At 38.4% G+C, this 144,179-nt stretch overlaps 1 protein-coding gene and 1 pseudogene across 1 annotated transcript; both read left to right on the forward strand.

Moving 5' to 3' along the window:
* Window positions 1–9,602: 9,602 nt before the first annotated feature.
* On the forward strand, window positions 9,603–12,603 carry LOC122041005. Its single transcript, XM_042600524.1, has 7 exons — window positions 9,603–9,913; window positions 10,834–11,045; window positions 11,427–11,577; window positions 11,706–11,836; window positions 12,010–12,072; window positions 12,156–12,224; window positions 12,326–12,603. The coding sequence occupies exons 2-7, from the start codon at window positions 10,857–10,859 to the stop codon at window positions 12,395–12,397; spliced, it is 675 nt and encodes a 224-aa protein (XP_042456458.1). The 5' UTR covers window positions 9,603–9,913; window positions 10,834–10,856; the 3' UTR covers window positions 12,398–12,603.
* Window positions 12,604–35,700: 23,097 nt separating this feature from the next.
* On the forward strand, window positions 35,701–92,085 carry LOC122043618 (annotated as a pseudogene).
* Window positions 92,086–144,179: the final 52,094 nt, after the last annotated feature.

The raw sequence follows: 144,179 nt of genomic DNA on the forward strand, positions 1-144,179 counted from the left end.
CAAACTAAAATTAATTCTAATTAATTTAAATCTGTTTCAAACTAAAATTATTAAAAATTATTTTAAACTTATTAAAAATTATTTTAAAATTATTAAAAATTATTTTAAAAATTATTAAAAATTATTTTAAAATTATTAAAAATTATTTTAAACTTATTAAAAATTATTTTAAAATTATTAAAAATTATTTTAAAATTATTAAAAATTATTTTAAACTTATTATTTTAAACTTATTAAAAATTATTTTAAAATTATTAAAAATTATTTTAAAATTATTAAAAATTATTTTAAACTTATTATTTTAAAATTATTAAAAATTATTTTAAACTTATTAAAAATTATTTTAAAATTATTAAAAATTATTTTAAACTTATTAAAAATTATTTTAAACTTATTAAAAAATATTTTAAAATTATTAAAAAATATTTTAAAATTATTAAAAATTATTTTAAAATTATTAAAAATTATTTTAAACTTATTAAAAATTATTTTAAACTTATTAAAAATTATTTTAAAATTATTAAAAAATATTTTAAAATTATTAAAAATTATTTTAAAATTTTAAAAATTATTTTAAACTTGTTAAAATTATTTTAAAATTATTAAAAATTATTTTAAACTTATTAAAAATTATTTTAAACTTAATCAAAATTAAAACTTTTAAAATTACTTTATATTTAAAACTTAATCAATTTACTTGATTCAAACAATAAATAATACATATTAAATTCATGTAAATCAATTAAAGTTCAAAACTACTTATTTAATCCTTTAACCACACTTTCGTCTCATCCTACATTTTGTAGGATTCTAAAGCTCTGGATAAATGGATTTTGGATAGCGAGTGTTCCAGACACATGACTGGGGATCAGCACAAATTTACCAACATTGAATTCAAAAATTTAGGGTCCGTTGCCTTTGGAAACAATGGCAAGTTAAAGGTAATCGGTACAAGTGAAATTCAATTACAGTCAAACATTTCAATTAAAAAAGTTTTACTTGTTGAACATTTTAATTATAATTTACTTAGTATAAGTCAACTTTGTGATTCAGGTTTTAAGGTTCAATTTTTGTCTTCTAAATGCTTAATAAGTTACAATGACTCAACTAATGTTTTACTGAAAGGTTTTAGAGACAAAAATATATACTCCATTCATCTACCTAAAACAATATCTAAATGTCTTCTAGCAAATAATGATGAAACTTGGTTATGGCATAGGAGATTAGCTCATACTCACCTTAAAAATTTATTAAAATTAAGCAAAAATGGTTTAGTTAAAGGTTTGCCAAAATTTGGAAATCCTTTAAATAAATTTTGTAATTCCTGTCAACAAGGTAAACAAATTAAATCAACTCATAAACTTACAAATCAAAATAGAACAAATAAAATACTTGAACTAATACATTTGGATTTATTTGATTCTCATGGAATAAAATCTTTTAATGGAAATCTATATTGTTTAGTAATCATTGATGACTACTTTAGATATACTTGGGTAAAATTTTTATCTAATAAAAATGAAACCTTTGAAACATTCAAGCATTTTTGTAAACAAGTAGAAAATGATAGAGATATTAAAATAAAAAGGATAAGAAGTGATAATGGAGGAGAATTCAGAAATCATAATTGTAATAATTTTTGTCTAGAAAATGGTTATCACCATGAGTTTTCATGCCCTAAAACACCACAACAAAATGGCTTAGTAGAACGTAAGAATAGAACCTTACAAGAAGCTGCCCGAACCATGTTAAATGAATACAATACACCAAAATACTTTTGGGCTGAAGCTGTTAACACAACTTGTTATGTTCAAAATCGAATCATAATTAATAAAGATCAAAATAAAACATCCTATGAAATTTATTTCAACAAAATTCCTAATATAAAATATTTTAAAGTTTTTTGTTGTAATGTACATATTTTAAATCTTAAAGATCACTTAGGCAAATTCACTTAAAAAACTAACCTAGGAATTTTTCTAGGGTATTCATCTACAAGTAGGGCCTATAGAGTTTATAATAAATCTACTTTGAAAATTGAGGAAACGACAAATGTAACATTTAATAAAATTGATAACGTTTCTACTACTCAAACTCCTTCAAATGGTAATCAAGAAGACGATGAAGAATTAACCAACCTTAAAGAATCTGAAAATTCAAAATTATTAAAATCTAACCCTCACCATCCAGTTAATCAAATAATAGGAAATCCTGAATTGAGGGTTCAAACAAGATGTGCTTTTAGAAATCTAAGTCAAATAGCATTAATATCTAAAATTGAACCTAAAAATATAAATGATGCATTAATAGAACTTGACTGGGTAATTGCAATGCAAAAAGAGTTAAACCAATTTGAACGAAATCAGGTTTGGGACTTAGTACCTCCACCGATAAATAAAACGATCATTGATACTAAATGGGTGTTTAGAAACAAATTAGATGATCAAGGTAATATTTTAAGAAATAAAGCTAGTTTAGTAGCGAAAGAGTTTAGTCAAGTCGAAGGACTAGATTACGATGAGACTTATGCCCCGGTAGCTAGACTTGAATCAATTAGAATGTTGCTAGCCTATGCTGCATTTAAAAGGTTCAAGTTGTACCAAATGGATGTTAAATCCGCTTTTCTAAATGGCGTTATTAAGGAGGAAGTCTACGTTAGTCAACCACCCGATTTTGAAGATCTAGAAAATCCAACCTATATTTTTAAACTTAAAAAAGCTTTATATGGATTAAAACAAGCACCTAGGGCTTGGTATGAACGTCTATCTAGTTTTCTAAAATCCAAGGGTTTTAAAGAAGGTCAAATTGATCCTACACTTTTTATTAAAACCTTTAACTCAGACATTTTTATAGCCCAGGTTTATGTAGATGATATTGTATTTGGTTCAACCAATTCAAAATTTTTAAAAGAATTTGTAACCTTAATGGAAAATGAATTTGAAATTAGTTTAGTTGGTGAATTAAATTAATTTTTAGGTCTTTAAATTAAACAAACTAAAGATGGTAATTATGTACATCAAACTAAGTATACAAAAGAACTTCTTAAAAAATTTGGTATGGAAAATTGTAAAGGGCTTAAAACACCAATGGCAAGTAACCTAACCATTGATAATGATGAAAATGGTATACCTGTTGACTTAAAGTATTACCGAAGTATGATAGGGAGTTTACTTTATCTAACTGCAAGCCGACCTGATATTTTATTTGCAGTTAGTATGTGTGCCCGATATCAAACTTGTGCAAAAGAAACTCATCTTTCACTGGTTAAAAGAATTATCAAATATTTAAAAGGCACTATTAATGTAGGAATTTGGTACACAAGAACCTCACATTTTGACTTAGTCGGATACTCGGATTCGGATTATGCTGGGTGTAAGTTAGATAGGAAGAGTACAAGTGGAGGTTGTCAATTGTTAGGATCATCTTTAGTTAGTTGGTTTAGCCGTAAGCAACAATGTGTTGCCTTATCTACCACTGAGGCTGAATACATAGCAATAGGTGAGTGCGTAGCCCAACTACTTTGGATGTCTCATACATTAAAGGACTTTAATCTAGAATACAAAAATATAAAAACTTACATTGATAATATTAGTTCAATAAATCTAACTAAAAATCCAGTTCATTACTCTAGAACCAAACATATAGAAGTAAAACATCATTTTATTAGAGATCACGTTTCAAAAGGAGATATTGAACTTAAATATATTGAATCTAAATCTAACTTAGCAGATATTTTCACTAAACCATTACCTGAAGCTGAATTTAGTACCTTAAGATGACAATTAGGGATGTGTTTAATAGAATAGTTTGTTTTCTTTTCTTTTTGAAAATTACTACTATATAATTTTTCAAAATCTATTTACAAAAAATTCCCTTTCAAATTTTTGTTTTTCAAAACTCTTTTAAAATATGTTCTGGAATAGCCTAGGATCTACCGTAGAACTGCATGATCCTATAGTTCTAGGAGCCAGCATCTCACAAGCACAGTAGGATCCCTTGTTTGAAAACTTAGAATTAGTGAGATGCTTAGGACTTAGCCCTAGATTTCAGATGCTTATGTCAGTGCATCGCTATAAATCTGGGCTTTAAATAACAGACATTGATCAATTTGAGTTGACTAGTAGGTAAAAACCTTGCTAGTTATAAATGCTCAAATTGACCAACCTGAGTCAACTTGCTACTATCTTGTGATAGTTAGTCTTGGACAAAGGTTGGACATTTCATCATAAGGACCTTTTTCCTTAGTTTACCAAACCATGCTTGGACTTTTAGGATAAATATAAATTTTAGGGGGAGTTATCTTCAAAATAGTTTTATAAACTTTATTAGTGTTTCAAATTGTTTTCTTTAAACACGTTTTCAAAATTTTTCACTTAGTCTATTTATTTTCAAAATTGTTTTCTTTAACATCTTTTTCAAAATAAAAAAAAAATAATTTCAAGATTGATTTTTTAGTAATTTAATTTTAAAAGTGTTTTCTTAAACTCTTTTCAAATTATAAATCATTTTATATCTTTAAACTCTTTTTCAAAATTTTGATCACTTAGTAAAAATATGGTTTTGAAACTTAGAAAAATTTGATATCATTTCAAAAATTAGTATATTTTTGAATAGTTAGTTTTCCTTTACTAAAAGTTTAACTTCTCTTTACTTGTTTAATCTTTCCTCATTTTCAAAATGTTAGACTTTCTTATGTTCTATGTTTAGTTTTGACTTCCCCTAATTTTGATGTGTGTGAAAGGGGGAGAGATAGTGAATTCAGGGGGAGATGATTATTTCAGGGGGAGAAATAAGAATTGAAATTGCTTGTTTATTTACTAGTTGCATATGTTTAACTTAACTTTGAACCTTGGTTGCCAAACATCAAAAAGGGGGAGATTGTTGGTGCAAGTTGTATCAGAATCAAACCTGAGTTTTGATGTTGTCAAAGGTTCCAAGTTAAGTCTTGTTGTGATCTAACAAGTTGATTGAGTGTGCAGGATGTCTACTCAACTGGAAAAGTCCTAGCTGGAGGCTAGGCAGAAAAGTCTTAGTAGATCGTGGAACCCAAGTGCAAGTCCAAGCAGGTCAAGGGGACCCAATGCTTAGCGGTGTGATCGAGAAGTCTGGAGGACTGAAGATCAAAAGAAAAGTCCTGGGGAGCCGATCAAGGCTGAGTGAAAAGTCCAAACTGGATCTGGAGGATCAAAGTTTGGTAGGTAGGTTGAGGTAAGCAAACTGGAGGAGCGACAATGAGGTCGGGTTCCCAGAGGGAACAACCTTAGGTCGCTGATCCAACTGAAGAAATTGGGAAGGTTTCAAAGTTGAGATCAAGACAGTTCTACTGTCTTTTATATTACTCATGCATTATAATATTATTGTGCTAACCTTTATGTTGCAGGATGTTTTTGTTCTAACACTGTTTTGCAGGTCAGGCTTGATTGGTTGACCGAACCAGAGGATCGGTCGACTGAAACAGAAGTTATCAAAGCAGTGTTTCAGATCAGACCAAAACAGACTGAGGCCGATCAAAACTTGATCGGTCGACTGAACAATAAGATCGGTCGACCAAACCTTGGTGACTCAGCACAGCCAGTGCATCAGACACGATCAGCAAGCAAAGGAAAGAAGGGTTGATCGGTCGACCGAACAAGAGGATCGGTCGACCGATCCAATCAACATTAAATGCGCATTAATTCAAGATTCTGGCAGACTTCGACGAACAAGGTAAAAGCTTGTTCGGTCGACCGATAAAAGGGTTCAGTCGATCGAACCATTGAAGGCCAGTTAATGCAGAATTTACGAGCCAACGTCAGACTCCAGCTGTGGGTGATCGGAGTTGGTTCGGTCGACATAACAGAGGGATTGGTCGACCGAACCTCAGTGCACCTATAAATTAAGGCTCGAGGTCAGAGGCCAAAAACAACTTTACTGATCAAAAAATTACTGTTCTACAAGCTGCTCGAAGCAACAAGTCTCCATCAATCTCTGCATTCACGCCGACCACAAGCTTCGACTTTCAAATTCATTTGTCGGTAAATTTATTATTATTGCACTTAAATTATATAAGATAGTAGAGCTGTTACTATCTTATATCTCTTGTACTTGTACGATCTGCTTCTCTCCGAGGAGTTCGGAGAGAAGAGTTTTAGTGCTTTGCCCATCGGTGCGGTCAAGAACTACGGGCCTTCGAGTAGGAGTCGAGCTAGGCTCCGAACGAAGTAAAATACCTTGTCTCTCTTTATTTTCCGTTGCACGACTTCTGTTTCAAAAGAAAAGAATAGTTTTAAAGCGTGCGATATTCACCCCCCTCTATCGCTTCAAACGATCCATCAATGAGTACTAATCAAGTTCTATGAATCATAACTATTTTCAGAGTTATCTACCATCAAAATTAGGCAAAGTGAAAAGAGGTCCTAAAACTAAGTCATCACTCAAAATTTTAATAAAAATACTACTCACTTCATGCTACTAAAGATAGAGAAAAGTATATCATCAAATATACTAGCACTATGAATCACAACAACACAAGTCCAGAATAAGCATGCTAGAATTTTTGCTATCAGAATAAGTAAGTAGTAAAGTGATGACAGATGTACTACACATGCCATCTACACAAACTAAAAACAAACTAAAATAAATGCAACTAAACTGAAATGAAAAACAAGCAACAAATATGTACAACTCTTCTCCAAACTTGGACTTTTCATTGTCTTAATAAAATCAATATGGCAATGGAGGGGTGATGCATGAGAGGGTGAAATGGTGGAGGGAGATATGGTAGAGGAGGGCAACCCTTAGGTGGTGGAGAGTGTGCCCTAGAAGGGAATCTAGGTAGTCATGGTAAGTTGCCAAGGTTCTCATGATACTGAAAAAAAGTGTAGCAATCATTGTCTAATCAAGTGCATGAAGTGCCTAAAATCCTCCATTCCCCCCTGCTCAATGTAATAATCGTTTAAAAATTCTAAGACTTACACTTGAAAATTCCTTTCATCCTAAAATAGTCTCGTATTTCTTGGAACTGTTCTTGAGTCAATGCAAACTATCCCTCCAACATGTGTTGGTTAGAACTATGCTCTTCACGAAGAATGTCCGAAAAAGTATGAAAATATGAAAATCAAATCGAGAGGGACCCGTATTGCCATATGTAAATAAATATCTAATCGACTTAGAATATCTAGCTGACTCAGGGTATCTACAGGAGGAGGGCTTAGGATGCTCCTCATGTTGGAACCGAATTTGAAATTCAGATATCATGTTTCTACACTCCTATGTATATTGATTGTATATCCACGGTGCAATGGATTGTATATTGATTCGATAACCATATATATATCTTGTAGTGATATCACATGTGTAATTAAGAAACTCCTTCCTAAATTATATCTTAAAGTTCTGATCAGACACTTCCTATATAAAATAATATATTACATATGATATCCACACTCGTAGGTGTCCGGTGAATCCCCAACTACAATACACTGACTCCTAAATATTTTGTTACTACATCCAATCTTACCACCCGATGCCCCTAATAAAGTTGGTAAATGAGTCAAAGTGCAGCCCTAGCATATAGAGTCTTAGTGTTATCTTGGGTCATAAGGACTATTAGTATACAATCATAATCAAAGACTTAGCCATTGGATAAATGATAATCACTTGAAAAGTCAGTGTGAGAGATGTTCGATGAACTCATTGTATGATTATCCATTTGTATGTTTGAACATTTCCACGTCCTTACCAATGAAACATGATACACTACATCACAAATGATAATCTCTAGATCGAACGGTTTTTTATCCTTATTTATTAGACGACTTAATTAACTACGAACGAATTTAGAATATATAGTGAATATTGATGTATTTCATGATGACTATCATATGTACCACCATATCTCACTATAGTATATTTAAGGACTTTATTTATGCATCTAGCATGTGTATAAAGATAAAGTAAATACCAAACTGAATTGAATTATATTAAAATAAAGGTTGCTTATTTACAAGAATCAATACAATCTTAGCCAATAGTTGGCTTTGCAGGGCACCTACTCTAACACCTCAGGGATCGGGGGAATACTCGGGTGCTAAATCTTTAATAACCAAATTGGTAGGGCAACAAATTATGATGTGGTCGAGGTTAGGTTGGAGAAGTGAAAATCTATCTCTCCTAATGAAACCAAATCCATTTTTTTCCCAACAAATCATTTTCATGGCTAATAAGTATCAATATCCACTTTAGAGTTGCCATGAATAATATCTAAACCAAATAGTTCCCACTCTAAGTGTTTAGATAATCTAAATCCTAAATCTTAAATTTTAAACCCTAAACTCTAAAAATAATAAAGACAAAAATATACTTGGTGCTCACGATGTGAGCATCATAAGGTAAATAGGGTAATATTCTTATATATATACACACACTAATATTACCTACGCAATGTGTCATACGCGACTGTATGGTGTGTTGGTGTGTAGGTTTTTTTTTTTTAACTTGCTGTTATGAGATTTAAGATTTTATCTTTAGGATGTAAGAGTTAAGTTATAATATTAAGTTTAAAATATTAAAAATTTAAAAAATATTTTAATTGCTCATGGAATGTATAATATAAGATGAACTATATATATCAAAACTCTCTTTGTATTTGAAGTTTTACCCTACTTATCTTATATTACTTACCTTATACATTCTGTATATAATTTATTTTATTTTAAAATTTTAAATTTTAATATCATAATCTAAACCCAAAATTCTAACAATTAAATTTTAAATTTTAAATAAAATAAATATATATTAGACGGTGTATCCAAAGACATTTTAATTTCCAAATATTTGAAACGACATTTCTTAAACTAAATATTTATTTGGTCACGTAAAGATTTATGCTACTGTTCCTACCAGTTTCCTACCATCACATTATTAAATGCGGGTTGTACGGATCATTGAGGGGAAATAAAATAAAATAAAATCGCAGTAAATGCGACGCATGTGCTACATTTCCTCCCCGTCGTCCCTTATTTATTTATTTTTTTTTAAAATCCAAAGTCCGGAAACCGGCGAGATAAAGGGAAAAACAAAAGGATGGCCCCGGTTTAACTTAATGGCGGCCAGCTGCCATCCGGACTCCAAATTCTCCCCAAATCCGGACTCGTGGTCGTCCCTATAAACCCTCCACCTGCGTCTTCCGAGATTGAACACTCAAACACTGGTACCCATCTGGAAACCACCGTGGGCCCCGCTGCCTTACTATTCCTGGCTGGGAGTGGTTCCATCTGCGGGTATTAATTTCGCGGGTTGCTCTTAGCCTCTACTGGCTGGATTAGATCACGACAGCTGGATTGGGACACGTGTCGTTTTCACTGTCCCGTCCTCGGGCTTCGTTCGACTCGGCGCCCGTTTCGGGGTCGGCAGTACGCTCTCGCCCGTTGAGAAAAACTAGCCGGTGCGCGGAGGACCCGTTTTGTCGAATGTAACGGTCTTTTTCAGTGACAGATGCGTGGGTTACCCTTGGTAACACGCACGTATCGGTTCGATATATCGTTTATTTGGCGGTATCACGAGCCGAGCCGTAGCCGCAACATCAGCGTCGGACCCGAAGTTCCTTATAAGCCCGGTTGAAACGTTTCCCCTGCTTCTTAATCTGCAGTTGTGAAGCATTTACTGTGCTTTCTCCTCTACCTTTCTCGCCTCTTTTTTGGTTTTTTTCTTTCTCTCACTTCTTCCCCCCCTACTTTTTTCTTTATCCTCCGTCTTCTCCCTCGCTGAGGAGATCGCCGGAATCTCTTCTGTGAGCATCAATTTGATAAGATCCACCAAATTGGAAGCCTTGGCGTGCTACTTGGTCGCCCTATTCTTGGTATTTTGCTGGGACGGGTCGCATTACAGTTGGCTCGCGTTTGATTTCTTTGCTTCTCTGGATCGCAGCATTACGGTATGACGTCTCGAATCTGGAGCTTTCTGTTCGAACTCATTGTTTGAATTGTTGGTGCTTCTTTCTCGTTCATTGTTCCATCTTTAGCCGATTTTAAAAATTGCTAATTTTGGTTACTTAACTGAGTTAGATCTGCGTTTTGGGATCTAAGTTTTCTTCTTTTCCACGTCGTGATCGTTTGTTTTGTATAAAGATTGCTTGAGTGGCATAACTGAATTAAATACACTTTTTGATTTTGCGTATTTTGCAGAAGGGCCAGAGTCAAAAGCAGTCCATTCGCGTGCGATCAATTTTACTTTTGCAGTTCTTTTTCCGACTTTTAATCTTTTGGAGTTAACGACATTGTGATGCGATATATTCCCGAATGAAGTGCTATTTGATGCTAAGATGCGATGTCTTGGTGATTGTGTACTTCATTTTTTTTATTATGATGGATTTTTGTTTGCTACTTATTTCGCAGATTAATCATTGAGCATGAGCTTATGCTTCTTTCGTCTCTAATTATGTGGCAGGATAAGCAATCCTGCAACGTATTTGTCATAGAATCATGTGTACTAGTGTCCAATTTTAATAAGTTCTGCCTTCCCACTGTTTTTATTATTGTTGCCCGACAACCGGCTTGACATTGTTCTTCAAGTTCCATATTTATTTGTTGGATTATGTTTTAGACATGTGTCCAGTGACAAGCAGTCTGATGTTTATTTATTCTTGGTTGAACATTTTTGTGTTCTTGCAAAAATGAATTTTCATATCCCTTGTGCCAATTTTACTCGGTATTCCAATTTTCAGAAATGAATTTTGCTAACTTTCATTTGGAGGATGGTGTGTTCATAATCAGTACTTTGTGGAGTTTTTATGAATTTTGGGTCCTCATTTCTTCCAAAGAAATTTCAGTTTTTTGAAAACTGTTTGGGATTCAGGTTATTGAATTTTATGCTAATCAATGGAGGCGGAGTTGTGTTCTGCCCGCATCCTATCGCCATCTCGGGAAGAAAGCGGCGATGAAGAGCTCTCAGTGCTTCCCAGGCACACTAAAGTCATTGTAACTGGTAACAACAGAACAAAATCTGTCCTTGTTGGTCTTCAAGGTGTTGTGAAGAAGGCAGTTGGTCTTGGGGGATGGCATTGGCTGGTAAATAATTGCTTCTCGTGCCTTTCAACATCATTGGTAGCTCTAATTGTCGTATTTCTTTTTCACTGGAAATTGAGATTAATAAGGATTAGTCATCCATAGTTAAATTCACAGAAAGACCGCAAAAACTAAAGAGTTTTATCGGTAGGCAAATATTTTCCAGTCAACTTATGATGCATGGTTTAGTATCACACTATTTTTTTGACTTCATTTGCATTGGGCATAGATTCCACGGTTTCCAAAGTGTAAATTTACATAATAGATAAACAACTCTTGTCATTATTGTTTGAGAATTATTAACACTAGGCTGTTCGTTTCTGACTATGCTTATTTGCAGCAAGGAAATGAGTCTTTTTAACCTGTACTTCTCCTCGTGATCAGGTCCTAAAGAATGGTGTTGAGGTGAAGTTGCAAAGAAATGCATTGAGCGTCCTAGAAGCTCCCACAGGGAATGAAGATGACAACGAAGAGATTGACTGTGACAACTCATTCTGCAGTAGTTCTGATGTGGGGGACAAAGATATTGATTACTGTAAGTTTTTTTTTTCTCTTTACCAATATACAAATACCGGTCGTCTATTAATTTCAACTAAATAGGCCAGATCGAGGGGAAGCGTGCATCACATTTATGCCTTCTTTTAATTAATCTTGTTTTACCAGCTAGCTTAGAGTTCCACAAGTCAACAAAGCCAAGGGTTAGGCATACAAGGCCATGGACGTCCTCTGCAAAATCAAATAACGGCCGTAGCAACTACCGAGATGCTCATTCAAATTCTCACAAGCGTCATACGGTACGAGAATAATTCATTTTTTTTTTCGCTTTTTTTTGCATCCATAATCCTCTTATTATTCTTGATAAGAAAAAGTATTCATTGTACTGTACCTTTATGCCGATGGTCTTAGTCGTATAGAATTGGTTATCTCGGTTGAGTTTTTGTGCTTACACTGTGTAGACTATGAACAGAGAGTGAATTTGGCTAAGCTTGGGACAGCCACCTTGTGGAGATATTGGCGGCACTTCAATCTCGTACGTTTCCAGATCAATTCTAAAAGAATTTTTACTATGCTTGCAAAAGGATAGCTTCAAAAATCTATCACCGTGTCAAATAGGTTAACATTAATCCCAATCCTACAAAGGAACAACTGATACATGCTGTGCAGAATCATTTTCTCTCACAGGTAATTTCATTTTTTTAGTTAATACATTGGTAAGTGTGGATGATCAATTGCAGCTAGTTTTTTTAATTATGTTGTCGGAAATTCCGGTTGTCCCCCAAAAGCAACTGGATGAGATGCAGGTCATTGTAGGATTCATCCACACTGCCAAGAGGTTGAAAAAGCTTTACTCCTAGATCGATGCGTGACATAAGCTATATTCCGTGAGGTTGAAGCCTTGAACTAAGTGGAAGGACGAATCGATTATCGACGGTTCTACTAATTGTAGTGTAATGTTACTAACCATCTTTCCAATCAGTTTGTAGTTGTGCACTGTATGTATATCAGCCTTTCTGATGTGTGTTTCTATTCGAAAGGGATTATGGAGTATCCTGATCCGGTATGTTCATGGCTTTTGAATATGTTGTGGGGTTAGAGAATGCAATTGCGTGGGAACAGGGTCAGTGAACATAGCATTGTGCATTTTATTGGACGGCGGGCTTGCCAGGCTGCATGGACGACTCGTTGGTGCACACTTTCCTGAAGTTCGCGCCGGCGGTAGGTTTGGATCGATTCACTTCTGGACATTTGTATGTCCGGCCGAGCACTTTTTGAGTCGGGGTGTTTTGACAGGTATTGGGTGTGTATTTGGACAGTTATGGTATAAAACAAAAAATAAAAAAAAAAAATCGACAGAAGTGATGGCCGATGGGGAACGGTGGCCTTGAACTAGTTGCATGTGTCTGATCGCAACATTCGGAGCCCACCGTAGTGGGGTCCGTGTTAATCAGGTCATCATCCATTAGATTCCTGTATGCAATGCACTGTCTGTCGATGTTGGATTCTCAAAGATTACGATGCCGCCGCTCCACAAGTTTCACAGCATCAAATTAAACTAAGCTCTAGCTCACGAGAAGGGGGATAAATAGGAAAGTGAAAGCGACGACAGGCCAACACGCCGGTTATTGAGGCAGAAATCTCTACTTTAGCAAAAAAACAAAATATCATACGCGACTCAGGCTGTTACTGCTGGTCTCAAGGAATATCTTTATTTGTACTTGTTGACATAGACCATGCCACGGTAATTTTCAACTTTTTATTTTTATTTTTTAATAATTTAGATATTTAATGCGTTTTATAGTCCTTTGATGTTCCTTGTAAATCTACCTGAACAGTAATTGTCCGTGGTTTATTTCATCTGTGTTGATCCTGAGACAAATTGACAGGAGTGCTGGGACGAACATATTCACTTTTGTCATAATTATAAATCTACCTGAGCGAGTTCAAAAGTGCACATGGATTTCATAGGGTGGTGGATTGAGAATAATTCGTCCAGGTACATGACAGAAAAACTAAATTCTCATGGACTCTCAAAGATGATGAATTTGTAACATTTTCTTTGGATATATTCCCAAAAAAGCTAAAGGCTCGTGGACTCGAAAATATATGGACTCATAAATACATGGACTTAGATATACTAATCTCAATTATCTACTACTAAGGGCTCTTATATAACTAGTGCAAAGTTTTAGCACTATACAGACGTGCAAAGTTATCTACATCCTAGAAAAGCTAAGGGCTCCTATGTAACTAATGTAAACTTTTGGCACTACATAGGTATACTAATCTCAATTATCAATCTAACCTAAGTAGGGTTTATCATGCTTATTATGTGACGATAAATTAAGATTAATCTATTAAACTCTATGATAATCTAGAGCTCCTCGCGACATACTAATCTAATTTCATAGATGACTCTTTGCATCTCAAATTTCTACGGGTCGGAGGATCAGATTTTATTTTTGGTTCATCTCTGAATCCTTCATGAGATATGAATCTCTTGTTTTTGACATCGAGATAATGCTAACATAGTAGATCCAGACCACAAATCACATATCATAGAATAAGAATAGTCAAACATGCTTAAATAAAAAGATATAGGGTTTACATCGCATGAAACTATGCCCTACTCCTAGAATCCAGAGTTTATCCCATAAGTGTGGGATTACAATCCCAAATCATGACCACAATTCAGAAATTTGATTATAAATTTAGAGAAATGAGAAAAGAGACTTAGGCTTTGATCGAAGAATCCTCTTTCTAGATGCTCTTGGTCTTCCTCCTTCGCCCAGATGGGACGGATGCTCCTTGGATCTCCTCCTCAAACCTCCTTGGAACCCTCAGATGGTCCCTAGGTCGGTTCCCCAATCCAAATGGAGGGATTTCCTTAAATAGTGGTTGGAGTAGAAGCTCAACATGGGTCGTGCCATTGGGTATGAGCATTTGTGTCAGGTACTGTTGCTTCAGAACGTGACCGACCACAGGCTATACCATTGGGTATGGGCGCCCATGCTTGTTGCTGGTTGTTGAGCACAACCCATGTTGTTGGGCACGAGTACTCTGAATTAGATGTTGAACCAAGCATGGGCTGTGCCACTAGACACTAGTGCCTATGTTCTATGTTAGAAGCTGAGCACGGGGCGTGTCGCTTGGCATGAGCTCCCGTGCTCAATGCTAGAAACTCCAAACTTGGTCTTCAATCTTTATTTTTCACTCCATTCTGTGCCCAAGAGCATTATCACAACATAGAAATGTATTAACATGAAGCATAAATAAATGAAATCATAAAATATTTACACGCAAAAGGGGTCAAAAGACGTATCGAAACATATCAAAATATCTATATAAATAGACGCATCACCAGGCCGTGAGAATATCCCCATAGGAATATCTTCCATGGGCTCTTTCCCCTTCGATTACTTTACTTTATCATTTTTATTAATATCTCTCTAACTAGTAGTCCAACAAGAGATGCCCTCAATTGTTAGAGTGTATACTAAAAGCCTAGTTTTTGCAAACATTTATTTTGAAATAAAGAATCACATTGGTCAAAAATGTCTACATTTATATGCTAAGTGTAGTTGGTCAATTAATTTATATTGTAAATAACATGGTGTGTGGTGTCATACACAGAAGATCATGTTATCGATTCTTTATAAATTATAAATAGTAGCTCACGACTAAGATGGATAGGAACAAACCATTAGAATAGTCATAGTATAATTAGGTATTAATTTATCTTGACTGATAAATTACACTAGTTTACTCTGAGTGTATTGAGTAGGACCATTTAAGGTAAGTTCTTTTTATACTGACTTAATAAAAGAACAAGACCTTAGTTATTATGGAAGTTTGTACTCTTAATCTTAATATAATAACAAACACATATATTTAGTATTTATTTCTTTGACTTATCAAAGGGTGAGATTTAGCTCGATAAATCAATATGCCCGATAAGTTAGGAAATGATATTACTTATAGCGTGTGTTGTTGATTATAGAAGGAAACTGTGTCCTAGTAATCTAGGTTGATAATGTCCCCAAGAGGAGCTCATAAAGATTGTTATGTTAAACCCTGCAGGTGGACTTAGTCCGACATGACAATAAGGTTGAGTGGTACTAGATATTAATTAAGTGAGTTGTCAGTAACTCATTTAATTAGTGGACATTCGATATCTTAAACACAGGGAGACTAACACAGTCATGATAAGAAGGATCCCATATAGTAATATGGGATTAGTGCGGTAGTTCAATAATAACTCTTTAGTGGTATGAGTTATTATTGATGAACTCGAGTTGGGTGTTCGGGGCGAACATGGGAAGCTCAAGTTCATCGGGAGACCAAAACCAATTCCTTCTCTCGTTCCCTGTCGTAGCCTCTTATTTATAAAGTCTTATACCTACCCATACCCACCTTCTTACCCATCTTTAGGTGGCTGGCCAAGCCAAGCTTGGAGCCCAAGTAAGGGCCGACCACATCAAGGCTTGGATGGATCAAGTGGTGGCCGACCCTAGCTTGGAGCCCAAGCTTAGGTGGCCGGCCACAATAAAATTAAAAGGGATTTTAATTTTAAAATCTTTCCTTATGTGGAAGCCATGATTTAAATGAGAGTTTTAAAATTAAATCTTTTCTTTTATAGTTTCTACAAAGGATTAAGAGAAAGGATTGATATCTTTCCTTATTTGTAGTTAAAAGGAAGATTTTAATTTTGAAGAAAACTTTCTTTTTTGTAATCATCCACATGTTTTAATAGAGAGATTTTAATTTATAAAATTTTCCTTTTATAACCAACCATGAAGGAAATTTTTAAAAGAGAAATTTTTATTTTAAAAATTTTCGGAAACAAATTAGGAAGTTTTAATTTTGTGTTTAAAACTTTTCTTATTTGGAGGAGATGGTGGTGGCTGGCTATTAAAGGATTAAAAGGAAATTTTTAATTAAAATTTTCTTCTTAAACATTGGCAAGGAATATAAGGAAGTTTTAATTATAAAACTTACCTTATTTGCCAAGACCAAGGAATATAAAAGAGAGGGTAGAGGTGTAAGATATGCGAATTTATTTTAGGGCTATCATAGAATATCCTTGCAAAAGTTTTCGGAAATTATAGGAATTTTTCTGGATTTTTCTAGAGGTCGTATGGCTAATTTCACGGGGATAGGAGTGGGGGCCTGGTTGTAAATACGCGAGTGAGAGTCTAATTAAGGAGGAGTACTTAGGGTTTAATTCCCTTAACCCTAAGTTACTATTAATAGCCTCATTTCCTCACCCGAGCCCTCAAACCCACCCGATCCTTTTCTTCCTCTTTCTCTCTCGCGTGAGCTTCCCGACGCCTACCTCAGCGATCGCCGGTTCCCCCCTTTCCTCTCTCGGTGTCGCCGGCGAGGAGCAAAGCTTGGAGCGTGGGAGGAAAAGGTTAGCTATATCCCAACCCTTCTTCTTTCCGACCTTTCCCCTTCTCTGATCTCGGCGAACAGCAGGTTTGGACCCCCGAATCCGTTGTTTTCGCTGCGGTTGGGAGAGAATCGGGCGTGTCGGTGTTGGATCAGGCCAGCATCGCTTGTGTGGAGGAAGTAACAACCATTGTCCCTTCCCGATCTCTTCTTTGTTCGTCGGCAAGCACAGATCGAGCCCTAGCTGTGATTCCTGGAGGTAGGCAGTTGGTTTGGGTCTTGAAATCGATTCTCTGATCTTCTTTCTGATGTGATTTGGGTAGGTTTTAGTTGTGCATTAGGGTTTCCGATCTCTTCTCTGTTCGTTAGCAAGAACAAGACCGAGCCCTAATCGGGGTATTGGAGGTAAGGGTTGGTTTCTATCCTGAATTTGGGTTCTGATCCTCCTTCTGGTATTGATTCGAATGGTTTTGATTCTGAAAACAAAGGTGCTGTGGTGATTCCGGCCACCACAGATTGGTTGGATTAGTTCTTCCACCGGAGTTGTGATCATCTCCGACGATAGAAGAAGCAGAGGTAAGGACATCAGCTTGTTGTTGTTGTTAACAGATCGTTTGATGATTTCTGGCTGCTCTTCCTTCTTGTTCTGGTTGGTGGAGATATAATAGGTAGTCCTCTGTGTAGGGGGTTGATGCATTGTTTAAATCATATTTTCTTGACCAATCCGTGTATCCAATAGATTGTTAACACTGAATCCTTATAGTCCATGATCTAGATCACTAGCAGAAGTAACCGGATTTGGTGTGTTTAGGGTTAGAAGCTCCTTTTATGTGCTGTCTCAGTGGAACTAACTACTGTGGATTGTGTGGAGCAATATTGGTTAACAGTGGTAAGTGTGATTATGTTGGATAATTAAAGGTTATACATGTAGATTAACCTAAATCTGAAGTCAAGTCCATGATGTTTAGGTTTACTTTGGGTTAGGTGATAATGGAAGATTGGAATTATTTAAGGATCGAATATGAATTTAGTTTTTGGATGGGTTCGGCTAGGTTAAAAGTTTAATCTAGTTTTATTAATGGAAAAAGGGTAGTAATCACAGCTAGCTATTACTTCTTAGTTGGCTATTTATTTGTAGGTAATTCACCTACTTGTAGTGTACACATATTTAGTTACATATTACATGGATTGTATGTGTGACACAAGACCTTGATCTATACGAGCAGCGTGACGTGGGGTGGTTCTGTTGATTGCGGGATATATCGAGGCGGGTATTTCTTCCTTAATTTCTATTTAGTTCTTTGAACTTTAAAGCATGGTTATATTTGGATAATTAGGTTGCATTCCTTAAATCTGATTATTTGTTGCTTTCCTGCTTGTCACTTTTGCTTGATCTTTGATATGATCTGGTTTGATTCGTTACAGTCTCTATTCTTGTTATCTGTGACTCTATTGTATATACACATGTAGAGTGTTGTAGGGATGACTGTATTGGATATTTGTAGTCTATACCTGTCTAGGTTGTGATTGGTACGTGTTATGTATTTTACATGACTAACATTCCATTTGCATAGTGGTATGTGTAGTTACATTTGTTGTGGTTATTGGAGGTGTTTATGAGGTGTGAGGTTGTTGCATGGATGATGATTATATATATATATATCATGTTCATCATTCATTGCATCTGATGACCGTTGTCTCCCTTGTGGTTGAGAGAGTCATCAGTTGGTTTGGTTTAGCGCGCACACTCGGCCACTCATGGGTAGTGGTAGCTGGAGCAGATGCCGCTCGTCCTGTCGTGCCACCCGGTCACTAGGTTTTGTGAGATCCGGCGTTGTGAGCAGTCAGGGACCCTGATGCTATGTAGTTAGATAGCTACTAGCGGACTGTCCGCCTCGACCACTCTATTGTGAGCTGGAGGGTAGTACAGTCGTTACAGACCCAAGCCTCTCGGCCATACAGGGGTCGTGGTGTCTAGAGAGGTGGCGGGGGTGACCATGGAGCATGCATGCACTTTTGCATATGATGCACGGTGCATCTGTGGGGATATTTTTGCATACATGCTTACTAGATATTAGTCGTATGTGATTGTGTATTGTTGCATTTGATTGAGCTATGTATGCTGCATATGGATGCCATATCGCATACATGTCATTTACTTTACATATATTTGCAGTCGTATATGTATTGCACAGGTGTCGGGAGTATGTTGTTGACTCGGTGGGTTTACGGATCATGGTATCAGGGTATTGGTTTTGTTCGGGTATGTACATTTATGTTATGTGCATTTATTATGTCAGGTATGTTCATGCACAGTTATTTTATCAGATATGGATAGATGAGTTATGTTATGATAGCATATTCTTATTCTTTACTTATGGAGACTGTATTCTTTGATTCCTATCTCATTATGTAGACCATGCTTTATCCAGTCTGTACCCGCTGAGTTCCCTGTACTCACCACCCCGTCTATATTATGTTGGTTTCAGGCAGTAGGTAGATGATATGGAGATGCTTGGAGTATGCTGCTGGCCGGCCCCCTTTCCCACGTCATATCCGAGGACCTTTATCGGTTTTGTTTTTCTTTTCCTACACTTCGTATTTGTTGGATTTAGAGTTGTGAGAACGAATTATGTTTTTGATACATGTATTGCGGACTTGTATCTGTGATGTGTTTCGTGGACTTTTGTATTTGTGGGTTTCCTCTTCGCCTTTCCGTTGTGTTTTGATATGGCCGTGTGGGCTACATATTAGTCGTATGATTGTTTTCATTTCTTTTATCCAGCCGTGTAGGCTGTGGATTTTAACTGCGTGGTTGTGTTTCTTTTGTGCACATATATTCCAGCCGCTTGTGGCTGATGTATTTTGCTTGTATGTGAGGTTCAGATTGTCACCGATACAGGGGAGATGCTGCCGAAATTTTTCGGTAGAGACTCACCCGGGGCGTGACAAGAGGTGCCTCACCTCATAACATATGATCTATTATTCCTCTCTTCCTTGGTGGTTGCCGTCTTCATCTTTTCTCCTTCTCCTATTCTTCTTCCTTGGTGGTCGACAACATCTTCATCTCAAGGAGCTTGGTTGGTGGCCGGATCTTGTTAAAGGAAGATGGAGAGATAGGCGACATTGTTTTTTAACATCCCTTGGAGCTTGGTTGGTGGCCGAAGTTCTTCAACTCAAGGAGCTTGTTGTTGGCCGAAACTTGCTTGGAGAAGAAGGAGGCTTGGGTGGATTCTTGTCTTGGTAGATTGTCGCCCACACGACGTCCAAGATAAGAAGAGGAATACGACAGAAGATCTTGAGGTCTATAAGCTACAAAAGGTATAACTAGTTATTAGTTTCCGCATCATAACTAGTTCATCCTTTTGTTTAGATCTTGAAATACCAAACACAAGAGGCTAATGAATCTAGGCTATTGAATTAATGTTTTTGATTTTGTGTTTCTTTTATTTTTTGAACTTGTGATTCGATTGTTCTTTTTGGTTAAACCTAGAGTTACTATAAGGAGATTAAATATTGAATTTCGTTGAAAGGCTTTGTCTAGCAAGTAGTGGATGATCCCATACCCAAGAAGGCCTAGTGCCTCGCCATGTTTAACCTGTAAGTCAATCTCTTAAATAAATATTTAATCAAATTTGTAACATGGGTGGATTTGGATCAATAATGTTAAGTATCGTTTGCGATTCAAGTCTAAACCTCTAAGAACAGATAAGTTGAATTTGGAATCAATAATGTTAAGTTCTGTTTGCAATTTCAAATTTAATTTCTAAAGAACACAATAGGTTGTTAGGAATGGTTCAGGACTTGTACAAAATTTTTATACAGGGGAACCGATATGATATTCCCAGTAGCAACCAATAGTCTAGTCCACCAAGGGGGGCCATCAGCCAGGCCACAGGAGTAGTCCTCTATAGACTCTCTCCACTACATTCCAGTCCCTCTAGCCCCTCTATCAATTCTTTAGCAGGGATTATCTAATTAGAGTTTAATCTGTTTTCTTCAATTTAATATTAAGAAGTAACTTGTGTAATCTAGACTATATGATTGGGGGCCCTCATGTGATAGGGGGTATTCCTTTAACCTAACTTTTTTATGTTACCTCTATAAGTACCCTGGGATAGTTTTGATATGATCAATTGAGTTAAGTTAGGTCATGTAGATTTGATGCCTTTTATTTAAGTGTACAGGGACTTAAGAACACAAGAAGTAGAGCGGAAGATACAGTGAGCAAGAAGGATGATATATGAAGGGAATCGATGAACTTGGTGCATTCGAGAGATGAGGAGCTGTGGAAGAGTATACCAGTGGAGGAGAAGGATGTGCATGATGCATCTGAGGGACAAGAAGCTAGGGAGGAAGTTTGCTCGAGGAGAAGGTTGGAGTTGGGTTAGGTGAGCTCAAACTTGGATGATCGAAGTATCACCCAAGCGACATGAATGAAGAATGGTCAACTTCTGAGTTGACAATTCCAGGCGCTTGGATTCATTCCAGGTGTCTAGATCTAATCCAAGCGCTCGGAAAGGCCAGCCACATTAGTGAGCCGTTGTTGAAGTGGATTAGCATGGTGGCCACATCAGTAAAATACAGGTGCATGGATCACCTCCAGGTGCCCAAAATGCCTAGAATCGTTGAGAAGACCATTGTCAAATGGATTGTCTCGACTAAAGTCTAGGCGCCAGGAAAGTGTCATGTCAGCAAACGACTATCTCGACTAGAGAGCTTTAAATAAAGGCCTTGTTCTTTAAGTTTAATACAACAAACTTTGTATTCTTTCTAGTTTTTGTTTTAAGCTTCTGTACTCTCAACTTAGTAAGGAACTTCTCCATCTCTGACAATTGCCGAAGAAGGAGCTTTGATAGTATACCTTTTCACAACCTTGGATTAACAACCATCTAGGTTGTAACCAAGTAATTTCTCCAGTCCCTACTTTCTTTTGTGTTTATTTTAATTAATTAATATATGTGTCCTTGCTAAGAAAGTAGTAAGAGAAGATTCTAATTTGATTTGTAGCCTATTTACCCCCTCTAGCCGACCCACCTAATCCAACAAGTCGCATTAGAGGCCAACCGCCTTAGAAGGACTAGCCCCTGACTAAAGCAACAAGAAGATAGCTGGATTTAGCATTCATCCACCAAAGTTTAAGGGGAAGTTTGCACTTTTGAAATGTTAGATGAAAGTATTCTTTAAAATTGACTTTGAAATTCTTATAATGATTAAATATGGTTTTCTAGCACCCAAAGATCAGAAAAGAGGAGAAAAAAAGAGAACCTTTGGAACAAGAAGGAGCAAGTCAACTTCGTGGTCAACAGTAAAGTAGAATTCTATCTGCTAACCATATTACTACGTCAAGAAGTTAACCGGATCGATGCCTATAACTTCACCAAAGATCTTTAGGAGAAATTTCTAGAATTACAGAAGGCACCTCTGAAGTAAAATTTGCCAAGAGAGATCTTTTCAGAAACTGACTTAGCAACCTCCGACTTGAAAATATAGAAATAGTTACTCAACTACACACCAAACTCAAGGATTTGGCCACCAGGCTCACCAACCTCAGAGAAATGGTAAGTAATTGAGACTTATTAAGATATGCACTTAATGCCTTAGGACCCCAGACTGAACATTGATAGTAGACTCTTACTATATATCTAAGGATCTAGAGGTAAGTACCTTAGAAAATTTATTTTTTACCTTAGAATTATATGAAACTTGATGTGCAGGACTAAGAAAGGAAAATGAGCTGAACTAGAACCTAGCACTACAAACTAAGAAGTACAAACAAGATTCAGAATCTTCCCTCGATAAAGATGAAAAATTCTACATGGTAAGGAAGTTTAATAAAATTTTTAAATCTAACAAATTTAATGAGATATAGGCCAAGAAGCTTCTACGAGATAAAAGGAAAGTGAGGTGATACAACTCCCAAGAAGAAGGGCATATCAGGGACAACTACTCGAAACTAAAAAGCAAAGAAAAGAAAGAATGATCAAGAAGGTCAAAATAAAAGAATCTACAAGCGATGTGGAGCGAGTCATCATCATCCGAGTCCAAGATGGAATAATACATTGGACAAACACTAATGACTAGAAATTATAGTCTTATCTTTTAGTCTTATTTTCTCTTATTTTTTATGTGATCAAAGGCGGAGAAATTATGGGGGTTAAGTTTAGGGGGAGATTGCATTGTTTGTATTTAATTACAATATTTGATATTGTTTTTTAGTTGCAAAATTATTATTTTTAATTACATTAAATTAATTACAATTATTTATTCTAGCATTAACTCAGGATGATACACATCAAAAAAGAAAAGATTGTAAGTACCCTAGGATAGTTTTGATGTAATCAACTGAGTTAAGTTAGGTCATGCAGATTTGATGCAGTGTATCTAAGTGTGCAGGGGCTTAGTGTTGGGTTTTTCGGGCCGCAAAAATCATTTTTTGCGTTGCGGAAACCCCGAAATTCCCATGCCACGGATCCGTGCTGTAACGACTACCCTTCTTACTACTACTACTACTCTTTAGAGGTGGACGCTACTTAACTACTGACTCTACTTAACTGGTATGATCGAAACCATGAGGAGTCCTTACCGAAAAAATTTCGGCAGAGTCTCCCCTGTATTGGTGACCATAAACTTAGATACAAACATAATATACATCAGCCACAGATGGCTGGAACATATAACAAACTCTCACGCAGTTAAATAAGTATCAAACACTACACACATAAAAAATAACCCAAAAGTACATACATACTAAACTAAGTACATCTTAGCATGCAACCTAGAACAACAATAATCCCAAATAACATGAATCTTAAAGTACAACTTCAAATGTATCTTAATCACTAAAATGCGGAAAACTCAATAACATCCCAAGTCTCTCCCATAGTCCTAGCATCACACACCATCTGCGCCACCTTGTCGCCTTCCTTTGCTAAATCTTTTCCTTTCCTGTATCTGTAGTAAGAGGATATGCAATCTATAAGCAAAATGCTTAGTAAGCGCTATCTAACTCACAAAAACTCAAATATGCATGTAAACATACTGAAATCCAAAAACTGAAAACTCTAAGAAAACTAAAACTTGCTGAATTCTAAACACTTCCTGAAACTTATTTCGTTTGCTTAAAAACTTTTTCTTTTATTTCACTTGTTTAAAACTTATACTTTAATACTTTTATACTTATGTAACAACCCAGCCCTCTTGGCCCATTTGGCGACCCTCGGGTCGTCGACCGTCGGCCCTTATGTCGTCAGCCCATTTGGCGACCTCTCATGTCGTCGACCGATGACCCTTGGCCGTGCCGTTACTCACTAGGACTTTCCACCCCTGGCCAGTGGATTTTTGCCTCCCCCAGGATTCGAACTCTAAACCTCCAGGCTTAAGTATTAGAGTTTATGAATCCTGGTAACAAAGTGAGATGATCTCACTTGGTTACCAGGATTCATAAACTCTAATACTTAAGCCTGGAGGTTTAGAGTTCGAATCCTGGGGGAGGCAAAAATCCCCTGGCCAGGGGTGGAAAGTCCTAGTGAGTAACGACACGGCTAAGGGTCGTCGGTCGACGATATTAGAGGTCGCCAAATGGGCCGACGACATAAGGGCCGACGATCGACGACCCGTGGGTCGGCAAATGGGCCGCCAAATGGGCCAAGAGGGTCGGGTCGTTACAATTGGAGTAGAGCACTCACTAGGACTTTCCACCCCTGGTCAGTAGATTTTTGCCTCCCCCAGGATTCGAACTCTAAACCTCCAGGCTTAAATATTAGAGTTTATGAATCCTGGTAACCAAGTGAGATCATCTCACTTGGTTACCAGGATTCATAAACTCTAATACTTAAGCCTGGAGGTTTAGAGTTCGAATCCTGGGGGAGGCAAAAATCCACTGCCAGGGGTGGAAAGTCCTAGAGAGTAACGACACGGCCGACGGTCGACGACCCGAGGGTCGCCAAATGGGCCGCCAAATGGGTCGGGTCGTTACAACTTATGTGAAACTTATTTTACATGTTCAAAAGCTTATACTTATAATACTTTAAAATAGTAATCAAATTCTCTTGGGCCCAGGCATAGTACCATCTTATGCGCGTTCCCTAATAGGTTGGGGTAGCGAGCCACCAATCCTAAAAGAGCAGACCTCGGTCTAACAGGGCCAAAACTTCGGAATTGGACACTTGGATTTGTTTAACGACAACCTCGGAAGTCAGGTACTAGCCTCTTCAAAGTAAAATATCTTAGTTACTTCTTCTTTAAATGTCTTGACATTTTAAAAAGCACCTTGTGTGCCAAAATCCCTAAAGTCTTGACTTTGGGATCTACTTAAGGCCTTGACATTTTTCTTTCTTTTCTTTATCTTTCTTATACTTTTCTTAAACTCAAAATACTGTTAGGGTATTTTTCCATATGCATCTATAAGTGAAATCAACGAGGTAACACACAATCATGCATATTTAAGGGAAATCTAAAGCCTTGTTCTACAATGCTATCCATAAACTATCTATTAGCAAATCTGCACTGCTAAAGAAACTAAATACTTAAAGCAAATCTACACTACAATGCTTAACAAAATTCTGTACTACAATGCTTAACAGAAATCTGCATTGCAATGTTAAATAAAAATCTGCACACTAATACTTAATAAAAATCTGCACTACAAGCTTAATCAAATATGCACTTGAAACTCTAAAGGGAATTGCTCGTAACCCTTTCATAATACCAACCGAAACTGCACAGCAGCTCTAAACCAAATCAAACTTCACAGGATTGAATTAATCATGCTCATAAGTCCTAAAAGAAGTGGTCTAATAAGCACAAAACAAATCTGTACAGCAGACTCTGATACAATTTAAACTTCACAGAAATCTCCAAAGCAACTAAACTGTACAACAAACTCTAATACAATTTAGACTTCACAAAATTCTTCCAAGGCAACTGAACATACAGTAAACTCTAATACAATTTAGACTTCACAGAATTCTTCCAAGGCAACTAATCTGTACAATAAACTCTAATACAATTTAGACTTCACAGAATTCTTCCAAGGCAACTAATCTGTACAAAAGAAAGTAATCAAAATCCAAAACCGACACTTAGAACCAGAACCACTTTGAATTCATGTTATAACCTTTTAGATCTGGCCACAAGATCACAACTAAATTAAAACCAAGAAAAGCAAAATCTGACTTCCTCAAAATTGTACCCATCTCTTTATAGCAGGTACATTAAATCTACTAGGCACCAAATTAAATGTACCCTGCTACTATAGATGTCATATCTTCTAAAATCTATACAATTTTGGATTTAGAAACTCCATCTCCATGAAGTATGAATCTAAACAAGTAGTAAGGTAACTAAATCTGCTCAAACCCGAATGCATTTATACTAGCATAAACATGCACGAAAACTAAATACTTAAAGCAAATCTGATGGAAATTGCTACTGTAAACCCAAAACCATAATTGTTCTTCACACTATGTACACTAGTTCAAAGCTTATACCTTTATAAAGCATCAGAAATCCTTAAACATGCTATATCAGAACTCTACACTAATTCCTTATGGAAACATGCACTGTTCGGAAATCCAAATGAATTCACAAGAAATCTTTCTTCAATCCATAAACCTACATCACAAGAACATATAAGTAAAAATACTGGAAAACAAAGATACTAAAAAAACCAATGAAACATTTTCTTCCAAGCTTCGTATGCACCATCAAGAATAAACACAACCTGAAAACGGATCCAAAACTCTGTTTACTAAATACCAACCAAACGACATACGACACATCCTCAAAGGGAAGCCAAATCTGTCCCAAACTATAAGCTATCTGGGAAACAAACAACACAACATAGAAATTAGTACTCAACTTATCCAATTCTAACAAAAAATCTATAAACTTGCTTCAGCAGAATTGCAAGGAAGAAAAACCAGAAGCTTGGATCTATTCTAACAATCCTTAACCATCACAATTCTTTACAACAGAATCCGAAACCAAAAGCAACTCTATCCCTAGCAACCACACTTCTTAACAACATGTTTTAAAAGCCAAAAAGGAAACCTAAATCCTTAGCCAATTCAAGAATCCCTCACGGCAGCAACTTAAGAAAAACAAACCTCCTTAATAACATGCTTTGAAAACAAGAAGAGAAACAAAGAATAAACCTCGGAGCTATCCTACTGTAGGTGAGTAGCAACTTACCTTGCGTTCTTGAACTCACAGCCGAACAAGAAGCTTCTAGGGTTTCGGGTGAGCTCCAAAACTCAGCGACTTCTTTGTGTTTCCGAGCTCCCCTCGTCGAGATGGTCACGCACGGGTGAAGGCCAACCAGAAGAAGCCTTTCGCTGGCGCCGGAGACCAAACCCTAACGCGGCTGCGATTTTTACCCGAGAGAAAATGCCGACGTTGTCGCGAGAGAAGAGGAGAGGAGAAAAGATTTCGGGAGCAAGGAATAACCTAATCCCACTTAAACCTAGGTTATATTTCTGTTCTCTACTATAACTTAAATATATTTCGCTTCCCTTCTTATTAATAACATCCGCGTGAACACTTGGTTGACTGCGCCTTGCTTAAGGCTTGGATCTGGTTAGGGTTGCGGGTTCGAGTCTCGGCTGCATCCCTTCTTATTCCAATTTATTTCCTATTTATCAACTACTGCTTAAATAGATTTTGCTCCATATTCATTCACAAAATGCTTGCATAACAGTTGGTTAGCTGCATTTTGACCAAGGTTTAGTTTGGTCCGAGGTTGCTGGTTCGAACCTCGGCTTGGACATTTTTTTGTCGAAACTTCTTTCGTTTAGTAAAAATACCAAACGACCTCCAAAAATTACATAAAAATACTCTAAAAACTTCTAAAAATCTCTAAAATTTTTCTATAGCATTTTAAATATTTTTGAATTATTTTTGGGACTCAAAATGAGAAAATTTGGGTTGTTACAATTCCCCCATACCTTATAAAAAGTTCGTCCTCAAAGTTAGAATAATTCCAAATATTTCTGTCTCATACTATCCTCACGCTCCTATGTAACTTCTGTTGGTGCAACCTTAGGTCAAGGTTGACCTGGTTGACCAGACTCGAGTTGACTTGACTCGAGTTGTGTTTTGATGTTTGACGAGTTATGTTTGACAATGTTTGACGTGAACAGAAAAGTTGTATCTTGATGTTTTACAAGGATACAAGCTTGGGAGATTGTGGGTGCAACCCGTGGTTAAGGTTGACCTGGTTGACCCGAGGTGAGATGACCTGACTCAGAAAAGTCCAAGCAGGGAGCTTGGCATGGGAAAAGTCCAAGAAGGGAGTTTGGCATGGTGAAAAGTCCAAGCAGGGAGTTTGGCATGGTGAAAAGTCCTAGCAGGGAGCTTGGCATGGGAAAAATCCAAGTATGGAGACTTGGCACGGAGAAGTCCAAGTATGGAAACTTGGCACATGGGAAGTCGGAGAGGGCTCGGTAGCTCGTTCTCCGGACTGTGGTCAGAGAGGGCTCGGGAGCTCGTTCTCTGGACCGGATGGAAGTCAGAGAGGGCTCGGTAGCTCGTTCCCCGAGCTGTGGTCAGAGAGGGCTCGGTATCTCGTTCTCTGGACCGGATGTGGAAAGTCCTGGTGAGTGAAGCCAGGCAGTGGGAAAGTCCTGGTGAGTGAAGCCAGGCAGTTGTGAAAACCCTAGTGAGTGAAGCAAGGTGAAAGTCCTGGTGAGTGAAGCCAGGCAGTGGGAAAGTCTTGGTGAGTGAAGCCAGACAGTTGGAAAGTCCTGGTGAGTGAAGCCGGGCAGATTGGAAATCTTGGTGAGTGAAGCCAGGTGAAAATCCTAGTGAGTGAAGCTAGGTGAAAGTCCTGGTGAGTGAAGCCGGGCAAGGGAAAATCCAGATGGATCAAGGGTGATCGGACATCTGGTGTTGAGAAGGTCAAGTAGGTCAAGGGAGTGACCGGATACTTGACACGAAGAGAAAAGTCCAAGTGGGTCAAAGGGATTGACCGGACACTTGGTGGGGAGTCTTAGCAGGTCAAGGGAGTGACCAGATGCTAAGCATGATGTACCAAGAGGTCAAGGTTGACCGGATATTGGTTTGGACTTGGTTTGGGCAAAAACCAAGACCTGGATCGGTTTGGTGACCGATCCACTGATACTGTGGTTTCCTGATCGGTCTGGAGACCGATCAGAAAGCGATCAGTGTGCCTCTGTGAGCTTACTGATCGGTCTGGGGACCGATCAGCAGGAAGTCTGATCGGTCCCCGGGACCGATCAGCAGGAAGCCTGATCGGTCCCCGGGACTGATCAGGGTACGCACAGAGAGTTGGGCAACTCTCTGTGAAAGCATTCTGATCGGTCTGGGGACCGATCAGCATAGAGCCTGATCGGTCTCCATGACCGATCAGAAGAACCCTGGACCGATCAGGGTGGAGCCTGATCGGTCCAGGACTAGCCGTTGTGACTCAATGGCTAGGTTATTTCGGGCTTCTGTGTTCTGGCCTTTTTGCTTGCAGGTTCGCAGGTTGGCTCAGGATATCAGAGGTTATAAAAGGAGATCGAGGGCTGCTACAGTTATCTTCTTCTTCTTCTCCGAAGCTTTTGCTTCTTCTTGATCTTCTTTTTGCTTCTGCAAGTTATTGCTTCTGCTGTTCTTGAGCTTTATTCTGAAGCTTTTTGTGAGCTTCCACTCGGCTGGGACCAACTGATCAGTTGCTGTTGCTGTTGTGGTTGGACCCGAGAAGCTGCTGCTTCATCCAGTCGAAGAGAAGGCAAGTAAGCGAAGGTGTTTCATACATTTGTATTGTATTTTGCTTCTTGCTGCTTTCTACTCCTGTATTGCTTTTGCAAAACATTGTGGCGATGTTTCTCGACCCAGAAGGAGTGATTATTAGCCGGGTTTCCGGGGTCTCATCCACCGACGGATTGATAGGCTTCGTCCACCTTACGGACACGCCGAGGAGTAGGAGTATATCTCCGAACCTCGTTATATCGACGCGTGTTGAGGAAGAAACGAGCAATTTGGGGTCGGCTATTCACACCCCCTCTCTAGCCGAGTACGACGATCCTATCAAGTGGTATTAGAGCGAGGTCGCTCTTCGTTGGATCAACACCCGGGGGAGCACGAGCTAGAGAATGGAGTTATTTGGAGAAGACGTCACAATTCCACCTTTCTACGATCGCGACGACTTCGCATTTTGGAAGGTAAGAATGAAGTACTTTCTTATGACTAACCTTGAAAATTGGAGTTGTGTTTAATTAGGTTTCAAGCCTCCGATGGACAAGAAAGGAGAAACCCTAGAGAAGAAGGAGTGGACCAAGGAACAAGTCCACCAATCCCTAGTCAACGATGAGGTATTGAAAATTTTTGAATTTTCTTTACCTAATGATGTTTTGTGTAGGATAGGTGGATATAACGATGCCAAGGAGTTGTGGAACAACTTGGCAAAGTTCCATGAGGAGAACTCCACTTCAAGTCATGAAGAGGAGTCAAGTGAGCCAAGTAGCTCACTTCATGGAGGAATGGATTTAGAAGTTGAGGGCCACTCAACATCTAAAGAAGAAGAGGAGGAGAGTTCTTCTTCAAGTTCGGAGCAAGAAGAAGAAGCTTCTACCTCCGGAAGGGATGAAGGAGAGAGCGTTCATCCATCCTCAACTCTAGGTAACTCAAGCCATTTAGTTTCTAGCAAATTACACATAATGTGCTTTGAGTGTAGGGAATTTGGACATTACAAGAGTAAATGTCCAAAGAGGGTTAGAAAGACTCCACCGGCGCCAAAGGTCAAGGAAGCCGGAGTCCCAACACGCAAGGGCAAGGAGCACGTGGTGTGCTTCCAATGCAAGCGAAGGGGACACTATAGGAGTCAATGTCCGAGGGGGAGGCAACCTCACAAGGACAAAAGACCGAGCACGTCAATAGGGGGAGCGAAGGCAAACCCTAAGGTAACATTTAAGTCTCACTCTTGCAATAAGACACATGCTAGTAGTTTTGTTGCAATTGTTAATAATGATAAGCATGTTAACTTTAGGAACCAATATATGTGCTTAGGTGCTAAACATGTTAGCCTAGGTAAGGACAACACTAGAAATGCCAATCCTAGGATTAACTCATCTAAGGTTAGGGAGAACCTAGGTAGAAATCCCAAATCAACTAGACACATGCCTAGGAATACCTCAAAGAAAAAGGATAAATTAAAGCTTGAGGTATTAGAGAAAGAAAATCTAGTCTTGAGGTCAAGACTTGACTCTCTAGAAAAGGCTCTTAAGGATTTGACTCTAGGGTCTAGGGGTCAAAAACCCAAGTCCAAGGACAAGAAAGGTTTGGGTCATAAACCTAAGTCCCAAGTGGTCAAGCCCACTTATCACAATGTTCCATTAGATTATGGAACAAAATCTAGGGCAAGGAAGACCATCACCAAGGTCACAAGGGGAGTCACCCCTAGAGTTGATCTTGATGAGTCCCAAATGACCAAGGCTTCAAAGCCTAGGAGGGTCATTAGAAGGGTTGCTAGGGAAGTCATCCCTAGTGAATACTTAGTGAACCCAATGAGCTCCAATAGGTATTGGGTTCCTAGGAGCGTGATTTCATCACGCTAGATGAGTTAGGGTGTGCTAACCTCACTTGAATAGGTAGTTAACCTAATCATGGCAAAAGGTGGCACTTTAGGAATTTTCAAGGTGTAATCAAGCCTTGAAAATGAAATGGAAAATTATTTCTAAGGTGTTTAGGATGTGCCAATCACAATTGAAGAGTTTTCTAGGGTCAATCTAATTGGCACATAGTGATCTAAAAATCCTTAGTATATGATTTTAGGTCTAATACACTTAGGAATATGGATTTTATGGCAAAATAATCAAAAATGGCAACTAAGGCTAGAGTTAGGTATTTTCTATACCTTTACATGTTATTTGCCATATATTGTTTGCCATATGCCATGTCATGACATCATACTTAATTTACTATCATTTGAAATGTCATGATGATGCTTAGGTTAGTTAAAGGTCATGCCTTATTTAAGTTTCATACTTTATGACATGACATCATGACATTGGCACATGTTTTTTACTTATGATATCATTATATGCCATGTCATCATCTTTTGCATTTAAAATCAATTAATTTGATTTAAGGACAAAAACACAATTTGATATGGAGATCAAATTGTTGTTTAGAAAATGCATGAGAACTTAGCCTAAGATGACCTAAACCCATATCTCACATCAAAATTGACTTGGATGTGTTTGATACACCTTAGATGTGTGTGAGATATTAGGATCATGAGTTAGGATCAAGGTGCATAGTTCTTGTACCTAGATGAGCCTAATTCAAAATGGGGGATCATAGGGAAAACTTGTGTACAAGTCATGTACATATAGTTCTGAGATTATGATCCTAAATTAAAGGGTTTAAAATCATTTTAAAATTGATTTGAAAAACCTTGATGAAGCTTTTCTAGTGATAGCATTCATCATTGAGCAAGTTGATACAAAGTTTTGAAACTTTGAGCTATTTCAAAACTTTTCGAACTTTGTATCAAGATTTGAAAATGGAAGTTATTTTCATAGAAAACTATTTTTTCTTGATAGTATATGTTATGAGGAATGTATCCTCAAAGTTTTACAATTTTTATAATTTTCTGAAATTTTCTAGGAGTTTCTGAATTTCGGGAGGAAAATCAGAAATTCTGATATCAGACTTGTGGACCGATCAGAGAGGATTCTGATCGGTCCAGGAAAGTGTGGATCGGTCACTAGGACCGATCCAGGAGAGTGTGGATCGGTCTGGTGACCGATCCAGGAGAGTGTGGATCGGTCTGGTGACCGATCCAGTGAAGGCTGATCGGTCTGGTGACCGATCAGAGTGTGCCAAATGCTGATTATTCGACTGTTGACTGAAATTTCAGCTATGGAAGTTGTTGGTTTAGATTTCTAAAGGTTTGAAACTCTCCAAGACATTGTTGGTGCAATGGTCAAGGGGGAGTTGACCTTTAGGGGGAGTTTTACTACTGGTCAAGGGGGAGTTGACCTTTAGGGGGAGTTTTTACTCGCCAAAGTTTGAGTGATGTGAGATTATCACTAAGTTAATTGTTGACCTTAGTATCAAGGGGGAAATTAAGGGTTTCAATGAAAGGTATGAGACCTTCATTAGAAAGAAACTCTTGACCTTGATTCACTCTTTTTGATGTGTGTCAAAAAGGGGGAGAGCGTAGGTTTGGGGAGAATGTTCAAGGAAGAACATTAGAAAACCTAAGTTTGATTATGAGTTTTGTCAAACATCAAAAAGGGGGAGATTGTTGGTGCAACCTTAGGTCAAGGTTGACCTGGTTGACCAGACTCGAGTTGACTTGACTCGAGTTGTGTTTTGATGTTTGACGAGTTATGTTTGACAATGTTTGACGTGAACAGAAAAGTTGTATCTTGATGTTTTACAAGGATACAAGCTTGGGAGATTGTGGGTGCAACCCGTGGTCAAGGTTGACCTGGTTAACCCGAGGTGAGTTGACCTGACTCGGAAAAGTCCAAGCAGGGAGCTTGGCATGGGAAAAGTCCAAGCAGGGAGTTTGGCATGGTGAAAAGTCCAAGCAGGGAGTTTGGCATGGGAAAAATCCAAGTATGGAGACTTGGCACGGAGAAGTCCAAGTATGGAAGCTTGGCACATGGGAAGTCGGAGAGGGCTCGGTAGCTCGTTCTCCGGACTGTGGTCAGAGAGGGCTCGGGAGCTCGTTCTCTGGACCGGATGGAAGTCGGAGAGGGCTCGGTAGCTCGTTCCCCGAACTGTGGTCAGAGAGGGCTCGGTAGCTCGTTCTCTGGACCGGATGTGGAAAGTCCTGGTGAGTGAAGCCAGGCAGTGGGAAAGTCCTGGTGAGTGAAGCCAGGCAGTGGGAAAGTCCTGGTGAGTGAAGCAAGGTGAAAGTCCTAGTGAGTGAAGCCAGGCAGTGGGAAAGTCCTGGTGAGTGAAGCCAGGCAGTTGGAAAGTCCTGGTGAGTGAAGCCGAGCAGATTGGAAATCCTGGTGAGTGAAGCCAGGTGAAAATCCTAATGAGTGAAGCTAGGTGAAAGTCCTGGTGAGTGAAGCCGGGCAAGGGAAAATCCAGATGGATCAAGGGTGATAGGACATTTAGTGTTGAGAAGGTCAAGTAGGTCAAGGGAGTGACCGGATACTTGACACGAAGAGAAAAGTCCAAGTGGGTCAAAGGGATTGACCGAACACTTGGTGGGGAGTCTTAGCAGGTCAAGGGAGTGACCGAATGCTAAGCATGATGTACCAAGAGGTCAAGGTTGACCGGATATTGGTTTGGACTTGGTTTGGGCAAAAACCAAGACCTGGATCGGTTTGGTGACCGATCCACTGATACTGTGGTTTCCTGATCGGTCTGGAGACCGATCAGAAAGCGATCAGTGTGCCTCTGTGAGCTTACTGATCGGTCTGGGGACCGATCAGGGGTCTGGGGACCGATCAGCAGGAAGCCTGATCGGTCCCCGGGACCGATCAGGGTACGCACTGAGAGTTGGGCAACTCTCTGTGAAAGCATTCTGATCGATCTGGGGACCGATCAGCATAGAGCCTGATCGGTCTCCATGAGTGTCGTGCTACGGGAGCTTATCAAATTACAATTAAAGTTACCGAACCCCTCTACACTAAAGTAGTATAGAGATGACTCGGGTCGTCTCCCCAAAGAATGTAGCGATAAATGATAAAATTAGGATCAATTATTGCTTTGAATTTTAACGTGAAAATGGAGGGGTTGGGTTTGAATTTTAAACTACGATATGAAATAACAAACAAGTATGAAATTAAACCTAGGAACAAAAGAGCAATGCAAGTATAAAACCTAATCCTAATTAATGAAAGACATCCTATCTATCCATTAATAGTGATCTCATAGTGTATTGTCACTCTACGCTACAATTTCACCATTAACAGAACTAAACTAAGGAATGAAAGAGCGAAACATTAAATGATCCTAACCTAGTAAATGAAAGACGATACAAATAAGAAAACCTAGTCTAACTTAAACTATGATTGCTAGGAAATTAAAAAAAAATAACATAAAGTAAGCATCGAATGAAATCTAGAGCATTAAAGAAATTTAATCTAACCTAACCTAATTGCATGAAAATGAAGCACAAACATCATGAAAATATAAATCACTAAACTAACAAACATTGCATGGAATTACACTACAGAAATAGCATCAATTAGAATAGCACAATTGGTTGAGGCATTTCACCGAACATGTTGTGTGCGAAAATCAAACTAGCCAAAGTGTATGCAATCTAAGCATAGGGAGTTCTAATCAATACAAGCATTTCACATTCAACAATAACAATCCACAGAAATAAACCAATGCATAACCAAATCAACACAAACAACACATGAAGATCAAATTAATGTTGAAAGGAAGCTGCTACTGTCAAGATCTGATGAAGAAAACGTGTTGCTCTGAATTGAAGTCTGCTGTGGAAAAGGTATTTCTGTTGGATGAAGGAGATAAGTGCTGCTCGGACTGGAAACTCGCCTGCCCTCACTTCCTCCTCTAACTCTCCCGTCTCAGCTCCTCTGCCTCTTCCGCCCGAACCCCAGTAGGAAGAAGAAAGGAAAACGCCGAGAGGTAAAGGATCTTGCTAGAGAACCCCTCCGACAAGGTAGATTTGGTCGGAACTCGCTGTAGAAGTTTGCTGCCTAGAATTGCTTGTCGTCGTCGTCGCCTGCCCTAGCCCGCACGCCGCTGAGGATTGGTCGCGAACAGATAAAGAGTGGTGGATAGGAGATGACCACGGAAGGTGAGGGAAGTCCGGCCGGCGGCAATGGATTTGCAGAGATGGCCGTCGGCCGTCGGTGAAGGAGAAGAAGTGGAGCGAGGTGTTGGCGTCGGCGCGTATGAGAAGTCGCGAGCAGATGGTGTCGGGAAGGAAGAGGAGAAAAATGTGCTTTGTGGATATATTTACCCAAATCTGATCCAACGGTCCTGATCAACCCAAATCTGATGGAGTGACTGAGATCAAATCTGAGTAAATGGTCGAGATCAACTAGAACCCATTGAATGGTCAGGATGGCTAGATCAAGATGAGCGGCTCAGATCATTCCAGATCTACACAGATTGGCCAGAATCAACCAGATCTTGATGAACGGCTAGAATTAATCAAATCTGAATTTTTGCTTCGGATTTGATCCAATGGCTCAGATTTCTTCAGATTGGACTTCTCATTATCTCAAGCCTTTATGTTCAATTTGGTTCAACTTGAGCTCAATCCCTAGAAAATAAAAGTGCACAATTATTAGTAGAAATCCATAAAAATAGGAAGAATTATAACAAAACTCATAATGTGAATCTAACTCAATAAACATGATAAAAATCAACGATTAATCATATGAAAGGATTATAACATGAGAATTAAGGACAGAAATAATGCATCAAAATACTAATTATCAACTTCCCCACACTTATTCTTGCACGTCTCGAGCAAGTAAAATAAAACTAGGAAGCAACCAAAAACTCATCTCCCTATCAATTCCCTAACAACACTCTAAAAATAGTAAAAGAAAGTTACTTAGGATAATCAAGTTTTAAGAATCAAGGTATTCATGGTTCCAATTCTCACAAAAGTCAACAAGCATGGTAATTTCAATCAACTTGAATAGATTAAGCATGATAAAACCTCACAAGATGGGTATATACACTAATGCTCACATAAATAATAGACATGAAAGTGGAGCTCTCTCTAAAGCAACTCATGACATTGCACTACCATATGCTTGCTTATTTTCTACTTCTCCACTATTGTAAACATAAGTACACATAAATCAAGAGGACTTATCATGAATAATAATGAAACCACACATGTAAACAATAGAACAAGAAGGATAGACAACAAAGGAATCCAAAGAGAATATGAGAGCATTGGGGTAATCAACATGAAGAATACATTCAAATACTATACTCAAAAACTCACTCAAACATCCAACACTCAACTCTCTTTACACATTCTCATGTGATATACATCAACCACTATAACATCTCCAAAATGTATGTATGTATTAACAACTAACTCATGAGAATCTCTCAATAACAATGTAAAATGGATATATATCAATCTTTCCATTGAGATGTTTCTTCTTGTTCATCACTAACAAAATAACAAATGCTTGAGAAATTTTTTTTCCTCTCTTTTTATTTTTATTTTTTTGATTTTTTTTCTTTGTTTTTTTTTCTTTCTTTTTCTTTTTCTTTTTCCTTTTTTTTTTCAACAAGAATAGAGAGAATTTTTTTTTTTCAACAAGCATTCGTCCATACATATTTGCCTTCCCCACACTTAAACTTGTCCGTCTCGGACAATATAACAAATCATGATATTACTTAAAACTCACAACAATAGGGGGCTTAAAAAAAATAATAATAAAGATATGCCAAAGAAAATATAACTCTTCATGCAATCACCCAATGCTCTCATCAAATGACTAGGGATAAAGATATGATAGTGAAAATATAACGACAATGAAAAGATGTGACAAGGGAAGTACAATGATAATGATAATGAAAATAAAATGTAATGGCAATGAGAAGATATGACAAGGAAAGTACAATGAAACATGAAAGCAATAGGTGAAATGTTTACGGGTAAGAACAACAAAGTATAGGAACAACTAAGAGATGAATAAGAAAATTTGCCTCTATCATATTCATGCAAGCTTATGTTACCATGATTTCAAAAAGAATCAAAGCAAGTTCTAGAGTGTCAAGTATCACAAGTGCTATCACACACAAGAGGATTAAGGATAAGCGTGAAAAAAACCTCACTAGGTGAATAATCAAATATCATGCATAATCTAACAAGATAGAGTCCATCACCATAACAAATGACTAATGCAATTAATGTACCCAACAATACCAAGGAAACCAAAACTTAATAGTCAAACTTAACTATCTTTTACAATTCTCAAAGCATTATAAAGGGACATCCAGAGAGATATGACTCAAAATTAAGCAAGTTATAAAAAAAATCAAACAAAATGCAAAACAAGAAAACAAAGTATGAAAGCAAAGTATGGAAGCAAACAAACATGCTAATATAAAGATAAAGGAAAGCAAGAAAAAAGAAAGGAAAAGAACGAACTCCCCTTTATTCCTGGCGGTTGGAGACGGTTCAGAAGTAGAATCCACGCCGGTAGTGGAATGATCTTTCCCGGTGGTTGCAAACGATTAAGGTGCAAAATCCAAGTTGGTACATTTCAGTATCGACGCGTGTTGAGGAAGAAACGAGTAATTTGGGGTCGGCTATTCACACCCCCCCTCTCTAGCCGAGTACGACGATCCTATCAACTTCCTCGTGCTTCTGGTTCTAAATGACCTTCACTAATGGTACTCTTTGTTCCTTAGTCTCTCAACTTCTCGGTCCTCTATCATTCATATCGCATCGTACCTATTCGTGGTCCTTGGAAGGCCTGTTATAAAGTCTTTGGAGATCATAGGTGCATTAGTCACATCAAATGACATGACTACAAATTCGTAGTGTCCATATCTAGTCCTGGAAACTGTTCTGGGTGTATCACTTCCTTTCACTTCCAACTGATGGTACCCAAAACGTAGGTCAGTTTTAGAAAACACTATTGCCCTCTTTGCTTGATCAAATAGATCATCTATTCTAGAAAGAGGGTACTTGTCCTTAACTGTTACTTTGCTCAACGCTCTAAAATCTATGCACATCCACATAGACCGTCTTTCTTTTTAACGAACAACGCTGGAGCTCCCCGGGGTGAATGACTAGGGTGGATGAAACCCTTGTCAAGTAGCTCCTGAAATTGTTCTTGTAACTCTTTTAGCTCTGCTAGAGAAATTCGGTAAAGAGCTTTTGAAATTGGGCTGGTGTCAGGAACCAATTCAATTTCAAACTCCACTTCTTTGTTGGGAGGTAGTCCAAGTAGCTCTTTTGGGGAATACCTCCGGATACTCGCAGACTATCCCAACTTCCTCCTGCTTGGGTCTTTCTTGTTCTTCTATACTCACAATGAATGCAAGAAAATCAGCACACCCTTTAGCTAACATCTGGTGAGCTGTGAGGGAGGAGAGGAATCTCTGGGTTTTCTTCTTTGGTACTCTCGTGAACTCAAAGGTTGGTTCACCCTCTGGACTAAAGATCACTTTCCTTCTGCGGCAGTCCACTGAAGCATTGTACTTGCTGAGGAAATTCATACCCAAAATGATATTGAAATCCTGCATGGCGAGGACTACTAGATTAACATATAGCTCTCGGTCTGCAATTCTGACTGGTACAGACCGAAGCCACTGGTTGGATTCCATAACCTCCCCAGAAGGTAGGGTTGTCAGGAACTTGGAGTTCATACTTTCTGTAGGTACCTGTAATTCTTTGGCGAAGGGTACTGATACAAAAGAATGGGTCACCCCAGTATCAAATAGTGCAGTAGCCGAATGTTGAAAAATAACTACTTGACCTGTTACGATCGTGGAGGCACTAGCTGCTTCCTCTTTAGTGAGGGAGAATACTCTGGCACTGGCTGGATCTGGTGGGGCTTCCAACCTTCCTTGACAGAGCTGAGGTCCTTCTAGAGCTACAGGCATATAATGTAACTGAGATTTGCCTCCATATTGTATTGGTTGTGGCTGAGGTGCTTTGAGCTTGTTAGGGCATTCTTTAACCATGTGTCCTTCCTGCCCACATGAATAACATCCCGTCTTACCCAAAAGACAAGCTCCTTGATGTGTTCTCCTACATTTAGGACAGAGAGGGAACTTGGTCTGCTTATTTGCTGGTCCTTCCTTCTGGTTACCTCCTGAGTTCCGTTGTTTTTCTCTTATGACCCTTGCCCTTTTGGTTCTGATTACTTGACTGGGGTTTCTGGCTCCCCACTGTCTTGTCTTCAATCTTGACTGGCTTCAACTTCAACCACTGTATCAGATATGCTTCTTGTCTTCTAGGTGCTGTGGGGACTTCCAGGGCGGCTAGTGGAACCTCAGTCACCACTGGAGTCTCCACATTGATAGTTGGAGGAGTGGGAGGGACTGACTGCTGATTCGCCATCAGATTGACGATCACTTGTTGCTGCTTCGCCACTTGTCTCTGGAGTTGAGCAATAACTTCAAAGAGATTTGGTTTAGCTGTTCTGGGCTCTTCGTTCTCCTGAGCTCGGTCCTCAGTACAAGTGGTACGGGGACATCCTCTTCTTGACATCTAGTTATACCGAGAAAAACAAAACTAAAATCGTCTCTATTCTTACTAATCATATGGCATATGTATCAAAAATAAAACAAGAATTTTCTTCTTACTTAAGTGCATATAAGCAGATACTCTATACTGCAAATAATAAGGGAAAGCATAAAAGAAAACTTAAATACTTTCTTACTTGAAGACGGCAAAGATGGTGCTGATGTGTGATGCTGGAGAATGGGAACTGCTCTGATACCAACTGTAACGACCACCCTTCTTACTACTACTACTACTCTCTAGAGGTGGACGCTACTTAACTACTGACTCTACTTAACTGGTATGATCGAAACCACGAGGAGTCCTTATCGAAAAAATTTCAACAGAGTCTCCCCTGTATCGGTGACCATAAACTTAGATACAAACATAATATACATCAGCCACAGGTGGCTGAAACATATAACAAACTCTCACGCAATTAAATAAGTATCAAACACTACACACATAAAAAATAACCCAAAAGTACATACATACTAAACTAAGTGTTAGGATCTTTCGTACGGCTAGAGAGGGGGGTGTGAATAGCCGCCCCAAATCGCTCTCGTTTCTTCCTACAATTAGGTTAGTCGCAGCGGAAAATACAAAGAAACGAAAGAGAAGAAAACCAAACCTTAACACGAGGATGTAACGAGGTTCGGAGATTAGGGCTCCTACTCCTCGGCGTGTCCGTAAGGTGGACGAGTCCGGTCAATCCGTCGGTGGATGAGTCCCCGGAGAACCGGCTAATACAATATACTCCTTGTGGGTGGAGAAACCTCGCCACAAACGTTTGCAACAGCAAACAAAGAGTACAAGAGCAGTAAGAAAAGCAATACAATATGAACACAATCGCACTCTACCAATTGCTTGCTTTCTTGTCGACTGGAGGTGAAGCAGCAACTTCACGCGACGCCTACAACAGTAGGAACCCAGCCGGAAGCTCACGCGAAGCTTTGGAGAGCTCAACAAAGCTCACTAAGACTTAAGCGAGCATGCAAATATTTGATGTGACAGGCAAGAAGATTCTAAAATATGATTTGTAGGCTGGACATGCTTTGTTGTCAGTGACATAAACTTTCAAAAGAGTACAAAAAGACATGTATGGGTCTCGCTATAGTTCGATCGGTCGTGGACCGATCGGGAGGATGCCTGATCGGTCTCATGGGGTCCAACACCTAATTCGGTGCTCACTCGACACATTCCTAGAACAGAGTGGAGGAAAATTGAGCTCGATTGACCTTGAGGTCCGAACGATCTGACCGCGGATCAGGGAATTGTTATTGACCGATCGAAAAGAGCTTGTCGGGATCGGTTCGGTGACCGATCCAGAGCTTGGGTTTGGCCCAAACCAAGTCCCAAGACTTCAAACCAATATCCGGTCAACCTTGACCTATTGGTACTTCATCCTAGCATCCGTCACTCCCTTGACTGCTAGAACTCCGCCAAGTGTCCGGTCAACCTTGACCTACTTGGACTTTCCTCAACACCGATGTCCGATCATCCCCGATCCATCTGGATTTTCCCTTGCACGGCTTCACTTACAGGACTTTCACCGGCTTCACTCACCGTGATTTCCACACCGCCTAACATCCCAGTTAGGACTTCCACTCACTTTCCACTCACCGGCTTCACTCACGGGACTTTCCCTTTCACCTAGCTTCACTCACTAGGATTTTCACCGCTTCACTCACCGTCACACCGCCTAGCTTCACTCACTAGGTCTTTCCCGTCACTCACCAGGACTTTCTCCAACCGCCTGGCTTCACTCACGGGACTTTCCACCGCTGGCTTCACTCACTGGGACTTTCTCCTGCCAAACTCCCTGGACTTTCCCGTGCCAAGTCTCCATACTTGGACTTTCCGCTAAGCTACCCGCTTGGACTTTTCCCGTGCCAAGTCTCCGTACTTGGACTTTTCCAGCCAAGTCTCCATACTTGGACTTTTCGCCAAGCTCCCTGCTTGGACTTTTCCGTTGCCAAGTCTCCATACTTGGACTTTTCAGTCAACCAGGTCAACCTTGACCTAGGGTTGCACCAATAATCTCCCAACCATCTATTCTTGTCTCACATCAAGAATACAACTCTTCCACGAGTGTCAAACATCAACATGCAACTCAACTAGGTCAATCTTGACCTAAGGTTGCATCAACAATCTTCCCAAGTCAAACATCAAAATACAACTCGAGTCAAGTCAACTCGAGTCGGGTCAACCAGGTCAACCTTGACCTAAGGTTGCACCAACAATCTCCCCCTTTTTGATGTTTGACAAAACTATAATCAAGTTAGGTTAACCCGATAACCTAACTTAGGTTTTCCAACCATCTTCCAATGTCCAATGTTCTTTCCTTGAACATTCTCCGGACATTCTCCCCTTAGGTTAACCCGATAACCTAACTTGGGTTCTCCAATAGTTCTCCCCCTTTTTGACACACATCAAAAAGAATTCCAATGTTCTTCCTTGAACATTCCTTGACATTCTTCCCCTAGCTTAGGTTAACCCGATAACCTAACTTGGGTTCTCCAATAAACACTCTCCCCTTTTTGACACACATCAAAAAGTAAAAGGAGGATATCAAGGTCAAAAGTTTCTTCCTAATGAAAGTCCCATACCTTTCATTGAAACTCTTAATTTCCCCTTGATACTAAACTCAACAATCAACTTAGTGATAATCTCATATCACTAATCCTCAAAAGTTTTAAGGAGTAAAAACTCCCCCTAAAAGTCAACTCCCCCTTGACAATTAGGTAAAAACTCCCCCTTAAAGGTCAACTCCCCCTTGACCATTGCACCAACAATGTCTTTGAGAGTTCCAAACCTTTAGAAATCCAAAATCACAACTTCCATAACTGAAATTTCAGACAACAGCTGAAATTCAGCAGGTTGGCACGCCCTGATCGGTCCCCGGACCGATCAGAACCCCTCTGGATCGGTCCCCAGACCGATCCAGCCTTTCACCAGATCGCAGTGCTACTGGAACTCACTGGATCGGTCTGCAGACCGATCCACAATACTCTGGATCGGTCCGCAGACCGATCAGAGCTTCCCTGGATCGGTCCCCGGACCGATCCAGCCACTGAAATCGAATTTCGATTTCCCCTTCCGGAAATTCAGAAACTCCTAGAAAATTCCAGAAAATTCAAAAATTACGAAACTTTGAGGATACATTCCTCATATCATACACTATCATGGAAAAATAATTTTCTATGAAAATAGTTTCCATTTTCAAATCTTGATACAAAATTCGAAAACTTTGAAATAGTTCAAAGTTAAGTCAGTTTTGTATCACAATGTTCAATGATGAGTGCTATCACTAGGAAAGCTTCATCAAGGTTTTTCAAATCAATTTCAAAATGATTTTAAACCTTTTAATTTGGGACCACAATCTTAGGGCTATATGCACATGACTTGTACACAAGCTTTCCCTATGATCCCCCATTTCTTGAATTAGGCTCATCTAGGTACAAGAACTATGTACCTTGATCCTAACTCATGATCCTAATATCTCACACACATCTAAGGTGTATCAAATCACATTCAAGTCAATTTGATGTGAGATATGGGTTTAGGTATCTTAGACTAAGGTCTTATGCATTTTCTAAACACAAATTTGATCTTAATATCAAAATGTGTTTTTCATCCTTAAATCAATTTCATTGATTATTAATGCAAGAGATGATGACATGGCATAAATTAATAACATAAATGAAAACATGTGCCAATGTCATGATGTCATGGCATAAAGTTTGAAACTAAACTAACACATGACATATAGATAACCTAAGCATTATCATGACATTTCAAATGATAATAAAATAAATATGATGTCATGGCATGGCATATGGCAACCAATCATGGCAAGTTAGCACAAATAAAATACCTAAATTCCCTATCTAAGTATCCTTAATCACTTAGCTAACTTAAGTCCTAATCCTAGATTGCCCAAAGTGCTCCAAGAAAATGTCAAAACCCAAATTGGCATTTCTTGATCTCTTGTTTGATTTATACCATTTAAAATTCTACAAGAGTAGCACTTCTAATTTAAGGCCCGGATTGCCTTGATTACCTAAGAGAATATCAAAATCCCAATTTGATATTTCTCTAGGTTTTTCAAAATTGTGTCAACTTAAAGTGAGATTAATATATTCTCACTTTGGCACACTTTACTCTTCCAAGGAGTGAATGATAAAGATTATTCCATTTCATTTTCAAAGGTTCCCAAAAACCTTGAAAATGCTCCTTGAGTGTCAATTTCCTTGGGTTAACTACCCTTCTTATTGGAGTTGACACTCTCTAACCCATCTATGGGGTAGAGAAAATGCTCCTAGGAACCCAATACCTACTTGAGCTCATTGGGTTCACTAAAAATTCACTAGGGATGACTTCCTAGCAACCCTCCTAATGACCCTCTTAGGCTTTAAAGCCTTGGTCATTTGGGTCTCATCAAGGTCAACTATAGGGTGACTCCTTGTGACCTTGGTAATGGTCTTCCTAGCCCTAGGTCTTGTTCCATAATCAAATGGAACATTATGATATGTGGGCTTGACCATTTGGGGCTTAGGTTTGTGACTCAAACCTTTCTTGTCCTTGGACTTGGGTTTTTGACTCTTAAACCCTAGAGATGACTTCTCCATGTTTTTAAGAGCCTTTTCTAAATTATCAAGTCTTGACCTCAAGACTTGATTTTCCCTCTCTAATACCTCAAGTTTTAATTTGTCATTTTCTCTTGAGATATTCCTAGGCATGTGTCTAGTCTTCTTGGGATTTCTACCTAGGTTTTCCTTAACTTTAGAAGCGTTAATCCTAGGGTTGGTATTTCTAGTGTTATCCTTACATAGGCTAACATGTTTTGCTCCTAAGCACATGTATTGGTTCCTAAAGTTAACATGCTTATCATTATTAACAATTGCAACAAAACTACTAGCATGAGTTTTATTAGAATTGCAATAATGAACCTTAGAGATTACCTTAGGGTTTGCCTTAGCTCCCCCTATCGATGTGCCCGGTCTCTTGCCCTTGTGAGGTTGCCTCCCCCTCGGACAATGGCTCCTATAGTGTCCCCTTTGCTTGCATTGGAAGCACACGATGTGCTCCTTGCCTTTGCGTGTTGGGACTCCGGCTTCCTTGACCTTTGGTGCCGGTGGAGTCTTTCTTACCCTCTTTGGACACTTACTCTTGTAATGCCCATGTTCCCTACACTCAAAGCACACAATGTGTAATTTAATTGAACTTAAATTGCTTGAGTTACCTAGGGTTGAGGGTGGAGATGAGCTTTCTTCTTCAACCCTTCCGGAGGTGGAAACTTCTTCTTCTTGCTCCGAACTTGAACAAGAGGAACTCTCCTCCTCTTTTTCCTTGGATGTTGAGTAGCCCTCAACTCCCAATTCGCTCCCTCCATGATGTGAGCTACTTGGCTCACTAGGCTCCTCTTCATGGCTTGAGGTGGAGCTCTCCTCATGGTACTTGGCCAAGTTATCCCACAACTCCTTGGCATTGTTGTATTTACCTATCTTACACAAAATATTAGTAGGTAATGAAAATTCAATTGTTTTAGTTACCTCATTGTTGATCTCGGATTTGTGAAGTTGTTCTCTTGTCCACTCCTTCTTCTCAAGTGGCTCTCCTTCTTTATCCATTGGAGGAGAAAACCCTTCTTGTACACAAAACCAGTTCAACATATTAGTCCTAAGAAAATACATCATCCTTACCTTCCAATATGTGAAGTTGTCGTTGTAGAAGGGTGGAATCGTGATGTCTTCTCCGAATTGATCCATCTCTAGCTTTGCTCCCACGGATGTTGATCCGACGAAGAGCGTCCTCGCTCTGATACCACTTGTTAGGATCTTTCGTACGGCTAGAGAGGGGGGTGTGAATAGCCGCCCCAAATCGCTCTCGTTTCTTCCTACAATTAGGTTAGTCGCAGCGGAAAATACAAAGAAACGAAAGAGAAGAAAACCAAACCTTAACACGAGGATGTAACGAGGTTCGGAGATTAGGGCTCCTACTCCTCGGCGTGTCCGTAAGGTGGACGAGTCCGGTCAATCCGTCGGTGGATGAGTCCCCGGAGAACCGGCTAATACAATATACTCCTTGTGGGTGGAGAAACCTCGCCACAAACGTTTGCAACAGCAAACAAAGAGTACAAGAGCAGTAAGAAAAGCAATACAATATGAACACAATCGCACTCTACCAATTGCTTGCTTTCTTGTCGACTGGAGGTGAAGCAGCAACTTCACGCGACGCCTACAACAGCAGGAACCCAGCCGGAAGCTCACGCGAAGCTTTGGAGGAGCTCAACAAAGCTCAAGCACAGCAGCACTTAGAACAGCAAGAAGGAAGAAGAGTCATCGCGCAGCAGCAGCCTTCGACCCCTTTATACCTGCGAAGAAACTACAGAAGAAATCTAGCCGTTGCGACGCAACGGCTAGTGCCTGGATCGGTCAGGGGACCGATCAGGACCTATTCTGATCGGTCCCGATCGATCGCTTCTTCACGTAAAGCTGCCCACCTTCATGCGGGTTCGACGGCGGACCGATCACCGATCGGTCCACGCACCGATCCCAACCCTTGCTTTCTCAGCGACATCGTCTCTGATCGGTCCCCGCACCGATCAGCTTCCCTGATCGGTCATGGACCGATCACCGCCTCTTTGCCTCTGTTGCGGCGATCGGTCACCGATCGACAAGAATCAACAGAGCTTGTTTGGTATCGATCGGTCACGGACCGATCGAGCAACAGACACCGGATCGGTCCGGTGACCGATCCAGCTTGGGTTTGGCCCAAACCAAGTCCCAAGACTTCAAACCAATATCCGGTCAACCTTGACCTATTGGTACTTCATCCCTAGCATCCGGTCACTCCCTTGACTGCTAGAACTCCCCGCCAAGTGTCCGGTCAATCCTTTGACCTACTTGGACTTTCTCAACACCAGATGTCCGATCATCCCCGATCCATCTGGATTTTCCTGCCTCGGCTTCACTTACTGTGACTTTCACCGCTTCACTCACCAGATTTCCACACCGCCTAACATCCCGCTAGGACTTTCCCATCGCCTCGCTTCACTCACGGGACTTTCACTTCACTCAGGACCATTCCTTTCACCTAGCTTCACTCACTAGGATTTTCACCGGCTTCACTCACCGTGATTTCACACCGCCTAGCTTCACTCACTAGGTCTTTCCCTGGCTTCACTCACCGGACTTTCTCCAACCGCCTGGCTTCACTCACCAGACTTTCTGGCTTCACTCACTGTGACTTTCTCGTGCCAAACTCCCTGCTTGGACTTTCCCGTGCCAAGTCTCCATACTTGGACTTTCCGCGTACCACTGCTTGGACTTTTCCCCTGCCAAGTCTCCGTACTTGGACTCTTGCCAAGTCTCCATACTTGGACTTTTCGCGTGCCAAGCTCCTTGCTTGGACTTTTCCGTTTGCCAAGTCTCCATACTTGGACTTTTCAGGTCAACCAGGTCAACCTTGACCTAGGGTTGCACCAATAATCTCCCAACCATCTATTCTTGTCTCACATCAAGAATACAACTCTTCCACGAGTGTCAAACATCAACATGCAACTCAACTAGGTCAATCTTGACCTAAGGTTGCATCAACAATCTTCCCAAGTCAAACATCAAAATACAACTCGAGTCAAGTCAACTCGAGTCGGGTCAACCAGGTCAACCTTGACCTAAGGTTGCACCAACACTAAGTACATCTTAGAATGCAACCTAGAACAACAATAATCCCAAATAACATGAATCTTAAAGTACAACTTCAAATGTATCTTAATCACTAAAATACGAAAAACTCAATAACATCCCAAGTCTCTCCCATAGTCCTGGCATCACACACCATCCGCGCCACCTTGTCGCCTTCCTTTGCTAAATCTTTTCCTTTCCTGTATCTGCAGTAAGAGGATATGCAATCTATAAGCAAAATGCTTAGTAAGCGCTATCTAACTCACAAAAACTCGAATATGCATGTAAACATACTGAAATCCAAAAACTGAAAACTCTAAGAAAACTAAAACTTGCTGAATTCTAAACACTTCCTGAAACTTATTTCGTTTGCTTAAAAACTTATTCTTTTATTTCACTTGTTTAAAACTTATACTTTAATACTTTTATACTTATGTGAAACTTATTTTACATGTTCAAAAGCTTATACTTATAATACTTCAAAATAGTAATCAACTTCTCTTGGGCCCAGGCATAGTACCATCTTATGCGCGTTCCCTAATAGGTTGGGGTAGCGAGCCACCAATCCTAAAAGAGCAGACCTCGGTCTAACAGGGCCAAAACTTCGGAATTGGACACCTGGATTTGTTTAACGACAACTGTAACGACCCGCCTTCTACTACTAGGCTGTAAGGTCGAATCGCTACAGTTATGCTGTGCTATACTGTGCGGAAAGCTGATCTAATTTAATTTTTTTTCTAAACTATTAACTTCGGATCGATCCACAGATCGATCTACTGATACTGGTACGGTAGGAAACTCCAGATCGTTCAACCGACCGATCCATAACTAGGCTGTAATTCTGTACGCTGCTGGATCGGTCTGCCATCCGATCCAGCTGGTCCCTGATCGATCCACGGATCGATCAGGGAACGAACAGAAAGTTTCTGTTGCAGAAACCAGATCGCTGATCGGTCTACCGACCGATCAGAGGCTTCCCAGCTCCTGTTCGATCCACAGATCGATCAGAATACGAACAGAAAGTTGCTGTTCGCAGAAATCAGGTCCCTGATCGGTCTACCGATCGATCAGAGACTCCCTGATCGGTCTACCGATCGATCAGAGACTCCCTGATCGGTCTACTGACCGATCAGGGGTTTCTGATTTCCGGCTAAAACTCTGATTTCAGCAGATTTCGTGCCAAATCAGTGAAACACTCTACAAATGCTAATAACTATTCTATCATACATTAGGTAACATTCAAGACATAATATTAAGCATGTTCACTAGTTCATACCATTAACCATACCAGGATGCGAAGCATAAGGGAAAAGAGACAAGACTTTAATAACTATACTTGCTACAAGTTCTAATGCGTAGTAAAATAAAACTAGATCCCTAGGATCTTCATTCCAGTTCCTGCCACACACACCATCCTTTGCATTGTCCTCCAGCCTCCACTGCTAGTCCATCTTTCCTTTACCTTTATCTGCAGTATAAGGAAAAGTAGAATCTGTAAGCTTAAAGCTTAGTAAGAAACCATCTACCTCACTAAATCATGCACACGATGCAGATATGATTTTAAATCATGCTGTTTGAAAAAAAACATACTGAATATGCAAGCATGGCATGGCATAGTATCATACAAAGCATGGCATAACATAAGCTGATCATAAGCTATCATAAGGTATAAACAAGGAAGAGCTAAACTGAAGCTAAACTGATACTGAAATCAACCTCAACTAATATAACTAATTTTGAGTTTTGAAAACTATTTCATAATAAGTGAAAATACATAATCATGCTGTTTGGGCCCGGCAACTGTACTTGCTGTGCGCGCATCCCTAACTAGACCCGGGTTTGCAAGTCCCGAATTTAGTAGGGTTAACTAGGTTATCTAAACCTAGGGACGACTGTGGGAGTCCAACCCAATGGATACAGTGCCACTGAAAATAAAATACTGAATATAGCTAACTATTCTAACTTGCTGTTTCTAGGTTATCTGAACCTAGAGCTAGGTTGTCTGAACCTAGAGGCGACTATGGGAGCCCACCCATTGGACCGTAATCCCATATAAGCTAAAATACACTAATTTACTGTTTTAAACGCTTCTAATGCATTTAACTGAGCTATTAAACATAATTGAGGTGGTATTTAGCTACACTAACATTTTACCGAACACTTGGTGTGCTCCAACTCTCTCCTCTAATAGGGAGGTCACCTCTAGGCACCCGACAACGTCTAGAATCTCCAACTAAAGGAGAACAACGTGTCCGACCCATCTAGAGGTGCTCAACTAGATCCCTAATCCTCGAGGAGGGTTTAAACACACCCTAAGTGCCAAAAACCTGCATATAGCTAAAACTAATGCGTAGGAAATCAAACGGAGCTATTATACTGCAGGTGAGGGGTTTCTTACCTCCTGCTCGTAATTTCTTACGATTCTATTGGCTAGAATTCCGGTGGAGATGACCTTCTCGACGATCCGATCACGTCTTCGCGTTCCTCTCCCGGAGAAGAACCTCTTTCATGTTGGAGTCGTCGCCGGAAGATGAACCTAGGGACCTTGGGCTAGGGCGCCGAGAGAAGGAGAGGGAGAGGTGTGGGCGGCGGTGAGGTTTTCGAGAGGGAGAGTTGCGTGAGGTTTTTGTGAGGAGGGGGCTGCCGAACCAAATTAAACCAAACCCAACTTAAGTTCCCAATTTATATTAAGTGGATTATTGAACCCAACTCTAATATAAATATAATTGGTTCCTCTTTCTTTCAGCACGGCCCTGCTGGGTTCACCCGGTTACTAACCTTATCCCGTAAACCATAGGTCTCGGGTTCGATTCCCGCCTAAGCTATTTTGCGGTTCTAATTATTTTTGCTACTTCCGATACTCGGAAAATTCCGGAAAAATATCTAAAAATTCCAGAAAAATCATAGAATAATTCTGAAATAGTTTTGAGAATTTTTGGGCGTTACAACAACCTCGGAAGTCGGGTACTAGCCTCTTCAAAGTAAAATATCTTAGTTACTTCTTCTTTAAATGTCTTGACATTTTAATAAGCACCTTGTGTGCCAAAATCCCTAAAGTCTTGACTTTGGGATCTACTTAAGGCCTTGACATTTTTCTTTCTTTTCTTTATCTTTCTTATACTTTTCTTAAACTCAAAATACTGTTAGGGTATTTTTCCATATGCATCTATAAGTGAAATCAACTAGGTAACACACAATCATGCATATTTAAGGGAAATCTAAAGCCTTGTTCTACAATGCTATCCATAAACTATCTATTAGGAAATCTGCACTGCTAAAGAAACTAAATACTTAAAGCAAATCTACACTACAATGCTTAACAGAAATCTATATTGCAATGTTAAATAAAAATCTGCACACTAATACTTAATAAAAATCTGCACTAAAATTCTGCACTACAAACTTAATCAAATCTGCACTTGAAACTCTAAAGGGAATTGCCCGTAACCCTTTTATAATACCAACCGAAACTACACAGCAGCTCTAAACCAAATCAAACTTCACAAGATTGAATTAATCATGCTCATAAGTCCTAAAAGAAGTGGTCTAATAAGCACAAAACAAATCTGTACAGTAGACTCTGATACAATTTAAACTTCACAGAAATCTCCAAAGCAACTAAACTGTATAGCAAACTCTAATACAATTTAGACTTCACAAAATTCTTCCAAGGCAACTAGACATACAGTAAACTCTAATACAATTTAGACTTCACAGAATTCTTCCAAGGCAACTAATCTGTACAATAAACTCTAATACAATTTAGACTTCACAGAATTCTTCCAAGGCAACTAATCTGTACAAAAGAAAGTAATCAAAATCCAAAACCGACACTTAGAACCAGAACCACTTTGAATTCATGTTATAACCTTTTAGATCTGCCCACAGGATCACAACTAAATTAAAACCAAGAAAAGCAAAATCTGACTTCTTCAAAATTGTACCCATCTCTTTATAGCAGGTACATTAAATCTACTAGGCACCAAATTAAATGTACCCTGCTACTATAGATGTCATATCTTCTAAAATCTATACAATTTTGGATTTAGGAACTCCATCTCCATGAAGTATGAATCTAAACAAGTAGTAAGGTAACTAAATCTGCTCAAACCCGAATGCATTTATACTAGCATAAACATGCACGAAAACTAAATAATTAAAGCAAATCTGATGGAAATTGCTACTGTAAACCCAAAACCATAATTGTTCTTCACACTATGTACACTAGTTCAAAGCTTATACCTTTATAAAGCATTAGAAATCCTTAAACATGCTATATCAGAACTCTAGACTAATTCCTTATGGAAACATGCACTGTTCGAAAATCCAAATGAATTTACAAGAAATCTATTGGATCGAGAAGTGCTAGAGGGGGGGGGGGGGTGAATAGCGCTCATGGCTATTTCGTTCGATTATCGGAAAACTATCGAAGTAATTAAAACGCAGCGGAATAAAATAAATAAACACAGAGACACAAAGGGATTTACTTCGTTCGGAGCCTAAGGCGACTCCTACTCGAAGGCCCGCGATCCTTGATCGCTTCCGGTGGGCAAAAACTATAGGCTTGATAACAATTACAAATTACAATGAAAATATTATAACAACTTTATACCGACAACTAAGGAAGAAGAAAACAGAGCTTCGGGTTGTCGGGAGGTTGTTGCAGCACTTCTGGATCGTGTCGTTAGCAGCTAGATGCAAAGCAATCGCTTGGAAGTTGATCATTTGAAGTGCTGGTCGAAACCCCCTTATAAAGGGTGTTCAAGGCGTCTTGAAGGCTGTTCAAGGCGCCTCCATGCTGCCAGTCTTCCGCGTGGCTCAGACTTGAACTGGTCGAAGTTCATCTCCCTGAGTTGCCTTATACCCTGCTCAAGGCGCCTTCCAAGGCGCCTTATACTCCCTTCAAGGCGCCTCTATGGATGCTTCGCAGCCAGGTCAGCTTTTGCACCCGAGGCGCCTCCAAGCTCCATGGAGGCACCTCGGACACTGTTCATCCGAGGGAAAACTTCATTATTTTGTACCTGCAAGACATGTTAGTCCAAAAAATATCTTGCAACACAGAGTTAGCATAAACAGCAGCATGAATATGATAAAGAATATTATGACAGTCTCCGGACTGTCCGGGTTTGACTTCAGATTTCCGTCCGGAAACCCTAGGTCGACCCGACGCCTACTGTTCCCTCTACGGGGAACGCGTCCTCACCTACTCCACTTAGGAGATTTACCTGTTGCCAGTGCGATCCTCCAGATCGACTAGACTTTTGCTCAGCACTCGACGCTTCCGGACTTTCTGCTGGACATCCGCTTCCCGGCTAGTCCAGTCTTTCACCTGGTTCGCGACACCAGAACTTTCCACCTAGGGTTACCACCCCGTAGGACTTTTGCCTGAAGCCATCGACCTGCCAAGACTTTCCGCATAGGGTTACCACCCCCTATGACCTAGGGTTACCACCCCCTAGGGTTTTTCCTTTGCCTAACCGCAGCTAGGACTTTTCTCCACCTAGGGTTACCACCCCCTAGGACCTAGGGTTACCACCCCCTAGGGTTTTCACCTGCCTAACCGCAGTTAGGACTTTCCTAAAACACTCATTCAACATGTTAGATAACGACAAGACTTAACTTTGAACCCTTTGCCATTATCAAAATTTGGGTTCGATCGTCGGATGCTTCCCACACCAACAATCTCCCCCTTTTTGATTATGACAACCCAAATTCAAAGTTAAGTAAAATAAATGCATAAGTATATTAAAAAGTTTTAAGTGAGCAAGCTTAAGTATGTAAATTCAAATGAACGCCTAACTTAAGCTAACACTTAAACCTTTGTGAAGCTCCCCCTTAATACAAGGTTTCCTTTTTGAATTTAAATAAAGTTTTATTTTTGAATTACCTACTCTCCCCCTTAATAAAACACTTTTTACCTTTGATTTTGACTTTCCTACTCTCCCCCTTTGCCATATATCAAAAAAAAAAAAAGCAAAAATAGGCAGCTGATTAAACAAGATTTTAAAAGCACTTAATAGTTTATAACTCTCATTTCTTTAATTTTTGAAAGCAATGAGTTAAATTTTGTAAAACTGTGCTTTACTTTAGAATTTACAAAGTTAGAATTCAAAGTAAGCTAAGTTTTAAATTTTGAAAATAAAGATTGGTACTTAATTTTAGACAATACTTATTAAATTTTACAGCTGGGAGGGAGCAAAGTAGCTAAAAAGTTTGGTTTAGGAAGTCAGTTGGTCCTTAAGTCCAAGCATGAGTCAAGTTTAATAGATTGACTTTAAGAGGTATCAGAGCCCTAAAGATCAAAACATGCTTAATCAGAAAACTGAGTATCCTTCACCAACTGTCTAACCTTTAGCTAGTTGCTGATTGCCTACAGGGCAACAACTTTCACATGGTTAGTCAAGTTAAGTCAATTTGGTCCAGATAGATTTGACTAGAGCTGGAAGACTTAACTTGATTGATGTACATTGCGTATTTAACGCTCAGACTCATATCGATGCACAGATATAAGCACTCTTGAGTCCAGGCTATACCCTATGCATCTCACGCCGTTCTAAGTCTTTCAAACACAATCAAGGTATACCTAGGTGTTTGTGAGATGCTCTGGCTTAACTCTAGGGGAACATGATTTCTAGGGGGAAAGCTTAGGCTAAGTCTAATTTTTGAAAAGTCTAATAAAGTGGAATTTTGAAAGCTATTTTTCCTAGATTTTGAAAAAAACAAGTTAACAAAATGAGACACCTACTCTACCCAACACATTCCTATTTGCCTTCTAAGTGCACTGAACTCAAGTTCAGGTAAGGGTTTTGTAAAGATGTCAGCTAGGTTTGATTTGGACTCAACATGGTTGAGTGCAATTTCACCTTTAGCTACGTGATCCCTTACAAAGTGGTGTTTTACCTCTATGTGTTTAATCCTAGAGTGGTGAATAGGATTTTTGGTCAGATTAATTGAGCTGATATTATCAATAAAGATTTTTGTATTTTTATATTCTAGTTGATAGTCTTTTAATGTATGCATCATCCACAGCAATTGAGATGCACACTCTCCTAGAGCTATGTATTCAGCTTCTGTAGTGGATAGAGCAACACAATGTTGCTTTCTGCTTGACCAACTTACTAGGCACTGACCTAGAATCTGGCAGCTACCACTTGTACTTTTTTTATCTAATTTGCACCCAACATAGTCTAAATCAGAATAGCCATAAAGGTCAAAGGTGCAAGTTCTTAGGTACCAAAGTGCTACATTTAGAGTTCCTTTAATATACCTAAGTATTCTTTTAACATATGTTAGGTGTGACTCTTTTGCACAGGATTGGTATCTTGCGCACATACCTACTGCAAACAATATGTCGGGTCGGCTTGCAGTTAGGTAAAGTAAACTACCTATGACACTCCTATAGTATTTTGGATCTACTGGTTTTCCTTCAGGGTCAGAGTCAATGTTAATGTCAGTTGCCATTGGAGTATTTATAATTTTTGAATTTTCCATGCAGAATTTTTTAATTAACTCCTTAGCATATTTAGTTTGATAAATGTAGATTCCATCTTTGGTTCGTTTTATTTGTAAGCCTAGGAAAAAGTTGAGTTCCCCAACCATACTTATTTCAAATTCACTTTCCATTAATTTAACAAATTCCTTTAAAAATTTTGAGTTAGTTGAGCCAAAAATTATGTCGTCAACATAAATTTGGGCCATAAAGATGTCCTTTTCTATAGTTTTTATGAACAAGGTCGGATCTATTTGTCCTTGGTTAAAGTCTTTGGATATTAAGTAATTAGAAAATCTTTCATACCATGCTCTAGGGGCTTGTTTTAGTCCATATAACGCCTTTTTTAGTTTAAATACATGGTTCGGGTAGTCTAAGTCTTCAAATCCTGGAGGTTGGCTTACGTAGACCTCTTCCTTGATAAACCCATTTAAGAAGGCTGACTTAACGTCCATTTGGTATAACTTAAACCCTTTATTTGCTGCATAGGCTAATAACATCCTAATGGACTCGAGTCTAGCTACTGGAGCATAGGTTTCATCATAGTCTAAGCCTTCGACTTGACTAAACCCTTTGGCTACTAGCCTAGCTTTGTTTCTTATTATATCACCGTGATCATCCAACTTGTTCCTAAAAACCCATTTGGTGTCTATTATTGATTTATCTATGGGTTTAGGTACAAGGTCCCAGACTTGATTTCTCTCAAATTGTGCTAATTCTTCCTGCATTGCAATGATCCAGTCTGGGTCAGGTAGGGCTTCTTCTATAGTCTTAGGTTCAATTTTAGAAATAAGGACAATCTGACTAAGGTTTCTATAGGATGATCTAGTTCTGACTCCTAGGTTTGGGTCACCCAAAATTTGGTCAGGTGGGTGAAAGGTACTTACTCTAGTTGGTCTCAGCTGTGGGTCAGAAACTGGTTCTTCTGACTCATTAAGTTTAGGTTGTATTTCATCATCTTCTGTAGCTCTTGGGGTGATGTCAATATTTTCATTTATATTGGATAGGTTATTTTCTTCATCAAATATTACATTAGTTGTTTCTTCAACTTTCAAGGTATTTTGATTATATACTCTAAAGGCCCTACTGGTAGAGGAGTATCCTAAAAATATTCCTTGGTTAGACTTGGGTGTAAATTTTCCTAAGTAATCTTTAGTATTTAAAATGTGAACTTTACACCCAGATACTTTTAGATAGTTTAGATTGGGAATTTTATGGTAGTAAAGTTCATAAGGTGTTTTATTGTGAAGTTTGTTAATTAAAATTCTGTTTTGAATATAATTTGTAGTATTTATTGCTTTAGCCCAAAATTGATGATTCAAATTATACTCGTTTAGCATAGTCCTAGCGGCTTCTTGTAGTGTTCTATTTTTACGTTCCACTAGACCATTTTGTTGGGGGGGGGGTTCTAGGACATGAAAATTCATGTTGGTATCCATTTATGGTGAAGGAGCTCAAGGATGGAGTTAGTTCTTTCTAGGTTGGTTGATTTGTGGGTTGACTTGGTTTGTTTTCCTTTTTGACATGCATCACAGATTGAGTTTTCAATAAATTTTAATTTGGGCAAACCTCTAACTAGACCATTTTGACTCATTTTTGAAATGAGTCTAGTGTGAGTGTGACCCAGTCTTCTGTGCCACAGTTGGGTTTCCTCTTGTTGTGTCAAGAGACACTTTATTGAGGATATTGATAGGTCAATTGTGTAGATGTTATTCTTTCTAAGTCCTTTAAGTCTAATCTCAGGGTTTTCGATGTTTTTAACTAGACACCCAGATTTATCAAAATTGACTAGATATCCACTGTCACACAATTGACTTATACTTAGTAAATTAAAATTAAAATTCTCAACCAATAAAACATTTCAAATAATGAAATCGGAACTAAGTTCAATATTACCTTTTCTGATTACTTTAAGTTTACCGTCGTTGCCGAATGTAACTGATCCTAAATTCTTGTACTTGAGTTTAGTAAACTTCAACTTATCTATAGTCATGTGTCTGGAGTAGCCACTATCCAACATCCATTAATCCAATTCCTACACATGAAGTAGTTGAATCGGTTTAATGGATTTAAAGATAGCTAAATTGAAGTAGACTCCTTAGATTTTCTATCTTACCCAATCTAAGTTAGTAGGAATTAACCCTATTGTTGTTTTAAATTAACGTTTTGAGAAGTGTTTGGAATTATGTTTTAAAAGAATTAAGTTTAAAAAGATTTTATAGTTGATTAACTTTTGGAAAATAATTTTAAAGTTAACTTTGAAAAATAATTTTAAAGTTAATTAAAGTTAATTAATTTTGAAAAGATTTTAATTAATTTAAATTTGAAATAAAATTAATTTTGAATTTGAGTTTTAAAATAATTTTGAGATTGAGTTTTAGAAATAATTTTTAAATTTGAGTTTTAAAAAAATAATTTTGAAATTTGAGTTTAAAAATAATTTTGAAATTTGAGTTTTAAAATAATTTTGAAATTGAGTTTTAAAATAATTTTGAAATTGAGTTTTAAAATTTTTTTTAAATAATTTTGAAATTAATTTTGAAAAGATTTTTAATTAATTTTGAAAAGATTTTTAAATAATTTTGAAATTAATTTTGAAAATATTTTTAAATAATTTTGAAATTAAGTTTGAAAAGAATAATTTTGAAATTGAGATTTTAAAAAAATTTTGAAATTGGGTTTTTTAAAAAAAATTTTGAAATTTGAGTTTTTTTTTAAAAATAATTTTGAAATTTAGTTTGAAAAGATTAATTTTGAAATTAAAAAATAATTTTGAAATTGAGTTTTTAAAATTTTTTTAAAATAATTTTGAAATTAATTTTGAAAAGATTTTTAAATAATTTTGAAATTAATTTTGAAAAGATTTTTAAATAATTTTGAAATTAAGTTTGAAAAGAATAATTAAAAAATAATTTTGAAATTGAGTTTTTAAAAAAAATTTTGAAATTGAGTTTTAAAAAAAAATTTTGAAATTTGAGTTTTTTTTAAAAATAATTTTAGAAAATTGAGTTTTAAAAATAATTTTAGTTTTGAAAATAATTCAAGTTAATTAAAGGTAATTTAATTGTTAATTAACTTGATTTAAGTTCAAGTCAATTTCCATAATTTAATTTTTTAATCATCTCACCCGATCTAAATTGTCAATCAGGGAACCCTATAATTATTGTGAGATGAATTATGGTTGAATTTAAGGGTCTGGTTTAACTATATGTTAGATTCAGGTTTAGCTTTGGGTTCAACAAGTAAGCATTCTTTGGATAAACTTCCGGGCTATGGTGAGTCACAAGGAGCTCATTAAAGTAACCATGCCTTCGAGGTTTCCCAAATAGTCCTACCCATTGAGCTTAATACTAATCCTTGGTTTAACTAGTTAGGATCCATTTAAGGGTAGCTTCGGTCAGTTCCACTTGGCCAAATGCACCAGGTCGAAGCCATATCTTACTAGACATATGATGCCCAAGCTTCCCTAATGTACTATCATCCAAAAACTTCACCAGTACTGTGGGTCAAGTTAAACCTAGCCCGTTTTAATCTAACCTTAATTATCCTGCCGGGTGATCTACTCTTGTTTTACCCATTTCGGGTAGATTAGGTTCAATTACCCTGTCGGGTAGTTTAGTTGGGGGTGCCAGCTAGTCTGGATCCTCCATCTATATTTGATTTTGAATTTTAGCTTTTGATTTGTTAATTATAAGTTGATTTCAATTTTTTTTTAAAAAAATTTAATTTTAAATTTTTAATTTTATTTTGAATTTTTAATTTGATTTTGATTTTTTGAATTTTGAATTATAAGTTAATTTTGAATTTTTAATTTGAAAATTTTAAGATCGTTTTTCTTTTTGCTCCCCCTGGATCATGGCCTCAATATGGTCTATTGAGGTAGTGTATTTGATCCTTCGGAACCCAGTATTGGCCAAGTCCAACTTGATTGATCAATTTGGACTTGGGGACCCATGCTTGGACTGATTTACTATTTTGTTTGTTTATTAAGGATAAATAAGATTTATATTTCTTTTTACTTTTATATCCTAGCCCAGTTCTATTATAGACGGCTCTTTGTGTCCCCAGAATTAGGTCCAGATTCTTGGAGCCCAAAGAAAACCGTTCTAAGGTATTTTTTAAATCTATTACCTGATTTTTCAAACTAGAATTTTCTTCCTCAAGTTTTTGAACTTGAGTTGAATTTCCAGTTTGAACTTGATCAGGTAAGGAATTAGGGTTGGTCACTTCTTTAAGGACAACTACTTCCTTTAGAAGTGATTTAATCCTAAGGTTTGACTTAGCCAACTTGCGTAATAAATAATTGACTAAATTATTAAGCCTCGGAATACTTACAGTGGAGTCTGGCCCTTCGGAAACGGATGCGGATCCGTGGCTTCACTCGGACTCGGCCTCTGACTCGCTCTCACTCTCGACGATCTGGTCCCGGGCCATCAGTGCGAGTAAACTCGTCTGATCGAGTTCGTCGTCGTCGTCCTCCGAAGAAGATTCGTCCCAGGTTGCCTTCAGGGCATTCTTTCTTCTTTGCTTTTTGGCTTCCTTTTGGTTGGGGCAGTTGGCTTTGATGTGTCCCTTCTGGTTGCACCCGTAGCAGGTAACTTCAAACTTTACCTTCGAACTCGGTTGGGCCTCCTTGGATTGTACTGCCTTCTTCAGGTCTTTCTTGTTGAAGCCCTTCTTCTTCTTGTAGAGCTTCTTCACGAGGTTCACTAGTTCGCTGGTCAGTTCGTCTTCTGAATCTTCTGAGTCGGGTTCGTCTTCTGATTCCGGTTCAATTTTTCGCCGTACTCTTTGTTGGTGCGGGTAGCACTAACGGTCTAACCTAGGTTTTGATGAATAACAAATAGGTTAAGTTAGTTTTGTTGTTATCTGACACTTTGATCGAGTGTGCAGGAGAAGTCCAAACAGGTCGACGGGCTGACCGGATGTCTGGCACGAAGCCCAGCTAGGTCTATGGGCTGACCGGATAGCTGGCGAGAAGTCCAAGCAGGTCGACGGGCTGACCGGACGCGTGGCAAGAAGTCCAGCTAGGTTGACGGGCTGACCGGATAGCTGGCAAGAAGTCCAGACGGGTCGAAGGGCTGACCGGACGTCTGGCAGGTAAGTGAGGTAAGTCACTGGAGGGGAGTGACTACGAGGACGCGTTCCCGGGAAGGGAACATTAGGCGTCGATCCGACTTAGATCCATTTCGGATGTCTAAGTCGAGATCGTGACTAGATTCCGGTCTCGGAAAGACGGAATCTAAGTCATACTATTTGTACTAATTCATACTATTATAATATTATAGGAGTGCAATAGGTAGCCTACTGTACTTAACTGCAAGCCGACCTGATATTTTATTTGCAGTTAGTATGTGTGCTAGATACCAAACTTGTGCTAAGGGGTCCCATCTGACATAAGTCAAAAGAATTTTTAGATACCTTAAGGGAACAACAAATGTAGGAATTTGGTATCCTTGGACAAATAATTTTGAACTAATAGGGTATTCTGACTCAGATTATGCTGGATGTAAATTAGACCGCAAAAGTACAAGTGGTGGATGCCAATTATTAGGTTCATCACTTGTCAGCTAGTTTAGTAGAAAGCAACATTGTGTTGCTCTATCTACAACTGAGTCAGAATATATAGCTATAGGCGAATGTGTTGCACAATTATTATGGATGATGCATACTCTAAAAGATTTCAACTTAAATATCACAAATGTAAAAATATTAATTGACAATATAAGTTCAATTAACTTAACCAAGAACCCTGTGCATCATTCAAGAACCAAACATATTGAAATTAGGCACTACTTTATCAGGGATCATGTTACTAAAGGTGATATTGAACTCAAATACATTGAGTCCAAATCAAATTTAGCTGACATTTTCACAAAACCACTCCCTGAAAGTGAATTTAGCAACTTACGTCGAAAATTAGGGATGTGCTTAATAGACTAGGATTTTTCAAAATTGTTTTAAAAAATAATTGTTTTCAAATTATAAATTAAAATTGTTTGTTTTCAAAACTTTCCATTTTTAGATTTTCAAAAACAGTTTTGGCCTTAGACTAGCTTTGAATCCATAGAAAGCATGTACCCATAGGACTAGTTTTTGAGCATCTCACCAACACCTTAGGTTTACCTTGCTTGTGTTTGACAAACATAGAAAGGGGTGAGATGCATAGGCCAACTGTCTGGACTTAAGATGCTTATTTCAGTGCATCAGCATAAGTCTGGACGTTAAATACAAATCAGACAGTAATCAGATTAAGATTATCAGTCAAGTCAAACACTGACTGCTTATAATCACCTTAATTTGACTAATCAAGTGAAAGCTACTATCTTCTGATAGTTAGTTAGTACCTAATTGGTTAGACAACTGTTTAATTTTAAGTATCAAGTTCAGGGGGAGAAATTAATTAAAATTTTATGTGTTTGAAAAATGCTTTTGTACATCTATTTTAAAACTAACTTATTTTTTAAAACACCAGTTTTCAAAAAGTTAAATTTAACTAAGTGTTTGAAAAACTTGGAAGTTTAATCCCACCTAATTTTTAAAACCTGATTTTAAAAATTGAATATTACAAATTTAAACTTATTCAGTTTTGTAACATATGCTTGAAAATTAAACTTTCCAAACTTACCTGTTATCAAATTAGCCTTAAAAATTTATTTTGGCAAAAATTTTACTTCTTGAAAAATTAATCTTACTTGTTTAATTTTTGCTTTGTTTTGAAAAATCGAAGTTGAAAATTTACCTTTTTGAAAAGTAAATGTTACTTAAACTTGAAAAGTAAATTTGAAAAACCTGATTTGAAAAATTTTACACGCTTGAAAAGTTAAACTTGATTAACTTTAAATTTATACTTTTCAAAATTCAACTTGTCTCCCCCAAGTCAACTTGACTATTTTTAACTTGGTGTTAAAAATTGTACTTTTATCTTTGAATTTTGAACCAAACTTAGATATTTTTCAAAATTAGCTGTTTTTTTAATTTGATTACTTTTTACAGTAACTCTACACTATGATTGTTTACCCTTGCTTATTTTTTTTGATGAATGCCAAAGGGGGAGGGTTAGGTGGTTAAGTTAGCTAAACTAAATTGAAAACACTAAAACTAACTTTAAAACCGATGTACCTGTTTTATTTATCTTTGCGTCCTTTCACTAACTTAACCAGGTTGTCATTCCATCAAAAAGGGGGAGATTGTTGGTGCGGGTAGCACTAACGGTCTAACCTAGGTTTTGATGAATGACAAATAGGTTAAGTTAGTTTTGTTGTTATCTGACACTTTGATCGAGTGTGCAGGAGAAGTCCAGACAGGTCGACGGGCTGACCGGATGTCTGGCACAAAGCCCAGCTAGGTCGACGGGCTGACCGGATAGCTGGCGAGAAGTCCAAGCGGGTCGACGGGCTGACCGGACGCGTGACAAGAAGTCTAGCTAGGTCGACGAGCTGACCGGATAGCTGGCAAGAAGTCCAGACGGGTCGAAGGGCTGACTGGACGTCTGGCAGGTAAGTGAGGTAAGTCACTGGAGGGGAGTGACTGCGAGGACGCGTTCCCGGGAAGGGAACATTAGGCGTCGATTCGACTTAGATCCATTTCGGATGTCTAAGTCAAGATCGTGGCTAGATTCCGGTCTCAGAAAGACAGAATCTAAGTCATACTATTTGTACTAATTCATACTATTATAAAATGTGCTAACAATCTGTTTTGCAGGATATATATTGCCTCAGACTAACTTTGTTTTGCAGGAAAAGGGAGTTTTCTGGAACAAGGTGGTCCGAGCGCCCGAAGTTCCGGGCGCCCGGAAGGGATCCGGGCGCTTGGAAGCAAATTATATCCAGGCCAAGTCGTCGGCACGTGGAGCATCTCGGTTCGAGCAGCTACGTCACATTCCAGGCGCCCGGAAGGAATCCAGGCGCCCGGAGCAACATATAAAAGAAGCCCCAGGCAAGAGCTTCAAAATCATCTGTTTCACATCTGAGAACTCTGAGATTACTCGCTCTGCCGCTCTACGCTCCAACGATGCTCACAAAGCTCCGACGACACGATCCCGCTCTTTTAAATTCCTTGTCTGTCGGTACAGCTTTGTTTTTTTTTTCATTAGCATCTTTTTGTACTTAAATTGTAATTATCCGAATTGCTAGTGAATTGCCCAACGAAAGTACTCAAGGAGTACGGGCCTTCGAGTAGGAGTCGTCACAAGCTCCGAACGAAGTAAAATCAATTGTGCTCATTTACTTTTCCACTGCGCTTATACTTAATATTCTCGAATCGATATTCACCCCCCCTCTATCGAACGATCACGGTCCTACACTCTTGGTTCCCGTGTTCGACTAGTACCTGCAATTAAAGCAATACCCTTCTCAGTCAGCTGTGCATTAGTTTGTTCATGAAGTTCAAATTCACTAAACAATTCATCTAATTTTAAAGAAGATAAATCCTTGGAGACTTTGTAGGCATCTACCATTGATGCCCACAATGTGCTCCTAGGAAATGAATTAAGAGCATACCTTATGATATCCCTATTTTCTACCTTCTGCCCGATTCCGTGAAGGGAGTTAAGGATATCTTGGATTCTTGCATGTAGTGAACTCGCTGTCTCGCCTTCCTGCATTTTTAAATTGTATAGTTTATTAAGTAACAAATCACTCTTACTTACCTTGGTTTCTGAGGTGCCCTCGTGAAGTTCGATCAGTTTCTCCCACAGCTCCTTTGCGGAGGAGAACGGACCGACTCTGTTGAGCTCTTCCTTGGTAAGACCGCACTGGAGGGTGCAGGTGGCTTTGGCATCGGCTTCCACCTTTTTGATAAGAGATGGTTCCCACTTTTCGCAAGATGTAGGCTTGCCGTCTTCATCAGTTGGTAATTGTAGTCCCGTCTTGACTATCATCCAAGTGTCGAACTGGGTTTTAAGATATATCTCCATTCGCCCCTTCCAATACTCGAAGTCTTCTCCGGAGAATAGTGGGGGTCGAACAGTGCTGTATACTTCTTGTTGTGCCATTTAGTTCTGGCAAAAGCAAAAACAAGAAGATCTATTCCAAGATTGAGTCTTGGATTAGTAGTGTAGGAAGAATAAAAAAAACGAGCTCAAGTGATATTGACCAACTTTGAGCAACACTGATTTGAAAAGAATTAGAATTTTAGCTACTAAGCTAATTTCTAATTGATTCCGAAAAACCAAAAAAAACCACGAAAAAAATGTTTTGAATGGTGGTTGCACCAATTCAGAACAACCCCGCTCTGATACCAATTATTGGATCAAGAAGCGCTAGAAGGGGGGGGGGTGAATAGCGCTCGTGGCTATTTCGTTCGATTATCGGAAAACTATCGGAGTAATTAAAACACAGCGGAATAAAATAAATAAATACAGAGACACAAAGGGATTTACTTTGTTCGGAGCCTAAGGCGATTCCTACTCGAAGGCCCGCGATTCTTGATCGCTTCCGGTGGGCAACAACTATAGGCTCGATAACAATTACAAATTATAATGAAAATATTATAACAACTTTATACCGACAACTAAGGAAGAAGAAAACAGAGCTCCGGGTCGTCGGGAGGTTGTTGCAGCACTTCTGGATCGTGTCGTTAGCAGCTAGATGCAAAGCAATCGCTTGGAAGTTGATCATTTGAAGTGCTGGTCGAAACCCCCTTATAAAGGGTGTTCAAGGCGCCTTGAAGGCTGTTCAAGGCGCCTCCATGCAGCCGAGTCTTCCGCGTGGATCAGACTTGAACTGGTCGAAGTTCATCTCCCTGAGGCACCTTATACCTTGCTCAAGGCGCCTTCCAAGGCGCCTCCATGGATGCTTCGCAGCCAGGTCAGCTTTTGCACCCGAGGCGCCTCCAAGCTCCATGGAGGCGCCTCGGACACTGTTCATCCGAGGGAAAACTTCATTATTTTGTACCTGTAAGACATGTTAGTCCAAACAATATCCTACAACACAGAGTTAGCATAAACAACAACATGAATATGATAAAGAATATTATGACAGTCTCCGGACTGTCCGGGTCTAAGTTCGGATTTCCGTCCGGAAACCCTAGGTCGACCCGACGCCTACTGTTCCCTCTACGGGGAACGCGCCCTCACCTACTCCACTCAGGAGATTTACCTGTTGCCAGTGCGATCCTCCAGATCGACTGGACTTTTGCTCAGCACTCGACGCTTCCGGACTTTCTGCTGGACATCCGCTTCCCGGTTAGTCCAGTCTTTCACCTGGTTTGCGACACCAGGACTTTCCACCTAGGGTTACCACCCCCTAGGACTTTTTCCTGAAGCCATCGACCTGCCAAGACTTTCCGCATAGGGTTACCATCCCCTATGACCTAGGGTTACCACCCCCTAGGGTTTTCCCTTTGCCTAACTGCAGCTAGGACTTTTCTCCACCTAGGGTTACCACCCTCTAGGACCTAGGGTTACCACCCCCTAAGGTTTTCACCTGCCTAACCGCAGTTAGGACTTTCCTGAAACACTCATTCAACATGTTAGATAACAACAAGACTTAACTTTGAACCCTTTGCCATTATCAAAACTTGGGTTCGATCGTCGGATGCTTCCCGCACCAACAAAATCTTTCTTCAATCCATAAACCTACATCACAAGAACATATAAGTAAAAATACTGGAAAACAAAGATACTAAATAAACCAATGAAACATTTTCTTCCAAGCTTCGTATGCACCATCAAGAATAAACACAACCTGAAAACGGATCCAAAACTCTGTTTACTAAATACTAACCAAACGGCATACGACACATCCTCAAAGAGAAGCCAAATCTGTCCCAAACTATAAGCTATCTCGGAAACAAACAGCACAGCATAGAAATCAGTACTCAACTTATCCAATTCTAACAAAAAATCTATAAACTTGCTTCAGCAGAATTGCAAGGAAGAAAAACCAGAAGCTTGGATCTATTCTAACAATCCTTAACCATCACAATTCTTTATGACAGAATCCGGAACCAAAAGCAACTCTATCCCTAGCAACCACACTTCTTAACAGCATGTTTTAAAAGCCAAAAAGGAAACCTAAATCCTTAGCCAATTCAAGAATCCCTCACGACAGCAACTTAAGAAAAACAAACCTCCTTAATAACATGCTTCGAAAACAAGAAGAGAAACAAAGAATAAACCTCGGAGCTATCCTACTGCAGGTAAGTAGCAACTTACCTTGCGTTCTTGAACTCACAGCCGAACAAGAAGCTTCTAGGGTTTCGGGTGAGCTCCAAAACTCAGCGACTTCTTTGTGTTTCCGAGCTCCCCTCGTTAAGATGGTCACGCACGGGTGAAGGCCGGCCAGAAGAAGCCTTTTGCCGGTGCCGGAGACCAAACCCTAATGCGTCTGTGATTTTTGCCCCAGAGAAAACGCCGACGCTATCGCGAGAGAAGAGGAGAGGAGAAAAGATTTCGGGAGCAAGGAATAACCTAATCCCACTTAAACCTAGGTTATATTTCTGTTCTCTACTATAACTTAAATATATTTCGCTTCCCTTCTTATTAATAACATCCGCGTGAACACTTGGTTGACTGCGCCTTGCTTAAGGCTTGGGTCTGGTTAGGGTTGCGAGTTCGAGTCTCGGCTGCATCCCTTCTTATTCCAATTTATTTCTTATTTATCAACTACTGCTTAAATAGATTTTGCTCCATATTCATTCACAAAATGCTTGCAGAACAGTTGGTTAGTTGCATTTTGACCAAGGTTTGGTTTGGTTCGAGATTGCTGGTTCGAACCTCGACTTGGATATTTTTTTGTCGAAACTTCTTTCGTTTAGTAAAAATACCAAACGACCTCTAAAAATTGCATAAAAATACTCTAAAAATTTCTAAAAATCTCTAGAATTTTTCTATAGAATTTTAAATATTTTTGAATTATTTTTGGGGCTCAAAATGAGGAAATTTGGGTTGTTACACGTGCGAAGAATAAAATTTTGTAAAACTTTCACGTACGAGTTTCTAATCAAGATCTAAACTAGATCTACAAAGAAGAAGAGTGTTACCCTTGATGCGAAGCCCTTCACGTAGTCCCGCTCGTCCAAGGTTCGCCGGATCTCGAGAGTATGAAGGTAGATACTCCTCTTTGTGTATCCACACAAGCAAGAGATGGAGAAGAAACCTTAGAGTGTGCTAGCACTCATGCAAGGTCTTGGCAATGGAGAGGAGAGGGAGAGAATAAACCTTGAGAGGAAGAATAAGAAATGAATTCACTTGAATGAAAATGAATACATTCTACACTAAAAGTGGCCGGCCACTTCATGAGGTTTGTAACCTCCATGGGATACCAAGAGTCACAACTCTTGGTAACTCCCATGAGGTGGCATTCCACTTAAGCAAACATGATGATGTGGAGCATCATCATTGGCCAACTCTTTTCCAACTCACCAATGAGGTGGCAAATGGTCAAGTCAAACTTGACCCTTCATCTTCCTCTCAAGTCAAGTCAAACTTGACCACTTCTCTCCCTTGGTTGATCTAATCTAACCATTGGTTCAAGTCAATTTTTAATTTAATGAATCTATATTCATTGAATTAAATTAATTAAATGAGTCTAAGTCCAAATTAGACACACTTAACACATGAACCAAATTAAGTCCAACTCAATTAGCTCAATTTGGATTACTCTTAATCTAATTTGGTTCATCACATGAACCTAATCCTTTAGGTTCATCAAATGAACCTAATCTCCATCTAATTGCCCATTTGTGTGTGACCCTATAGGTTCTTGTAACGTTGGCAATGCTCCTAAACCTATTTAGAAGCATAAGTAATAAGCGGTATCTAGCAACACATCATTACTACCCAAGTTACAAGAATGTTGAGATCTAACATCACCTTGTGACTACTAATTGTGACTCCTCATAATATATGACATTGTCCTTCTATCCTAGATATCTAGATTGATCAATATGAGGCATAGACCGTGTCATCCTCTAATCAATCTAAATCTTGAACTCCAAGTAGACTCACTCAATCAAATGAGCTCAATATATCATATTGACTCACTTGGGCATGACCATGCACTTAGTGGTCTCACTCTATCAAGAATATCGATGTCACTCCCATCATATAGGAGGGATAGATCCCATCTATATCACTCACATCCCTCCGCATAATTTGTTACATACCCAGTAATCACCTTTATAGTCCACCCAGTTACGGGTGACATTTGGCGAAGCTAAAGTACATAATTCCTTATGTAGGGAACCATGGTGACTTCAGGTCCAATGACTAGTAGTCATACTAATAGCCACATGAGAAAGTATATGACACTCATATAACGATCCATGAGACTTTCTCATGGCGGGTCATTCAATATACATTCTCCAATGCATACCCATGTGTCAACTTGATATCTCTATATCCATGACTTGTGAGATCAAGTCATCGAGTTGACCTACATGCTAGTCTCATCGCATTAACATTGTCCCTGAATGTTAATACTTGACTAGGAATGATTAAGAGTAGTGTTCCCTATATCATCTCACTATCGATTCAACCAATCGATTGATATAGGTAAGAACCTTCTACTCAAGGACGCTACTATACTTAGTTATTTGGCACCAATACAAGTAAGTATAATAACAAAAAACAAATGCCTTTATTTATATACAAGAATATGATACAATGAGTCCATACAACAATCATCAAATGATTGGCTCTAGGGATTTAACTAACAATCTCCCACTAGCACTAATGCCAATCAGTGTAGGCTCTAAGGCATAATGACCTAGTGTGACCAACATGCTTTCTCTGTGCCAAAGCCTTGGTCAAGGGATCTGCGATGTTAGCCTCTGTGGGTACTCTACAAATCTTCACATCTCCTCTCTCGATAATCTCTCGAATGAGATGGAAGCGCCGTAGTATGTGTTTGGTTCGCTGGTGTGAGCGAGGTTCCTTAGCCTGTGCTATTGTTCCCTTGTTGTCACAATAGAGCTCTATGGGATCAGCGATGCTAGGAACCACCCTAAGCTCGGTAATGAACTTGCGGATCCAAACTGCCTCCTTTGTTGCTTCTGATGCAGTAATAGTCGGCCTCTATTGTAGAATAGCTACTATGTCCTACTTCGAACTCTTCCATCTCACAGCACCACCATTTATGCAAAACACGAACCCTAACTACGATCGATAATCATCCTGATCGGTCTGGAAGCTGGCATTACTGTAACCTTTTACAGCTAGCTCGTCATCACCTCCATATATCTAGAAATATTCTTTAGTCCTTCTCAAGTACTTAAGAATATTCTTGACCGCTATCCAGTGACTTTCACCTGGATCTGACTGGTATCTGCTCATCATGCTCAAAGCATACGAGACATCAGGACGAGTACATAGCATGACGTATATGATAGATCCTATGGCTGAGGCATAAGGGATCTGATCCATGCGGTCTCTCTCCTCTCTAGAAGAGGGACCTTGAGTCTTCGAAAGACTCACACCATGTGACATCGGCAGAAATCCCTTCTTGGAGTTCTGTATGGCAAACCATAGGAGTACCTTGTCAATATATGTACTCTGACTTAGGCGAAGCAACCTCTTAGATCTATCTCTATAGATCTGTATGCCTAAAATGCGGGATGCTTCACCTAAGTCCTTCATTGAGAAACAAGTCCCTAGCCAAGTCTTGACAGACTGCAGCAAAGGGATGTCTTTCCCAATGAGTAGTATGTCATCCACATACAATATAAGGAAGACAACTGTGTTTCCTACAACCCTTTTGTAGACACAAGGTTCATCTTCATTCTTGATGAAACCAAACTATTTGATTGCATCATCGAATCGAAGATTCCAGCTCCGAGAAGCTTGCTTTAGTCCATAAATGAACCTATGCAGCTTGCATACTCTGCTAGTATGCTGTGGATCTACAAAACCCTCAGGTTGTGTCATGTACACATCCTCGAGCAGGTTTCCATTCAGAAATGTGGTTTTTACATCCATCTGCCATATCTCATAGTCATGGTATGCTGCAATAGCAAACATGATCCGAATGGACTTAAACATCGCTACTGGAGAAAATGTTTCATCATAGTCAATACCATGAATCTGCTTGAAACCTTTAGCTATCAAGCGACCCTTATAGATAAGTCCATCCATGTCAGTCTTTCTCTTAAAGACCCACTTACACCCTATGGGTTTTACCCCTTCAGGTGGATCAACCAAAGTCCATACTTGGTTAGTGTACATGGATTCCATCTTGGATCTCATGGCCTCTAGCCATTTCTCGGAATCTGGTCTCATCACAGCTTCCTGATTGGAGGTAGGCTCATCCTCAATGAGCACAACGTCATCATGGTCAGACAAGAGAAATGAATATCTCTCAGGCTGACGACGTACCCTATCAGATCTATGAAGAGGTAGGTTTACTTGAACTGGTTGTGGTTCCTCAACTCCTTATGGAACAACATCATCCACAACACTTTGTGGTTCCAGTTCAACTTCCATCGAGGCTTCAGTGCTATGGTCAACATCTTGAACTTCTTCAAGATCGAACGTACTCCCACTAGTCTTTCTAGAAACAAAGTCCCTTTCTAGAAATACCCTAGTCTTAGCCACAACTACCTTGTGTTGACTGGGAATGTAGAATTAATATCCCTTCATTTCCTTGGGATATCCAATGAAATAGCACTTGTCAGATTTGGGTCCCAATTTATCCGAGACTTGACATCAAACGTAAGCCTCATAACCCCAAATCCTCATAAAAGATTCCTGAGAATCTCTCCCAGTCCATATCCTATATGGTGTCTTTATCCTTAGATAGAACTCAGTTGAGAATGAAGGCTGCTGTGTGTGACCCTATAGGTTCTTGTAACGTTGGTAATGCTCCTAAACCTATTTAGAATGAAGGCGCCTCTAAGCTGCTCCAAGGCACCTCCAACGCCTGGTCCAAGGCGCCTCCAGCTTCCTCTGAGGCACCTCTAGCTTCTCTGGACAGCTGGCTTCGGCTAGCACTTGAGGCACCTCCAAGCCCCATTGAGGCGCCTCGGACACTGTTCATCCGAGGCTAAGTGTGCTCCTTTGATCCTGCAAAATGTGTTAGTCCCAAACACAAATCCTGCAAAATAAAGTTAGCACAGAAATACGATAAATGATGATCGACAGTTATTGGACTGTCCGGGTCTGACTTCGGATTTCCAACCGAAAATCCTAGGTCGACCCGACGCCTACTGTTCCCTCTACGGGGAACGCGTCCTCACCTACTCCACTCAGGAGATTTACCTGATGCCAGCGCGATCCTCCAGATCGACTGGACTTTTGCTCAGCGTTCGAAGCTTCCGGACTTCCTGTTGGACTTCCGCTTCCCGGCTGGTCCAGTCTTTCACCTGGTTCACGACACCAGGACTTTCCACCTAGGGTTACCCCCCTCCCCCCAGGACTTTTGCCTGAAGCTCTCGACCCGCCAAGACTTTTCGCATAGGGTTACCACCCCCATGACCTAGGGTTACCACCCCCTAGGGTTTTCCACCTGCCTAATCGCAGCTAGGACTTTTGCATAAGAAATCTTAGGACTTTCCTGCAAACTTGTTCAACATATTAGAAACCAAAACACCTTAACTTTGAACCCTTTGACATAATCAAAACATAGGTTCGATCGTCGGATGCTTCCCGCACCAACAATCTCCCCCTTTTTGATTATGGCAACACGGTTCAATGTTAAGTAAAAAACCATGACAGTAAGTACAGAAACTTAAACATGAGCAAAAACAACTTTATGCTTCCCCTTTGATTATGAAGTATAGAAACTTAAACATGAGCAAAAAACCTTTATGCTTCCCCTTTGATTATGTTTAAGTTTACTCTTAATTTACTTAACTTCTCTCTCTCTCCCTTTGACATAAATCAAAAAGAACACTAGGAAAGGAGAAAAACAAATATTCGATTTTAAACTCCCCCTGAAGGGTAACACATATTTCTCAAGAAATAAATCAACTTAGCTATATTTTTAGCTTCTAAAATAATTGCGTTGAAAAAGTACTTTGCTAGATAGCTAAGTTTAGAACATAATTTTATTTTAAAGAAAACTTGATTAAGCTTGAGAAATACTTCAGTTAAGAATAGATAACATAGTCAAAATATTTTCAAAAGTATTTTAACTTGATTTTTCAAAGAAAACTTAGTCAAATTTGAAGTAGTTTTGAAAGACCATTTAATACTAAGTTAAATTTGAAAAGTTTTTTGAAAGATATTTAATTAAATTTGAAAAGCTAAGTTTAAAAAACTTAGCTAAATTTGAAAAGCTTTTCAAACGTTACTTGATAATTAGTTTGACTCCGCTCACTCCCCCTTTATTAATGCAAATATGAATCCCTAGGGTCCTAGAGTCCAAGCATGTATAGAATATAATAGGTCTTTTATATTTTTCCTAATTTTCCATCACACCTATTCTAGGTTTTCAAACATGTTTAGCTTATGAGTGAGATAAAGTTAACTTTGTTAAAAAAATATTGAGAATATAAGTTTGAATTTCAAATGAGTAAATATTAAACTTTTGAGAATATATTAAAAATTAATTGGAGTTAACATATGCAATCATAATTTGATAATATGATTTGAGAATTAAAGATATTTTATGTAACGACCACCCTTCTTACTACTACTCTCTAAGGGCGACCGTTACTTAACTACTAACTCTACTTACCGGTATGATCGAAACCACAAGGAGTCTCTACCGAAAAATTTCGGCAGCATCTCCCTTGTACCGGTGACCATAAACAGAGATACATTCATATATACTTCAGCCACAGGCGGCTGGAACATGTATCAATCACCCATGCAGTTTAATAAGTGACAAAAACTATAATATCTACCTATTACATAGAAACTCATCACAGCATGCAAACTAAAACACGAATAAACTCAATAGGAACATAGAATATAAAATACAGTCTCAATGACATCAACCATAAAGTACAACTCAATTACTTCTTATCCACTAAACACGAAAACGCAAAACTTCCCAGTTCTCTCCCACAGTCCTGGCATCACACACCATCCGCACCACCTTGTCGCCTCCCTTGCTATATCCTTTCCTTTCCTTTATCTGCAGTAAGAGGAAATGTAATCTATAAGCAAAATTTGCTTAGTAAGCGCTATCTAACTTACAAAAACACGGATATGCATGTATACAAGAAGAACTAGAAACTGTATGCTCTAAAAGAAAATAAAGCATAAATATAGCTGCTCATGTTAATCTAATAGCAAAAGAAAGCTAAGGAATCTATTCATGTAATTCTAATAGCTAATCATGCTACACAAGGAATCATGCTATACAAGGATAAAACTACATGCTGGAAGATAAAGCTAATCATGCTAAATAGTTAATCAGGAAACAAACAAAACTAGTACGACATGCTTCGAATTAAAAGAAGCTAAACTTGCTAACTCTAAACATAAGTGGAGCTTGTTTCATTTGTTTCAAAACTTATACTTTATTACTTTAAAATAATAATCAACTTCTCTTGGGGCCCAGGCTTAGTACCAATGCGCGCTCCCTAATAAGGACTGTGGTAGCTAGTCATCAGTCCTACGAGGGTAAAGACCTTGGTCTTACCAGGGCCAAGACCTTGGAATTGGATACCTGGATTTGTTTAACGACAACCTTGGAAGTCGGGTACTAGCCTTTCTTTAAAATAAAATACTTATTATCTTTTAATGTTCTTACAATAAAATGCCTTGGCATTTCCTTGAGCACTTGGTGTGCTGCTGATCCTAATACTTAAAATTTAGGGATCCTAGCAAGACCTTGGTCTTTTCTTACCTATAACTTCTCATAAACCCCTAAAAGGATTTAATAGAACACTATATGTACATATTAATTCTAGAGTTGCATAGAACGAGTTCAATTCGTTAAGACTTGCTGTGAAAATAAGGAATTGCATCTACCTGTACATGCTGTCCAATAACAAAGAAACCTAAGATTTGCATACTTTAAAATAGACCATTCAAGCTCACTGATTTGCAAGGGAAATAAAACTGCAAAGCTAAAAGAGAAGGTCGGTTGTCCATGCTTAATAATCTTTGCAAAAGAACTAAACTGAAATGCTGACCTAAAGCTATTCATACTCAGTATTGGTAAGGAAAAACTAAGAAACTAAGCTACAAATAGGTTGTTCGAAACTAAACAATTTAAATTGAGTTTCATGGTAGCAAAGGAAATTACACAAGAGAAAAGGAACTATTGCTGCCTACCTCATGCTAAACAAACAACAATCAAACAAACCAACCTTAATTCCCTTATTTAAGGTGCACGATAACCACATCAATCCAACCAGAATTAACTAAACTACATGCTCAAATTTCTTAAAACCATATAATGAATGCTGTGCTAAAAGAACACTGCCCTTAAGAACACTGCCCTAACCAAAAGAACACTGCCCTTAAGAACATGCTCCAACCAGAACTCACGGTAGGAAACCAAAAGAAATGAATGCTGTGCTAAACAAAACTTTACAGCATAAATCCGAAACCTAATCCAACCAAAACCCCCTTCTATCTTCTTTATGTGATACACAGCAGCAACCCTAAATCATCAATCTTCACAGAAAACTCGAAAACAGAGGATTAAGAACCCGGAACTACTCTACTGCAGGTGAGTAGCAACTTACTTAGCGTTCTTGGACTTACAACCAGAAGAGGGAGGTTCTAGGGTTTGGAGAAGCTTCAAATCTCGGCGGCTTCTTTGTGTTTCCGAGCTCCCCTCGTCGAGGTGGTCACACACGGGTGATGATCGGCCGGAAAAAAGCCTTCGCCGGCCACCGGAGGGAGGACACCCTAGCTCCTTCGTGTTTCCGCCCGAGAGAAGAACGACGTCGGGAGAGGAAAAGGATTCGGGTTACGGTAACAAGAAAACCTAAGTTCTCTCTTATCCCTAGGGTTTTTATTATCTAACTACTGCTTAAATATTATTCATCCCTTATCTGATCAGTAATGACTGCTTGCCCACTTGGTCTGCTGACTTTTAACCGAGTCAAAGGTCTGGGCTTCGATTCCTCAGCCGCACCCTTTTTATTTCAATTTATTTTAAATGTTCCTAACTACTGCTTATATATATTTCGTTCCATATATGTTCACAAAAAGGTCGCGGACCAGTTGGTTGGCCGAATTCGGTTAAGGTTCGGTTTAGGTCCGAGGTCCACGGTTCGAATCTTGGCTTTGAAATTTTTTTTGTCAAAACTGCCTTCGTTTAGTAAAAATACCAAATGACCTCCAAAAATTGCATAAAAATACTCTAAAAATTTCTAAAAATCTCTAGAATATTTTAAAAGTATTTCCAAATATTTTTAAGGATATTTAGAACTTGAAATAGGGAAAGTTGGATTGTTACATTTCTAAATATTTTTAAATAATTTTGAATTTGAGTTTTAAAAGATTTTTAAAATTGATTTTTAAAATATTTAAAAAATAATTTTGAAATTGAATTTTTAAAGATTTTTAAAATTATTTTTAAAATTTTTTTCAATAATTTTGAAATTGATTTTTAAAATATTTTTCAAATAATTTTGAAATTGACTTTTTAAAGATTTTGAAAATGATTTTTAAAATGGATTTTTAAAAGATTTTGAAATTGATTTTTAAAATATTTTTCAAATAATTTTGAAAGTGACTTTTAAAATATTTTGAAATTGATTTTTTAAAGATTTTAAAAATATTTTTCAAATAATTTTGAAATTGACTTTTAAAAGATTTTTTAATAATTTTCAAATAATTTTGAAATTGACTTTTAAAAGATTTTTAAAATGATTTTTAAAAAACTTTTCAAAAAATTTTGAAATTGACTTTTAAAAGATTTTTAAAATAATTTTTAAAAAATTTTCAAATAATTTTGAAATTGACTTTTAAAAGATTTTTAAAATGATTTTTAAAATATTTTTCAAATAATTTTGTAATTTACTATTAAAATATTTTTAAAATGATTTTTAAATAATTTTCAAATAATTTTGAAATTGTATTTTAAAAGATTTTTAAAATGATTTTTAAAAAAATTTTCAAAAAATTTTAAAATTTACTTTTAAAAGATTTTTAAAATGATTTTTTAAAAAAATTTCTAATAATTTTGAAATTGACTTTTAAAATATTTTGAAAATGATTTTTCAAAAAATTTTGAAATTAAGTTTTAAAAGATTTTTAAAATAATTTTAAAAATATTTTTCAAATAATTTTGAAATTGACTTTAAAAAGATTTTTAAGATGATTTTTCAAAAAATTTTGAAATTAAGTTTTAAAAGATTTCAAAAGTGATTTTTCAAAAAATTTTGAAATTACGTTTTAAAAGATTTTTAAAATGATTTCTAAAATATTTTTGAAATAATTTTTAAAAGATTTTTAAATAATTTTGAAATTGATTTTTAAAAGATTTTGAAAATTGTTTTTAAAAAGATTTTGAGAATTGATTTTTAAAAGATTTTTAAAATGATTTTTAAATATTTTTTAAAGAAGTTTATAACGTTTTTTAAATAATTTTTCAAGGATTTTTAATTAATGTTAATTAATTTTAATTCTTAGTCATCTCACTCGATATAAATTTCAAATCAGGGAATCCTATAATTTTGTGAGATGAATTAGGTTCATTTATAGGATTTGGTTTAACTTTGTGTTAGATTCAGGTTTAGTTTTGGGTTCAACAAATAGATATTCTTTGGATAAACTTCTGGGCTATGGTGAGTCACGAGGACATCATTAAAGTAACCATGCCTTCGAGGTTTTCCAAATAGTCCTACCTATTGAACTTAGTATAAAACCTTGGTCTAACTGGTTATGATCCATAAAGGGTAGCTTCGGTCAGTTCCACTTAGCCAAATGCACCAGGTCGAAGCCATATCTTCCTAGACATGTGATGACTAAGCTTCCCCAATGTACTATCATCCAATACTTCACCATTACCGTGAGTCAAGTTAAACTTAGCCCCTTTTTATTCTAACCTTAATTACCCTGCTGGGTAGTCTACTCTTGGTTACCCTTGTCGGGTAGATTAAGTTTTGGAGGTGCCAGCTATTCTGGAGCCTACCCTTGGATTTTTAAGATTTTGTAAGAATAAATTTGATTTAAATGTTAATTTAATTTCATTTAGTTTAATTTAATTTTTAATTAATTTTAATTATATTCTTTTAATGGTTTATCTTTTTATAAAGACAGTTTTTCTTCTGGATCCCCTTGGATCATAACCTCGATATGGTCTATCAAGGTAATAGACTTGAGCCTTGGGGATCCAATATTGACCAAGTCCAACTTGATTGATCAGGTTGCACTTAGGTACCCATGTTTGGATTGTGTTTTTATTATTTCTATTAACTAGAGATAGATATGATTAATATTTTCTGTTGGTTCTAAATCCAAGTCCGGATTTGTTGTAAACGGCTCGCTGTTTTCCAAGAATCAGATCTAAATTCTTGGAACCCAAGGTGAACTGTTCCAACGTGTTCTTGAGTTCTTTAATTTGAGCTTTTAAATTGGAATTTTCTTCCTCAAGTTGTTGGACTTGAGTTGAACTTCCAATTTGAACTGACTTAGTTAAAGAACTCGAGTCAGTCGCTTCCTTAAGGGTTGTTACCTCCTTTTGGAGCGACTTAACCTGGACGTTGGATTTAGCCAACTTTTTAAGCAAGTACGGAATTAAATTTTCTGAGTCATCTAAGTTAATACTAGACATTAAAGCACTTACTGTGGAGTTTGGTCCTTCGGAAACGGATGCGGATCCATGGCTTCTCTTAGACTCGGTGTCTGATTTACTTTCGGTTTCATCAAGGTTTACTTGTACTGGCAATGCGAGGAAGCCTGTCGGCTCTTCTTCGTCAAACCTGGATTCATCTGAAGACTCGGACCATGTCGCCTTCAACATATGTTCCTCTGTCTTACTTGTACCTGAAACCATCGTAATACCTTCCTTGGCCGAAGTAGTATCATTCTGCTCATCTAATTCAAATAAATCATTTATTAAATTATGCTTACTTACTTGAGTGTCGGAAGTGCCCTTGTGTAGTTCAATCAGCTTTTGCCACAACTCTTTTGCACTTGCGAAGGGGCCAATGCGGTTCAGTTCTTCATTGGTTAGGCCACATTGTAGCATGCAGGTCGCTTTGGCATCGGCTTCAACTTTTTTCATTATGCTAGAATCCCATTTGATGCATGAGATAAGTTTTCCGGTGTCGTCATGTGGAAGTTCGAGTCCGGTCTGGATAATGATCCACATCTCGACTTGCGTCTTGAGGTGGTATTCCATCCGGTTCTTCCAATATCCAAAGTTCTCGCCAGAAAAGAGTGGCGGTTGGACGGTGTAAAATCCTTCTTAGAATGCTATTTTAAAAGAACCTTGCACACAAAAAATAGCAAAAATGTACCAGGACTTGATCCTGGATTAGCAGTGCGATATGGAAGGATAGAAATTCATGAATTTTTGAAAAAAAAATAATGAAATAATAATAAAATATTATTTAAAAAAATAAAAAATTATTATTTCAAAATTTTAAAATTGCGATATTTCGCTAATGCTAACTAATGGTGAAAAGATAAGAATGAGTTTTTTGAAAATAGTTTTGGAGGGAAAAAATGAAAGGCGTAAGGTTTTATTTTTACCCTATATGAACGAGAAAGCGACGGAAAAAGTGCTCGAACGGTAGTTGTACCAATTCAGAGCAACCCCGCTTTGATACAAATTGTTGGATCGAGAAGCGCTAGAGGGGGGGTGAATAGCGCTCGTGACTATTTCGTTTGATTCGTAAAACTATTGGAGTGAAACACGCAGCGGAAATAAAGCTAAAGAAAACACACAAGAACACGGTCGTTTACTTGGTTCGGAGTCTGTGGCGACTCCTACTCCAAGGCCCGTGGTCATTGACCGCTTTCGGTGGACAATAACTATAAGCTCGAAAGATTGTTACAAGATTATTACAATTAGAGCTATAAAAGAAAATGATACCTACAGTAAGAATGTCAAAATCTGGAGTTCCGGGTCGTCGGTATGTCGTCACAGCACTTCGGGATGACCTTGTTAGCAGTTGAACACAGAAGGTTCGCTCGTGAATTGTTGTCCTAAGCTGCTGCTCGAAGTCCCCTTTTAAATAGTGCTGGAGGCGCCTCCAAGCCTGTCCGAGGCGTCTCAGACGCTGAGTCACACGCGTGGATCAGCTCTGATCTGGTCGCACCTTATCGCATTAAAGGCTCCTCCAAGCTGCTCCAAGGCGCCTCCAGCTTCCTCCGAGGTGCCTCTAGCTTCTCTGGACAGCTGGCTTCGGCTAGCACCTGAGGCGACTACAAGCCCCATGGAGGCGACTCGGACAGGGGCTTGTAGTCGCCTCGAACACTGTTCATCCGAGGCTAAGTGTGCTCCTTGTTAGTTAAAGTCCTTGAGCCAATCATTTGATGATTGTTGTATGGACTCATTGTATCATATTCTTATATATAAAGGCATTTGGTTTTTTGGTTATTATGCTTACTTGTATTGGTGCCAAATAAACTAAGTATAATAGCGTCCTTGAGTAGAAGGTTCTTACCTATATCAATCGATTGGTTGAATCGATAGTGAGATGATATAGGGAACACTACTCTTAATCATTCCTAGTCGAGTATTAACATTCAGGGACAATGTTAATGCAATAAGACTAGCATGTAGGTCAACTCGATGACTTGATCTCACAAGTCATGGATATAGAGATATCAAGTTGACACATGGGTATGCATTGGAGAATGTATACTGAATGACCCGCCATGAGAAAGTATCATGGATCGTTATATGAGTGTCATATACTTTCTCATGTGGCTATTAGTATGACTATTAGTCCTTGGACTGAAATCACCATGGATCCCTACATAAGGAGTTAAGTACTTTAGCTTCGTCAAACGTTACCCGTAACTGGGTGGACTATAAAGGCGATTATTGAGTATGTAACAAATTATGCAGAGGAATGTGAGTGTTGTAGATGAGATCTATCCCTCATATATGATGGGAGTGACATTGATATTCTTGATAGAGTGAGACCACTAAGTGCATGACTATGCCCAAATGAGTCAATATGAGATATTGAGCTCATTTGATCGAGTGAGTCTACTTAGGATTCAAGATTTGGATTTATTATAGGATGACATGGTCTATGCCTCACATTGATCAATCTAGATGTCTAGGATAGAAGGACAATGTCATATATTGTGAAGAGTCACAATTAGTAGTCACAAGGTGATGTTGGATCTCAACATTCTTGTAACTTGGGTAGTAATGATGTATTGCTAGATACCGCTCATTACTTATGCTTCTAAATGAGTTTAGGAGCATTGCCAACGTTACAAGAACCTATAGGGTCACACACAAAGGATAATTAGATGGAGATTATGTTCATATGATGAACCAAGAGGATTAGATTCATGTGATGAATCAAATTGGATTAAGAGTAATCCTAATTGAACTAATTGAGTTGGACTCAAGTTGATTCATGTGTTCAATGAGTCTAATTTAGATTATGACTCATTAAATCAATTTAATTTAATGAATTAGATTTATTATATTAAATTGGTTTGAAACAAATGGTTAGATTAGATCAACCATGAGAGAGATTTGGTCAAGTTTGACATGACTTGAGAAGGAAGATGAAAGGTCAAGTTTGACTTGACCATTTGCCACCTCATTTGTGAGTTGGCATTAAGTGGCCAATAATGGTGTTACACATCATCATGTTTAGCACATGTGTGTGCCACCTCATGGAGGTTACAAATCTCCTCTTTAATGGCCACATTAAATGAGAATGGAGGTTACAGCTCTAATAGTGGCCGGCCACTTATGGTTGAATGGATGGATTAATTTTCATTCAAGCAAAGTAACTCTCATCCTCTTCCTCCTCTCATTCTCATCTCCCTCTCCTCCTCCTTGGCCGAACCACCTAGGGTGCTAGCACACCTTTATTTGGTCTTCTCCATCTAGTTTGTTCGTGTGGGTACACATAGAGGATCGTACACTTGACGATCTCGAGATCAGGCGAACCTTTGGACGAGCGGGATTGCGAAGGGCTTTGCTTCAAGGGTAAATCTCTCAACCATGTAGTTCTAGTGTAGATTTAAATGTAAGAAACTTGTACTCATAAAATTTTGTTTTATTTTACTTCGCACGGATCTGGTGGCATGTGAATCAGGGTTTCCGCAATGCGAAAAAACGGTTTTTGCGGCCCGAAAATCCCAACAGTGGTATCAGAGCCACGTGAGAAGTCTTGTACTAGTTTAATTTGTATTTTTATGGAAAATATCAGTTCTGAAATATTCTGTGAATTTCCTATTTTTATTGTTTTTATGGGTATTTTTCTCGTAGAAGCGAAGCACAAGTGTTTAGACACTTGTAGGCTTTAGCTACCGAGAAGATTTTTTCGAAACAGAAAGGTTTCACCCCAAATCTTTTTGGGACAGTGGGATAAGGCGCTGTAGGATCGCTAAGGAACACTCGCGATGGTTATATCGTGGGTAGGGGTGCTGCCCCAGACCCCGCAAGGGGCTTCGTTTCGCGATTGCGCCCGAAAACCCGCTAAACGGAACCGCCGGGAATTTTACTCATAAAAATTATAAAAATTATAGTAAAAATTATAGAAAATTATAGAAAATACATAATTTAGAATTATGTATTATTTTGTGATAGTCATGGCCCAAAAGACCCAAATTGGATTTTAAAAAAATTATGTTGTAATTCATATTACGACCTGCGCGCCGTCATTTGTGTTGTGTGTGCTGTATACTTGATACGTGACCTGCGCATCGTGCCTCTCTTTTATTTTTATTGTAAATTAGTTTAGACTCGAATGTAACTCAAGTTTAAAATTGTAATGTACAAAATTGGAGCGGTGGAAGGTCCACTCGAGACGGAGTTACGAGGAGGGCGCGAGCAACACAAGGTGGCCAAAAGGAGGAGCTTGAGAAGCTGTTGACCCTAGGTTGACTATCCGATCTTCTCATTGGCTTGAGAAGATCGTAGTAGGGCCATGACTAATCACAAATAATTTAATTAATTGCTTGTGTGTGTATGTGATGCATGCTAGATTAGTAATTAATTAGTGCCTAACGATTAGATTAGATCTAAATCGTGTATAAGATGCACCCTAACGATTAGATTAGATCTAAATCGAGTATTTGATACACATCGACGATTAGATTAGATCTAAATCATGTCAACTCAAAATGCCTACCATGCCATGATACCTATCACTATCTCGATCACATGTGTTATTGAATCTGCCAAAGCAGAGCAACACATATTATCTTGGTAGGGTACGGAGGGATAATCTTGGTCCCGCCTATCAACGCATGGGTGAGTACAACTCAATTAGATTGAGTAACTAGTTAACTCAATTGGATCGAGTTTAACTATAGGCATTTTCCAATGGTTGGTAGATAGGTTAAAATCACATTTATATTAACTCTTGGGCGTATTAGCCAAAGCTAACTCGAGTTTTAATATAAATGCGGATCTTGATCCTATAAACAAGAGTTGCATAGAGATGTAATTGGTAAATTGTTACCTACCGATCATACTAAGTCTTGGGTGATTTAGCCAAAGCTAACTCAAGGCATAGTATGATGTGGATCTTGTCCCACAAAATTATAGCTAATTGGTTAGAATCTTGTAGATGTGGTTTGACCACACCTATGACTTGATTCTACAAAAAATTCTATAATTTAGTGGGAGCATCATTTAGTTAAAGGCCTAATTAAATGATTAAAAGAATATGATATTTATTTTCTGCATTTTTCTGTTGTAGATTGCCATGTCGAACACGAACACCTTCTCTCTGTGTTCTGTCCTTGATAAGGACAAGCTCAACGGAGCAAATTTCCTGGACTGGTAGAGGAATATGTTCTCACCCAAGAACGTAAACTATACGTTCTGGAGTAGCCCATTCCCGAGGCACCTCCTGCCACTGCCACGCGAGCTGACCGAGATGCTTACAAGAAGCATCAAGATGATGCATTAGATGTGTCCTGTCTAATGCTCGCGACCATGAACTCTGAGCTTCATAAGCAACACGAGTTGATGGCGCTTACGATATAGTTGAACATCTTCGTCAACAGTATCAAGGACAAGCGAAGCACGAGAGATTCGAGATCTCTAAGGCACTATTTCAGTGCTCGATGTCAGACGGGGCTCCCGTAGGTCCATATGTGCTCAAGATGATTGGGTACATAGAGAACCTAAAGAGGTTGGGGTTCCCACTTGGCCAAGAGCTGGCCACTGACCTGATCTTGCAGTTCTTGCTAGATAGCTATAGTCAATTCGTTCTAAATTATAACATGAATGAAATTGACAAGCCACTGCCCGAGCTGCTTAGCATATTAAGAACTACTGAGCTTAACCTTAAGAAGGTTAAGCCCAACTCTGTTCTGATGGTTCAGAAACATAAGGGCAAGGGCAAGCCCAAAGGCAAGGGAAAGTCTCAAACCAAGGGCAAAGGCAAGGCACTGAAGCCTAAAGGAGGGGTCGCCAAGGATGCTACCTGCTTCCACTACGGTCAGACCGGGCATTGGAAGAGGAACTGCAAGGTGTACTTGGAAGATCTTAAGAAGAAGCGAAGTGAGACTTCCACTTCAGGTATATATGTTATAGAAGTCAATCTATCTATTTCTTCATCATGAGTATTAGATACCGGATGTGCTTCTCACATTTATACTAATATGCAGGCGCTGAGAAATAGCAAGGCATTGACAAAGGGCGAGGTGGACCTACGCGTAGGCAATGGAGCACGGGTTGCTGCTGTTGCTGTAGGGACTTATTTTCTATCTCTGCCCTCTGGGCTTGTACTAGAATTATATGAATGTTGTTATGTGCCTGCTTTAGCTAAGAACATTATTTCAATTTCTTGTTTGGACAAGAAAGGTTTCTCTTTTATAATAAAGGACAAATGTTGTTCAGTTTATTTAAAAGATATGTTCTATTGTAGTGCACCTCTGATGAACGGACTCTACATTCTATACCTTGAAAGCTCTATCTATAACATAAGTGCCAAGAGGTTCAAGTCAAATGACATGAACCAAATCTATCTCTGGCACTGTCGCTTAGGTCATATAAATGACAAGCGCTTATCCTAGCTCCATAAAGATGGTTTGCTTGACTCATTTGATTTTTAATCATATGAGACATGCGAGTCATGCTTACTAGGCAAGATGACCAAGACTCCCTTTAGTGGGCACAGCGAAAGATCGACTGATTTGTTAGGACTTATACATAGTGATGTATGTGGCCCTTTCAATGTCGTTGCTAGAGGCGGTTATAGGTACTTCATCACATTTACTGATGACCTCAGTAGATATGGTTATGTGTACTTGATGACACAGAAGTCAGAATCCTTTGAAAAGTTCAAAGAATTCAAGAATGAAGTACAGAACTAGCTTGGCAAGAGTATTAAGATACTTCGATCAGATCGAGGTGGAGAATACCTTAACCATGAGTTTCATGACTATCTAGCTAAGTGTGGGATTCTATCCCAACTCACTCCTCCTGGAACACCACAGTGGAATGGTGTATCCGAAAGGAGGAATCATACCTTATTAGATATGGTACAGTCTATGATGAGTGACATAGATCTTCCTACATTTCTTTGGGGTTTTGCTCTAGACACGGCAGCTTTTATACTCAACCGAGTTCCATCCAAGGCCGTGATAAAGACACCATATAGGATATGGACTGGGAGAGATGCCCAGGTGTCTTTTATAAGGATTTGGGGTTGTGAGGCTTACGTTCGACGTCAAGTCTCAGACAAATTAGGACCCAAATCCGACAAGTGCTACTTTATTAGATATCCCAAGGAAACTAAGGGATATTACTTCTACATTCCCAGTCAGCACAAGGTAGTTGTGGCAAAGACTGGGGTCTTTCTAGAAAGGGACTTTGTTTCTAGAAAGACTAGTGGGAGTACGTTCGATCTTGAAGAAGTTCAAGATGCGGACCATAGCACTGAAGCCTCGATGGAAGTTGAACTGGAACCACAAAGTGTTGTGGATGATGTTGGTCCATAAAGAGTTGAGGAGCAACAATCAATTCAAGTAGACATACCTCTTCGCAGGTCTGATAGGGTACGTCATCAGCCTGAGAGATACTCATTTCTCTTGTCTGACCATGATGACGTTGTGCTCATAGAGGATGAGCCTACCACCTATCAGGAAGCTGTGATGAGACCAGATTCTGAGAAATGGTTAGAGGCCATGAGATCTGAGATCGAATCCATGTACACCAACCAAGTATGAACTTTGGTTGATCCACTTGAAGGGGTAAAATCCATTGGGTGTAAGTGGGTCTTTAAGAGAAAGACTGACATGGATGGACTTATCTATAAGGGTCGCTTGGTAGCTAAAGGTTTCAAGCAAATTCATTGTATTGACTATGATGAAACCTTTTCTCCAGTAGCGATGTTTAAGTCCATTCGGATCATGCTTGCTATTGCAGCATACCACGATTATGAGATCTGGCATATGGATGTCAAAACCGCGTTTCTGACTGGAAACCTACACGAGGATGTGTACATGACACAACCTGAGGGTTTTGTAGATCCACAGCATACTAGCAGAGTATGCAAGCTGCATAGGTCCATTTATGGACTAAAGCAAGCTTCTCGAAGCTAGAATCTTCGATTCGATGATGCAATCAAATAGTTTGGTTTCTTCAAGAATGAATATGAACCTTGTGTCTACAAGAAGGTTGTAGGGAACACAGTTGTCTTCCTTATATTGTATGTGGATGACATACTACTAATTGGGGGTGACATCCCTTTGCTGCAGTCTGTCAAGACTTGGATAGGGAGTTATTTCTTAATGAAGGACTTAGGTGAAGCATCTCGCATTCTAGGCATACAGATCTATAGAGATAGATCTAGGAGATTGCTTGGCCTAAGTCAGAGTATATATATTGACAAGGTACTCCTACGGTTTGCCATGCAGAACTCCAAGAAGGGATTTCTGCCGATGTCACATGGCGTGAGTCTTTCGAAGACTTAAGGTCCCTCTTCTAGAGAGGAGAGAGACCGCATGGATCAGATCTCTTATGCCTCAGCCATAGGATCTATCATGTACGCCATGCTATGTACTCGTTCTGATGTCTCGTATGCTTTGAGCATGACGAGCAGATACCAGTCAGATCCAGGTGAGAGTCACTGGATAGTGGTCAAGAATATTCTTAAGTACTTGAGAAGGACTAAAGAATATTTCTTGATATATGGAGGCGATGACGAGCTAGCTGTAAAGGGTTACAGTGATGCTAACTTCCAGACCGACCAGGATGATTATCGATCGCAGTCAAGGTTCGTGTTTTGCATAAATGGTGGTGCTGTGAGTTGGAAGAGTTCGAAGCACGACACAGTCGTTGATTCTACAACAGAGGCCGAGTACATTGCTGCATCAGAGGTAGCAAAGGAGGGAGTTTGGATCCGCATGTTCATCACTGAACTTGGGGTGGTTCCTAGTATCGTTGACCCTATTGAGCTCTATTGTGACAACAATGAAGCTATAGCACAGGCTAAGGAACCTCGCTCACACCAGCGGACCAAACACATACTACGACGCTTCCATCTCATTCGAGAGATTATCGATAGAGGAGATGTGAAGATTTGCAGAGTACCTATAGAGGCTAACATCGCAGATCCCTTGACCAAGGCTTTGACACAGAGAAAGCATGATGGTCACACTAGGTCATTAGGCCTTGGAGCCTACACTGATTGGCACTAGTGCTAGTGGGAGATTGTTAGTTAGAGCCATAGAGCCAATTATTTGATGATTGTTGTATGGACTCATTGTATCATATTCTTATATATAAAGGCATTTGGTTTTTTGGTTATTATGCTTACTTGTATTGGTGCCAAATAAACTAAGTATAATAGCGTCCTTGAGTAGAAGGTTCTTACCTATATCAATCGATTGGATGAATCAATAGTGAGATGATATAGGGAACACCACTCTTAATCATTCCTAGTCGAGTATTAACATTCAGGGACAATGTTAATGCAATAAGACTAGCATGTAGGTCAACTCGATGACTTGATCTCACAAGTCATGGATATAGAGATATCAAGTTGACACATGGGTATGCATTGGAGAATGTATACTGAATGACCCGCCATGAGAAAGTATCATGGATCGTTATATGAGTGTCATATACTTTCTCATGTGGCTATTAGTATGACTATTAGTCCTTGGACCTGAAATCACCATGGATCCCTACATAAGGAGTTATGTACTTTGGATTCGTCAAACGTCACCCGTAACTGGGTGGACTATAAAGGCGATTACTGGATATGTAACAAATTATGCAGAGGGATGTGAGTGATGTAGATGAGATCTATCCCTCCTATATGACGAGAGTGACATTGATATTCTTGATAGAGTGAGACCACTTAGTGCATGACCATGCCCAAATGAGACAATATGAGATATTGAGCTCATTTGATCGAGTGAGTCTACTTGGGATTCAAGATTTAGATTGATTAGAGGATGACACGGTCTATGCCTCACATTGATCAATCTAGATGTCTAGGATAGAAGGACAATGTCATATATTGTGAAGAGTCACAATTAGTAGTCACAAGGTGATGTTGGATCTCAACATTCTTGTAACTTGGGTAGTAATGATGTATTGCTAGATACCGCTCATTACTTATGCTTCTAAATGAGTTTAGGAGCATTGCCAACGTTACAAGAACCTATAAGGTCACACACAAAGGACAATTAGATGGAGATTAGGTTCATATGATGAACCAAGAGGATTAGATTCATGTGATGAATCAAATTGGATTAAGAGTAATCCTAATTGAACTAATTGAGTTGGACTCAAATTGATTCATGTGTTCAATGAGTCTAATTTAGATTATGACTCATTAAATCTATTTAATTAAATGAATTAGATTCATTATAATAAGTTGGTTTGAATCAAATGGTTAGATTAGATCAACCATGAGAGAGATTTGGTCAAGTTTGACTTGACTTGAGAAGGAAGATGAAAGGTCAAGTTTGACTTGACCATTTGTCACCTCATTTGTGAGTTGGCATTAAGTGGCCAATAATGGTGTTACACATCATCATGTTTAGCACATGTGTGTGCCACCTCATGGAGGTTACAAATCTCCTCTTTAATGGCCACATTAAATGAGAATGGAGGTTACAACTCCAATAGTGGCCGGCCACTTATGGTTGAATGGATGGATTAATTTTCATTCAAGCAAAGTAACTCTCATCCTCTTCCTCCTCTCATTCTCATCTCCCTCTCCTCCTCCTTGGCCGAACCACCTAAGGTGCTAGCACACCTTTGTTTGGTCTTCTCCACCTAGTTTGTTCGTGTGGATACGCATAGAGGATCGTACACTTGACGATCTCAAGATCAGGCGAACCTTTGGACGAGAGGGATTGCGAAGGGCTTCACATCAAGGGTAAATCTCTCAACCATGTAATTCTAGTGTAGATCTAGATGTAAGAAACTCGTACTCATAAAATTTTGTTTTATTTTACTTCGCACGGATCCGGTGGCATGGGAATGGGGGTTTCTGCAATGCGAAAAAGCGGTTTTTGCTGTCCGAAAATCCCAACACTCCTTTGATCCTGTAAAATGTGTTAGTCCCAAACACAAACCCTGCAAAACAAAGTTTGCACAGAAATACGATAAATGATGATCGACAGTCATCGGACTATCCGGGTCTGACTTCGGATTTCCAACCGGAAATCCTAGGTCGACCCGATGCCTACTGTTCCCTCTACGGGGAACGCGTCCTCACCTACTCCACTCAGGAGATTTACCTGATGCCAGTGCGATCCTCCAAATCGACTGGACTTTTGCTCAGCGTTCGAAGCTTCCGGACTTTCTGCTGGACTTCCGCTTCCCGGCTGGTCCAGTCTTTCACCTGGTTCACGACACCAGGACTTTCCACCTAGGGTTACCCCCCCTAGGACTTTTGCCTGAAGCTCTCGACCCTCCAAGACTTTCCACATAGGGTTACCACCCCCTATGACCTAGGGTTACCACAGATCTTATGCTGGTGCAATGAATTAATTTCCTAATAGAACCGTATTGCTTGAAGTATCTATTGTTTTCTTTTGAGTTTTCAACAGTTCATGGTTAACATTACACAATTATTATTTAATCCAACTTTTTTCTATAATTTTTTTAGCAGTGTTCAGTTTATGTCCACTAATCAATAAGTTTTCTCAAATTTTCTCTTTGAAACCAGTCTACAAGAAGCAGACTGTAACAGGTATTTGAACTTATGAAACAACCCAATCTAATTTCCCATCTCTTGATTGGAAGTTGTAGCCTTTAAATGATTGTGTGTGCATAATTAAACAGAGCAATCTATATTTGTCCATTCGATTTTCTATTTTCATTATAATATGCTTGGTTGGTTTATCCTAGTTTGCTTCCTAATCAACAATATCTATGACAGGCTAAAGATGGGACATTCACTAAAGAACCTGGCACTGGTGTAGTAGCTATAATTGAAAAAATGAAGGTTTCTGTTGGGACTTTAAGCTGGGTCAGAAGGTATATGGTATTTATAGGACACTCTTAGATATAAATGTTGTTCGTACAATGCCTTTTACGGAAGGGCATGGAGCCATTCTTTTTCTTTTGGAAAGATGGTCCTTTTTGTTGTTAAATGGGTGTTGAAACATATTTTTGCTCAGTTTTTTCTTAGATAGCCATGTCAAAGTAAACTTAGTGTGAATGCTACATGTTCTTCTATCCCTCATTACCTGAAAGATAATGATGCTTATAGAATAGATAATTGCTATTCATCATCATCAAGTGAATTTCAACTATTTAGGTTCCGTTACATTAACCTTTCCCTCCATTGAAATCTTTGTAAGACTATATCACTAGCTATAAGATGCTACAAAATTCGTACTTGTCACTATCTAGATACAACGTCTGTATCCATCATCTAATATGTTTTTGTGCTGTTGCAGGCACGGTGTCCATGGGAACCAATTTCCAGATGCAGAGTCTCAGAACCAGTCTGTTGTATATGTAGGAGTTGATAGTGCATTAGCAGGTGTTATTTATTTTGAGGATAAAGTAAGGGAAGACGCACGACTGGTTGTTGAGACTTTAGCTAAGCGAGGAATAAACATATATACTAGACAAGAAGAGTGCTGCTAAATACGTAGCATCTATGATTGGTATTGACAAAAGAAAGGTATGTTATGTGAACCCTGAGTTAAAAGTACTGAATTCTCGTTCACCTGTCTCAGTGTTCTCTGCAAGAAAAACTCCTAGACTAAATTTACATATGATTCATCTTTGCCACTTGCAACCATAGTAAATCAGCGTGATGCATATTTACTAGCTCACTTCACTCATACTAATTTGAATATTATATACACACTTTTAAATCAGTTTTTGATGCAATTACTTAATGTTATGGTATTATTTCTGGTAGCAAAAGTTTATGACACCTTACATGTAGAGTTGTGGGCTAATAAATGAGTCTTATAGGTTTAGATGAATGAACCATTACTAACTTAGGCTTAAGTTATTTGGGTAGTTGTAGGCTAGTTTTTTCATGTGAGCAGGCCATTACAAATTCTTTACTGAGATAATCATATCTGGAAGTTTAAGAATTATTGCTAGTGAATATCTTTGATGAGGAAGGGAACTCAATTTCTCTTAAAACTGAAATATATTTGGCATTATGTGTATGCAGGTGCTTTATGAAGTTAAACCAAAGGTGAAAAAGAGATTCATCTCTGAACTTCAAAAAGAGAAACAAATTGTTGCTATGGTTGGTGATGGTATTAATGATGCCGCTGCATTGGCTTCAGCAGATGTTGATATTGCAATGGGTGAAGGTGTTGGTGCAGCTAGTGATGTATCTTCAGTTGTGCTTTTGGGCAATAAATTGTCACAGGTACTACTGTTCATTTGTTGTTTCATTTTTCTATGAGTTCTATTTATATATACAAGTTTCTTGCATGTCACATCCTCTAAGAATATAATCAGTGTGTTATTTGTTTGGAATGGGTTGTTAAATTTCTTTTCTCCTAAAATATTTAAGCTTTCTTTACTAATATGTTAATAATATATAAGTTAACTTGGTATAAGGACCACATACTTTGCAACACAAGAAACACTCATTGAGATTACGTTTAACTTTAAACATCTTTAAGGATATACCTTGTATATTTTTTTCAAGGGACTTTACCTATTTATTCAAGCAAAGTTGCAGTTAGTGTGATTGACAATGTACTTTTGGTTCATCAAGTTGATGCAACAGTTGTCATAATGTATGATATAGTTCTTGATTCTCTATCACCAATATCTGCTCCACTTCCACTTATGTTGAGACACCATTTAGTTTTTAGTAGACAAGGAGTGCAAGTTGAGGATAGTCTCACTAGTGCATATAGTGCAATGATACATGGAGACAATTGGATTTTCCTGGTTCCTAACCTTATATGTGATATTGATAATGGTCTTTTGTGGAGAATTTCCTTGGATCTAGAGGTGAGTTTTAGTATTTGTCGCAGATATGATCCAATTAAGGTAAAATAATTGTTATCATGTGATGGTTCTAACTACAACGTTTCAGCTATATTAATGGTAATGACTTTAAATTTGGTTGATAATACAAATTATTTGACTGGCTTCCAGATTAAGACATTATACCTTAGAATGATGTGCGATATTATTCTCTGGTTACAGTTCATGCAGTTACTACATTTTTTTTTCTCTTATATTTTATATTTTTCTTTGATAATTTTTGATTAATTTTTCTCCCCTTCTGACTTTGTTTGCATTAAATCAATAATTTGAGTTTTAAATATTGATTAATTGACTTTTCTCCTGTAGGTACGTAACTCAAGGGCAATTCATGAGGATTGGAATTTTTGATGCAAGGAGTGAGCTTTGTTTAGTTTCTAGATTGCCTTGCTAATGCGAAGAAGCCATATGGCGAACATCGTAATGGAAAACATGTGATTTATGGTTTGATACTACTAAGTTTGATGATTACAACTCTTTTTGTATATTTTAGCTGGCATATTTTGGATTGAATGTAGTAAATATTTAGTTTTGTATTGGTGGTTTTCTTATATTAAAAAAAGATGGGTTGTTTGTTATTATCATGTTACAACATGAATATTAAAGACAACGGTTAGAAACGTTGTAAAAAGTACGTAATCACAATAGATTTTTTTTTGTGAAAAGTGATAAAATACAACGGTTTTATCCATTATAAAACATATTAAAATTATATACCACAACGGTTTATAACTGTTGTAAAATTTAAAACTACAACGTTTTAAATTATCTACTACAACGGTTTATATCTGTTGTAAAAAGAGTCTACCACAACGGTTATATCTATTATCAAAATTATCTACTACAACAGTTTTAAAGCGTTGTCATATCAGGTAAAAAAATTTTGAGCATATAAACAACAATGGATAAAAACTGTTGTCGAATGTCTACAAAGACAACGGATGCAAAACCGTTGTCGTAGGGCAATGCCTTTTACAACACAGTCAGTTACAATGGTTTTTTGACCCTACGACAATGGATAATATCCGTTGTCATTTGTAATTTTTGTTGTAGTGACCCTACATCTACATGAATTGCCTCACATATATTTTTTCAAATACATACAAGGCACAATACACATAGAACATGATAATAAACACTTCATAGCACAAGAGGATGTCCAAATACATAGTTCATGCATCACATCATATCATAACTACTTTCTACATCCTAAATCTAGAGAATTTACTCCATAGCAAGGGAAATACAACCAAAGACGAAGAAAGAAGCAAACTACAACTCAATACGTGGAGATAGAGAGAAGAGAATGCTTATCCTTGAAGCGTGGCGTCCTTGGAGGTGTTCCCTTGCTCTAGAGGTGGATGGATCAACGAAGGTGGAAGATCTGGGATTCTCCCAAGGGGATAACCCTTCCTCAAGGAATGGGGATGAACCCCAAGCAAAAAGATTCTCCAAAAAGGGGAGAAAAAACTTTTAGAAAGGTTAGGGCATAGGCTTGGCACTGCCCGTGCCATGACCGTGTTGCATCCACACGACCATAGTTTGGTCTAGTGGCACGATCGTGTGGAATCACATGGACAAGTTCTTCTTAGCCACTGATCAGGGTACAATAGATGGGTGGCACGACCGTGTGGGATCACACGACCGTGTGCTACTCCTCCTCTGGTCTGGCCACACAGCCATGTGTTGTTTCTCTTCTGGAGTGTGGCATAGCTGTGTGAGTTCACATGGCCGGACCTTGATTTCCCACGGGTAAGTCCACACAGCCGTGTGGTTTCACACGACCTAAGCTGGATTATCAAAAGTTGCTCCAATGTGCATCTTTTGCTCCATTTTCACTCCAAATTACACCCTGTCAATCAAAACAAGCAAAGAGTAGATCTCCGAACAAAATATAATGGAAATATGATATTATAATGATATAGGGTACAATAGACATAGATTATACTCATGAAATACAAGTAGATGTGCGTTAAGACATGAATAAAAGTGTATATAATCTTCCCACATCACATTCCAGATTTAAACCTTTGCTTGCCCTCAAGCAAAAACTGCATCTAAACTCATTTGGATAAATAGTGCATCATAATCTCTAGCAAGTCAATCTAATCCTATCAAATGATTTTATTGATGAGCAAGATACAAAAATTATTTGAGTATAGCCTAAGAAATAGTTCTTCGTGCTCAGTACAATAATAACTTAAGTTTTTCAAGTTTCAATCTCTAAGCCTAGTCAAGTCATCATAAAACTGTATTCCTTATATTTTTGGCGATAGACACTTACCTATCACACGCTTGGTTCATCCTCAATCCACCCATGGACTCAAAGGTGTGATCAATATCAAGAGAAATATAGTAGTTATTTTTTCAGTAACCTAACTCAATCTCAAAGGGGTAACTTGCTAGTCTCCACTCATGATAATTATTTTTTATATTCCTTATTCATTCACTTTTTTCATCATCATTTATTTTCTAAGTGATTACAAGATGCAACACATGAATACAAATGCACATAAATATAAATGTGAGGATATTTTAATTTTTCCTAATGAGCTAACATGATTCGAGCCTCATCCAATAACCAAAATGCAGTTTGAGAAGTCACCATAGAAACACTAGTACTAATCAAGTTCTATGAATTATGACTATTTTCATATTTATCTATCATCAAAACTAGGCATAGTGTATAGAGATCCTAAAATAAGGCCAACACTCAAACTTCTACAGCAAAAATATTGCTCACTTCATGCTGATATAGATAGGAAAATATAGATTACTAAACATACTAGCACCATAAACAACTAATAAACCACATGAAATCTAGAATAAACGTGCTAGTATTTTGCATTAAGGAACAAACAATCATGATATGATGAATGATGCAACTAGAAAAAATTTTATTATCCAAAAAGAAATGTATAAAAACTAAGGAATATGATAAGAACTAAACTAAACCAAAACATCCCCCAGACTTAAAATTTTCATTGTTCCAATGAAAACTAGAAATATAAAGTAGAGGAGGTTTTAGAGTTAGAGAAGTTAGCAAGTGATAAGCTCCAAATGGTTGAGACATTCATATTTTGAAGATACTTCCCTATATATGAATTGCACTCCTCTACAACTTAGAATCCTTCAAAAAGAAATAGACAAGAAAAATTAAGTAGAAGATATGAGTTATTTAAGAATAAAGAAAAGAAACTAGAAAGAGGACTAAAACTAAAATGAAAGCAAGATTGAATTTGGGTTGCCTCCCAAGAAGCGCTTGTTTAAGGTCATTAGTATTGGTACAGGTTGCATCAGAATCGAACATGAATTTTGATGTTGTCAAAGGTTCAAGTTAAGTCTTATTATGATCTAACAATTTGACTGAGTGTGCAGGCTATTTACTCAACCGAGAAAGCCCTAGTCATGACTATGCAGAAAAGACTTAATAGATTATGGAAGCTAGGCAGAAAGACCAAGTGGGTCGAGAGGACCTGACACTTGGCAGGGAAGCTTGATAGGCTTGGAGGACCGAAGATCGAGGAAAAGTCCTGGTGGGCTGATCCGATGCTAGCAGCAAAATTTAAACAGGTCTGGAGGACCAAGGTTTGACAGTTAAGTTGAGGTAAGAAACTAGAGAAGAGTGGCAGTGAGGACGTGTTCCGAGAAAGAACAAACTCTAGGTCGCTGATCCAACTGAAGAAACTGGGAAGGTTTCTAAGTTGAGATTAAGCGGTCTTACTGTATACTCATGCATCTTACTATATTCCTGTGCTAACCTTTATTTTGTAGGGATATATTGTCTAACTCTATTTTACAATAAATGACTTAATCGATCGACAGAACCTGAGGATTGGTCGACCGAACAAGGCTAACTCAGACCAAAGACTAGTTCAGACCAAAGCAGAGCAGAGTCCGATTGAAGTCTGATTGGTTAACCAAACCAGAGGATCAGCCAATCGAATCTTGATGATGTGGCACAGATATGACCGAGCCAAAGAAGAGAAGAAAACCTAGCTGATCGGTTGACTGACCCAGGGGATAAGCCGAGCGAAAGATCATCTCATTAAAGCAGCATTAAGTGTGAATCTCGGCAGACAAGGAAAATCACTATTCGATAGATTGAACAAGGTGATCGGTCGACTAAACCATTAAAGATCATAAATGTTCAAAGTTCGGATCTCAACGAAGAAGGAAGGGAGCATGTTCTGTAGACCAAACCCGAGGATCGGTTAATCAAACGGTAACGATGCTTATAAAAGGGGAGCTCGAGGTTCGAGACTTATCATCTATTTTTAGTTCATCTCTGTACAAAGCTGCTATTCGTGCTACTACTACTCATCTTCATAAGCAAGCTACTGCTCCAAGAAGTGTCGATAAGATGCATTCTTATTCTTCTGTCGGTATAATTTTTATTTAGCTTACATTGTAGTTATTTGAATAAGATAGTAGGCTGTTACTATCTTATACTTTTTCATTGTATGAATTGCTTCTTTTTGAAGGTTTCAAAAAGAAGGATTATAGTGGATTGTCCAACGGTGGAATCAAGAGATTGCGGGTCTTGGAGTAGGAGTCAACCTAGGGTCCGAACCAAGTAACCAAAACAAGTTATTTATTTTCCTCTGCATTGCTCTTGTTTTTACGTTACAAAAAGAAAAGTTTTTAACGTGTGATATTCACCCCCCTCTATCGCATCTTTCGATCCTTCAACTGGTATTAAAGCTTGGTAGCTCTGAAATTACTTAACCATTTTTTGAGTAATTTTAAAATTTTTTTCTTTTTCTTTAAAAGTGTTTTCTTTAATTCTTAAGTAATATTTTTTTTATCTGGCACTACTAATCTCAAGATGAAAGTCTTGGAAATTTTCTTTCTTTTTATTCTTTGTCACAAGGATGTAGAACTCCAACCAAGAAGGGTAGAACACCGTTCGCCCTCCATTGTTCAAAGGGGAGAACTTCAATTACTGGAAGAATAGAATGGAATGCTACCTCAAATCCGACATCAAACTTTAGTTTACCATACTCAAAGGATACATTCCTTGATGGTAGATGGAAAGGTGATAGAACCAAAAGATTGGACTCCCCCGATGATCAAAAAGGTGCAACTAAACTACAAAGCAATCAACACAATACAATGTGACCTGACCATGGAAGAACTGAACTGAGTTGGGCCCTACTAAATGTAAAAGAACTATGAGACCATCTGGTAAAGCTGCATGAAGGAACTGATGAATCCAAGGTAAATAAAAGAGATTTATTATTAAATTATTTATTTAATATTAAAATGCTTCTCGGAGAGACGACCACACAACTACACGCTAGACTAAAAGATATTCTCAATGGCCTACATTTAATCAAACACAACATGGAGAATACATAATAAGGTTCATGCTAAACACCTTCCCAAGAAATGCTTGGTGGACATAAATAGTAGATGCATACAAAGTATCGAGGGATCTTTCCATTCTTAAGTTAGATGAACTTTTTTGTGAATTAGAATTACATGAACAATCTAACATGAGTTAAGTCGAGAAAGGAATTGCCTTGTATGTAGGATTAAGCAAAGAAATGAAGACTAGAACCAAGGATGAACTAGAAAGTGAGTCTGACTCAGATTCAATAAATGAAGAAGAGCTAGTCAACATGGTCCAAAAACTACTAACAAGAAAGAAGTTTAAAAAGAGCACCAAGAAGACACCAATCAACCAGACATAAAACAAATTAGAAATGATTTGTTATGGATGCAACAAGAATGGGCATTTCAAACATGAATGCCCAAATCAGAAGGAGGATAGATCAAAAATAGCAATAAGGAAGAAGACCTTTCAAGCAACATGGGACGAGTCATCTTCCGATGAGTTCTATGTAGAGAGCCGAAGCACTCGAGTCATCTTGCCCTTATGGAAAGAAATAAAGATTCTGAGTTCGAGAAAGAATACGAGTCCGAGACCAACACCAAGTCTGAGAGAAGCCACAGATCCATATTCATTTCCAAAGGTCCCAATATGGTAACCTTTTATTCAAAGACAAATTTACTTAAAATAATTAAATGTTTGTTTAAAAAATTAACAAAATTTGAAAAACAAAATAACTTGTTACTTAAGGAATTTGACCATCTTAAGAAGCAAGCTAACTTGAGTAACTTGACTAACCAAGTTCAAGTCAGAACTTTAACTCAAGTTGCGAAACTTGAAGAAGAAAATTCCAACTTAAAAAGTCAAGTCAAGCGACTCAAGAAAACGTTGGAAAAGTTTAAACTAGGATCCAAGTGTCTAAATATGGTACTTGGGTCATAACGAGCCGTGTACAATAAATCAGGACTTGGCTATTGTTAGTTAGAGCCCTAGAGCCAATCATTTGATGATTGTTATATGGACTCATTGTATCATATTCTTGTATATTAATAAAGGTATTTGTTTTGGTTATTATACTTACTTGTATTGGTGCCAAATAACTAAGTATAATAGCGTTCTTGAGTAGAAGGTTCTTACCTATATCAATCGATTGGTTGAATCGATAGTGAGATGATATAGGGAACACTACTCTTAATCATTCCTAGTCGAGTATTAACATTCAGGGACAATGTTAATCCAATAAGACTAGCATGTAGGTCAACTCGATGACTTGATCTCACAAGTCATGGATATAGAGATATCAAGTTGACACATGTGTATGCATTGGAGAATGTATACTGAATGACCCGCCATGAGAAAGTATCATGGATCGTTATATGAGTGTCATATACTTTCTCATGTGGCTATTAGTATGACTACTAGTCCTTGGACCTGAAGTCACCATGGTTCCCTACATAAGGAGTTATGTACTTTGGTTTTGTCAAACGTCACCCGTAACTGGGTGGACTATAAAGGCGATTATTGGGTATGTAACAAATTATGCGGAGGGATGTGAGTGATGTAGATGGGATCTATCCCTCCTATATGACGGGAGAGACATCGATATTCTTGATAGAGTGAGACCACTAAGTGCATGGCCATGCTCAAATGAGTCAATATAAGATATTGAGCTCATTTGATTGAGTGAGTCTACTTGGAGTTCAAGATTTAGATTGATTAGAGGATGACACGGTCTATGCCTCATATTGATCAATCTAGATGTCTAGGATAGAAGGACAATGTCATATATTGTGAGGAGTCATAATTAGTAGTCACAAGGTGATGTTGGATTTCAACATTCTTATAACTTGGGTAGTAATGATGTGTTGCTAGATACTGCTCATTACTTATGCTTCTAAATGGGTTTAGGAGCATTGCCAACGTTATAAGAACCTATAGGGTCACACACAAAGGACAATTAGATGGAGATTAGGTTCATATGATGAACCAAGAGGATTAGATTCATGTGATGAATCAAATTGGATTAAGAGTAATCCTAATTGAACTAATTGAGTTGGACTCAAGTTGATTCATGTGTTCAATGAGTCTAATTTAGATTATGACTCATTGAATTAATTTAATTAAATGAATTAGATTCATTATATTAAGTTAGCTTGAATCAAATGGTTGGATTTGATCAACCATGGGAGTTATAATGTCAAGTTTGACTTGACTTGAGAGGAAGAGGAAAAGTCAAGTTTGACTTGACTATTTGCCACCTCATTTGTGAGTTGGCATTGGGAGGACTAATGATGATGTGCCACATCATCATGTTTATGACATGTGTGTGCCACCTCATGGAGGTTACAAATCTCCTCTTTAATGGCCACATTAAAGAGAATGGAGGTTACAACTCCAAGAGGTGGCCGACCACTTATTGTGTGGAATGGAATTGATTTTTCATTCAAGGCATTCATTCCTCCTTCTTCCTCTCATCTTGCTCTCCCTCTCCTCCTCCTTGGCCGAACCATCTAAGGTGCTAGCACACCTTTGTTTGGTCTTCTCCACCTAGTTTGTTCGTGTGGATACTTCTAGAGGATTGTACACTTGACGATCTCGAGATCCGGCGAACTGTTGGACGAGCGGGATTGCGAAGGGTATCACATCGAGGGTAAATTCCTTCTCCTAGTGTAGATCTAGGCTTTAGTAAACTCGTACATGAAATTTTGTTTTATAAGCTTCGCACGGATCCGGTGGCATGGGAGATTCGGGGTTTCCGCAATGCGAAAAAGCGATTTTTGCGGCCCGAAAATCCCAACAGTGGTATCAGAGCCACGTGCGAAGCGTGTACGAGTTTAGTTTGCATTTTTATGAAAAATGTAGGTTCTGTAACTTTCTGTAAATTTAGATTTTTTATAGTTTTTATGAGTATTTTTCTCGTAGAAGCGAAGCACAAGTGTTTAGACACTTGTAGGCTTTGATTACCAAGAAGATTTTTCCAAAACGGCAAGGTTTCGCCCCAAATCTTTTTGGGACAGCGGACTAAGGTGTTGTAGGATCGCTTAGGGACACTCGCGATGGTTATATCGTGGGTAAGGGCGCTGCCCCTGACCCCGCAAGGGGATTCGTTCCGCGATTGCGCCCGGAAACCGCTAATCAGGACCGCCGGGAATTTTTACTCATAAAAATTGTAAAAAAATAGTATTAAAATCACAGAAAATTATGGAAATTACATAATTTAGAATTATGTATAATTTGTGATGGTCATGGCCCCAAAAGACCCAAATTAGATTTGAAAAATTGTGTTGTAATTCATATTACGGCCTGCGCGCCGTCATTTGTGTTGTGTGTGATGTATACTTGATACGTGACCTGCGCGTCATGCCTCTCTTTTATTCTTGTTGTAAATTAGTTTAGACTCGAATGTAACTCGAGTTTCAAAATTGTAATGTACAAAATTGGAGCGGTGGAAGGTCCACTCGAGACGGAGTTACGAGGAGGGCGCGAGCAACACAAGGTGGTCAAAGGGAGGAGCTTGAGAAGCTGTTGACCCTAGGTTGACCATCCGATCTTCTCATTAACTTGAGAAGATCGTAGTAGGACCATGACTAATCACAAATAGTATAATTAATTGCTTGTGTGTGTGTATTTGATGCATGCTAGTAAAGTAGTTAATTAGCGCCTTAACGATTAGATTAGATCTAAATCGTGTACAAGATGCACCCTATGATTAGATTAGATCTCAATCGCGTCAACTCTAAAATGCCTACCATGCCGTGATACCTATCACTACCTCGATCACATGTGTTGTTGAAACTACCAAAGCAGAGCAATACATATTATCTTGGTAGGGTACGGAGGGACAATCTTGGTCCCGTCTATCAACGCATGGGTGAGTAGAGACTCAATTTGATTGAGTACAACTAGTTAAATCGAGTTTAACTGTAGGCATTCTTCCAACGGTTGAAAAGATAGGACATAAATCACATTTATATTAATTCTTGTGCGTATTAGCCAAAGCTAACTCAAGTTTTAATATAACTGCGGATAATGATCCTATAAACAAGAGTTGCATAGAGATGTAATTGGTAAATAGTTACCTACCGATCATACTAAATCTTGGGCGTATTAGCCAAAGCTAACTCAAGGGTTAGTATGATGTGGATCTTGTCCCACATGAGTTATAGAATTTAGTGGGAGCATCATTTAATTAAAGGCCTAATTAAATGATAAATAGAATATGATGTTTATTTATTTTTTGCATTTTTCTATTGTAGATAACCATGACGTCAAACACGAACACCTTCTCTCTGCGTTCTGTCCTTGACAAGGACAAGCTCAACGGAGCAAATTTCCTGGACTGATACAGGAATCTGAGAATAGTTCTCACCCAGGAACGTAAACTGTACGTTCTGGAGCAGCCCATTCCGGAGGCTCCTCCTGCCAATGCCACGCGAGCAGATAAAGATGCTTACAAGAAGCACCAAGATGATGCATTAGATGTATCAGGTTTAATGCTCGCGACCATGAACTCTGATCTTCAGAAGCACCATGAGTTAATGGGTGCTTATGATATGGTTGAACATCTTCGTCAAATATCAAGGTCAAGCACGACACGAGAGATTTGAGATCTCAAGGGAACTATTTTAGTGTAAGATATCAGATGGGGCTCCCGTAGGTCCATATGTACTCAAGATGATTGGGTACATAAAGAACCTACAGAGATTGGGGTTCCCACTTGGCCAAGAGCTGGCCACTGACCTGATCTTGCAATCCTTGTCGGATAGCAATAGTCAATTCGTTCTAAACTACAATATGAACGAAATTGACAAGCCACTGCTTGAGCTGCTTAGCATGTTAAGAACTGCTGAGCTGAACCTTAAGAAGGTTAAGCCCCACTCTGTTCTGGTGGTTCAGAAACATAAGGGCAAGGGCAAGCCCAAAGGCAAAGGAAAGTCCCAAGCCAAGGGCTAAGATAAGGCACTGAAGCCTAAAGGAGGGGTCGCCAAGGATGCTACCTGCTTCCACTGCGGTCAGAACGGGCATTGGAAGAGGAACTGCAAGGTGTACCTAGAAGATCTTAAGAAGAAGCGAAGTGAGACTTCCACTTCAGGTATATATGTTATAAAAGTCAATCTATCTATTTCTTCATCATGGGTATTAGATACCGGATGTGTTTCTCACATTTGTACTAATGTGCAGAGCAATTGCAAAGGGCGAGGTGGACCTACGAGTAGGTAATGGAGCACGGGTTACTGCTGTTGCTGTAGGGACTTATTTTCTATCTCTGCCCTCTGGGCTTGTACTAGAGTTAGATGATTGTTGTTATGTGCCTGCTTTAACTAAGAACATAATTTCAGTTTCTTGTTTGGACAAGAAAGGTTTCTCTTTTATAATAAAGGACAAATGTTGTTCTGTTTATGTAAAAGATATGTTCTAAAAGATATGTTCTATTGTAGTGCACCTCTGATGAACGGACTCTACATTCTAGAACTTGAAAGCCCTATCTATAACATAAATACCAAGAGGTTCAAGTCAAATGACATGAACCAAACCTATCTCTGGCACTGTCATTTAGGTCATATAAACGACAAGCGCTTATCCTAGCTCCATAAGGATGGTTTGTTGGACTCATTTGATTTTGAATCTTATGAGACGTGCGAGTCATTTCTACTAGGCAAGATGACCAAGACTCCCTTTAGTGGGCACAGCGAAAGAGTGACTGATTTGTTAGGACTTATACATAGTGATGTATGTGGCCCTTTCAATGTCACTGCTAGAGGCGGTTATAGGTACTTCATCACATTTACTGATGACTTCAGTAGATATGATTATGTGTACTTGATGACACATAAATCAGAATCCTTTGAAAAGTTCAAAGAATTCAAGAATAAAGTACAAAACCAGCTTGACAAAAGTATTAAGATACTTCAATCAGATCGAGGTGGGGAATACCTTAGCCATGAGTTTCGTGACTATCTAGCTGAGTGTGAGATTCTATCCCAACTCACTCCTCCTGGAACACCACAGTGGAATGATGTATCCGAAAGGAGGAATCGTACCCTATTAGATATGGTACGGTCTATGATGAGTCACACAGATCTTCCTACATTTCTTTGGGGCTATGCTCTAGACACGGCAGCTTTTATACTCAACCGAGTTCCATCCAAGGCCATGATAAAGACACCATATAGGATATGGACAGGGAGAGATGCCCAGGTGTCTTTTATGAGGATTTGGGATTGTGAGGCTTACGTTAGACGTCAAGTCTCAGAAAAATTAGGACCCAAATATGATAAGTGCTATTTCATTGGATATCCCAAGGAAACTAAGTGATATTACTTCTACATTCCCAGTCAGCACAAAGTAGTTGTGACAAAAACTGGGGTATTTCTAGAAAGAGATTTTGTTTCTAGAAAGACTAATAGGAGTACGTTCTGTTGGACCCCGTGGTAGTTTTGATGTGATCAACCAAGTTGGTTAGGTCCTGCCGTGTTTGATCCCTGTGTCTGAGTGTGCAGGAGCTTAGGAGCACAGGAAGTTGAGCAGAAGACGCAGCTAGAAAGAAGGACGGCACGGGAAGGGAGCCGACAGGCTCAGTGCGTCCGAAGGACGAGAGTGCTGCGGAAGAGTACTCCGGTGGGTGTGAAGAGCGTGCGCGACGTTCGAGGGACGTTAAGTCGGGACGGAAGGCTGCTCGAGGAGAAGGCCGAGAATTGGGTTCGGGTGAGCCCTATTCCGATTGGCCGCAATCACCCAAAAGAACGGAGCATCGGAAGCTGAAGAAAGCAAGCTGGAAATTGAGTTGCCAGCTTGGAGGCGCCTCCATCAGGCTTGGAGGCGCCTCTAGCTTGAAAGCGCCTTCAACCTTGTTGAAGGCGCCTTCAACAGATCAAAGTGTCCATTTCACGGTACGGATAAAGTTTTATCCGCTCACCTCTTGGAGGCGCCTTGGACCCCTATTGGAGGCACCTTGGAGCCTCGAGATCAGATTTCCAGAGGCTATTTAAAGGCCCCTGGAGCTAGGAATTCACAACAACTTCTACATTCAACTCTGTACTTAATTCCTAGCAATAGTTCTGAGCCGTTAGTGTGTAAAAGGCTTCTCCGCCTTCAGCAAAGGAGAGTCTTCTAGTGCGCTTTTTCATCGCCCTGGATTAACAATCTCCTTGGTTGTAACTAGGTTAATTGCTGAGTCTCTTTTTATTTCTGTTGATTTAATTGTTATTATTTTACTATTGCTTTTCTGAGTTGAAATCCGAGGAGGGTATAGTTTATTTTTGATTTCAGCAATTCACCCCTCTCTTGACGGCCTCCGCTGCACCTACAATTGGTATCAGAGCCTGATCACCTCAGAAGGACTAACCGCCAACTGAAGCACTACGATCAAGACGATGATCGGAGCGAACATCCATCCCCTGAAGTTCGAAGGAGACTTCGCCACATGGAAGCGCAAAATGTAGGTATTTTTTAAAACGGATTTTGATATTCTTATTACAATGAAATATGGTTTTGCAGCGCCAAAAGACAAAGAAGAAAATACATGGAGCAAGAAGGAGCAAGCCGATTTCGTCGCCAACGGAAAGGCAGAGTTCCACCTGCTCAGTGTGCTGCCACCACAAGAGGTAAGTCGAATCAGAAGCTACGACTCCGCGAAAGATCTCTGGGAGAAATTTCTGGAGCTTCACGAAGGTACCTCCGAAGCAAAGCTGGTGCGACGCGACATTCTCCGGACCCAGTTGACAAACCTCCGGATGAACCAAGGCGAGAAGGTAGCGCAACTCCAAGCGAGGATCAAAGAGTTGATCACTCAACTCACCAACCTTGGAGAAGAAGTAACGAACCGGGACTCAATTTGATACGCACTCAACGCCTTCCCGAGAACTCCCGAGTGGGTCTCCTTAGTAGATGCTTACTACATCTCTAAGGATCTCGAGGTAAGTACAATGGAACAATTGTGTTCAACTTTCGAACTTCACGAAAGTAGAGAAGTCAAACCTCAACATTGCCCTACGAGCTGAAACGGACGATCCTGACTCCGAAGCGACAATCGACGAAAACGAAGCTGTATTAATGGTAAGACGTTTTAATAAGTTTTTTAAATCTAACAAATTTAGATCGCAGTCAAGTAAACATCGTCAAAAGAGAAGGACAGTCCGTTGCTACAACTGCAACGAAGAAGGGCACATCAAGGAGGACTGCCCAAAATTGAAGAGCAAACAAAAGGATAAGGAAAGGAGCAAGAAGTCAGCTCAAACAAAACACTACCTAAAGGCTAGGTGGGATGATTCATCATCCTCCGAATCGGAAGTCGAAGAATTCTCAGGACTAGCACTGATGACCAACCATCAGCTAGAAGACTCAAGCTCAGAGATGAGCATCGATGAAGGGGGAGGAACATCAGAAGAAGGAAGCAACAGTGAAGGGGGAGCGTCACCAGATCAGGTAAGTAAGATACGTAATCTAACCCCGTCTCAGTCTTTTCGATTTATTAAATCGCTTTCTAAAAACTTATTCGAATTAGAAAAAGAAAATAAAGAATTAAAAATGAAATTAGAAAAAGCATGTCCACTTGAAATGTACGATAGTATAAAATCAGAAAATGATAAATTAAGATTAGAAATTGAAAAACTGAAATCTACTGCATGCTTAAATCAATTTCCACACTCAAAATTAAAAGTTTATGGAAAATTGAACTGGTACATTAGAAACCATCAGGGTCAACTTAGAAAAGTACCAAGAAACTTTGTACCCCCTAAATTTTTGAATAACCCTGTAGGAAGGAACCTTTATTGGGTTCCAAAATCTGTGTTAAATTAATTTTTTAATTAAAAATCTTTAAGAGAGAAAATTAAACATTGAAATTCTTTATGGAAGCTTTGTCTAAGGAAGTTGTTGTTGCTCCAATAACCAAGAAGGCCTAGTGCCTCGCCACGACCTGGAAACTAAAATATTGAAAGAAAATGTTTAATTAACTTTCTGAAAAAGCATTAAACAAGAATTAAATAATGCTTTGAAAGTTTATCAAAGACTCCTTAAAATAAACAAAAATTTCTTTTACTTAGAATTTTTTTTAAAATTCTAACTTAAAATATTTTTTCTTGGAAATCTTCTGGAATACTTCATTTGACTTAGATTTTTTTTAACATTCAAAACTTAAAGTTTAACTTAGAATTTTTTTTATATAAAATTCTAAAAATATCATTTTTGCTAAGAAAATTTTTTCTAAATGTTCAATTGAACTTAGAAATTTTATAAAAATTCATTTTTTTTACCTTATTAATTTGCTTAATATTCTCTTATTGGTACCCCATTGTTGCTATGATCAAAGGGGGAGAGAAAGGTAGTACAAGTTTAGGGGGAGTTTAGGGGGAGTTAGAAAAATTAAAATTTTACTTATTTTTTTTGAAAATGTATTGTAATTTTATTTATTGTAAATTTATGCTTAATTATGTTAGTTTAGTAATTTTCTTTAAAATTACTATTTATGTCCATTTGTAAACCCTAACTTGAACTTGGGTTGATGCACATCAAAAAGGGGGAGATTGTTGAACCCCGTGGTAGTTTTGATGTGATCAACCAAGTTAGTTAGGTCCTGCTATGTTTGATCCCTGTGTCTGAGTGTGCAGGAGCTTAGGAGCACAGGAAGTCAAGCGGAAGACGCAACTAGCGAGAAGGACGACACGGGAAGGGAGCCGACGGGCTCGGTGCGTCTGAAGGACAAGAGAGCTGTGGAAGAGTACTCCGGTGGGCGTGAAGAGCGTGCACGGTGTTCGAGGGATGTTAAGCCGGGACGGAAGGCTGCTCGAGGAGAAGGCCGGGAATTGGGTTCGGGTGAGCCCTATTCTGGTTGGCCGCAATCACCCAAAAGAACGGAGCGTCGGAAGCTGAAGAAAGCAAGCTGGAAATTGAGCTGCCAGCTTGGAGGTGCCTCCAGCAGGCTTGGAGGCACCTCCAGCTAACCTTGTTGAAGGCGCCTTCAACGGGTCAAAGTGACCGTTTCAAGCTGCGGATAAAGTTTTATCCGCTCACCTCTTGGAGGCGCCTTGGACCCCTATTGGAGGCGCCTTGGAGCCTCGAGATCAGATTTCCAAAGGTTATTTAAAGGCCCCTGGAGCTAGGAATTCACAACAACTTCTACATTCAACTCTGTACTTAATTCCTAGCAATAGTTCTGAGCCGTTAGAGTGTAAAAGGCTTCTCCGCCTTCAGCAAAGAAGATTCTTCTAGTGCGCTTTTTCATCGCCCTGGATTAACAACCTCCTTGGTTGTAACCAGGTTAATTGCTGAGTCTCTTTTTATTTCTGTTGATTTAATTTGTATTATTTTACTATTGCTTTTCTGAGTTGAAATCCGAGGAGGGTATAGTTTATTTTTGATTTTAGCAATTCAACCCCCTCTTGCCGGCCTCCGTTGCACCTACACGTTCGATCTTGAAGAAGTTCAAGATGCGGACCATAGCACTGAAACCTCGATGGAAGTTGAACTGGAACCACAAAGTATTGTGGATGATGTTGTTCCACAAAGAGTTGAGGAACAACAACCAGTTCAAGTAGACATACCTCTTCGCAGGTATGATAGGGTATGTCGTCAGCCTGAAAGATACTCATTTATCTTGTCTGACCATGATGACGTTGTGCTCATAGAGGATGAGCCTACCACCTATCAGGAAGCTGTGATGAGACCAGATTCTAAAAAATGGCTAGAGGCCATGAGATCCGAAATGGAATCCATGTACACCAACCAAGTATGGACTTTGGTTGATCCACCTGAAGGGGTAAAACGCATTGGGTGTAAGTGGGTCTTTAAGAGAAAGACTGACATGGATGAACTTATCTATAGGGTCACTTGGTAGCTAAAGGTTTCAAGCAGATTCATGGTATTGACTATGATGAAACCTTTTCTCCAGTAGCGATGTTTAAGTCCATTCGAATTATGCTTGCTATTGCAGCATACCATGACTATGAGATATGACAGATGGATGTCAAAACCACGTTTCTGAATGGAAACCTGCTCGAGGATGTGTACATGACACAACCTGAGGGTTTTGTAGATCCACAACATACTAGTAGAGTATGCAAGCTGCATAGGTCCATTAATGGACTAAAGCAAGCTTCTCGGAGCTGGAATCTTCGATTCGATGATGCAATCAAACAGTTTGGTTTCATCAAGAACGAAGATGAGCCATGTATCTACAAGAAGGTTGTAGAGAACACAGTTGTCTTCCTTATATTGTATATGGATGACATACTGCTCATTGGAAAAGACATCCCTTTGCTACAGTCTGTCAAGACTTGGCTAGGGACATGTTTCTAAATAAAGGACTTAGGTGAAGCATCCCGCATTCTAGGGATACAGATCTATAGAGATAGATCTAAAAGGATGCTTGGCCTAAGTCAGAGTACATATATTGACAAGGTACTCTTTCGGTTTGCCATATAAAACTCCAAGAAGGGATTTCTGTCGATGTCACATGGCGTGAGTCTTTCCAAGACTCAAGGTCCCTCATCTAGAGAGGAGAGAGACCACATGGATCAGATCCCTTATGCCTAAGCCATAGGATCTATCATGTACGTCATGCTATGTACTCGTCCTGATGTCTCTATGCTTTGAGCATGACGAGCAGATACCTGTCAGATCCAGGTGAAAGTCACTGGATAGCGGTCAAGAATATTCTTAAGTACTTAAGAAGGACTAAAGAATATTTCTTGATATATGGAGGCGATGACGAGCTAGCTGTAAAGGGTTACAGTGATGCCAGCTTCCAGACCGACCAGGATGATTATCGATCGCAGTCAGGGTTCGTGTTTTGCATAAATGGTGGTGCTATGAGCTGGAAGTGTTAGAGTGTATACTAAAAGCCTAGCTTTTGGTATAAACATTTATCTAGAAATAAGAATCACATTGGTCAAATGTCTACATTTATGATAAATGTAGTTGCTCAATTAATTTATATTGTAGATAACATGTTGTGTGGTGTCACACACTGAAGATCATGTTATCGGTTCCTTATAAATTATAAACAATAGCTCACGACCAAGATGGAAAGGAACAAACCATTGGAAGGTCGTAGTGTAATTAGGTATTAGTTTATCTTAACTATATAATTACACTAGTACACTTAGAGTGTATTGAGTAGGACCATTTGAGGTCATTCCTTTTATACTGACTTTATGAAGGAACAAAGACCTCAGTTATTATGGAAGTGTGTGCTCTTAATCCTAATATAATAACAAGCACATATATTTGATATTTATTTCTTTAATTTATCAATGGGTGAGATTTAGTTCGATAAATCAATAAGCCCGATAAGTTGGGAAATGATATCACTTATAGTGTGTGTTGTTGATTATAGAAGGAAACTGTGTCCTAGTGATCTAGGTTGAGAATGCCCCCAATAGGAGCTCATAAGGATTGTCATGTTAAACCCTGCAGGTGGACTTAGTCCAACATGACGATGAAGTTGAGTGGTACTACTTTTGGAGCTAGATATTAATTAAGTGAGTTGTCAGTAACTTACTTAATTAGTGGACATTTGTTATCTTAAACACAGGGAGACTAACACACTCATAATAAGAATGAGTCCAAAATGTAATTTGGGATTGGTGCGGTAGTTCAATAATAGTTCTTTAGTGGAATGAATTATTATTGATGAAATTAAGTTTCGGGGCGAACACGGGATGCTTAATTTCATCGGGAGACCAAAACAAATTGCTCCTCTCGGTCCCTATCGTAGCCTCTAGTATATAGAGATTTATACCCACCGCATACCCACCTTCTTACCCATCCAATGGGGCCGGCCAAGCTAGCTTGGAACCCAAGCTTGGGCCGGCCAAGATCAAGTGGATGAGTAATGTAGGTGGCCGGCCAAAGCTTGGGTCCCAAGCTTAGGTGGCCGACCACTAGAATATTAAAAAGGATTTTTATTAAAATTATTTCTTATGTGGATATCATGATTTTAAAAGAGAGTTTAAAAATTAAAAATTTCCTTTTATAACTTTCTACAAAAGATTAAGAGAAGAGATTAATCTCTTTCCTTATTTGTAGTTTAAAAGGATGGTTTTAATTTTTGGTAAAAACTTTCCTTATTTGTAAATCATCTACATGTTTAAAAGAGAGTTTAAAATTTGAAATCTTTCCTTATTTGTTGATTAAAGGAGGATTTTAAATTTTAAGAAAACTTTCCTTTTTAACCATGTTCATGATTTAAAAGGGAGTTTAAAATTAAATATTCTCTTTTATAAGTTTCTACAAAAGATTAAGAAAAGATTTGATATCTTTCCTTATTTGTAGATTAAAAGAGATTTTAATTTTTAGAGATAACTTTCTTTTTATCCACATGTTTAAAAGAAAGATTTTAATTTATTAAATTTCCTTTTTATAAACCAATCATGAAGGGATAAAAATTATTGGAGAAATTTTATAAATTTTCGGAAGCAAATAAGGAAGTTTTAATTTGTGTTTAAAATTTTATTTGCTTGGAAATTTTATGGTGTGGCCGACCAAATAAATTGGAGAAGAAAATTTATTTTTAATTAAATAAATTTTTCCTTTTCATGGCAAAAGAATTAAGGAAGTTTTTATTAAATTTTCCTTATTTGCCAAGACCAAGGATTATAAAAGAGGGGGTAGAGGAGGCTTCAAGGCTAAGGACTCTATTCTATTTTTCTCTCTCTTTTCCTTGGTGGTGTGGCCGGGCCTTTCTTCTTCTCTTCTTCTTCTCTTTGTGGCCGAACCTCTTCATGCTCATGGAGTTTTAATTGGTGGCCGGATCTAGCTTGAGGAAGAAGGAGAGAAAGCTTACATCCCTTGGAGCTTGGTTGGTGGAAAAGATCTTCATCTTTTGGAAGCTTTGTGCTTGGCCGAAATTTGAAGAAAGGAAAAGAAGGTGCTTTGGTGGTTTCTCATCTCGGAAGATCGTTGCCCACACAACGTCCGAGGTTAGAAGAGGAATACGGTAGAAGATCAAGAGGTCTTTCTAAAATGTATAACTAGTAATTTTTCTTTCCGCATCATACTAGTTATTTTTGGAAATAATACCAAATACAAGAGGCATGCGATTCTAGTATTTCGAATATGTTTTTCGATGTTGTGTTCTTTTGTTTCCCTTGTGATTTGATTGTTCTTTTCGGTTAACCTAAAGTTATTTTAGGAAATTAAATATTAGCTTTCCATAAAAGGTTTTGTCTAGTCGGTGGTGGTTGCTCCCATATCCAAGAAGGTCATGTGCCTCGCCACGTCAGTACTGGGAACCAATTATGGAAATTAATATTTAATGGAATTAATAACTTAAGGTGATTTGGGTCCAACGTGTTAAGTTCCGCAGGAGACCCAAGTCAAAACCTAAAAGAACGAATAGATTAAGTTTTGGATTAAACGTGTTAAGTTCCGCAGGCGATCCAAAATTTAATTTAAAAGAACACATGGTAGCTAGGAAAAGGTTCAGACCTTTGTACAAAATTTTTGCATGGAACCTCTAGGTTTTCCGAGTAGCAACCAACAATTGGTATCAGAGCTAGGGTTTTGCCTCTGTGTATTTGGTATTAGTTTAATTATGCACATGTCATACATAATTTAGGCAGGTTAATAGTAGGATATGCTAACTTTGTGGATGCAGGATCCAACTATTATGGCTTATAGTTATTATGTGTGTGATTGGACCCTTGGACATGTCAAGGGCATTTTATTGTGTGTGCATGATTGTATTATAAAATACAGCAGGAGCTATATTTAGTTTTATTAGGATTTTATTTTTGATCTAGTTACATGTACATTCCTTTTATGGAATATAGGATCGATGGATGTAAATTTTATTTTATGTTCGATCTAGTTTACATGTACATTCCTTCGAGGAATATAGGATCAAAATGTAAAATTCTATTTATGTCGCCGATCGAATCTTGCAAAGCGTGGAACCTTCTAAGGACCAGAGGCGCAGTGGAACTAGGAGCAAGATGGATGCGACAGCTAGACCCGGTGGCGGTGGCCAAATATGGCAGCAGCTTGGGATGACAACACACGGAGGACAACAAGAGATAAAAGCCATAATAGTTGAAAATTAGATTTTCTATTTATTGCTTTTATATTGTGCTATGTGTGCATGTTAGTTTACATATTTAGTAGGCTAGCATAGTTAAAATTCCTCATTTATAAATAACTAAGTGGGAGAGGGATTTTTAAGTAAATCCCATGGTCTCCATTACTGGTTTGTAAGTGATGCAAACAAGCTTGCGCGTTGTCTCTGAGTGTCTTCCTCCATAACGGATGAGCTTGTTTGCGGATCACTAGAACAGACTTCCATTTTTGGATGACTATAGGAAGTTAATTAAGAGCGTGTGATCTTCCCCAACGGAAGGGGCACAATCTTATTAATGGACTTAGTGTCAAGTAATGGTATACACTTAGACACATCTAATAGTATCCTCCCCATCGGAGTCACTGCTATTATTTGTGTGACCAAATGATACCAACTATTAATTTTATTTGTCAAAAAGTTAGGTTGACAAGATAATAAAATTAATGGGTTAAAACCCCTCCTTTTACAAATGTTGAATTTGTATACGTCCACATTAACGTGGCATGTAAAATTCACGGTGTTTGAGGTGTTGGTGAATTTAAATAATATTGTTTGAGGAATCAATATTTTTTTTTAAAAATTTAAAAGTTTTTGACCAAATATTTGATCAAAGACAGATCAACTATTAATTTTATTCGTCATAAAGTAAAGTTGACGAGATAATAAAATTAATGAATAAAATCTCCTCTTCGATTTTGTATACGTCCACACTATCGTGGCATACAAAATTCATGGGGATTTTTAAGGAGTTGATCTTGACCAAGTATTTTTGTGATTCTTAGGATTTAAAATGTTTGTCAATCCCCTAGTAGTCATACTATAAGAAAGACTTAGTAATCCCAATTGTAAATATTGGAAATAGGACTTGGACATTAAGGTAGACGGTCTTCTTAGAACTAAGAACAATATAGGTGTATTTAATTAATTAGTTGAAACATGTTTAGTGGTGTTATCTACCAGAACCTGGAGTGTAGATACAGATGCCATTAATCATGTCCGCAATTCATTGCAGGGGTTCCCGGCAACTAAATGAAAATTAAGACACCGTCTACATGGGCACTACTGTAAAAATGGTAGCTGTTGCAGTGAGAGATGTTTATCTTTTGATAAGAATAAAACATGGTTTTTTGAGTAATTGTCTTTACGCACCAAGTTTAGAAAGAACTAGTTTTCAGTTTCTAAACTATTCAAAGAACTTGATATTCTGCCTCTTTTAATAACAAAGTTGTTATTAAGAAAAAGAGGGAAGTTATCTGTTCTGGTACGTTGGTTGGCAATTTATAAATCCAATAACTCTCACGATGCAACAAATGGAAATTAGTAACACATCTTCTAACTTTAAGAGAAAGTAACCTTCGAAAATGAACCAATTATATCTTTGGCTTCTAAGGCTAGGTTATATTAACTTGAGTAGGATTCATTGGTAGCTGATGAACTTTTGGGTTCATTAGTAGTGGAAATCTTTCCAACCTACGAGTCTTACTTGGAAGGAAAAATAACCAAGAAGCTTTTAAGTCTAAGGGGTATAGAGTCAAAGATATATTGGAATTGGTTCATTCTGATTTGTGTGATCCTATGAGCATCCAGGCAAGAGGTTGTTTCAAATATTTCATCTATTTTATAGACAACTATTTGAGATACGGATATATTTACTTGATGTGCTGCAAGTCTAAGTGCTTTGATTAGTTCAAAGAGTACGAGGCTGATATGGAGAAACGACAAAGTAAAAGTATCAAGACACTACGGTAAGATCGTAGTGGCAAGTACCTCTTGGGAGAATTTAGGAGTCATTTATCAGAAGTAGAGATTCAATCCCAACTAACTGCACCTGGTACACCCCAACAGAATGGTGTAGGAAAAGGAAGGTATAGGACTCTTATGGAAATAAGTAGATTGATGAGTTATTAAGAATATTATCAAAATCATTTTAAGGATATACTCTGGAAACGGGAGTGAATATAGTACCTTCTAAAGTCAGAACTCTCTACTCATATAGAATTGCTGAATATGCGTAAGCTTATTTCGAAGCATATTCGGATTCGGGTAGTCCAGCACATATGCAGAAGAGAGACAATGATAAGTTGGACAGGAATTCACTTGTTTGTGGGTTATCCTAGTGAAATGAAAGTAGGTTTATAGTCTTAAAAATTAGAAGGTCATTGTTAGCATCAATGACCGATTTTTAGAAAAGGACTATGTAATAAACCATGTGCCCATAAGAAAATTTGTTCTTAAGGAAGTAATAAAAGGCATGTCTAATCTAGTATAAATTGTACAAGATGAGATACCACAAGGAAACTGCAACACGTATCACAAATGATACACAATTGCAGAAAGTACCTTGTCGTAGTGGGAGGGTTGTTAGGCAACCTAAAAAGATTCATGTTTTGGGAGAGTTTTTGGACTCGATCACTGGAGGACATGAACCTGATCTCCGGACATATGACGAAACACTCCAAGATAAAGATGCAACATCTTGGCAAAGAGTAATGAATAACAAAATTAGAATATATGTATTCTAATAAAATCTGGAAGCTTGTAGAACCACCAAATGGTGTAAAAGCCTTTGGGTGTAAAAAGGTCTATAATAGAAAAAGAGGGATAGAAAGGAAGGTAGTAACTTTCAAAGCAAGGCTTGATGAAAAAGGAAACTTTTTCACTGGTAGTCATGCTTAAGTCTATCCGGATTCTTTTATCTATTTGGCAAGTGGATGTCAAGACAACATTCCTTAATGGAAGTCTTGATGAAAGCATCCATATAAAGTAACCAGAAGGGTTCATTGCAAAGGGCTAAGAGCATCTTGTGTGCAAGCTCAATCAGTCTATGGACTGAGGCAAAGCTTCAAGGTCTTGGAACATCAGGTTTATCAAAGTAATCCAGACCTATGGATTTATTGAGTAAACGGATAAGTCTTGTGTACACAAAAGGTGTGATGGAAACGTGGTGGTATTTCTTGTACTATACGTAGATAACATTTTTGGTAGTTGGAAATAATATCAAAATGTTGTCAGAAGTAAGGGTATGATTGTCCAAATAATTCGATATAAAGGACTTGGGAGAATGTATATATTTTTGAGATCACAGTAATAAGGGATCGAAAGAAAAAATATATTTTACTTATCCCAAGATTTATACATCGGAAAATCCTTGCTCGTTTTAAGCATGCAAAACTCCTCGAAAGGTTTCTTACCTTTTAAGCATGGAGTGTCTTTATCTAAAGAGATGTCTCCGATGACATCAAAGGAGATTGAGGACATGTAGGCAGTTCTTTATGCTTCGGCAGTTAGACAACCTAATGTATGCTATGCACGAGATTAGAAATCTGTTTTGCCAAGCGCATAGTTAGCAGATATCAAAGTAACCCTACACAAGGACATTGGACTGCAGTAAAACATATATTAAAGTACCTTAGAGGCGCTAGAGATTATATGCTAGCTTACAAGGCAGTTAATTTGGTCCCTATGGGTTACATGGATTTTGACTTCCAATCGGATAAGGACAATAATAAGTCGACCTCGGGGTTTTGTGTTTACTTTAGGAGGAAAAGTCATAACTATGGAAGAGTGATAAGCATAGGTGTTTTTCTGGACTCCACCATAGAAGCTGAGTATACGGCAAGCCTCTGAGGTAGCCATAAAAGCTGAATGACTTAATTACCTCAAGATAGACTTAGATATGATTTCTAGTTTGTCCAAAGATTATTACAATTTATTGTAATAATAATGGTGCAGTAACAAACTCGAAGAAACCATGAGTCTATAAGGCAAGTAAACACAATAGAGCGCAAGTACTACCCAATACGAGAAATTGTATAACGAGGAGAAGTTGTTGCCGCCTAGATTGCATCAGATGATAACCTAAGTGTTAGGATCGATGGTCGCGGCTAGAGAGGGGGGTGTGAATAGCCGACCCCAAATCTTCGTTTCTTTCTACAAGTTGACGTTAGCGCAGCGGAAAATAAAAATAATAGAAACGAAAGCGGAGAAATCAAACCTCAACACGCGTCGATGTAACGAGGTTCGGAGATATACTCCTACTCCTCGGCGTGTCCGTAAGGTGGATGAAGCCTATCAATCCGTCGGTGGATGAGTCCCCGGAGAACCAGCTAATATATATATACTCCTTCTGGGTGGAGAAACCTCGCCACAATCTTTCTTGCACCAGCAAGAATAGGAGTACAAGAATACACAAGAAGAAGCAACAATATGAATGTAAAAACAAACAATCTTGCCTTCCCGTCGGCTGTTAATGAAGCAGCAACTTCACGGGCCAAATACAGCAGCAACTGTTGGAGACCCCAGCCGAGGAAGCTCACGCGAAGCTTCAGCTAAGAAGAGCTCAGCAAAGCTCAGCAACAACAAGCTCTTACAGAAGCAAGAGGTAGCAGCTGAGGAGAGGAAGAAGAAGAAGTAGAAGCAAAAGCTTCGGACCAGAAAAAAAAGGTATTCTGTAGCAGCCCTCGATCTCCTTTATATAGCCTGAACCTGCAACTGCACCTGCAAAGCAGACAGCGAAGAAGACGGAGATACCCGTTGAATCTCAACGGATATACCTGGACCGATCAGGACATATCCTGATCGGTCCAGGAAGACCCTGATCGGTCCTGGGGACCGATCAGAGCTTCCTCTGATTGGTCCAGGGATCGATCAGCATGCATGTCCCTTCCTTTTCTCCCAAACTTCTGTTCGCTTTCTGATCGGTCTGCAGACCGATCAGATAACATACAGTAGCATACTGTTTGGTTACTGATCGGTCACCAGACCGATCAGATAACCTAGTGTATCACTGGACCGATCCACTGATCAATCCAGCTCTTGGTTTTGCCCAAACCAAGTCTCACGCCTTCCAAACCAATATCCGGTCAACCTTGACCTATTGGTATCTCATGCTTAGCATCTGGTCACTCCCTTGACCTGCTAAGACTCCCTACCAAGTGTCCGGTCAATCCCTTTGACCCACTTAGACTTTTCTCTTCGTGCCAAGTATCCGGTCACTCCCTTGACCTACTTGACCTTCACAACACCAGATGTCCGATCAGCCTTGATCCATCTGGATTTTTCCTTGCCCGGCTTCACTCACCAGGACTTTCCATCTGCCTTCCTGATCTAGAGAACGAGCTACCGAGCCCTCTCCGACCTAGTCCGGAGAACGAGCTACCGAGCCCTCTCCGACTTCGTCCAGTCCAGAGAACGAGCTACCGAGCCCTCTCTGACCATAGTCCGGAGAACGAGCTACCGAGCCCTCTCCGACTTCCACTTGCCAAGTTCCCATACTTGAACTTCTCCGTGCCAAGTCTCCATACTTGGACTTTCTCCCGTGCCAAGCTCCCTGCTTGGACTTTTCCCGTGCCAAGCTCCCTGCTTGGACTTTTCCGTGCCAAGTCAACTCACCTCGGGTCAACCAGGTCAACCTTGACCAAGGGTTGCACCCACAACCTCCCAAGTTTCTGTTCTTGTCAAACATCAAGATACAACTTGAGTCAGGTCAACTCGAGTCAGGTCAACCAGGTCAACCTTGACCTAAGGTTCTACCAACAATCTCCCATCAAAATACAACTATTCTGTTCTCGTCAAACATCAAAATACAACTCGAGTCAGGTCAACTCGAGTCGGGTCAACCAGGTCAACCTTGACCAAGGTTGCACCAACAATCTCCCCCTTTTTGATGTTTGACAAAACCATAACCTAACTTAGGTTTTCTAATGTTCTTCCTTGAACATTCTCCCCAAACCTACACTCTCCCCCTTTTTGACACACATCAAAAAGAGTGAATCAAGGTCAAGAGTTTCTTTCTAATGAAGGTCAAACCCTTAATTTCCCACTTGATACTAAGGTCAACAATTAACTTAGTGATTGTTGACTAATAGGTCAAGAGTTACTTTAGGAGTAAAAACTCCCCCTAAAAGTCAACTCCCCCTTGACTAATAGGTAAAACTCCCCCTAAAGGTCAACTCCCCCTTGACCATTGCACCAACAATGTCTTGGAGAGTTTCAAGCCTTTAGAAATCCAAAACACCAACTCCCAGCTGAAATTTCAGACAAAACAGTCGAAAATCAGCAAGTTGGCACGCGCTGATCGGTCACCTGACCGATCAGACCTTCCCTGGATCGGTCACCAGACCGATCCACACTTCCCTAGATCGGTCTAGTGACCGATCCAGAGTGCCCTGGATCGATCAGAATCCCCTCTGATCGGTCCCCAACTCTGATATCAGAAGTTTCTGATTTTTCTACTTCCGAAATTCAGAAACCTCTTAAAAATCACATAAAATTTCAAAAATTGTAAAATTTTGAGAATACATTCCTCATAACATATATTATCACGGAAAAATAATTTTCGATGAAAATAACTTCCATTTTCAAAACTTGATACAAAGTTTGAAAAATTTTGAAATAATTCAAGTTTAACTCAACTTTGTTTCAACTTGCTCAATGATGAATGCTATCACTAACTGGGATGTTAGGCAGTTGGAAAGTCCTGGTGAGTGAAGCCAGGCAGTGAGAAAGTCCTAACTGGGATGTTAGGCAGTTGGAAAGTCCTGGTGAGTGAAGCCAGGCAGTGGGAAAGTCCTAACTGGGATGTTAGGCAGTTGGAAAGTCCTGGTGAGTGAAGCCAGGCAGTGAGAAAGTCCTAACTGGGATGTTAGGCAGTGTGAAAACCCTAGTGAGTGAAGCTAGGTGAAAGTCCTGGTGAGTGAACCCAGGCAAGGGAAAATCTAGATGGATCAGGGATGATCGGACTTCTGGTGTTGGAAAGTCCAAGTAGGTCAAGGGAGTGATCGGATACTTGACACGAAGAGGAAAATCCAGATGGATCAGGGATGATCGGACATCTGGTGTGGAAAAGTCTAAGTGGGTCAAAGGGATTGATCGGACACTTAGCGGGGAGTGCTAGCAGGTCAAGGGAGTGACCGGATGCTAGGTGTGATGTACCAACAGGTCAAGGTTGACCGGATGTTGGTGTGGAAGCCTTAGGTTTAGGGCTGAGAAGTTTGGATCGGGCTGCAGACCGATCCAATGATACATGGCTCATCTGATCGGTCTGGTGACCGATCAGTGACCGATCAGTATGCTACTGATGGTTATCTGATCGGTCTGGAGACCGATCAGAAGGAGACCAGTGGCAAACGAGCAGAGAAGAGAAGCCTGATCGGTCTACGGACCGATCAGAAGGTTCCCTGATCGGTCTGTGGACCGATCAGGATGTTTCCTGATCGGTCCATGGACCGATCAGGGACGGAACAGAAACGAAGGCTTCTTCCCTGATCACGCAACGACAAGATTTCTTCTGTGTTTCTTCGCAGGTATAAAAGGAGGGCATCTTCTGGAGATTCTTCTTCTTCTTCCTCCTTAGAACTTCTCTCCTGCTGAAGTTTTAGCTTCTGTCGAGCTTTGTTGAGCTCACTCTGAAGCCGCGTGAGCTTCTTTGTTTACTGGCTTGTTGGCATTCGTCCGTGAAGTTGTTGCTTCCAGGACTTCAGTCGACGACAAGAAGGCAAGCTTGTATTGTTACATTCATTGTATTTACTTCTTGTATTCTATCTTGCTGTTGCGAGTTATTGTGGCGAGGTTTCTCCACCCACAAGGAGTATCTATTAGCCGGGTTTCCGGGGACTCATCCACCGACGGATTGGTAGGCTTCGTCCACCTTACGGACACGCAGAGGAGTAGGAGTTCATCTCCGAACCTCGTTATATGGTTTGTCTTTCTTCTCCTGTTTTCTTTCTACGTTGTATTTCCGCTGCACTAACCTAATCGTAGGAAGAAACAAGAAAGATTGGGGTCGGCTATTCACACCCCCCTCTCTAGCCGAGTACGAACGATCCTATCAAGTGGTATCAGAGCGAGGCCGCTCTTCGACGGATCAACACCCGGGGGAGCACGGGCTAGAGATGGATCTCTATGGAGAAGATGTCACGATTCAACCCTTCTACGAGTCTCACGACAACTTCACATATTGGAAGGTAAGGATGATGTATTTTCTTAGGACTAATATGTTAAATTGGTTTTGTGTACAAGAAGGGTTTTCCCCTCCGATGGATGAGGAAGGAAATCCTATCAAGAAGAAGGAGTGGACGAAGGAGCAAATCCACCAATCAACCATCAATGATGAGGTAACGGAAATCATTGAATTCTCTTTACCTAATGATGTGTTGTGTAGGATAGGTGGATACAATAATGCCAAGGAGTTGTGGAACAACTTGGCCAAACTCCATGAGGAGAGCCCCACTTCAAGCCATGAAGAGGAGCCTAGTGAGCCAAGTAGCTCACATCGTGGAGGTGAGGAATTAGAAGTTGAGGGCTACTCAACATCTAAAGAAGAAGAGGAGGTGAGTTCTTCTTCAAGATCGGAGCACGAAGAAGAAGCTTCTACCTCCGGGAGGGATGAAGAAGAGAGCATCCATCCATCCTCGACCCTAGGTAACTCAAACACTTTAAGTTCAAGTAAATTGCATATAATGTGTTTTGAGTGTAGGGAATTTGGACATTACAAGAGTAAATGTCTAAAGAAGACTAAGAAGACTCCACCGGCGCCAAAGATCAAGGAAGTCGGAGTCCCAAAACGCAAGGGCAAGGAGCACGTGGTGTGCTTCCAATGCAAGCAACGGGGACACTATAGGAGTCAATGTCCAAGGGGGAGGCAATCTCACAAGGACAAAAGACCAAGCACGTGTAAAGGGGGAGCGAAGGCAAACCCTAAGGTATCCTCTAAGGTTCATTCTTGCACTTCTAATAAGATACATGCTAGTAGTCTTATTGCAATTGTCAAGAATGATAAGCATGTTAACCTTAGAAATCAATACATGTGTTTAGGTGCTAAATATGTTAACTTAGATAAGGATAATACTAGGAAGGCCAACTCTAGGATTAACTCATCTAAGGCTAAGGAGAACCTAGGTAGAAACCCCAAGACAACTAGACATATGCCTAGGAACACCTCAAGAAAGAATGATAAATTAAAACTTGAGGTTTTAGAGAAAGAAAATCAAGTCTTGAGGTCAAGACTTGACACTCTAGAAAAGGCCCTAAAGAATTTAGAGAAGTCAACTCTAGGGTCTAAGGGTCAAAAACCCAAGTCCAAGGACAAGAAAGGTTTGGGTCACAAACCTAAGTCCCAAGTGGTCAAGCCCACTTATCATAATGTTCCATTCGATTATGGAACAAAACCTAGGGCTAGGAAGACAACCACCAAGGTCACAAGGGGAGTCACCCCTAGAGTTGATCTTGATGAGTCCCAAATGATCAAGGCTTTAAAGCCTAAGAGGGTCATTAGGAGGGTTGCTAGGGAAGTCATCCCTAGTGAATATTTAGTGAACCCAATGAGCTCAAATAGGTATTGGGTTCCTAGGAGCGTGATTTCATCACGCTAGATGAGTTAGGGTGTGCCAACCTTACTTGAATAGGTAGTTAACCTAATCATGGCAAAAGGTGGCACTTTAGGAATTTTCAAGGTGTGAACAAGCCTTGAAAATGAACTTAACAATTATTCCTAAGGTGATGTGCCAACTACATTTGAGGAGTTCTCTTAAGTCAATCTAATTGGCACATAGTGATCTAAACATCTTTGATATATGATTTTAGATCTATTACACTTAGGAATATAGAACCTATGGCAAAATGATCAAAATTATCAAAAATGGTAACTAAGGCTAGAATTAGGTATTTCCTATACCTTTACATGTTACTTGCCATATTTTGTTTGCCATATGCCATGTCATGACATCATACTTAATTTATCATCATTTGATATGTCATGATAAAGCTTAGGTTCTTTATATGTCATGCTTTAGTTAAGTTTCATACTTTATGCCATGATATCATGACATTGGCACATGTTTTCATTTATGATATTATTTCATGCCATGTCATCATCTCTTGCAGTAATAATCAATGAAATTGATTTAAGGATAGAAACACAATTTGATATTGAGATCAAATTGGTGTTTAGAAAATGCATGAGAACTTAGCCTAAGATGACCTAAACCCATATCTCACATCAAAATTGACTTGGATGTGTTTGATACACTTTAGATGTGTGTGAGATATTAGGATCATGAGTTAGGATCAAGGTGCATAATTCTTGTACCTAGATGAGCCTAATTCAAGAAATTGGGGATCATAGGGAAAGCTTGTGTACAAGTCATGTACATTTAGCCCAAAGATTGTGGTCCTAAATTAAAAGGTTTAAAATCATTTCGAAATTGATTTGAAAAACCTTGATGAAGCTTTTCTAGTGATAGCATTCATCATTGAACAAAGTGATACAAAGTTTTTGAAACTTTGAGCTATTTCAAAACTTTTCGAACTTTGTATCAAGATTTAAAAATGGAAGTTATTTTCATCTAAAACTATTTTTCCATGATAGTATATGGTATGAGGAATGTATCCTCAAAATTTTACGATTTTTGGAATTTTCTGTAATTTTATGTGAGTTTCTGAATTTCTCCCGGGGAGAAAATCAGAAATCTCTGATTTCAGAGGCTGGATCGGTCAACGGACCGATCTAGGGAAGGCCTGATCGGTCTGGTGACCGATCAGTGACGATCCAGTGCGATCAGTAAAGCGTGGATCGGTCTGTGGACCAATCCAGGGGGCTTCTGATCGGTCTGAGGTCTGATCGGTCTGAGGTCTGAGGACCGATCAGTGCGTGCCAGTTTCTGATTTTCAGCAGGTGTCTGAAATTTCAGTTTTTGGGAGTGAGTTTCGGGTTTCTGAAGGGTTGAAACTCTCCAAGACATTGTTGGTGCAATGGTCAAGGGGGAGTTGACTTTTAGGGGGAGTTTTTACTCCTTAAGACTTTTTGAGGATTAGTGATATGGGATTATCACTAAGTTGATTGTTGAGTTTAGTATCAAGGGGAAAATTAAGAGTTTCAATGAAAGATATGGGACTTTCATTAGGAGGAAACTCTTGACCTTGATTCACTCTTTTTGATGTGTGTCAAAAAGGGGGAGAACTATTGAAGAACCCAAGTTAGGTTATCGGATTAACCTAAGTTAGGGGGAGAGATGTCCCAAGGGGGAGAGTGTTGGAAAATTGGAAAATGTTCTAGGGAGAACATTGGAAAACCTAAGTTAGGTTATCGGGTTAACCTAACTTGATTATGGTTTTGTCAAACATCAAAAAGGGGGAGATTGTTGGTACAACCTTAGGTCAAGGTTGACCTGGTTGACCCGACTCGAGTTGACTTGACTCGAGTTGTATTTTGATGTTTGACTTGGGAAGATTGTTGATGCAACCTTAGGTCAAGATTGACCTAGTTGAGTTGTATGTTGATGTTTGTCGAGAAGAGAGTTCTATTCTTGATGTTTGACAAGAATAGATGTTTGGGTAATTGTTGGTGCAACCGTAGGTCAAGGTTGACCTGGTTGACCTGATTCGGGAAAGTCCAAGCAGGGAGCTTGGCACGAGAGCACTGGAGAAGTCCAAGTATGGAGACTTGGCACGGAGAAGTCCAAGCAGGAAGCTAGGCAGTGAGAAAGTCCTAAGTGGGATGTTAGGCAGTTGGAAAGTCCTGGTGAGTGAAGCCAGGCAGTGGGAAAGTCCTAACTGGGATGTTAGGCAGTTGGAAAGTCCTACAGTGAAGCGTGACGGAGAAAGTCCTAACTGGATGTTAGGCGGTTGGAAAGTCCTGGTGAGTGAAGCGAGGGGAAAGTCCTAGTGGGTGTTAGGCAGTTGGAAAGTCCCGTGAGTGAAGCAGGAGAAAGTCCTAACTGGATGTTAGGCGGTGTGAAAACCCTAGTGAGTGAAGCTAGGTGAAAGTCCGGTGAGTGAACCCGAGCAAGGGAAAATCTAGATGGATCGGGGATGATCGGACTTGGTGTTGGAAAGTCCAAGTAGGTCAAGGAGTGATCGGATACTTGGCACGAAGAGGAAAATCCGATGGATCGGGGATGATCGGACATCTGGTGTGGAAAGTCTAAGTGGGTCAAAGGATTGACCGGACACTTAGCGGGAGTGCTAGCAGTCAAGGGAGTGACCGGATGCTAGGTGTGATGTACCAACAGTCAAGGTTGACCGGATGTTGGTGTGGAAGCCTTAGGTTTAGGGTCGAGAAGTTTGGATCGGGCCGCATCGATCCAATGATATGGCTCATCCGATCGGTGCGGTGACCGATCGGTGACCGATCGAGATGCTATCGATGGTTATCGATCGATCGGTCCGAGACCGATCGAAGGAGATCGATGGTAAACTAGCGAGAAGAGAAGCCCGATCGGTCTACGGACCGATCAGAAGGTTCCTTAGCCGTCGCATCAGGTCCGTTTCTGATCGGTCCATGGACCGATCGGGGACGGAACAAGCGAGCTTCTTCCCGATCGATCCGGAGACGATCAGATGTTGCTGATCGGTCCACGCATCGATCAGGTTCTAGCCGCTAGACGCAACGGCTAGTTTCTTCGCTGTTTCTTCTTCGCAGGTATAAGGAGACGAGGGCATCTTCTGTGGAGTACACTCTTTCTTTTTCCTCCTTAGAACTTCTGTTCTGCTGTTGAAGTTTTAGCTTCGACTGAGCTTTGTTGAGCTCACTTCCGAAGCCCCGCGTGAGCTTCTTTCGGCTGAGCTGCTTGTTGGCATTCGTCCGTGAAGTTGTTGCTTCCAGGACTTCAGTCGACGACAAGAAGGCAAGCTTGTATTGTTACATTCATTGTATTTACTTCTTGTATTCTATCTTGCTGTTGCGAGTTATTGTGGTGAGGTTTCTCCACCCATAAGGAGTATCTATTAGCCGGGTTTCCGGGGACTCATCCACCGACGGATTGGTAGGCTTCGTCCACCTTACGGACACGCAGAGGAGTAGGAGTTCATCTCCGAACCTCGTTATATGGTTTGTCTTTCTTCTCCTGTTTTCTTTCTACGTTGTATTTCCGCTGCACTAACCTAATCGTAGGAAGAAACAAGAAAGATTGGGGTCGGCTATTCACACCCCCCTCTCTAGCCGAGTACGAACGATCCTATCAGAAGCTTCTTCTTCTTGCTCCGATCTTGAAGAGGAACTCTCCTCCTCTTCTTCCTTAGATGTTGAGTAGCCCTCAACCTCTAAATCCATGCCTCCATGATGTGAGCTACTTGGCTCACTTGACTCCTCTTCATGACTTGAAGTGGAGTTCTCCTCATGGAACTTTGCCAAGTAATTCCACAACTCCTTGGCATCGTTATATCCACCTATCCTACACAAAACATCATTAGGTAAAGAAAATTCAATGATTTTCGTTACCTCATCATTGATGGTTGATTGGTGGATTTGCTCCTTCGTCCACTCCTTCTCCAAAAGTTCTCCTTCTTTATCCAATGGAGGAGTAAAACTTAGTTGCACACACCTCCAATTTTCTAGGTTAGTCATAAGAAAGTACTTCATTCTTACCTTCCAAAACACGAAGTCGTCGCGATCGTAGAAAGGTGGAATTGTGACGTCTTCTCCAAATAACTCCATTCTCTAGCTCGTGCTCCCCCGGGTGTTGATCCAACGAAGAGCGACCTGGCTCTAATACCACTTGTTAGGATCGATGGTCGCGGCTAGAGAGAGGGGTGTGAATAGCTGACCCCAAATCTTCGTTTCTTTCTACAAGTTGACGTTAGCGCAGCGGAAAATAAAAATAATAGAAACGAAAGCGGAGAAATCAAACCTCAACACGCGTCGATGTAACAAGGTTCGGAGATATACTCCTACTTCTCGGCGTGTCCGTAAGGTGGATGAAGCCTATCAATCCGTCGGTGGATGAGTCCCCGGAGAACCGGCTAATATATATATACTCCTTCTGGGTGGAGAAACCTCGCCACAATCTTTCTTGCACCAGCAAGAATAGGAGTACAAGAATACACAAGAAGAAGCAACAATATGAATGTAAAAACAAACAATCTTGCCTTCCCGTCGGCTGTTGATGAAGCAGCAACTTCACGGGCCAAATACAGCAGCAACTGTTGGAGACCCCAGCCGAGGAAGCTCACGCGAAGCTTCAGCTAAGAAGAGCTCAGCAAAGCTCAGCAACAACAAGCTCTTACAGAAGCAAGAGGTAGCAGCTGAGGAGAGGAAGAAGAAGAAGAAGAAGCAGAAGCTTCGGACCAGAAAAAAAAGGTATTCTGTAGCAACCCTCGATCTCCTTTATATAGCCTGAACCTGCAACTGCACCTGCAAAGCAGACAGCGAAGAAGACGGAGATACCCGTTGAATCACAACGGATATACCTGGACCGATCAGGACATATCCTGATCGGTCCAGGAAGACCCTGATCGGTCCTGGGGACCGATCAGAGCTTCCTCTGATCGGTCCAGGGACCGATCAGCATGCATGTCCCTTCCTTTTCTCCCGAACTTCTGTTCGCTTTCTGATCGGTCTGCAGACCGATCAGATAACATACGGTAGCATACTGTTTGGTTACTGATCGGTCACCAGACCGATCAGATAACCCAGTGTATCACTAGATCGATCCACTGATCGATCCAGCTCTTGGTTTTTGCCCAAACCAAGTTCCACGCCTTCTAAACCAATATCCGGTCAACCTTGACCCATTGGTATCTCATGCTTAGCATCTAGTCACTCCCTTGACCTGCTAAGACTCCCTACCAAGTGTCCGGTCAATCCCTTTGACGCACTTAGACTTTTCTCTTCGTACCAAGTATCCGGTCACTCCCTTGACCTACTTGACCTTCACAACACCAGATGTCCGATCAGCCTTGATCCATCTGGATTCTTCCTTGCCCGGCTTCACTCACCAGGACTTTCCATCTGCCTTCCTGATCTAGAAAACGAGCTACCGAGCCCTCTCTGACCTAGTCCGGAGAACGAGCTACCGAGCCCTCTCTGACTTCGTCCGGTCCAGAGAACGAGCTACTGAGCCCTCTCTGACCATAGTCCGGAGAACGAGCTACCGAGCCTCTCCGACTTCGTCCGGTCCAGAGAACGAGCTACCGAGCCCTCTCTGACCATAGTCTGGAGAACGAGCTACCGAGCCCTCTCGACTTCCACTTGCCAAGTTCCCATACTTTAACTTCTCCGTGCCAAGTCTCCATACTTGGACTTTCTCCCGTGCCAAGCTCCCTGCTTGGACTTTTCCCGTGCCAAGCTCCCTGCTTGGACTTTTCCGTGCCAAGTCAACTCACCTCGGGTCAACCAGGTCAACCTTGACCAAGGGTTGCACCCACAACCTCCCAAATTTCTGTTCTTGTCAAACATCAAGATACAACTTGAGTCAGGTCAACTCGAGTCAGGTCAACCAGGTCAACCTTGACCTAAGGTTGTACCAACAATCTCCCATCAAAATACAACTCTTCAGTTCTCGTCAAACATCAAAATATAACTCGAGTCAGGTCAACTCGAGTCGGGTCAACCAGGTCAACCTTGACCAAGGTTGCACCAACACTAAGGTCCTTAAGGCAAGAGCTTTTTGAAAGACATGGGAATCAGATGTATGGCAGCAGATATGACAGCTTAGTCTTTTAGTATAAGTGGGAGATTGTTAGAGTGTATACTAAAAGCCTAGCTTTTGGTATAAACATTTATCTAGAAATAAGAATCACATTGGTCAAATGTCTACATTTATGATAAATGTAGTTGCTCAATTAATTTATATTATAGATAACATGGTGTGTGGTGTCACACACAGAAGATCATGTTATCGGTTCCTTATAAATTATAAACAGTAGCTCACGACCAAGATGGAAAGGAACAAACCATTGGAAGGTCGTAGTGTAATTAGGTATTAGTTTATCTTAACTATATAATTACACTAGTACACTTAGAGTGTATTGAGTAAGACCATTTGAGGTCGTTCCTTTTATACTGACTTTATGAAGGAACAAAGACCTCAGTTATTATGGAAGTGTGTGCTCTTAATCCTAATATAATAACAAGCACATATATTTGATATTTATTTCTTTAATTTATCAATGGGTGAGATTTAGTTCGATAAATCAATAAGCCCGATAAGTTGGGAAATGATATCACTTATAGTGTGTGTTGTTGATTATAAAAGGAAACTGTGTCCTAGTGATCTAGGTTGAGAATGTCCCCAATAGGAGCTCATAAGGATTGTCATGTTAAACCCTGCAGGTGGACTTAGTCCAACATGACGATGAAGTTGAGTGGTACTACTTTTGGAGCTAGATATTAATCAAGTGAGTTGTCAGTAACTTACTTAATTAGTGGACATTTGTTATCTTAAACACAGGGAGACTAACACACTCATAATAAGAAGGAGCCCAAAATGTAATTTGGGATTGGTGCGGTAGTTCAATAATAGTTCTTTAGTGTAATGAATTATTATTGATGAAATTAAGTTGTGTGTTCGGGGCGAACACGGGATGCTTAATTTCATCGGGAGAACAAAACCAATTCCTCCTCTCGGTCCCTATCGTAGCCTCTAGTATATAGAGATTTATACCCACCTTCTTACCCATCCAATGGGGTCGGCCAAGCTAGCTTGAAACCCAAGCTTGGGCCGGCCAAGATCAAGTGGATGAGTCATGTAGGTGGCCGGCCAAAGCTTGGGTCCGACGCTTAGGTGGCCGGCCACTAGAATATTAAAAAGGATTTTTATTAAAATTATTTCTTATGTGGATATCATGATTTTAAAAGAGAGTTTAAAAATTAAAAATTTCCTTTTATAACTTTCTACAAAAGATTAAGAGAAGAGATTAATCTCTTTCCTTATTTGTAGTTTAAAAGGATGATTTTAATTTTTGGTAAAAACTTTCCTTATTTGTAAATCATCTACATGTTTAAAAGAGAGTTTAAAATTTAAAATCTTTCCTTATTTGTTGATTAAAGGAGGATTTTAAATTTTAAGAAAACTTTCCTTTTTAACCATGTTCATGATTTAAAAGAGAGTTTAAAATTAAATATTCTCTTTTATAAGTCTCTACAAAAGATTAAGAAAAGATTTGATATCTTTCCTTATTTGTAGATTAAAAGAGATTTTAATTTTTAGAGATAACTTTCTTTTTATCCACATGTTTAAAAGAAAGATTTTAATTTATTAAATTTCCTTTTTATAAACCAATCATGAAGGGATAAAAATTATTGGAGAAATTTTATAAATTTCCGGAAGCAAATAAGGAAGTTTTAATTTGTGTTTAAAATTTTATTTGCTTGAAAATTTTATGGTGTGGCTGGCCAAATAAATTGGAGAAGAAAAATTATTTTTAATTAAATAAATTGTTCCTTTTCATGGCAAAAGAATTAAGGAAGTTTTTATTAAATTTTCCTTATTTGCCAAGACCAAGGATTATAAAAGAGGGGGTAGAGGAGGCTTCAAGGCTAAGGTCTCTATTTTATTTTTCTCTCTCTTTTCCTTGGTGGTGTGGCCGGGCCTTTCTTCTTCTCTTCTTCTTCTCTTTGTGGCCGAACCTCTTCATGCTCATGGAGTTTTAATTGGTGGCCGGATCTAGCTTGAGGAAGAAGGAGAGAAAGCTTACATCCCTTGGAGCTTGGTTGGTGGAAAAGATCTTCATCTTTTGGAAGCTTTGTGCTTGGCCGAAATTTGAAGAAAGGAAAAGAAGGTGCTTTGGTGGTTTCTCATCTCGGAAGATCGTTGCCCACACAACATCCGAGGTTAGAAGAGGAATACGGTAGAAGATCAAGAGGTCTTTCTAAAATGTATAACTAGTAATTTTTCTTTCTGCATCATACTAGTTATTTTTGGAAATAATACCAAATACAAGAGGCATGCGATTCGAGTATTTCGAATATGTTTTTCGATGTTGTGTTCTTTTGTTTTTTTTTCCTTGTGATTTGATTGTTCTTTTCGGTTAACCTAAAGTTATTTTAGGAAATTAAATATTAGCTTTCCATAAAAGGTTTTGTCTAGTCGATGGTGGTTGCTCCCATATCCAAGAAGGCCATGTGCCTCGCCACGTCAGTACTGGGAACCAATTATGGAAATTAATATTTAATGGAATTAATAACTTAAGGTGATTTGGGTCCAACGTGTTAAGTTCCGCAGGAGACCCAAGTCAAAACCTAAAAGAACGAATGGATTAAGTTTTGGATCAAACGTGTTACGTTCCGCAGGCGATCCAAAATTTAATTTAAAAGAACACATGGTAGCTAGGAAAAGGTTCAGACCTTTGTACAAAATTTTTGTACAGTGGAACCTCTAGGTTTTCTGAGTAGCAACCAACAGGAAGAGTTCGAAGCAAGACACAGTAGCTGATTCTATGACAGAGACCGAGTATATTGCTGCATCAGAAGCAACAAAGGAGGCAGTTTGGATCCGCAAGTTCATCACTGAACTTGGGGTGGTTCCTAGCATTGCTAACCCTATTGAGCTTTATTGTGACAACAATGGAGCTATAACACAGGCGAAGGAACCTCGCTCACACCAGGGGACCAAACACATACTACGGCGCTTCCATCTCATTTGAGAGATTATCGACAGAGGAGATGTGAAGATTTGCAGAGTACCTACAGAGGCTAATATCGCAGATCCCTTGACCAAGACTTTGGCACAGAGAAAGCATGATGGTCACACTAGGTCATTGGGGCTTAGAGCCTACACTGATTGACACTAGTGCTAGTGGGAGATTGTTAGTTAGAGCCCTAGAGCCAATCATTTGATGATTATTGTATGGACTCATTGTATCATATTCTTGTATATTAATAAAAGCATTTGTTTTGATTATTATACTTACTTGTATTGGTGCCAAATAACTAAGTATAATAGCGTCATTGAGTAGAAGGTTTTTACCTATATCAATCGATTGGTTGAATCGATAGTGAGATGATATAGGGAACACTACTCTTAATCATTCCTAGTCGAGTATTAACATTCAGGGACAATGTTAATCCAATAAGACTAGCATGTAGGTCAACTCGATGACTTGATCTCACAAGTCATGAATATAGAGATATCAAGTTGACACATGGGTATGCATTGGAGATTGTATACTGAATGACCCGCCATGAGAAAGTATTATGGATTGTTATATGAGTGTCATATACTTTCTCATGTAGCTATTAGTATGACTACTAGTCATTGGACTTGAAGTCACCATGGTTCCCTACATAAGGAGTTATGTATTTTGGTTTCGTCAAACGTCACCCGTAACTGAGTGGACTATAAAGGCGATTACTGGGTATGTAACAAATTATGCGGAGAGATGTGAGTGATGTAAATGGGATCTATCCCTCCTTTATGACGGGAGAGACATCGATATTCTTGATAGAGTGAGACCACTAAGTGCATGACCACGCCCAAATGAGTCAATATGAGATATTGAGCTCATTTGATTGAGTGAGACTACTTGGAGTTCAAGATTTAGATTGATTAGAGGATGACATGGTTTATGCCTCATATTGATCAATCTAGATGTTTAGGATAGAAGGACAATGTCATATATTGTGAGGAGTCACAATTAGTAGTTACAAGGTGATGTTGGATCTCAACATTCTTATAACTTAGGTAGTAATGATGTGTTGCTAGATACCGCTCATTACTTATACTTCTAAATGAGTTTAAGAGCATTGTCAACGTTATAAGAACCTATAGGGTTATACACAAAGGACAATTAGATGGAGATTAGGTTCATATGATGAATCAAGAGGATTAGATTCATGTGATGAATCAAATTGGATTAAGAGTAATCCTAATTGAACTAATTGAGTTGGACTCAAGTTGATTCATGTGTTCAATGAGTCTAATTTAGATTATGACTCATTGAATCAATTTAATTAAATGAATTAGATTCATTATATTAAGTTAGCTTGAATCAAATGGTTGGATTTGATCAACCATGAGAGTTATAATGTCAAGTTTGACTTGACTTGAGAGGAAGAGGAAAAGTCAAGTTTGACTTGACTATTTGCCACCTCATTTGTGAGTTGGCATTGGGAGGACTAATGATGATGTGTCACATCATCATGTTTAGCACATGTGTGTGCCACCTCATGGAGATTACAAATCTCCTCTTTAATGGCCACATTAAAGGGAATGGAGGTTACAACTCCAAGAGGTGGTCGGCCACTTATTGTGTGGAATGGAATTGATTTTTCATTCAAGGCATTCATTCCTCCTTCTTCCTCTCTTCTTGCTCTCCCTCTCCTCCTCCTTGGCCGAACCATCTAAGGTGCTAGCACACCTTTGTTTGGTCTTCTCCACCTAGTTTGTTCATATGGATACTTCTAGAGGATCGCACACTTGACGATCTCGAGATCCGGCGAACCGTTGGACGAGCGGGATTGCAAAGGGCATCGCATCGAGGGTAAATTCCTTCTCCTAGTGTAGATCTAGGCTTTAGTAAACTCGTACATGAAATTTTATTTTATAAACTTCGCACGGATCTGGTGGCATGGGAGATTCGAGGTTTCCACAACGCGAAAAAGTGATTTTTGCGGCCCGAAATCAAGTCCAAGCATGAGCCCCTAAAAAATGTTTAACTAAACTAATCAAACCAAATCATTATTTGATCCCTAAGAGTCAAATTCACTACTTAGATAGACCATATCTAAGTTATGACTCAGGGGGAGCAAATAGAAAAATGGTTCAACCAACTTGATTAACCAACTTTGCATGATTAGGATTAGGTTTACTTTTCTACTTAGTTTAGAATGATTAGTTAAAAAAGGTTTAGCAAACCCTAATAACATAGTATCAGAATGGATTGTGAAGATAGTATGCCAAGGAAGCTTTGTCGAAGGTATGTTTAGGCTGAATCTTGTGTATTATACCTGGTGCACTAGACTTAGTGGATCTTTCTAAAGTTACCACAGTCAAACATAGACTAGTTAGACTAAAACCTACTATTAAGTTTTTTGGATAGGACTAATATAGAAAGTATTCACAAAGTGGTCCACCGTTGATACACAAGAAGATCATATGTCTCACCATTGACTGAAAACTTATCCTTAGGAAGCTTGCTTGATTAACGCAAAACTAAGTTTGAATCTAACATGAGTTAAATAATATTTTTTTTGATAAGTTCTTAAATTAAACCAAATCAAAACATTAATTCTATGATAATTAGCATTATAACATAACAAAATAAATTCAAAATATTTTAAAACTTAATCAAAAATATTTTAAAACTTAAGTAAAAATATTTTAAAACTTAATTTAAAACTCAAATAAAAATATTTTAAACTTAATTAAAAATATTTTAAAACTTAATTACAAATAGTGTTTAAACCTTAATTAAAAATATTTTAAAACTTAATTAAAAATATTTTAAAACATAAATAAAAATATCTTAAATTTAATTAAAAATATTTTAAAACTTAATTAAAAATATTTTAAAACTTAATTAAAAAGTTTTTAAAACTTAATTTAAAATATTTTAAAACTTAATTTAAAACTCAAATAAAAATATTTTAATTTTAATTAAAATTATTTTAGACTTAATTAAAATTATTTTAAACTTAATTAAAATTATTATAAAACTTAATTACACTTAATTAAAATTATTTTTAACTTTATTAAAATTATTTTAAACTTAATTAAAGTTATTTCAAAACTTAATTAAAATTAATTAAAATTATTTTAAACTTAATTAAAATTATTTTAAAATTATTATTAAAATTATTTTAAACTTGATTAAAATTAATTTAAAAGTTAATTAAAATTATTTTAAAACTCAATTTAAATTATTTTAAAACTTAATTAAAATTACTTAAAACAACATAATTAAAATTATTTTCAACCTTAATTATTTTAAAATTTATTGAAAACTTAATAATTTAATTAAAAGTTAATTTAAAAGCTAAAAATTAATTAAACTTAACACGCTTAACTTAATACTTAACTAAAACTAAATAACTAAACTCTAGTTAAACTCAAAACACTTAAAACTCCATTAACTAAACTTTGGTCGAACTCCTATATTATGTGTAGGAATCCAAAGCTTTGGATAAATAAATTTTGGATAGCGACTACTTTAGACATATGACTGGAGATCAGCACAAATTTACTACTATCGAGTTCAAAAATTAAGATCAGTTACCTTTGAAAATAATGGTAAACTAAAAGTAATTGATATAAGTGAAATTCAATTACAGTTTAACATATCAATTAAAAAAGCATTGCTTGTTAAATATTTTCATTATAATTTACTTAGTATAAGCCAATTATGTGACTTTGGTTTTAAAGTTAAATTCTTGCCTTCTAAATGTCAAATAAGTTACACAAACTCAACCAATACATTATTGAAAGAATTTAGAGATAAAAATATTACTCAATTAATCTACCAAAAACCTCACCCAAATATCTTTTGACACAACATACAGAAACATGATTGTGTATTTGGAGATTAGCTCACACCCATGTTAGAAATTTACTGAAATTAAACAAAAATAGTTGAGTTAGAGGTCTACTTAAATTAGGAACCCTTGAAAATAAAATATGTAATCCTTATCAATAAGAAAAATAGATTAAATCAACCCATAAACTAACTAATCAAAATAGAACTAATAAAATACTTGAATTATTACATTTAAACTTATTTGACTCTTATGGAATAAAATCACCAAATGAAAGTCTTTACTGTTTAGTTATAATAGATGATTACTCCAAATATATACCGATTAAATTCTTAACTCATAAATATGAAACTTTTGAAACATTTAGTAACTTCTGCAAACAAATAGAAAATGAAAAAGAAATAAAAATTAAAAAATTAGAAGTGATAATGAAGGTGAATTTAAGAATCAATTTTACAAATTTTTATTTAGAAAATGATTATGAACCATCCCTAGATTATCCCTCAAGTTTTTTTTAAACACCCCTCTCGGCATCTGCTAGGTAGATAATCGTAATACAATTCTATCGAAATGATCTAGCTTATTCCATGTAATGATAGCTTCTCAAACAAGAGTTTAATAGAAAGAGTCAATGAATCCTCAAACATAAGAACCTCTCACAATAGGACAAGTAAGTTCTGCACTCCTAAATGCCCAGACAGTGTCACACGTCCATCTCACCTCCTCGTCTACTCCATCTGTAAGCCTTCCGTTATATCCTGGGAGACATCCTTACCTGTAACGTAGGCATCATGAGTCTACGGACCCAGCAAGACAATCTGATATGAATAAAATGACATCCATAAAGTAGCAGAAATAACAACTAGTAGACATAAAACATAACTCAAATACAATATAGCGAAGATAATACAAAATGCAAAAGGTCCTACATAGCTAATGGGGGTGAGTATGTCACATATCCGGTAACCACTTTTAGAGCCAGTCAACAATCCCATGACCCCTAAAGGTACCTCTTAGAGAACATGCAGTCATATAGCCGAAACTAACAATAAATTACAATTTCAGTCATAACTTACAATATCAGTCATATTTGGAAGGGCCCTCCCCGGAGCTCATCCCGGGTCACCCAACTCATACTGTCATCACATATGCTCATACCCATCCAATTAGCCACATATAAATATAACCAATCCACATTATACCTATATCAATAGCGCATTCCATTCATTCTATAAACATTCCTACTTGGAGGGAAATCGACAGAAACATGCATACCCAAAAGTCAATTCAAAACCTTTCCAAAACCTCAAAGTCATCGAGTAGAAGAACTCATCATAGCAAAATATAGAAGGCAGTATTCCACACCTAATTCCCAAATATTCTAGAAAACAGAACAATATCGAAATTGAACCCTCATATTCGGAATTAGCGAGAAGAAACGAGAACACTATGACCATAGCCGAATGTACCAAATTTCTATCCAACAAATTCATAATCACTAGAAGAAACATGAACATCCTCGATTACAGTGGAATTCACCCAAAATCTGCTCAGAATTGCATAACATAACCATGAATAGCAAGAATGTTATTAATCACCATCTAAATCACTACAATCTGTTGAGAAATTCGGAATACGACGAAGAGAAACGAGATCATCTTGACCTGTAATCTAATTCCCCCAAAGAAAAATCATTCAGCAACTCGGAAGCATCGAGGAGAAACCAAAACAACCAAAATCTGTCCAACCATTCTCAGTAACCACAAGGAAACAAGAATACTCCGCAAGAACTCTTCTCTCTCTCATGAATTGTCCTAGAAATCCGAAGGTGCCATGAAGAATAAGAGTAGCTATTGCAAACAAAACACAACAACAAATGGGAAATAAAACACGGCAGCAATTGAAACAAACAACGACAGCCCTTGAAAATACAGCACCATCTCCCAACACTGTTCAAATGCAGAGGTACTCTATAAGAGGCAAGAACCCCATTGAAATCTCCCCTACACCTCAACATCTATTCTAGAAATTCCAAATCGGTAAGAGGGAACAAAACAACATCGATCTCAATTCCAACATTCGAGTCCTTAGAAGAAATGAAAGAAACTTTAGGGAGAAAACAAAAACATCAACAGAAATCGTTTTTCCACCATTCATCCCTAACCTAGTGCAGAAACCCGAATTAATTCACAAGAAGAAACCAGAACATCAAAGGAAATTGGCAACTGAATCCTACTTTCGGACATCATGGAACTAAGCAATTCAACTCTTCCAAGACATTCAACCCTTACCTCCTTGAATCCATACCAACATAAAGAAAATGCACTTGCAATCTGTCCAAGTCCTTCAAAAGCAATAAAAAACTGAACATCATTCATCCAAGCTTAATCCCCAAAGAACCATCCGGAGCACAATCAACAAACGAAAGAATCGTAACTTCCGAACCGAGAGCCAAAATCAACATTTCAATTATTGAACTGAAACAAAACACTATAAGGAAGCAAGAACAATCTCAAAGAGGAAAAAGAATCGAACTAAGATTTACAAAAATCTACTCACAGAAATGCCAGCAACATAAAATACATCACAATATCAAAATAAAAGCCGAATCAACAATTCAAGAAACACCTGATCTGAAATTCCTAACCACATAGAAGAACCATCGCAACCTCAAAAATCAGCTTACAAATCAAAACGGTCCAAAGTTCCAGCCATCACAAGAGCAAATCGGACTTGAAAGAATCCCGAAGGAGACAGAAACCTCAAAGGGAAAAACAAATCGCAACGCTTAGCTAGTACATCCCTTCTTCCCAGCTCCGAACCCAATCATCGACCCCCAAATCCTTTGCGGAAACCCGAAGAAAACACAAGACGAAGCAAATTCATCACAGAAACCTAGAATCGCAGACCAAACAATCAATCAAACCTCACAGGTAAGCATTTCATCATCTCCCAAGTTACTCTCCCTTACCTCATGGATCTCACACTACCATAGGGATATGAACTTGCCTTTTCCATCTCGCGTTGCCGTCAGAATTTATAGCCTGTGAGATCGCGTCGACAAGGAGCATGCGAAGGTCCCTGTGCCCACTTGCCATGTCCCTCGTAGCTCGTCGGCGTGGGGACGTTGATCGGCCGGAACCCAGAACTCGGTGGAGAGTTCCGTCGCAAATCGCCGAGCGAAGCAAGGTGGTGTCGGCGAATTTGAGGGAGGCTGCGTGAGCATCAGGTAAGGCCAGGTTTACAAACCTAGGTCAATTAAATCCTAATCTTAGGTAATTGTGCTCAATCAACTACTAATCTAATTGTTTATTTTTAAACCGATTTTCTCATATCCAATTATACCCCTTAAAATCTAAAATAATTCCTTAACAATTCATAAAATTTTTTTGTAAACTTCATAAATTCATATAGACTTAATTCCTAATAAACATATTTATTTTTCCTTAAAATAATCTAATTAGATTAGATTTTAATTATTTACATATTTATCCATATTTTTGGTATCTAATAACCTTATGTATTTATTTTATACTCATCCAAGCCATACAAAATTTATAATTTACATCACCAAGTCCCTTTTTTTTATAACTTTTATGCATATTTAGGTCATGCAATTTATTTAAATTCAGATATATTATAACCTATTTGATTAAACATAATTAAAGCTGACCACGTAAATTAAACTCCATTTTAATTATACCCGAACTAATTAAATAATTATTTTTAATTAAAACAATTAGTTTAAGACATTACAAATTATCATCATGAGTTTTCATTCCTCAAGACCCCACAACAAAATAGTCTAGTCGAATGTAAAAATATAACCTTTCAAGAAGATGCAAGAACAATGTTAAATGATTATAATTTACCTAAATATTTTTGGGCTGAAACTATTAATATAGTTTGTTATGTCCAAAATAGAATTATAATCAATAAATTTCTTAATAAAACATCTTATGGAATTTATTTTAATAAAATTCCAAACATAAAATATTTTAAAGTATTTGGATGTAATGTATATATTTTAAATCTTAAAGATCACTTAGGAAAATTTACCTCAAAAACCCAATAAGGAATTTCTTTTAGATATTGTTCTACAAGTAGAGCCTATAGAGTTTATAATAAATCTACTTTAAAAATTGAAGAAACCACTAATGTAACTTTTGATGAAAATAACAATATAATTAATCTTGAGAAACCTATTAATCAACATAGTTCAACAAATCAAGAAAAAGAAGATCAATTAACAAAAAAACAAACAAACTAACCCACAAACAATATGACCAAATCCTAATCATCCAATTGAACAAATAATAAGTAATCTTGAGTTAAGAGTTCAAACCCGATCAACCTTTAGGAACTTAAGTCAAATAGTACTAATATAAAAAATTGAACCCAAAACCATAACTGATGCATTGTATGAGCTTGATTGGGTAATAGCAATGCAAGAAGAGTTGGTTCAATTTAAAAGGAATTAGGTTTGGGATCTAGTACCTCCACCAAAAAGAAAGTCAGTTATTGACACTAAGTGGATATTTAGGAATAAGTTAGACGATCAAGGAAACATCATAAGGAATAAAGCCCGACTAGTTGCTAAAGGATTCAGTCAATTCGAAGGACTCGACTATGATGAGACTTATGGTCCGATAGTTAGGCTTGAATCAATTAGGATGTTGCTAGCTTATGCATCATACAAAGGATTCAAGTTATTTTAAATGGATGTTAAATCTATTTTCCTAAATAGGCAAATTAAGGAAGAGGTCTATGTAAGTCAACCCCCAAGTTTTGAAAGCTTAGAATACTCAAACCACGTCTTTAAGCTAAAAAAGACATTGTACAGATTAAAACAAGCACCTAGGACTTGGTATGAAAGACTATCTAACTTCCTAAATTCAAAAGGGTTTAAGGAAGGTCAAATCGCCCCTACACTTTTCATAAAAAGTATTGACTTAGACATATTCATAGCCTAGATTTATGTAGATGACATAGTGTTTGGGTCAACCAACTCAAAATTTTTAAAAGAATTTATAAATTTAATAAAAAATAAATTTAAAATGAGTCTAGTTGGAGAGTTAAACTACTTTCTAGGACTATAAATTAAACAAACTAAAGAAGACAATTATGTACATCAAACTAAATATACAAAAGAACTAATTAAGAAATTTGGTATGAAAAACTCTAAAAAACTAAAACACCTATGGCAAGTAATATTAATCTAGATAGTGACCCAAATGGTAAATCAATTGACTTAAAATACTATAGAAGTATGATAGGTAGCTTACTATACTTAACTATAAGCAAACCTGACATATTATTTACAATAAGTATGTGTAACGTCCCGCCTTCTACTGACTAAGCTGTAAGGCCGGGGGTTACGTTTGCTAAACTATTATGTGGCTATCACTGAATTATAATGTGCGGAAAGCTGAACTAATTAAAATCTCTGCTAATTGCTAGAAAATCTGGAATTTATGTTCAAATTACTATTTCATTGTTATACATATGCTAAGGGATGGAATCTACACTTTTCATGCAAATGTGGATGCGATTTAGTGTTGCTGGACTAAGCTGTAATATCATACAATAGAACACATTCTACCCTTCCAAGCTATTTAATACATGTTTCTATGAAATTTAGCATACCTTGGCAGTTTCTAAGCATACGAGTGGAACCATGGGTTTTGTATCAACTTCATACTAAAACTAAGCATTGATACAAACTAAACATGCCACTAGCAGCACCCCAACATCCCATATGACAATGTAAGTGCATGATGCGCATTCCACAACTATTTCGTATGCAATCAAATGTATCACTGAAAAGCATCATAATATTACTAGGCATGTCATTACTGTCATTGTTCATCGTTTATTAACTAACATCAAGATAATTAGTAGTCCGAGCATAACATGGTGCATACTTTTACAATTCATGACATTTAAACATTCTAAAGGTGCAGAATAATAAGAATATAAGAAATTCTAATTCTTTAAACTTGCTAGTCTCCAAGAGTCTGTACTCTAAGTCCCTTCTCACACACATCTTAACGCATTGCCCTCCAACCTCCGCTAATCCATCTTCCCTTTACCTTTATCTACAGTATAAGGAAAAGGAAACTATAGGCTTGGGAGCTTAGTAAGAACCATCTACCTCACAAAACATGCATTCGATGAAATTATGCTTTTAAAAGATGCTATTTGAAATACATGCTAATAATCGTGCTAAAAATGCTAAAACATGGCATACGGATATATAAGTTATGGCAATCAAATACTGTTCATAAAACTAGTTTGTTGTATCAATAAGAAAAACTGAACTGATACATAAGCTGAGCTAAACTGATATTAGGCTAATGTTGAATCCGAACTGTATTCACATAACTGATTTGTGAAGTTTTGAAAACCATTTTCATAATAGATAAAAATAATAGTCATGCTGCTGATGGGCCCGGCAACTGTACTTGCTATGCGCGTATCCCTAACTAGACCCGAGGTAGTTAGTCCTGAATCTAGTAGGGTTTACTAGGTTATCTAAACCTAGGGACGACTATGGGAGCCCAACCCAAGGAAAACTAAGAGCCCAACATAGTGACATTGATAAAAGTAAAATAATGATTAATAAGCTGATTTATCTTATTTTGCTCTTACTAGGTTATCTGAACCTAGAGCTAGGTCATCTGAACCTAGGGGCGACTATGGGAGCCCACCCATTGGACCGTAGTCCCATATAAATTGAAGCAAGACTAAGAATGCTATTTAAAAGGCTTCTATGACATTTAACTAAGCTATTAAAATGCCTATTGTAGCATTTAACTGTACTAGTCATTTTATCGAGCACTTGGTATGCTCTAACTCTCCTCTCTATTAGGGGACCACTTCTAGGCACCCGACAGCGTCTAAAACCCCAAAATTGGAGGGGAAACATGTCTGGCCCATCTAGAGGTGCTCAAATAAACCCTAACTTGCGAGGAGGGCCAAATACACCCTACGTGCCGAAAAAAAAATCTACATATGGCTGAACTAGAAACATAAAAACATACGATTTGCTACTTATACTGTAGGTGAGGGGTTACTTACTTCCTGCGCTAGGTTTCTTACAATTCTGATCGCTAGATTTCCGGAGAAGAAGATCTCTTCAGCGATCTTCTTGCGTCTACGCGTTCTTCTCGCGGAGAGGAGCGTCCTCGTATTGAAGTCGTCGCCGGAAGATGCTCCTACGACCCTAGGGATGGAACCCTAGGTCTCTTGGGCTTGGTGTGCCGAGAGGGTGAGGAAGAAGGAGAGGTCGGCGGGTGAGGGTGAGGAAGAGTTGCCGATCCAAAATAATAAACCTTCACTTAACTTCCCTATTTATATTAAGTGATTAATACGATCCAACTCAATCATAAATATAATTTCTCTCCTCTTCTTTTAGCATACCCCTGTTGGGGCCACCTGGTTACTAAAATCATGCTATAAGTCGTAGGGTCTGATAGGTCACGAGTTCAATTCATGCTTAAGCTATTTTACGTTTTTATTTAATTTTGCTACTTTCGCTACTCCAAAAATTTCATAAAAATATTCTAAAATTCCAGAAAAATAATAGAATATTTCTAAAATTTATTTGAGAATTTTTTAGCGTTACAGTATGTGTGCTCGTTATCAAACATGTGCTAAAGAATTTCACCTATCTTATGTTAAAAGAATAATTAAATATCTAAAAGGAATCATTAATGTAGGAATGTGGTACCCAGAACATCATATTTTGAATTGATTGGTTATACTGATTCAAATTATGCCAACTATAAGTTAGATAGAAAGAGTACAAGTGGAAGATGTCAGCTAGTAGGATTTTCTTTAGTTAGCTGGTTTAGTAGAAAGCAACATTGTGTTGCCTTATCTTCTACTGAAACGAAATACATAGCAATGAGCGAATGTGTAGCTCAATGGCTATGGATGCCCCATACTTTAAAGGATTTTAATCTAGATTATAAAAATGTGAAAACATATATTGATAATATAAGTTCTATAAATCTAACTAAAAATCCAGTACATCACTCTAAAACTAAACATATAGAAGTAAAGCATCACTTCGTCAGGGATCATGTCACTAAAGAAAATATTGAACTTAACTATATTGACTCTAAATCTAACCTAGCAGATATATTTACCAAACCTTTATCTGAAAATAAATTTAGTACCTTAAGAAGACATTAAGGTATGTGTTTTATAGAATAGATTTCTTTATCTCTTAACATATTTTTGAAAAATATTACTTAGTAGTTTTTAAAATTTGTTTTCAAAAATGATTTTTAAATTTTTATCTTTTTGGAGTAGCCTAGGTCTTACCGTAGAAATGTATATGCCTATAGTTTTAATAGCCAACATCTCACAAGCATAGTAGGTTACCTTGCTTGTGTATTTTGAAATATAGAATGGTGTGGAATGCTTAGGACTTAGCTTAAAATTTCAGATGCTTAAGTCAGTGCATCGCTATAAATCTGGCCTTTAAACAAAATACATTGATTAATTTGAGTAATCTGGCTAGTAACAAACTAGTTAGAATCAAATGCTTAAATTGACTAATCAGAATCTGCAGCTGCTATCTTATGGTAGTCAACCAAATATGAAGGTTGGAAATTTCATCATAAGGATATTTTTCTAGTTTTTAAAACCATGCTTGAACTTTTAGGTACCTATCAATTTTAGGGGGAGCTTCAATATCACTTTCTCAATTTTTAAATTTTTTCTTCCTTACATATTTTCAAATTTTCAAACTTTATCTTTATAAAATCTTTACAAAAATTATTTTTAAATCTTTATAAATTTTTGAAACCCACATTAAATTTTTTATCTTCAAAGTCATTTTTAAATTTCACTTTACAAATTTTTAAGTTCACTTTCAATTTTTTTTCTCTTTATCAAATTTGCAAAAATATTTTTAACTCTATAAATTTTCAAAGTTATTAACTTAACAAATTATTTAAAATTATTTTAAAAACCTTTACCTTATTAAATTTTCAAAAATATTTTTAACTCTATAAATTTTCAAAGTTATTAACTTAACAAATTATTTAAAATTATTTAAAAAACCTTTACCTTAACAAAATTTCAAAATTATTTTACCCTAACAATATTTTTTTTTAAAATTTAAATTATCAAATTTTCAAAATTATTTAAACTTTTACAAATTTACAACTTAACAAATTTTAAAAAATTTAACTTTAAAAAATGTTCAATCTTACTTTCATTTTTTTTTACTTTACATATTTTTAAACTTTTTTTTTCAAAATACTTTCAAATTTATCATCAGAATGTATCTTTATAAGTTTTCAAAGGTCTACTTTTTTCAATGTCTTGGAAACTTGCTTAATTTTTTTTTATCCAAACCTTATTTTCAAAACCATGTTTCTAACATTTTAAATGGTTCAAAATTTTAAGTTGTGTTTCACTTATTTTTGATGTGTGTCAAAGGGGGAGAGATAGTGAATTCAGGGGGAGTTATTAAACTCAGGGGGGAGAATGTTTGTTTACTTAATTTTGCATATATTATTTAACTTAACTGTGAACCTTGATTGCCAAACATAAAAAAGGGGGAGATTGTTGGTGTAGGTTGCACTAGAATCAAACCTGAGTTTTGATGTTATCAAAAGTTCAAGTTAAGTCTTATTGTGATCTAACAAGTTGACTGAGTGTACAGGCTGTTTAGTTAACCTGGAAAGCCCTAGTCGAGACTAGGCATGAAAGACTTAGCAGATCATGAAAGCCAGGTAGAAAGACCAAGTGGGTCGAGAGTACTTGACAGTCTTACTAGAAGGAATAAACTCTAGGTCGTTGATCTAATAGAAGAAATTGGGAAGGAATAAACTCTAGGTCGTTGATCCAATTGAAGAAATTGGG

The sequence above is a fragment of the Zingiber officinale genome, chromosome 2A (assembly GCF_018446385.1).
Source record: "Zingiber officinale cultivar Zhangliang chromosome 2A, Zo_v1.1, whole genome shotgun sequence".
Taxonomy (NCBI): domain Eukaryota; kingdom Viridiplantae; phylum Streptophyta; class Magnoliopsida; order Zingiberales; family Zingiberaceae; genus Zingiber; species Zingiber officinale.

Coding starts and splice junctions, on each gene's coding strand:
- LOC122041005 (XM_042600524.1), top strand. CDS start 10,857: ATGGAGGCGGAGTTGTGTTCTGCCCGCATCCTATCGCCATCTCGGGAA. Junction 11,046..11,426: donor TTGGGGGATGGCATTGGCTG/GTAAATAATTGC, acceptor CCTCGTGATCAG/GTCCTAAAGAATGGTGTTGA. Junction 11,578..11,705: donor GGACAAAGATATTGATTACT/GTAAGTTTTTTT, acceptor TTGTTTTACCAG/CTAGCTTAGAGTTCCACAAG.